This window comes from Chamaea fasciata, unplaced genomic scaffold (assembly GCF_029207755.1).
Source record: "Chamaea fasciata isolate MVZ Bird 193981 ecotype frontalis unplaced genomic scaffold, bChaFas1.0.hap1 SCAF_26, whole genome shotgun sequence".
NCBI lineage: Eukaryota > Metazoa > Chordata > Aves > Passeriformes > Sylviidae > Chamaea > Chamaea fasciata.
The window spans coordinates 383,444-492,632 of record NW_027094111.1 but is presented as its reverse complement, the minus strand read 5'-3'; the positions used below and the strand labels follow the sequence as shown (position 1 = coordinate 492,632).

Below are 109,189 nucleotides of genomic sequence, written 5' to 3'. Positions count from 1 at the left end.
CAGCAGCGCAAGGACGGCCCGTCCTTGGCCCCTCTCGCGGCTCCGTTGTGCAACACCTCGAGGCTGCGGTGACAGGGCAATTGATTTCTTTTCCTCCTCTCCTCAGGAAACGCCTCTGCCGTGGCTGTCAATCATTCCTCCGAACACCTCGGGATGCCAGCGGAGGATTTCAATCAAATTTGTCACAGCCATCGTGTTTCTACAGGCTGGAATGTGTGTCCGGGCTCGGGGATCCACCCAGGCGAGGGAGCAGCAAACCAACAGCACCTTCCAGCCCAGCAGCGGCTCGGCCACGTGTGGCTCGTTCCTCCAAGGAAAAGGAGCCGGGATGAGCAGGCACCCGGCACGCTGGGGGTTAGGGGGAAGCTGGAATGCTGTGGAGCAGGCAAGAGGCTCTGCAGGAGCTGATCTCCTCTTGTGATGGCTCACGAGGGGTGGGAATGCTTGAGCTGCTCATTCCAGGCTGGATCCAAGAAGTCAGAGGTGAGAGAAGGTGGTTGTCAGGGAAATCAGGGAGCTGTTAGCCAAGAAGTCTGTGGCAACCTGTATTTGGAGCTGAACAGAGCAAATACTCCATGTACAGAGGAGAAAAAAAAAAGGGAAAAAAAAAAAAAAAAGGAAAAAAAAAAAGCTTTTTAAAGGTTCTACGCCCAGAGGATGGCTGGGCCCTGGAACAGGCCCAGGGAAGTGGTCACAGCACCGAGTCTGCCAGAGCTCAGGAAGAGTTTGGACAACTCTCAGAAACACACTTGGGGTTGTCCTTGATGATCTGTGTGGTTCCTTTCCAAGCCAGGGTATTCCACAATTCCAACAGGAGCACAAACCCTGCTTGGAGCAGAGAAGCCTGAGCCAGGTCCGGCAGCAGGGCCAGGAGATAAGGCTGGAGGGTCAATGCCAGAGCAGAGTCCCCGCACATTTCTCGCCCTCGGCCTTCCCCGGGGCTCGGGGCAGGCAGGGAAGGGGCTGTGCCATCCCTGGGCAGCTCAGCCCCGGCCCGGGAGCGAGGAGCCCTCGGGGCAGGGACAATCAATGGAGCGTTTGTGCCGTGCTTGGCAGCGGTGCCGGAGCACAAGGAGCCGAGCGCTGCAGCCCCGAACGCGGCTATAAATGGCAAGAGCAGCCACACAGACGGGCTGTTCTCTGCGGCTGCAGCAGCTCCGGGAGCTGCCTTCACACCCGCGCTGCCCCGCTGCTCCCGGGGACCAGGAGGAGGAGGAGGAGGAGAAGGGCGGCCAGGGAGAAACGCTGGCACGTCGCAAGGAAAAAGCCAAATAGAGAGATTAAAATAAAATTTAAATGCCGTGCTGGGTCTAGCAAGCCGCCTGCACAGAGCCGGTGCCACCCTCGGCACGGGGCCAGCAGATTAGGGACGGCTGGAAGCAGCAGGGCTGGAGCAAGATGCTTCTTGCATGCTGGAGTCAAGACAAATTCCTGCCGTTTCAGTGAGCCTGGAGCACGGCCAGGTGTCCTGCCAGGAGAAAAAGCTGCAGCTGTAAGAGCCGCATCGGCAGCCCCAGGAGGGATCGTGCTGCTGCAAGGCTGAGTGCTCCTGGACGCCGCTGCAGGCCCGGGGCAGCAGCAGCCCTGGGCAGAGGAGCTGTGGGCACGTGCGGCACTGTCCCACCCTCCCCCAGCTCCACTCACCGAGCTGGGCACTGCCCAGACCACGGGGCTAAATAAAGGGACTGTATTTATAGACAGCGGCTATAAAGGAACAGCCACCCCGCACACGCCTGGCCTCAGAGCCAGGGCTCAGGGAAGCACTGCAGCATCACCCGAGTCTGAATTTCACCCACCAGAGCCTCAGGCACACCCTCACTTCTCCATCACCCCCTCTGCTCACAGAGGAAAATAATGACAGATTACAGGCTGTGAGAAAAGATATAGGTTTTGTTGTTTGTTTTTTTTTATAGGACAATTAACAAAAGAGGGATCGGAATCTCGGCTGTAAACATTGATAGCTCCTTTCTGATCACAGCGAGTACTTTCCACCAACATCCCTTTGTGTGGCCTGATCCACTCCAACAATGCCCAGCCGACTCTGTCAGGGCTTTTGTTGCTCTGCTCAGGGTCACAAATCCAGAGGCAGCTTATTCACCACTCATCAACACCAGGACCAGCCACCCACACAGAAGACAGCTGAGGGACTAAGGTACTTCAGGGCTGCTTCTGTGCGTGAGACACACTTGGAAAAGGCAGGAGCTCGTGCTGGGTTTGTGCCAGCCAGAGGGAAACATCTCCAAACCCAGCAGGTTTGGAGAGAAATGAGCCCTGCCAAAGGCAGAGCCTGCTCAAGGGGGACAGGGACCCTGACAGTGCCAGCCCAGCAATAACACCCCAGCCCCGTTGTCAGAGGCAAGCTTTGGCCCGGGACTGTAAAAATTTGGAGATGCAGAGCCAGCGAGTTTGTCCCAAAGAGGGACTGGCACATGGTCAGCTCCATTGTTGCAGTGGAACCAGAACTGCCTGGAGCTTGACAGGGGGAAGTGAAACTTCATCTTGGGCTGGAGGGCAGCCAGGGCTGGAGGAGCTGCACCCGGCTGCCAGGCATCCCACGGGAATCTGGCCTGGCCGCAGCAGCACAGCTTTTCCTGGGAGATAAACCCGCCACAGCCTCTCCTGCTGCGGGGGGAACAGCCTGCAGCTGGGCCAGCTACACACCAGAACCGAACCTCGGCTCCTGCAGCAGCAGGGGATGGAGCCCCGGGAAAGCAGCAGGGAGGTGTCCCAGAGCCACCCCCACCACGGGCACCTCCGGCCACCATCCCCCTCCAGCAGCACGAGGAGCACCAGGGGAAGGGACAACGCACAACACCAGAGAGCAGCGCTCAAAACAAACCTCCCCCAGCCGCAGGAGTGACCGGACAACAGCTGCGGAGCTGCCCTGGGCAGAACCAGAACCAGGAGCTCACCCCTTTCCAGCTGCCCAGTGCCTGGTTTGTGGTGGGAGCGGGGTCAGGTCATCTCCTCATCGCCCTACCCAGATGGATAAGCAAACAGAAATGATTCAACAAATTTGAATACACTGTATTTATTTGTAACAGATTCTAAAGAATCTAGTGAGTCTATGTCAAGCCCGTCGCATGACAAGTGATACAGGTGTAGGAAAAAAAAGACATTTGAAACAAACAAAACAATGAAAAAAAAAAAAAAAAGAAATCAAGTGCCATTCAAGCGACTGGAATCTTCCAATTGCCCCCTCACAGGAGGCAGCACAGTATCACTGCAAGGTCTAGAAAAATTCAGGTTCAACCCATTCACAAGAGTCCCCCCACGCACACGCCATAAATCAAAAGTGCAATCTCAACGGTAGGTCGCCCTTTCGAGCTATAGGGGATCATTTTGGACATCTCAAAGGGGAGGAGGGAATCTCAGTTGAGTGTGTCTGTGGGTAGGAGCAGCCTGTAAAAAACATGCTACATGGCATCTATGCTCAGTTCCAAACGCCAGAAAAAAAATCTCACCTTCCTCAAAGCCACCGGAGTGGCACACTTAGGCTCCCGAAAGCAGCCCTTAAACCAGTGTCACCTCGCACTGGGAAATGCCAAGCTCCCAGCACAGGGATGAGGCTCTGGGGAGTTTGGGGACTGGGCCGTGAAGGCAGAGCTGCGCTGCAGGGAGGCAGCTCAAACCCACAACAACCACAGGGCCGGTGCCGCTGCCCCAGCCCCGGCCGGGCCCAGCCCAGCCGGGTTAGTTCAGATAAAATGGAAGAGCCACCCCACCCCTTGCTCCCCACCCCCTACCCCAAGAAAGGTACCAATCTGGCTATACACATTCCAAGGATCTAGTCTTTATTTCAATCTGCCCGGCTATTACAGTTTTGTCACAAAAACAAAAAAAACCAAAAAACCCACAAGTTAGTAAAGATACTCGAGTACGTCGGGCTCGGAGGAAGCACCAGGAAGCCGCGGCGCCCCCGGAGCAGCATCCCGAGGGAATGCCTGCTGCGTGCCCGCCTCTCCCTCCCTGCTCGGTGAAATCTGAGAGTGCCGCGGGCACGGCAAGCCAGGCACCTCCGTGAAAAACCCTTTGTGCTCCGGACACCCAACAGCTTCAAAGCCACATCGGACTGAGAGAGCCAAACCCCCGAAACACGAGAGGGTCTGTTCAGAAGACATTTTTTTTTTTCCTAAGGCCAACTAACTTCACCCCCCCCCCGTTCCTCCCCCAGGCTCCATTTCTAGCTAGAGAATGAATTTCAAATGCTATCAGTGGCTCACAGAGGGACTCCGAGCTGGGAATAGGCTGCTTTGGAGAGAGGACCTGCCCAAGGGATATCTCCAGCAGGGAAGAGGTCTGTCCACCTCCCTGGAGGACACAGCGACAGCTGGAAATGACTGACCAGTGACCTGGATGGTTTGTGCTTCAAAGGACAAGCCTCACCTTCCCCGATGGCCCAGCTGGCCTCTGGCTTTGTGCATTAAAATCACACTGCATGTCAAAAAAAAAGAAGAAAAAAAAAAAAAAAAAAAAAAAAAGAAAGAAAAAAAAAAGAAAAAATCGGAAGAGCAGCATTTCAAATTCCCCTAGAAAATACAGGATTAGGTATGGCAGCCTGGGGCAGGCTCCTGGACAATTCATCTGTCTCATCATTTAGGAACTCAACTATATTTTGGCACTGCAGACTTGGGAGCTTGAAGAAATCCATGTGTAGGTCCCTGCTGCCTTTTTTTCCAGCAAGCTCTGCACAGCATTTCCCACCACGCACTCCCCCCTCCCCAGTGTTCCCAGTTTCAGGATTTCCATGTAGCCAATTCCAATCCCCCCCGGGTTATGCAGCCCCTCTCGGCTCCAGCCGGTCCTTCACAGGCAGCAAGCCATGCCCAAACCCCTCAGACACAGAACCTGCTCTGGCCTCAGCCAGGATAAGAAATGATCTTGCGACCCTCCCCACCCACGACAGAAACATTTTCCTCTTCAGACATTCCCCACTCAAGCTCTGGGCCGTCAGCCCCCGCAAAAAATAATAAAGGTTTACAGTACAGTTGTGTTTGTATTGTTACAGGCACTTTAACAGGATTCTTTGGTCCTTCAAAGGAATTAGCCACTCTGGCTTCTCTGCAGAAACCACAAGTTTGCACACCCATAACGCCTCCTGCACTAAAAAAAAACAAACCACAATTCAGATCCATTTCAGGGCAGTGCAGCTCTACCTTAGCGTAATTCTACAGTCTCCCCTCACACACCCCCACCCACCCCCTTGCCTCCACAATTCCATCAGGAGTCATTTCATAACACTGCACCTCCCATCACAGTGTACAGCAGACAAGCCTCGTCCCAACAATCCCAGGAACGAGACGCTCGAGCGAGAGTCCAGGAAGTTTCCTTTTGTTGCAGTTCTAGGAAGGTCGGTCGGTTTTATCGCGTTCCCCCTCCCCACCCTCCCAAGCCCCCCAAGGCAAGGAAATACCTTGGAGGACAGACCCTGGAGTTTGTCCTGGCTCAGTTACAGGGAAGCCACGTGGGGTAAGACTGATTGCAAGGCAGGAAGGGCTGCACGTGGGTCACGTAGTAGTTGAAGTTTATTTCACTGACATAAGGGGCCGGCTGGTAGTAGCAGGTAACGTTTGTGACGGTGGGGATGATGTTCTGCTCAGCCAGGACCCTCACGGCCAGCATGGCAATGAGGTTCAGGGTCTGCCTCCTCTCGTGTCCCATGAGGCAGACCGTGCTCTCATTGACCACCCTGTGCAGGGTCATCAAATAGTCATATCTGTTGCTCTCCATGCCCACAAAGTGGCTCTGGAGGTAACCCTCCAGCTTCCTCAGCTGCTCGCCGATGTCGGAGAAGTCTATGAAAAACCTGGAGCACATGTACCTCTGCAGCGCCTTCATGTCCACCTCGGACTTGGGCTTGAAGCCCCTGACCAGGAGGTTGCAGTACTTGAGGAGCCCCCCGCCCCGGATCTCCTCGGGGTTCCTGGTGGCGATGACGCGGCTGCGCAGGTGCTCCATGGCCTCCTCGAAGTCCCCGTACATGCTCTCCCCGGTCACCGTGGGGTGGAAGCTCTCGGCCATGGGCGTCTCCGAGCACTCCCCGAAGAGCAGCAGCGAGTCCAGGATGATCTGGAAGGAGTCCACGCTGAACTCGAACTGGCGCCGCAGAGAGTCCACGAACTTGAGCTCCACGTTCTTGCCGCTGTTGTTGGAGAGCGAGATGAGGCTCCAGCGGTCGGTCTCGTTGCACACCTTCACCAGCTTCTGCACGTAGGCCTCCTTCAGGGTCATGGGCGTGATCTTGTCCTTGTTGACACCCTCGGGGAGGAAGTCCAGCAGGCAGTCCATGACCACGTCCTTCACCAGCTGGAAAACGTCTTCTGTCTTCAGATCCACCCCGAAGATGAGGTCCAGGTCCTTGTAGCCCAGGCCGCTGTCCTGGTGCAGGACGTGGCTGGCCGCTGAGCCGTTCAGCCTGACGTTGTGGACTGGGATTCCTTTCTTCTCCAGGCGGCTGCGGACAACCTGAGACAGAGACAGAGGCAGTGAGAGGCAAGAGGGAATTCTTGGAGCAGCCTGGGGACAGCAGGATTCACTCCTGGTGCTTATATGGGTCACTCCAGTGCAAGACAGTAAAATAAAAAGCTAATCCACTGGAAATAGGTCACTTTGGAAAGGATCCCAAGTCCTGCCAGCAGCTGGGGGTGGCTCTCCTTTACTTATTCCCTGGCATTAGAGATCTGACTGCACAGGATCAGCTGTTCTGCCACCAGGGCAGTGTCTGCTCTCCCTGCCTTCCCCACGCTGACCTGGAGAGGCCCCCTGACCCCATTTTTTGGGGTGGTCTCTGCCCTCTTCACCCCCTCCCAGCTGCAGTGACCAAGCCAAGACCAGCCAGCCCCAAGGTGACCCCAAACAGGAGGTGACAGCCCAGTCTGCAGCAGTCCCCATGGATTTAATCAGGGTGGCTCACTCCTTTTAGCCATCCCTTCGGCCTGTCAAGATTCATTAAAGGCAAATCAAGATGCCAGAGCAGCTCCAAAGCCCCAGCCAGGCGTATGCAAGTTCATGTCCCAACTAGTAAGTGTATCCTAACAATTTCCAGTGTGTCAGAGCTTCGTGCTGAGCTTGGCGTGCTATCAAGCACAAGAGGCAGCTTTCATCTTACGGGTGTTACTCCGGTGATTTTAATGCTGCCTGCTCACTCCTGGCACACCCAGCAGCCCCTCCAAAGCTTTGTTCATTTACAGGGAAGCTGAATCACCTGCCCGATTACTTAACAAGCAGGAGGCTAAAATAACCCCCAAGACCATAAAATAAACTATCTGGACACCAGCTTATAATTTGAGTTTAACTCGGCTCAAAGATCCCAGGAAGATTAGGTTTGCACCTTCCAGCAGAAGCTCTTCCCACCTCTCATCCTGCTTCCGTGTTCCCCTCCAGCCATTTCCCATTCTCCTGGGAGTCCCAACCAGTCAGCCTAGAGCAAGGTCACGGCTTGAAAGAGCCAGAGCTTGGGACACAAATGGACAAATTGGATCACCAAGAGCCAGTCTGACCGGGCCCTTCGGCCCTGTGAGCCTGCCCTAGTTTGAGAGGCCCCACAAACTCTGAGTTCTGGCTGCCCACAATGTCAATTTCAATTCAAAGCTGCATCACAAGGGCCAGACCCTCTTGGTGGGCCTGAGCAGTTCTGGGACAGACCAGAAGAGCTGCAGTTCTGGTCTCAGCAGCAGTAAAACTGCCCCTCAAGGGTTTAGTTTGGAGGGAAGAACACACAAAAGGTCAGGGACTGCAGCACAAAACCCTCATCACACCCCAGACCCCCGGTGACCGCTCCAAGGGCCACCAGCAAGGTCTGCTGCCTTTATCCCAGAAGAACCCCAGGGATGTTCTGACACCTGGGAGGTTGGCAGGGCTCACAGGCAGGTTCCCTGGTGGTGCTTCCCCCGTCCCTGCCATGAGCCACCCCAGCAGCCGGGCTCCTGGCCAGGCCAGTGGTGACAGTCACATGTCAGGCAACAGTTGACCAGGGAACCATTCCCCACTGCCAGCCCCGGGTCACACCCAGCACAGCCAGCACAAGAAGCTGTTTTCCAAGGCAGATAGTTTGGAAAAACGAACCTGCTCCTAGAAGGCTCCCAGGGTTATTCCCCCAAAGTGCACAAACGTCACACAGGCGACCCCGGGAGCTCCTGGCCTGTGCCTGCTGCCAGCTGGAGTCACTCGCCCAGGCACGGCTCCAGCCCTGCCCCTGGAGTCACACAGCTCGGTGCTCTCAGGCCGGGACAGGCAAGACACAGGTCACCAAGCGTTAGACACAGAGCTGGGCCCAGTGCTTGGAGAAGACCTCGTTCCAGATTAATGTCCTAACCCCAAGAACATCTGCTTAACCCCTACGTGGGCACGGCTCAGGACCTGCAGCATTCCAGACCCATCAGCTCCAAGCTTACTCCAGTTCCCCAGGTCTGTCTGTGTGAGATATATTCAGAAAACAGGGGAAAAAACCCAATTGCTCAAGTCAGTGTGGTCCCAAATCATCCCAGAAATCTCCAACCTGCAGAGCAGCAGGGAGCAGAGCATTCCACCTTTCCCTGGGAGCTTCCACCCACCACCTTCACCTGGAGCCCGTCCCCGCCGGCTGCAGGCAGTGGGTCCAGGGCTGCATTTTCCCCCAGAGGCTTGGATATTTCCAGGGTTAGGCAGCTGCTGACCTGCTTCCCAAAACAGCAGCTCACCTTCCGTGCGGTCGGGATAATTGACTGTGACAGCCAGGCAGGAGCAAATCCTGCTGCGTCCTGACCTGCCGCTTCCCACCTCCCACAACAACAACAACAGGATAAATAACTGCCTTTTGGGTTACTTGTTCCAGCTTAGTCAGCCCTAAACACAGGGTCTGCCAGCACAGGGCGCAATTAGAGCCCTCAGCTGGGCCGTGTTGGAAGCTGCTGCTGGCTGCATCCTTTGGGGCAGCCCCGGCACGGGCCGGCCGCAGCTCGGGGCCAGGCGGGAACACTGGGAATAGAACCGCAGCAATATTTATTCGCTGGTGCTCAGGGCCGTGGTGCAGCCCCAGCCCAGGGCAGCGTGCTGCCTGCAGCTCCCGTCTGTCATTCAGCTCAAAGCTCCGGCAGCCAAAATCCAGCTCTTGCTCCTGCCCCGACGGATGCGGCAGGAACTCGAGGAATTACAAACCAGCCTTTCAAATGTCACCTTTCCATCTCCCAGGCTTAACTCTTAACTATTTCTCAAGCAGCTAAGGCTCCGAAATCCCGGTTATTGTGAAAGCCAGTTGGGTCTTAGCACCGTGAATAGGCTTTTTAATTAGAAGCCAGCATGCCCGATTTTACATTTGATGAGTCATTACTGAGGAATGAAGTCGCCTCCCAAATATGAATATGCATCAGCTCATTCGAGCTACATTGTTAGTTTAATATTAATCACAGTTATTACTTGATGGTTAAGCTAAGAGGAGCTCGTGAACAAGCTGAAGTCTCGAGCAGGCTCTGGAGGATTCAGCCAGGGGTGCCCAGAAATCAAAGGCCACGGACATTTGATCCGGCCTTTGAATTAACAACTCTGCCTCCTCCAACACCAGCCCAACATGTCCACCAGCACGAAGCCATTTCGTGGAAGCAGCTCCAAAAAAAGCCACTTTTGCCCCGGCCACACACATCCCACTGCTTCTGAGGGCAACAAATTAACTCAAAAAGAGGAGTAAACACGTAAAAGGGGAGGAAGCCGAGCAGGATCCACGGCACAAGCTGCAGCAGCTCCAGGGATGGGGTGAGCTCTCCCGGAGGGTCCTTCCAGCTTTGGGGACTCCTGCTGCGGTCCTGGCAGGGGCCAGCCCCACCGGGACCCCCAGGAGCGGGCAGTGGGGCCAGCAGAGCACACAGCATCCCCAGCATGATGGGGGCCAGTCCCCCCAAAACTTTTAACTCCCCCTGGAGCAGCCAGGCCAGGCTGGACAGGACCCGGAGCGACCCGCTCTAGTGGAGGGCGTCCCTGCCCATGGCAGGGGGCTGGAACCAGGAGCTCTTCCCGAATTCCACGCCTGCCGGGAGTCCGGCAGCGTTTGCACAAGGCTTTGAGACACCCAGTGGGATTTCTGGGGGTGTCCCGTGCAGAGCCATGGCCGGGCAAGGCTGATGGGGGATTCTTTAGGGTCCCTCCCCGCCCGAGCCGTTCGATGGCCCCGCTCCGCCCGGGGCAGGCGGGGGGAGGCCGAGGGTGCCCGGCCGGGCTGGCTCGGGGCCCGCCGGGCCGCTTATCGCCGCCTCAGCACTTTTATTTTCTCCCTGACCCCCGCGGGAGCGGGGCAGAGTCCACCGGGGCCCCGCGGCCCCCGCGCTCACCTGCACGATGGTGCGCGGCCGCACCGACAGCGTGGGGAAGTTTCCGCGGCCGTGGATGGGCACGGCCTCCCCCAGGATCTGGTCCAGGCGCTGCACCTGCTCCCACGTCAGGACGCTGAAGCGGCTCCCGCGCTGCTCCGCGCCGCCCGGAGCGGGCCCCGCCGCCGCCGCCGCCTCCAGCATCGCCCCCGCCGCCCGAGGAGCCGCTCACCCGGAGACCGCCCGGAAACCAGCCGGAAGTGCCGGGCAAGGAGGGGAGGCGGGAGGAAAACTTAAAAATAGGGGGGAGAAGAAAAAAAAAAAAAAAAAACAAACCCAAAAACGACTCCCCCGAGTGGAGCCGGCGAGGGGCGGCTGCGCGGGGCGCGGCGGGAGCGCGGTCGGTGCCCGCAGGGACTCGCACAGAACCGGCCCCGGCCGCCCCCCGCCCGCCACCGGCTCCGCCGAGCGCTGCGCCCGCCCGCGCCCCGCCGCGCCTTATATAGCCCCGCGCCGCGCCCCATTGGCCCGGGCCCCCGCCAATCCCGGCCCGAGCCCGGGCCCAGCGGGAGGAGCGCGGCTGGACCGGGGCCAATGGAAGCGGCGATGAGGGGGAAGGGGCGGGGCGATGGGCGGGGCGGGCCCGGCGCAGCCCCGCCCCCGCGGCGCGCGGGAATCCCGGCCGTGATTGGCGGGGCCGGCGCGCGCCCGGGGGACGGGGCGACAGCGACAGCGCCGGGGGGACCCGCCGTGCCCCGGGGTGTCCCTGGTGTCCCCTGAGTCACACTCGTGCCACGCCAGCGCCCTTGGATGTCCTAGGGTGCCCCGTGATGCCCTTTGATACGCCGTTGGTGCCCTTTGATGTCCCACTGATACCCCATCCATGCCCACTGATGCCCCGTGACCTGATGCCCCAGTGATGCCCATTTATACCCTGGTGCCCCACAGATGCACCGTGACCTGATGCCCCAGTGATGCCCCATTTATAAACTGGTGCCCCACAGATGCCCCGTGACCTGATGCCCCAGTGATGCTCCATTTATACCCTGGTGCCCCACAGATGCCCCATGATCTGATGCCCCAGTGATGCTCCATTTATACCCTGGTGCCCCACAGATGCCCCATGGTCTGATGCTCCATTCATGCCCATCGAGGCTCTACAGGCTGGCACCCCGTTGATTCTCCCTGCAGCGATGTGCCATGGTCTGACACCCCATAGATATCCCATGGCCTGCCACTCCACAGCTCAGTGTCCCCATCCTGACACCCCCAGCTCCCCCATGCCCTGGTCCCTGGCCAAGAGTCCCCAGGATCCCCGTGTGCCAGCCCTGGCACCCAGGAGACACAGGGTCACACCCTGGGGCGATGGAGCTCCAGGAGCTCAGACCCAGCCCCTCAATCCCAGTGCGTGGCCCAGCTCTCAGCTGAGCCACCGCCTCCTCCCGGGGCCAGACGTGTCCCCGGCCTCTGGCCACTCACTTCCTTTCATCCCAACAATTCCCGTCCCTTTTGCAGTGCTCATTTCTCCGCAGCGTTTCACCCTGCAGACATTTCCAGCAGGGCCCTCCCTGCTGAGCTGGTGCCCTGGGGATGGACGGAACAACTCCAGCTCCACACCTGCAGTGGCCACTCCCATTTCCCCAGTTCCTTCTTGGAGCTGGGATCCATCCTTATCAGCCATGAGCCCCGCTGGGAGATGAGCCAGTGCTGATGTATTTTTACACCCTCACAGGGGTTTATTGCAAGAAGTCCCCTGAAAACTCCCAAACATCCACCTTGGGACTTTCCACCTCAGGGAAGGCACTACAGAGCTGTTCCAAGATGCAAAGACTGTCTGGGAAGCCAAGGCCTCTGCCACATCCCAAGGGTTTGCTGCAGGAAGCTGGAGCTGGCTGCAGAAAGAGGAGCTGGGGGAGTTGGGGTGGTCAGGAGCATCCACAGCTGGGGTTAGAGAGGAGAGAAGGGAAGGGCTGTCCTGAGCCCTGATCCCTCTGAAATCCTCCCCATTCCCTGACAGCCAGAGGGGCTCCCAGGGGGGCTGGAGTCCCCTCTGCCGGGGTCCCCCCTCTGGGATGCTCCTCCTGCTGTGGTGCTTCTCTCCCTGGCTCCCACACATGACACCGTGTGACTTCACCAGGCTTCTCCACTGGCTGCTCCCGGTACTCCCCGTGAGGCACAGGACAAGGGGAGCTCTGCTGGAAAGCGATTTTCCAAGGAACTTGATTTAAAAATCAGGCATCTGCCTCTCATTGCAAAACTGCTTTGATGTTGCTGGCAAAAAGCTGGATCAGCAAGGGTTTCCCAAGAGGCTGAGAGGGGCCAAATGGCTTTGGGGATCAGGATCCATCGATCTGTCCAGCCAGAGGGATTCAGCAGGAGGAAGGGCTGACTGCGGACTGAGCCCCCCATGGCCGCGGGGCCTGGGGGACCCCTGGGATCCAGCCCAGGGCGATGGGGCAGGATCCAGACCTGGAGACGGCACGGACAAGGCGCTGCAGATCCTTCTGGGATGAGCTGGGATGGACTCTGCTGCTGCCCGGGCCGAAGGGGACAGAGGTGCTGCTGGCTGCGGAGAAAACCTCGGCTCACTGGAAAGAGCTGACGCGCTCCGGCCGGACTGGCTGAGCCGCTCGTTAGCCTCCATCACCGAACGATTATCCCAAAGAGCCGCGGGCAGCGAACCCGGCGCTGGGAATCTGGGAATGGCACCCGAGCCGTTTCCTTCCAGCTCAGCCAGGGCCGGCCCGGGCTTTATTCGTTTGTTTTGTTGGCAATTAAGGAACAATCATCGTTGGGGTGAAACGCGGGCGGATCCTGCCTCCCGGGGGTGGCACGGGGGTGGCACAGCCCCTTTGGAGATATGGGGGTGGGACAGGGGCTGGGCGGGGGGACGGCGGCTCGGGATGCCGTGACCCCGCTTGCCCCACGGATCTGGGGCCGGCAGCATCCCGGGGCTGCCCGACGGTCACCGCCCCGTCCCCGGGGAACTCGGCCCGGGTGGGGCCGGACGCGCCCCGCGTGTGCGGGGAGGAGCGGGGACACCCCCAGCCGGGGGCACGGGAAGGAGCGGGGCAGAGATGGAACCCCCCACCTGAGCTGAGCCCCGCGGGGCGCTGGGGACCTTCGGCAGCCCCTCGTGCCCGTGGGGGGCCGGTCCGCGGGGGAACCGGGGCAGAGGAGCTGGGAGAGCTGCGGGAGTGGGGCAGCGGGTGAAAGTCCCTTCAGCCTGGAGGTGAAGACACCTCGGGGACTCCGTGACCCGCGTGGGACCGGCTCCGTCCCACTCGGCATTAAGCAGGGCGTGTGCCAACTCCCTGAGCAAGCAGGAGGGACCAAGCCCTGCTCCCGGAGCCACCAACGTCACGCAGCGTCGCCCCGGGGGAGCAGCAGCGCGGCTGGCGGGGTGGGGGCACCGCGGCTCCCGCTCCCACGGCAGCGCCCTGCCGCCGCCACCGCGCTCACGTCAGCCGTGTCCCGGGCTGTCGCTGTCCCCGCAGCAGCTGTCGCCGTGCGGGCACTGCCTGTGCCACGCACAGCCGCGTGTGGCTGCCCCGGAGCTGTCCCCACGCAGACGCAAAGTGTCCCCGGGCAGATGCCAGGCGCCCCCAAGGCCACCCTGGCCGGGCAAACGGCCACCGTCTGATGCACAGCTTCTGCTGTCCCCACACGCTCGTCACCGTCCCCACGCCCACGCTGCCATCCCCACGCACATGCCCGTGTCCACGTGCCCACTGTGGGTTTAGGAGGTGGAGTCCTTCTCCAGGCCGTGTCCAAATCCTCCCTCGGCAAACACAGTTCCTGGACACCTCCCAGTCACTGGAGTTCACTGTCCAGCTCCGCACACTCGCACACAGCCCATCCCAGAGGTGCCACCGCTGCTGGCGGGTCACCCGAGTCCCCGGGGCAGTGCCACCGGCTGCTGTGCTGGCTGCAGCTGTCCAAAGAGGTGTTTTCCCCGTGCTGGCCACAGCAAGGTGGGATTTGGCACGAGGGGCATTGTGAGCACCCACCGCATGGCATGAGGGGGTGTCACTGTGCTGTCACTCCCTGGGGCCTCAGCCTGGGGTCCTGTGTCACCACCCTGGACGCCCGCCTCGGCCACATCCCATCCTGGAAAGGATGATGAGCGATGTTACAGGAGAGGGGACACCCGGGAGGCCCTGAGATGAAAGGGAGCGCAGGGTGTCATTACTGCAGGTGACACAGGGCTGGGGAATGGCACCCGTCACCTCGCCTGGCTGCTGCAAAATGCTGCCCGGGGAGTGGGGGGACACGGCACCGCCAGGCTCTGGGGACAGGGACACAGCAACAACGTGGCCCCAGCACTGATGTGGCCCCCCTGAATCTCCCCTGGGGTGTCACTGGCTGGGGACATCCCTGTCCCCTGGTAGCATGACCTGTGTGTCCCCAGGCTCGGTGGCTTCCCGGTGACACCACGTGCAGTTTTTCTTGGCATGACTTGTGCCTTGACAGCTGTGGCGGGGGATGACCCATCTCAGTGCCACTAATTTGGGCCTGGCAGGGAGCACAGCCGCTCCCTTTGCTTTGGGTGTTTGGGCCCCGGGTGACACCTGGGTGACACCAGGGTGGTGGCAGCTCCAGGACACCCTGTCCCACTGCTGCTCCGGCCGCTCCTCTTGGGAAAGCCGGGAGCTCTGCCTTGGAGGCTGCTGAGCCTGGGGTTGGTGACCTGGGGAGTGATTTATGGGCCTTTCAAGGGCTCTCGGTCCTTGCTGAGGCCATGGGGACAGTCACTCCCCTCCTGCCACCCGCTGCACCCCAGGCCTCGTGCTGGACCACAGAGGGAAACTGAGGCACGGGAAAGCCCATCTCCTGGCTGGGGCAGTTTCCTGCTGCTGCAGGTCTTTAACCCTCATGGACGGGGGCTGTGGAAGGCACACACATGGAAGGACAAGGTCACCCTGCTCAGAGCCCCTTTTTTCTCTTTTCCCTGTCCTTGGCGCCACCACCAAGCTCCAAACGCTTTGGGAGAGAGAGGGGGATATGGGGCACGGGGGGCACACACCAGGAACTGCCAGGACCGTGGGGCCAGGGGGACACGCTGGGGCCCATCCAGCCCCCGGCCTCAGCCCCGCGTGTGCCTTGGCAGTGGCTCAGCGGTGACAGCCCAGGCCCGGAGGGATCATTAGTCCTCCCTCATTAAAAGTTACTCACCCTTTGAGACAGAAACAAGAATATCCTGGAAATGCCTCGGTTTGGGGAGTTCTCGCTCTCAAGGCATGACTGAAATCAGGCCGCAGGTGATGCTCCCCAGCCCGTGAGTTACCTGGGCACCGCCCGGGGCCTCCTCCGGTGCGCAGCGCCCGGCACCTCCCGTGCTCCCAGCCCTGGAACTGGGATGGCAAAGCCGCTGTTCTCCCCCAGGGAGGATGGAGCCATGGCCTGGCTTTGCCTGCTCCTGCCGAACCCTCCTGTTCCGGTGTCCCCCTGCCCTGGGGACAAAGTGCCCCAGACCCTGTGTGGGATGCGAGGGTGGCACCCACCGAACTGGCACTGCCATGGGCCCCACGGCACCGCCTGCCCCACATCCCTGGCCACCTCATCCTGCCCAGGGACCCCCGGGGCCAGCCCTGCAGTGGGGTGACCCAGCCGAGTCCCGCCCCAGGCCAGGGGGACCCTGGGGTTCAGGTATTTTGGGCAGGTGAGCAACGCGAGCGCTGACGCGCTGCTGGTGCCCGGGGGCTGTCCCGGCTCAGGGCTGTAATTTGCATGGAACACATTCCCAGTTCCCACTGCAATTCCCCAAAGCGAGGGGCTCTGGCTGCTGAGGCTGGAAGGTGGATCCGGGGGGGGTTTTGGGGTGTGGTGCAGCTCCAGGCAGGGATTTGGGAGCCAGGGCTCTGTTGCGCCTCTGTCTTTGCCAGAGCTGGGAATGGCTTAAAATGTCCCCCGGGGATGGGGCTCCAGCTGTCCCTGAGCCACGGCAGGAGGGTGAGAGGCAAACTCTCCATCCCAGCGATGGGGACGAAGTGTCACAATCACCTTGTTCCTCTGGGACAGCTGGGACCGTGTGGCAGCGGTAGGAGCCCGAGCAGCTGCAAAAACCCCCACTAAAAATTAACATTAATTTATTAGAATACTTATGATAAAAACCAAGAATCTCTTTACATGTGGGTTTGGTTTTTTTTTTTTCCTTTTTATACAAGAGAATTTCCATTGCTTTTTTTTCCTCCTGGAAAGAGAGCAGGGCAGCAGGCAGGCGCAGGCAGCGACGTGGGCGCTCGCCCCGGTGACGGAGCCCCGCGGACGCCGGACCTGGGGGTCCCAGCAGGATGTGGAGCGGGGGGATGTGGGACAGGTGCCCACCAAGGCAGCGGGGCAGAGCGTGGCAAGGCACGGCACAGGGAGGGGACGGCGGCCGGGGTCCCCGGGGAGGGGTGGTGAGCACCCCCTGGTACCCATGGCAAAGGCGGCACACGGCGGGAGCTGCTCGGGGTCAAGGTGACAGATCCGGGACACCCCGGAGCCCGGGGAGGGCCGCAAGTCACCGAAACACCCAGAGATCCCTCCCAAGCCTTGGGGAAAGGTGGGTCCTTCCAGGACCCCCGGCACACACAGTGGTCCCCTTGCTGCCAGCATTCCCGATCCAACGTGTCCCCACGCTGGGGGAGCTGGCACTTGGCTCTCCCCCAGCTCCTCTTGGTCGCAGGGGGACAGGTAATCCCCCCTGGCACACCCCGGGCCCCGTCTTTGGTTAAGGAGCAGCCGTTGCCGCGCTGGCACGGGGCGAGGGGCCGAGGCTGGCGGAGGGGACAGGGGACAGCAGTTCCAGGAGGGATGGAGAGGCTGCTCAAAGCGAGGGGGGCCCCAGCTCCCCCCTGCATGGCTCTAGGATATTTATTTGAAAAGACCTGGCGTGAAATGTGAGGCCAGGAGGGAGGATCCCAGGCGCAGCCGGGCCCGTGGGGAAGTCGCCGAGGCGAGGAGCCCGAGGTGCCTGGGGGTGTGCAGGGGGAGCGTGTGCGTGCCAGCCCCGGTGACAGCCCCTGCTGTCCCATCTCCCCGCTCCGGAGCAAGGCCAGGGGGCAGGGAAGCACAGGTGGGGAGAGGGGAAGCTGTGCCATGGGCGAGCGACTGTGGACACCCCTGGTCAGAGCCGGCCGCAGGTCCTGAGTGGGTGGGCACCTCTGGGAGAGCCCCGCGGGGGCTGTGAGGCACCTGCAGATCCCAATCCCGGGCGGAAAACTGTCCGTCACCCCCAGGCCACGCCGCCCAAGGAGCCCGGGGCATCCCAGGCCTCCTTCCCTGCTCGCTGGGGCCAGCCCAGGGCTCGCTGGGCAGAGCTGTCCTGGCAATCCCAGTCCATCCAGGACAGTCTCCCCTTCCTGAACCCGGTGTGTAGTGACAAGAAACCAAAAAGGAGAGCAAAGAATGAACGAATGAAGAGAGAGAGAAACGATTTGGGGGCTTTGCGCCAGCAGCTACTGCCCCTTGGGGATGAAGGGCTCCCCCTCCTCAGGCTCCGGCCGCGGGCCGGGGTCGCTCAGGCACCGCAGCATCCGCTGGTTGCTGGGGCTGTCGCCGGTGCCCGGGGTGAAAACGTCATCAGTCCCCGGAGAGGAAGGCTCCTTCACCCGCATCACCAGCCCCTCCTCATCCTCCTCGGGCGAGGGTGGGAGGCCACTGCAGCCCTTGGGCTCCTCGCTCATCAGGTCCACGGACTCGGGGGACTGCGGCGAGGCCGGGTCGATGGTGATGATGGGCAGGTTCTCCGAGTCCTCCTTGGGCTCGTAGGCCAGCGGGTCTGGGAGGCACAGAGGGGTCAGGCAGGGAAGGGGGGTCCCAGGGACCCCCGGTGATACACCCCAGATGTTTGTTTGGGGCTGGGGCGTCTCGCTGATTTCCAGCTCAGCCGTGTAATTCCCTTTCCCGATTCCCACATCCCAGCCGCAGCCGCCGACAGCCCGGCTCCATTGGGAAGGGAGAAGCTGCCCTCTGCTGATGAACCGCCGGCTCCGCAGCCGCGACACACCCCGACACCCGACGGCCCGGCCCCGGGGCACGAGGGGACGCACGGGACGGGAGGAACCGGGGCTGTCAAAGCAAACGTGCGATGGACAAACTGGGAATCCAGTGGCAACAGGTCTTGGGGCTAAACGCTCGTGACCCCGTCCCCTGAGGAGGGCTGGCAGGGGCACGGACAGAGACGCGGCTGCGAGGCTGGAGCGAGCTGAGCTCCGGAGACACCGCCCAACTCGATTTCCCAGTGGGAATTGTGCTGGGAAGAGAGCTGGGTGCCTCTGCTCGGGACAGCAAGCCCCTGGGGCCTGGCTGGATGGGTGTGGGATGGGGATGGCCGGGGCTGGAGACCCGCAGGGAGCTGAGGAGGTGCAGGACAGCACGAGCTCCGGGTGCTCCGGGTGCCGGCAGTGCCGCTCCTGGTGCAGCTCCTTCCCACCTACCTGAGCCGATGCGAGCCCGGGACATGGTGGGCGAGTCCACCCTGTGCGCCGGCACCGTCAGGTAATTGTTCATCTGCAACGGGAGCAGGGCGGGGTCAGCGGCAGGGCCAGGGCAGCTGGGGAGGGCAGGCACGGAACTGGCCACGGGGACGGATGAGCAGGGAGCAGCGGTGGCACGCACAGGACACGGGCACAGCTCCCCCCAGCCACGCTCCAGGGAATTCCTTGGAGCCTGGGGCAATCAGAGGACCCCAAAGCTTGGGGTCACTCTGTCATCCGAACCTCAGCCCCCGCCCTGTGCCTTCCCAGCCCCCCTGGGCCCCGTCCTGGCAGCATCCCTGCCCCGCTGTTCCCCCAGCACCTTCTGTTCCAGCTGCCGGGCCTTCTGCCTCCGCAGCAGCATCTGGTTCCAGGCCTCCTCGTAGGGGTCGGCCACCAGCGTGTGCCGGTTGTAGGATCGCAGCTGCAAAGAGATCCCAAGAGAAGGAGACGGGTTAAAATCCCACACGGAAAGGGAAGAGAGGTCACAGCCCCGTTCTTCCTGGAGATGGATGAAACAGCCACCAGTGGGCAGAGCAGGTCCAGGCAGGCTCGTGGCTCATCCCTTGTGTGCCACCGCGGGATGCTCATCCTGACCCACCCTGGCCCAACAAGGGTGTAAAGGCTGAGCTCAGCCACTGACCAAATCAGCCTCCCCCTCAGACCATCCCAGCACCAGCCCAGGAGGAAAAGGCTCCGGGGGAAGAGTCCTCAGGCCAGGAGCACAAGGCACAGCAGGGACAGCAGGGTGAAGGCCCAGCTGAGGGCATCTGCAGGGCAGCGTCCCCGCCACCCCAGCGAGGCAAAGGGGACACACACAGTGCCCGGGGACACCTCACCCTCTGCCTGGTTTTCTGTAGGTTAGTGCGGAGGATTTTCCGGATCTCCTCCTCCTTGTCCTTGGACAGGGCTGGAAGGACGCGCTCCAAAGGCAGGGTCTGGGGGTTGATGTTCCTGCAGGACAGCCAGGCTTCAGAGCCACACCACGAAGGCCACGCAGTAGCCAAGGGCTGCTGGCCCTGTGGCCACCAGCAGGGAGCACTCAGGGTGCCACGGAGGGTGCCCAGGGCAGGAACTCACTGGATGGAGACGGTGGAGACGGCGGAGGGGATCTTGCCGATGCCCCCGCTCTCCACCAGCTCGATCGCCTGCTTCATCTCCATCTTGTGGTAGAAGGCGATGAGCTGGGGCTCCTTGGAGCGCTCCCCCGCGATCAGGCACTTCTTCACGTACTTCTTGTTGAAGCGGTTCAGCCTTCCCGGGGGGAATGTGGGAGAGGAGGAGCAGCCACAGGTCAGCCCTGCCCTGCCCCAGTCCCCTGTCCCCTGTCCCCAGTCCCCTGTCCCCAGTCCCCAGTCCCCTGTCCCCTGTCCCCAGTCCCCAGTCCCCAGTCCCCAGTCCCCAGTCCCCAGTCCCCTGTCCCCAGTCCCCAGTCCCCAGTCCCCAGTCCCCTGTCCCCTGTCCCCCGTCCCCCGTCCCCCGTCCCCCGTCCCCCGTCCCCAGTCCCCAGTCCCCTGTCCCCTGTCCCCTGTCCCCAGTCCCCAGTCCCCTGTCCCCTGTCCCCTGTCCCCAGTCCCCAGTCCCCAGTCCCCTGTCCCCAGTCCCCAGTCCCCTGTCCCCAGTCCCCTGTCCCCTGTCCCCAGTCCCCAGTCCCCTGTCCCCAGTCCCCTGTCCCCAGTCCCCTGTCCCCTGTCCCCAGTCCCCAGTCCCCTGTCCCCAGTCCCCTGTCCCCTGTCCCCAGTCCCCAGTCCCCTGTCCCCAGTCCCCTGTCCCCTGTCCCCAGTCCCCTGTCCCCAGTCCCCTGTCCCCAGTCCCCTGTCCCCTGTCCCCTGTCCCCAGTCCCCTGTCCCCAGTCCCCAGTCCCCAGTCCCCTGTCCCCAGTCCCCTGTCCCCTGTCCCCAGTCCCCAGTCCCCTGTCCCCAGTCCCCTGTCCCCTGTCCCCAGTCCCCAGTCCCCTGTCCCCAGTCCCCTGTCCCCTGTCCCCAGTCCCCTGTCCCCAGTCCCCAGTCCCCTGTCCCCAGTCCCCTGTCCCCTGTCCCCAGTCCCCAGTCCCCTGTCCCCAGTCCCCTGTCCCCTGTCCCCTGTCCCCAGTCCCCAGTCCCCTGTCCCCAGTCCCCAGTCCCCAGTCCCCTGTCCCCAGTCCCCTGTCCCCTGTCCCCTGTCCCCAGTCCCCTGTCCCCTGTCCCCAGTCCCCTGTCCCCAGTCCCCTGTCCCCAGTCCCCTGTCCCCTGTCCCCAGTCCCCTGTCCCCTGTCCCCTGTCCCCTGTCCCCAGTCCCCTGTCCCCTGTCCCCAGTCCCCAGTCCCCTGTCCCCTGTCCCCAGTCCCCTGACCCCTGACCCCTGTCCCCTGTCCCCAGTCCCAGCCCTGCCCAGGACTGCACTGCTGGGGCCAGTGCTGGGTCCAGTTCAACCAGCACGGCTCAGGCCAGGCTTCCCTGGGTCCCTCCCAAGCCAGGGTGTCTCCACAACGCCCAGCAGCTGCTGGGACCACCAGGGATGGTCCTGAGCTCCTGCAGGGCCTGGCCACAGGCAGCTGCTGCCCTGCCATGGACTGCTGTGGGTGGTGTGGCCAAGGGGTGCAGCCCTGCAGCCCCACTTGCTCCCAACCCAGGGCCACAATTCCCCACAGCCAGTCTGTGTGTGCATGTTAAAGCCCAGGGAAAAACCCGGCACAGAGCTGTGAAACCTTCAGGGTGGTGACTGAAACCCTTGCCCAGCCACCAAACCTCCCCACTCACTTGTCCTTCCAGTGGTGATGCCCGTAGTGACCACAGATATCCTCGATCCCTGTCAGAAGGTGATCCAAGAACTGGAAGAGACGGTGCAAGGCGTGAGCAGCTCGGAGGGCTCTTACCCATCCTCTCCCTCCCCTGACGGCCACACTGACACATGGGGAGGGCACTCAGGGTGTGTAAACTCAGGGCTGTGGCTCCAGGATGGGCTGTGGGAGGGCAGGATGGACCCACACAACCGGGCTTGGCTCTGCAGGCACTGGGGGCTGGGTCAGAGCGGGCACTGGACGACACAGACAGGGGAGAGCCCTGGCTCTGCCCCCCTTACCTTGGGCACTGCTTTAGGGGCAGGTCCCAGTGACAGTGGTGGAGTGGCAGAAGCAGAGAGAGCAGAGGGCTAAGGCAGCGCGCGGGGCGGCCGGAGCAGCGCGTTACCTGCGTGTGGATCTCCTCGTTGATGGAGCGCTTCGTCTCCTGCTTCTTCTTCACAGCCAGCAGATCCACCAAGGGCCGGATGGTCATGCCCTGGGGAGGGCACGGGGGTTACACCTCTGCCCAAGGCACAGTGGTGGCAGCGGGACGGGCTCGGCAAAGCCAAACCGCTGCCGGCGTCGCTGTGCAGCGTTTTGGGGACGCGGGACAGTGACAGGGTCAGGGCTGGAGGCTGGGGACGCTCTCCACACGGCCACGAAGAGCCCCCTCTCCCTCTGAAAGCGCAGCCCGAGCGCCACCAACCTGCACGAACACGGTGAAGAAGATGACGGTGATGATGGCTGTGAGGAACATGTCCCTCATGCTGAAGTGCTCGTAGTCCAGCAGGTACCCGAGGGAGAAGGCGATGGCTCCCCGCAGGCCCCCGTAGGCGATGATGAACTGGTCCTTCGGCGTCAGCTTCACGATTCGGAACTTGTTGATGAACCAGGTGAGGACAAGGACACCTGGAGGGGCAGCACAGTCCTGTGTGAATGGTCAAGGATCCCCTCCAGTCCCAAAGAGCCCACCCTGCAGCCCCTCGGGGCCGTGGGCGCAGGTGAGAGCTGTCTGCTCATCCCAACATCCCTGAGCAGCTTCCTCCCCGTGTCTGGCACAACCACGGCCTCGGCCCCATCTCCCCACAACACCAACCACAAACACAGTTTGGATGATGCCCACGGTGGAGCAGTGACACCTGGACATCTCCAGCCCCCAGCGGGGCAAGCTATCATGGTCCTGAGAGTTCACCACGACCCAGACGGCCACTCAAGGCCAGGCTGGACAGGGATGGTTTGGTGGAAGGTGTCCCTGCCCGTGGCAGCTGGAACCCGACGGGCTTCAAGGTCCCTTCCGACCCAAACCATGCCACGATTCTTTCACCACCGCCAGGACTTTGCCACCACACTGACACCTCACCCAACACTCTGGCGATGAGGCAGAAGAACAGCGTGCTGATGACGAAGGTCCAGTTCCAGTAGTGGTGACCAGCCACGGTGGAGACACCCAGGAAGATGAAGATGAGGGTCTCGCTCACGCTGCTCCACATCTTGAGGAAATACTTGATGGTGGTGTGGGACTTGTGGGAGATGTTGGCTTCCACATAGGGCCGCATGACCACGCCGGCAGCGATGAGCCTGGGGGTGAGGTCGGGGCCCTCAGCAGCCGTGGGGACATGGGGACAGCCCCAAGCCCTGGCCCTGCTGCAGCATTTTGTGCTCTGACACCAAACTCCAGGGCAGGACAGGCCTTGTGAACCACCAGCAAATATTCAAGGCCTCCAGAGAGGGCAACACGAGGTTTCTCCCTCCCCTGGCAGGGCAGGAGTGAGCACTGGAGCACAAGCCCACGTCATCCTGAGTGCTCAGCAGGCCCTGCCTGCTCCCGTGTGCCCAGGAGAACGGCAACAGGCTGCCAGCACCCCGGGATCGGCGGGACAACTCCCAGGACTCACTTTCCTCACGTGCCTCCTGGCGTATCCCAGCCCAGACGCACCGCTGGGGCTCGCTGGGCACGCACTGACCGCGCTGGGCCAGCCACGACTGTGGTTACACCCAGGACATCCCCCGGGGGGCCTGGGGACAGGGGGGCAGCTCCTCCCCCATCTCCAACTCACGCCATGATCCCCGAGAGGTGGAAGAGCTCGGCAGACAGGTAGGCCATGTAGCTGTAGAGGAAGACGAAGAGGGGCTCGATGACGCGGATGTGGGAGGTGAAGCGGGACGTGAAGGCTGCGATCACCCCGTAGATGACGCCCACCAGGACCCCGCCCAGGGACACCACGAAGAAGCTGAGGAAGCCGAGGATGATGTCGAGGATGGTCACCTGCTCGAAGTTGGCAAACTCCTCAAAGAGGTGGTAGAGGACCTGGCAGGGAGAAAGGAGGGCAGGGTTCAAACTGTCCCTCTGGTCAGAGACAGCCTCACCTCGGAGGAGACCTGCACAGGGACCTCCCCTGGGAGGGTGGCACACCTGAGCTGAGCTGCGCCGGTGCTTGGTGACCCCGAGCCGGGTCCTGTGCTTGCCCAAGGCTCACAGCAAAGCCAGCTGCTGGCGCTTTGCTGTGCCAGACACAGACCCAGGGGAACCAGCTCCCTGTCCTCTGTGCCCACAGGGACACGGTGCCACCAAGGATGTGTGTGGGACAGCTCTGCTCTCCAGCTGTCCCAGGAGGACCTTTGGTCACCAGCCAGAGGCCGTTCCTGTTTTCCTAACAAACAGGTCAGGACAGATCCAGGCTGGGGGACCCCTGACAGATGAAAAGCCACCATCTGCCCTGCACAGCCCAGAGAAGAGCCCAAACCCATGAGGCAGCTTCTGCAGCTGAGGGAAACCTGAGGGAAAGACTCTGGGCTGTGTTGCCTTCTCCCACCCCCAGACACTGCAGAGATGTTAAAGCACATGTCAGGATTTAGGGCATCCTGCAGGAATAGCAGCACTTGCAGGCAGGGAGAGGGCGAGGTGCCAGCTCCTGCCTGCCGGGGCCAGGCCCTGGGTGGGACAGGGGCAGGGGCAGACAAAAGCCTTCCCCAGGGATGACAGCGGGGACACAGACCCTGCAGGCACCCCTCTGCTGAAAAATGGAGAAGTGCCTGGGAAAAGCCCCGTGGGGGGACAGAGTGTTCTTTGTCACCAGGAACCTTGTCAGCAGGGGCTGAGCAGCCAGCTCCAAAATGGACAGCTGGGATATGGGAAAAGAGCCAGGAAAAAGCAGTGGGTTAGAAGTCAATTTAGAGGTCAGCTCTGCAGAGAGAAGGCCACGCTGATGGCCAAGCCAGCACCTGGACAGTGGCGTCCCTTGGAGAGGGAGCAGGCCTGGCCCCACCTCCCAAAGGTCCCTGCAAAGCTGCTCCTTGGACTGGGGCGGAGGGGTGAGCCAGGTGGGATGCCAGCCTGCCTTCGGCCCCTCCAGTTCTCCCCTCCGCCACGGCTGATGTCCTGCCCTCCCACTCCTGGGGGCTGGAGGACAGCAGACGTGACCTCGTGGAGGGACAGACGGAGCAGCAGGGACAGCAGCACCGCCTGACGCAGCATCGGCCCCTCACGCTTCCCCTGGCAGGACAGGCACCGGCACCGGCGCCCGTACAGGCACAGGCACAGGCACCGGCACAGGCACCGGCACAGGCACCGGCACAGGCACAGGCACAGGCACCGGCACAGGCACCGGCACAGGCACCGGCACCGGCACAGGCACAGGCACCGGCACAGGCACCGGCACAGGCACAGGCACAGGCACTGGCACTGGCACCGGCACCGGCACAGGCACAGGCACAGGCACCGGCACAGGCACAGGCACCGGCACCGGCACAGGCACAGGCACAGGCACCGGCACAGGCACAGGCACAGGCACCGGCACCGGCACAGGCACCGGCACAGGCACCGGCACAGGCACAGGCACAGGCACAGGCACTGGCACAGGCACAGGCACAGGCACTGGCACAGGCACAGGCACAGGCACAGGCACAGGCACCGGCACAGGCACAGGCACAGACACAGGCACCGGCACAGGCACCGGCACAGGCACAGGCACAGGCACCGGCACCGGCACAGGCACAGGCACAGGCACCGGCACAGGCACAGGCACAGGCACAGGCACAGGCACAGGCACCGGCACAGGCACAGGCACAGGCACAGGCACAGGCACAGGCACAGGCACAGGCACAGGCACCGGCACAGGCACTGGCACTGGCACAGACACAGGCACCGGCACAGGCACCAGCACAGGCACAGGCACAGGCACAGGCACAGGCACCGGCACCGGCACAGGCACCAGCACAGGCACAGGCACAGGCACAGGCACCGGCACCGGCACAGGCACCGGCACAGGCACCAGCACAGGCACAGGCACCGGCACAGGCACAGGCACAGGCACAGGCACCGGCACAGGCACAGGCACAGGCACCGGCACAGGCACAGGCACAGGCACAGGCACAGGCACTGGCACCGGCACCGGCACAGGCACCGGCACAGGCACCAGCACAGGCACAGGCACCAGCACAGGCACAGGCACAGGCACAGGCACAGGCACAGGCACAGGCACCGGCACAGGCACAGGCACAGGCACAGGCACAGGCACCGGCACAGGCACAGGCACAGGCACAGGCACAGGCACAGGCACAGGCACAGGCACTGCAGCACTTCCAGCCAGGAGAGCACATTCCCAGAGCCCAGGGCACCAGGAGGCCGATCGGGCACGTGCCCTCAGCCGTCCCAACGCACCAAGTGAAACACTTCACCTGAGCCCACCTCGGCAGCGTTTTGGCCCCGCTTCAACGCTGTTTGTCCTTCCTGACCTCAGCCTGGGGGGCCCTGCCCGCTGCCAGCCCCCTGGGACGCTCCTGCACCAAAGCAGACCCCGCTCCCCGGGCCCAGGCACTCACAACGGTGACGGCGTCGTTGAGCAGGGACTCCCCGAAGACCAGGATGTGCAGCAGCTCGTTGATGTGGATCTCCTCGAAGACGGCCAGCACGGCCACCGGGTCCACGGCCGAGATGATGCTGCCGAAGAGCAGGTTGGCCAGCAGGCCGATGTGGTTGAGGCCGGGCCCGCCCAGCTGGCACACGGCGTACATCAGCCCCCCCAGGAAAAAGGCGTTCCACAGCGTCCCCACCACGGCGAAGATGAGGATGGTGCCCAGGTTCTCGGTGAAGGGGCGCAGGGGCAGGAAGTAGCCGGCGTCCAGGATGATGGGGGGGAGCAGGAAGAGGAAGAAGATGTCGGATTTGAGGATGGGGGGCTTCTCGCCCACCCCTTTGATGAGCCCCCCGACCAGGAGGCCCACCACGATGAGCAGGCAGCTCTCGGGAACGATGTTGGACACTGAGGGGATCACGTGGAAACCTGGAGAGAAGGAGAGAGGAAGGCACAGGTTGGCTGCAGGAATGGAGGATGCCGTCTGCAGGGGGACACCCCGCCAGAGTCAGGGGCCAGTTCCCAGCCCTCCCTGCACTCCTCATGATCTGTCACTCCTTGAGTGCCTCAGTTTCCCCTCCTGCCCGGCTCTGTCACGTCGAAACTGCAGCTCAACCAGACCCTGGTACTGCTGGTCTCAGGCCAGAGCCCCGAGAGTCCCAGCAGCAGGTGACAGCCACCCCTGGGACACTCAGGGGCTCTCGGTGGCCCTCAGCCCTGTGACAGCCCTGCAGCACAGGCAGTTCTCTGCACAGGAGCTGTCAGTGTTTCCAGCTCCTCCCGTTGCAGCACTGACCTCGGGCACTTCCACCAGCAGCCTGCCCTCCCAGTGCCACTGCTCCCAGCGTGCCGGGCACAGTGCCCATCCCTGGGCACCCTGACACAGGGCACAGCGAGGGGAGCTGCTGCTCGGTGCACTTCGGGATGCACTTCTCCTTCCTGCAGGTTTTACGTGGCTGGCTGCAGCAGGGACAGGATGCATCCTTGGGGTGCCAGGTAATAGGGAACACATTTCCCCTTTTCCAGTCACAGCCCAACCCCAAATGCAGGTCTCTGAGCCAGCCATGACCTGCTGGGATGACATTCCCACCAAACACCCTGAGCCGGGCATCTGCCAGCACGCCAACACCCACAGAAGGGTTCTGGGCTCTCTGGATCTTCTCCCAGGCTTTATAATTATTATTTTGAAGTGAGGCATATTTGTTCCCTGGCAAGGGAAGCAGTTTAAAATAAGGAACCCTGCCTTGGCATGCCGTGTTCCTCCGTTCCTTCCGGCCATGCCATCTGCAGCAATTCCACAACAGATTAAATCCCCTCCAGAAGGAGCCAGATCCCCCCGAGCCCGCAGGGGCCACGGCTGTGCCACGGCTCACGCCCTCCACCTGCACAGAGCACAGACCCAGCTCTCCCAAGGGAAAAGCCACGCTCCCACAGCCCCTCCCCAAGGACTGGCAGCCCCAGCAGGTCCCTGGGGGGAGGACTGGCCCCCAAATTCCACCTGAGCTGCAGGCACAGGCTCCAGCAGGGGCGAGCCCAGAGGACTCGTCACACCCGAGGCTGCAGGAACCATTCCAGCCGCTCCAAAGGGCCCCTGGTGCTGGGGTGATGCTGGAAGGAGCCCGGTTCCTACCTCAGCCGTGCCCCAGAAGCACCAATCCCGAGCAAACAGCTCGATGGCTTCGGCCACCGGTGTGAGGGGAGGAGATGGGAGCATCCAAACTTTCCCAGTGTGCCCCCAGCACCCGGGCACCTGCACTCAGGGACTTCCCAGCCTGGATGCGGATCCTGATTTACCCCCATGGGATTTCTCTTCTTTCTTGGATCCCCTGGAGCCCACACAAGCTCTGAGCACCCCAGGGCGGCCCTGGCACGGAGCTCCCTGTGGGAGGGGAGGTGATAATCCCTTTTCCATGCACAGCTCATGCAAACACCGGGAACCACCGACCCTTCCAGCACACCGGGCAATTTCTGGCTGGAATAAGGCTTAAAGCCACACAAGCAGCGAGAAGCCAACAGCAGATCAGTTTTTGCTTGCTAAGTATGTTCAATCATGAATAAAACACAAACACCGACAATTAAGCATCTCTCACTTCTTCCCCACAGGCCCCAGGATTCCATTAAACTGGAATGTTCGTGTGCTGATGGGAATCCAATGGTTTACAGCCTTTTTGCAGGGCCCTAAAAATACACTTACACGGGCTGCATTTTAATTATGCCTTTGATTTCACTGAGTCTCAGCCGTTTTTTGCTCCCTACTTGCTCCACTCAGTATTTTTAGAGCATTCCAGAACTCACTGGTACCGATCTGTCGGTGGGACCCTGCTCCAAGTGCTGAGCCAGCCCCTTTGGGATGGGGGTGACCGATGGGAATGCCCTCACTGTGGGGATGAGGCCAGGCGAGGCGGACCTGCTTCGATCCCAGCCCTGCGCCTGAACTTCCCTCCTGGAAGATGAGGAAGGCTGTGGCAGGATGCTGGGAGACGAGGATGCCCAGCCACGGGCACAGCCAGGGGCAGCAGAAAGGGGAATAAGACTCGATAATGGCTTTAAAGACGATGATGATTATAACAATAATAAAATAATAATAATAATAATGTGACCCCTGATCCCTAACCCCCCGGCACAGGGCACAGACAGTCAGCCAGGCTCCCTCCTTTGGCAAACAAACTCCATGGGAGCAGCTCCCTCTCAGCAGCACCAAACAATCACGCAGTCCTTAGGCGGGGTTAGGAGCTCCCCCAGCCCAGGGGACTCTGCTCCGCCAGGAGGAGGTGGATGAAGCCTGGGCGATGCCCGGCGAGCCTGGCCGGGCTGGGGCGGGTGTGGAGCTGGGGAAGCCCGGGGAGGAGGCAGGAGGGGGAGCAGGCAGGCATGCTCAGAAGGGCTGCCCTTCTGAAGGACACTGCAGAGAGCAGGGCTGGAGGAGACACACGTGTCTGCCAGCACCGGGCCCCTCCAAAGGCCCTTTAACCCTTTAGGACGCCTTCGGGCTGGCAGGCCGGTGGGCTCTGGAGAGGGGCAGCAGCAGTCCCAGGTGAGGGATGCAGGCAGGTGTGGGTGCCTCCCCACATTCCCGCGGGACACGGGCTCCACCAAGAGCCCCCACACGGTGACACTTTGCTGGCTGAACCCCAAAATCTCGGATGTGTCACCAGCCCCGGGGACAAGTGATCCACAAAGCCATGACTCAGCACCATCCCCTTCTCCCCCCTGTTGAAGAAGCAGCGGGGAGGGAAGGGAAGGAGGGCTGGGCTGGGCTCCAGGGTCTGCAGAGCTCCCAGCCCCCGGGATCTGCCTTTCCCACGCTGTGCTCTGGGCAGCTGGAAGGTGGAGGATGGGGTAAGACCCCAGCAGGGTTAAAGTCCTGTGAGGATGGCGATGCAGTGATAGAACATTTTGCAACTGGCTCCCGGGGGAAATCCATCCCGGTCCTCCAGAGTTTGGCTGCAGCTTCTTTCCACTTGTCATCTGCCCTCAGAAAAACCCACACTGGGTTTCCCTCCTCCCTGGCCGGAGCAGCAGCTGCCCAGGGATGAGGCAGGCTCTGCTGATGGCTGGTGCCTCCAGCAGGGCCATCGGGGGATGTGGGGATGTCTCAGCCCTGCTCAGCCTCTCCTTTGGAAAACGGAGCCGGATCCAGCGGCTCCCTGCAAAGACAGGGAACAAGGAGAACGGAGGGAGCTGCACCAGATGTAACGGGGAAGCCTCGAGGGAGGGGGATGAAAATTGAACTTGCTCAAAAGGAATTAAATAGCTGGTGATTTACACCTATAAATAGAGCAGAGCGAGGCCACGGCTGGCTCGTGTCACCCTGCCAGGAGAGGGGGTAAAACGACTGTACTGAAATTACATTCACTGCCTCTCCAACGTCACCACGTGCCCTGAAATTCCAGCCCCACCGAGCTCCAACCTGGCTTATTCCACAGCCATCCCACTGGGAGGGCACATGTGGGGCCATGACGCAGTTTGGGCTTTGCCAAAAAGGTTTTTCTGTTTCACCAGGGAGCAGGCAGGGTTTTAACGCAGGTCCAGGTCACCCCAGGGCCCCCCTGCAGCTCTTTCCGGGCTGGTTTCAGCTTGGGGTGATTTGGGCAATCTTTTACGCACCCAGAGGCTTCAATGTCCACAACGGAAAAGCGTTGATTTTTCCACCCCAAAATGCCATTTCCTGGTGAGAAGTTGACTTCTTGTTTTTTGCGTTAAGGCACAGGTACAGAAAGTGCTTCTAAGCAAAACAATTTCCTCCAGAACAAACCAAATGTTTCATTCAAGCCTCATTATTTTGTTGTCGCTAATTATGAAGCAAAGCCAAGAACCAGGAAGGTAATTAATTTATGCTGCTTTTTGTGAGTCACTGAGTGAATGCAGATCCCACACGAGGGCCACAGAGCCACCCTCCGAACCTCGCCGTGGGCACAGCGTGCAAAGCCAGCACAGGGAGAAGGGAAAAGCAAAACGTGCAGCCCTGATCTCAGGGTCACTCCTGCAGCCCAAACTCGGGTGGGCAGGGGCTGCAGCCAGGCTGGTGCGCGGGGCTGGGTTAAAAACCATCAGCATCCAGCCCTGCCCCACACCTCCAGGCATTTTCAGGAGTCAGGACCAACTTCATCCACGTGGGATGGGCTGAAGCCCTGGGCTGCTGCCCCCAGGGTCCGCCTGCCCAAGGTGCCCAGCACAGCCTGGCTGTGACCCTGACCAGCTGGACTGCGCACAGCGTCCCCGAGAGCCCTGCTGTCACAGTCAACAGCCATTAGGACCCCTTGCCAGATGAGGAAGGGTCTGTTTTGTTTTCCCTTGGCGTGACATTGTCACAGACTTTGCTCCCCCAGCTCGGCCCCACCCCGCAGCCGCCCAACTGCCCCCGGTTTTACCCTCCTTCCCACCTAAGGCAAACAACCCAGGACAAACAGGAGGAGCTCCTGTGACAGGAGCCCGAGGGCTGCCTGGTACAGCCCAGCTCCCCCAGCGCCCTGGATCCAGCCCCAACGCCCGAGGCCAGGCAGGTGTGTGGGAAGGTGACCCGGCTGGACCCTGCCTGCTTTGCAGAAGATAAGAACAGGTCTGATACCATCAGGCCAGCCCTTGGGTGACTCAAACCCCGAAAGCCACAGGACAAAAAGCAGACACTGCCAGGTACCAGCCTTGCTGCAGCTCAGCCAAGCAGCCACAAGACAGAACTTGAGCCAGCTCCACACAGGAAGACTGGTGAGAAACGGCTTGGTGGAGCCCTCAAGGTACAGCCAAGGCAGGAGGCCTGGCTAGGGCAGCACCAGGGAAGAGCCCTTCCTCCCTGGGAAACAACAGACGCTCCCCTGCATCACCGTGTGAGGAGGGGCTGGCGGGCAGGTGCAGCAGGGCTGCGATGTCTGACACTGCCCTCCTGCAGCAGCAGCTCCCAGGAAATTCCCACTGGCGGGCCCTGAATAAATCCTCTGATGGAAGGGGAGACAAGTGCAGACACCTCATCTGAGGCAGCTGGAGGGAGCAGCAGTGTACTTGCCTTTCCCAAATCTCACGATTCCCCGGGGACCTCTGGGAGCAGAGCCCGCACCCCAGGGCAGGACGAACACTGGAGAAGCTGCAGCCAGAGCCTTTCTCCTTGGGAGGACGCTGAGAGCTTCCCACGCTCCACGCACAGAGGGCATGGATGCCAGGGCTCCAGCAGGAGCAAGGCTGGCATGGCTCTCTGCAAGGTCAACCTGCCAAGGACAGTTCAGAGGTGGCCTGGGGGACAACCTGGGCTGCTCTGTGCACGGAGCCTGGTGGAGAGCAGCTGCTCAGAGCCATTTCATGCCTTGTAGCTGCTAAGGGTGACAATGGCATGGGGTCCGGTGTGCTGGCAGAGCAGCTGGTGGGGCAGGGCACAGAGGTGAGGGTGAGCAGGGGAGGGGGCTCAGCTCCTTCCCACCCAGCAGCAGCCACTGGCATGACACAGCTGGGAACAGAGGACAAGCAGCCGAGCCCTGGCACAGGCAGCAACGGCAGGGCAAGGGCAAAGCTTCTTCTGGCGACTGAGTGCAAGGACAAAGCCTCTGCTGGTGCCTCAGTGCCTGCAGAAACACCCGGCAGGAATGTGCCTCTAACCCCACAGCGGGCACTGCCACGCTCCAGAGGGACGCAGGGAGTGCCCAACTCAAACCCTGGCGATGCAGCCCCCCCCAGCCATGGGCACCTGCAGAGAAATTCCCAAGGAAGATGATGATGGCACTACCAGGGAACACCCACGCTGTCCTTCCCATGTAGAGCTGGAGATGCTGAAAGGTGCCCAGAAAGGTCCCCAAAAAGCTGGGCAGCCTGGGGAGCACGAGCAAAGGCGGCACCGCATCCTGCAGCAGCCGAGCCAGGAGCCGCATGCAGATGAGCCCAGCTCCCCACCTGCCCCGACAGCCTCAGGAGCAACACACTCCCCTGGGAAAGGCAAACGGCCTCTCCCTCCCGCAGGGCACCCCCGGCAGGGTGCAGGGGAGGCTGGGTGAGCGCTGCAGGTGTGCTGGGGCCCCGTGGCAGCGCTGCAGTGCTGCGGGGAGGGAGAGGACGCGGCGATCCCGGCTCTGAATCATCCGCAGGCACCCTGGATCTCAGCCTGCCAGGATGGGCGGCCCCCCTGCCAGAACCGAGCTGTGTACACTCAGAACGGAGCTGTTTACACAGGGAATTAACGATAACACGGACATCTCCTCCCAGGCTCTGCACCCACTCTTCCCTCCAGCACAGGGATGGGTTTGCCTCTCCTGCTCCTTGGTTTGCTTCTCCCCCATCCCAAGGGGCTGCGTCCCTCCCTGTCCAAAGAGCGTGGGACAGCTCAGAGGAGCCTGGTGAGCCTTCGTGTGACCCAACACCCGGCTTTCCCTGCAGAGCAGCGCCTGCAGCCACAGGGCACCAGCCATTCCTCCCAGTCAAACCTCACTGCCCCGAGCCTGGGAAGACATCAGCCTCCCGGGAGGAGAAGGTGCCCACACACAACCACAGCGTGCCCTGAGAACAATCCATGGGCAGAGGCCTTTAACAGAAACACTTGAACACATTTTTCTTTGAGAGCAGCAAGAGCACGTACCCTGGTTTTATCTTGAAGCACTCACAAGAAATTAACAGATCAATTGGGAGTCTTTTACAGAGCTGGTATTAATTTCCTCCCAGCTGTAAAAAGGAAATGAGAGACAAAAGCCGTTAAATGGACTTGCCCAAGTCCCCAAGTGAATGGCGTGAGAGCTGGTGTGAGAACCCAGCAGCTCCCAATTTCCAGTCCTGTCTTCAGATAACGCTTCTCCTTCACACCAGAAGGGAAGCCAAGGACACTCTGCAAGAAAAGCACGTATTAAGAAAGACCTAATTGCCATTAAAGACTGAGAGACCCAGGGCCCTTGGACTGCCACCCCACGGCTGCAGCATTCCAAGGAGGAAAACACAGAACCAACGAGCAGCGATGGTTTGGGAGGTTTCAAGGCTTGGTGCCACCACACCTTGAAAAATCCTCTTCCAGGCCCAGCTGTGCACAGCTGTGCATGGGGCAGCTCTCCTCCACCTGCCTCCAGGTCCAGAGCTGCCCTGGGACAGATGCCAAGCCCCCCCTTCCCCAGAGCTTTGGGGGAGCAGTGAAGGGTTTGGTGCTGCTGACTGTGGGAGCCGGGGTAACCCCATCCCAGCTGACTGCATTCCTCTAACGGGCATGTTCCAGGGCCGCTCCCAAACCACAGCCCGCAATCACCAGACCTGTTGAGAGCCTCGGGGCAGGCTCCACACGGCTTTTCTCGGGCGGGACCGTGGGTCTTCACCAGCCCGTGGCATCCACCCAGCAGGAGCCGGGCACGGAGGCACATGGGGACAAACTGCCACCCAGATTTCCTGCTGTTGCTGTTTCAGGACTCATTCTGACTTTTCCCCACCAGCTCGGGATGGGTGCAGCTCACAGCCAGGCCTGCAAGGCTGGGATCTTCCTGGCACAGCTCATTTACCCTGGAACACAGAGTTTTCTGCAGGGCAACAGTATCCTCATCCAGGTTCACACCCTTCAGAACAGCGACAGCAGCTGGACTTGCGCGTTTTGAGGAGTTTTAAGGTCTAGAAAAACCTCTTTAGCTCCAGGGAAAGGGACAAGGAGCTAAACATAACTCACTCTCACCAGCCATAACTCACTCTTCCCAGATTCCCTCAGCTGCTACAAGGCGCTGGATGCCATGAATAGCTGGGTTAGGAGGGGTCAGAGCCAGGGGATTTCTGGAATAGAATCCTCCCAGTTAACATCTGCGTGGTGCAGAGGGAACCTTCACACTGCTGCATGCAGAGGGATGCTCTGGAGCAGAAGGGACTCAAGGTGGTGCAAAGAGACAGTGCCTGGACACCCAAAATAAGGCTCCAGTTGTTCTCCCAGCTCCTCACCCTCAACCACAGGACACAGCATTTAATTCCCAGTGCCCTCTGACCCTCGAAGCCTTGGGGAGAGTTAAACCTGAGCCAGCCTGAGGTGACCACAGGCAAACTCCCCAGGCAGAGCGATGCCAACCGCCCTTCCCAGGAAGGGCAGATTTCCTACCGGGAACGCGGGCAGGAAAGACAAACAAAAGCTTTTCAGGAAACAACCTGCTGGTCCCCACTTGGACAGCAGGGAGGAGGTAATTGCAATTAGCACTGATTACTACCGGGCTTTGCAAGCCCAGACAAAGCGACACGGCTCCCAGCACACGCCAGCAGCGTCCGGAGCCGGCACAAGCAGCAGGCCACTGTCACCGGCCACTGTCACCGGCCACTGTCACCTCCTCCCCAGCACACACAGACACCATTCCCGGCCACTGTCACCGGCCACTGTCACCTCCTCCCCAGCACACACAGACACCATTCCCGGCCGGGATGCTTCTCACAGCCAGCCCAGCTCTGGGAGCAGCTGCTCTCCCCACAGGCAGCAGCCGAGGCAGGAGATGAGCTGCTCCTTGCAAACTCACCCCCAGGGACCGAGGCTGCTGTGGGAAAAGTGTTCCCAAGGGAAACTGAGGCATTAAGAGGGGCTGGAAACACCGGCTCTGCTCTTTGAAGGCCTGTGTGCACTTCAGTCTGTGCCCCTGGCGTGTCCGCTGTTAAATCTCCAGCAGTGGGGTGGGAAGCTGCCTCCTCTCCAAATCCGTCATTAGGATTTAGCATGTCGTGACTCCAAAATGCAGAATAATTCCAGGCACTGGAAATAAACTGCTGCCACGGGGTGTCTGCTCTGCAAATGTGTGCCTTGCACAAGAGAGGGGAATTATTTCCCTGGCAGCACCCCCTCTTAAGTGGGATTTAAGTGCTGTCCCTGGAGGTCGATTGTATCGCAACTTTCTGGAGACAAAGACCTCGGATGCTGAGATGTTTGAGTCACTCCTGGGAAACTCGAGAAAATGCATGTTCTCTTCTGACTAAAGAAGTACTTTGCATTCTTCAACTTTCCACCCAAAACACCACCCCAACTTCAAATGAGCCTTAGTTACGCAGGCAGGTTCTGGGAATGAACCCTGAGACACGGGGTGATGTAAGCAGATTTTTGTGCCACCAGAGGTGACACACCACCAGATTCATTCTCACTGCTCCACTCCAAGCAAGGATCAGCCTTGGATCTTGCCTTTCCCAACAAACAGGCACCAACGAGTGCGTGCACGCCTGTCTGCTGAGCTTTTAATTTGGTTTCTTCCTTCCCAAGCAGAAACACGCGAGTTCTGCTGCCCCAGGAAGGAGCCAGGAACAGAACACGACAAGATTTACCACACAACTGGGAGACAGGGTAAAATCAGAGTGGTCAGACATCCAACACCATGGAGAACAGATGGTGGTACCTCAGTGGAGTGGGAGGATCGACCACCAACACTCGGCCCGACTCAAGCCATCCCCTGCCCCTCTGCTGCTCCCTTGGAAGCTGTCTGGCCCTAATCTCAGAGCACTGAGGTTTTCATCAAACCTACACTGGCAGTTTTGAGCCCCAATGGGTGAGAAAAAGCTGCTGCTGACTCAGGCAGCCCAGGGAAGACGGGGAGGATGAGGTGTAACCCAGCTCCAGTAAGGCTGTGTTTCAGTATTCCGTGTGGATTTAGGGTTTTATTTGAACAAATTACGCCTTGGGGACCCAAAAGAGAAGGAAAAAAAAATAAAAGAAACTAAATGTTTACAAGGCAGCTGCAGTAATCCATCCCCATTATTGCTCTTCCTCTGCCAGCGCCCACAGCTCCAGTGATGGGACCAAGCCCTGCAGACAAACAGGCTCAGAGCCCCCGTCACCTCTGCACCTACAGCCAAAACCAGGGCTTGCAGGAGGGAAAAGGAGAAGGATTCTGTTAAAGAAGCGTTTATTTGCACGCCTAATGAGTATCTGGTTTGTACAAGTGTTACAGAGGTCTCTGTGTCTCCCCTGCACAAGAGGGGCTGCAGTCCCCCTGTGCCACAGGATTATTGTCACCCCAAGAATGACCCTCTGCCCTCCACCACCACCTGGCCTTCCCTTCTCCCACGTGTAATTCTCAAACCCCCAAGGAGACTATTGAGCCACATCAATGGTAGACAAAAGACTCGTCCTCCACCCCACTGATTCCCAAGGGAACTCCAGCACCTCTGGGTATCCTGGACGAGCTGTGGTTGGGAATTTGGGAGAAAGGATGTGAACCAAGCACGTCCTGCTGTTACCACACAAACCACCCCAGGACACCTGGAGGTGTCAGGGCAGGAACAACTCCATGGCATCTCCCCGAAAGCCAGGCCACCCCCAGTCTGGGCTCTGGCTGCCACAGGACTTGCAGCCACATCCCAAATTCCAAAATTCCACCCGCAGCCTGTGCGGGAAGCCAGCCCAGCCCTGACCCCGGCATCAGGTCTCCAAGCCTTTGTTGATAAATGGGATGAAACAAAAGCTTTGGTTCCTGAGGGCCTTGAGGTCCAGAAGCTGCCACAGGCAACAGGGTCCCTGCGGGGGGCAAAGCCATGGCTGCAATGGAGTGTAATCCTGCCTTAATGGACATCAGGGCTCACCAGGGAGGAATGGCTGTGATTACAGACCTGCTCTGCTTTTCCCACTCCATCGCCATCCCGTATTTCACAGCAGGAACCTTTCACTCTTCCAGCCATAATTAAACTAATGGTTTTCTCAGATCCATGGAGGGAACAGTTTGGATGTTTTTTAGCTCAGACACCAGCAAATGGGCAGATCAGGGAGGAAAAAATAAATGCCATGGCTGTTCTTTCTGAGATGGCAAAGCAGGGGAAAAGGGAGCCAGAGCATGTGTTTGGATCATCCCCCAATAAGGAAGTGGGAATGCAACAAGTCCGCATTGGAAGAGACTGTTTAAATTCATCGTCACGACAATTTACACTTCTGTGGCACCAGCTGCAGCAGTACTTCAAAATCCTTTCCCAACAGTCCTTCACCAAGGCCCAGCTCCCCTGGATCAGCTCCCTCAGACAAGTGGGGACGCTGGGGGGATCTCAGAGCTCTCACCACCACAGTCTCTGCAGTGAACACAAGATAAGCCAGGTTGTAAGACAAACACTCCTGCCAAGAGTAAGACAAACATTTCCCACCACATCAGCCAGCCCCAGGAGCCAGCAGGAACAGCCCCAGCTCTGCCGGTGGCAGCCCAGCCCAGCACGGCCATCCTGGTGCCCAGAGAAGCCACCTTGGGGTGGCACAAGGGCCACAGGGACAACCCCAGCTCACCCCTCCTGACCAGACACACGTATTCCCAACATGGGGCAAAGCACTTCTGGGAATGTTTCCTGGCTGTCCCGTCCCCACCCTCGCAGGTGGCACTGGCAGAGGTGTCCCCACGCCAGGGGCTTTGCTCCGGGGTGTTTCTGCTGTGTCTGGTCTCAAGATCCAGTTCTTCCATGCAGTGCCACCACCACAGCAGGTTTCCCACCCTGCTCATCAACCCTCGCCCAAAGGAATCGCCAAGTTCCTCAACTCAAAGGGCCCTGTAAGACCTCAGGGTGGCCCCTCCAAAAGCCACCACATCAGGGCAAGGATGTGAGCTGATAAACACATTTGAAAGCACTCAAGTGTTTTAGCACCCAAGAGTTTTAGCACCCAAATCTCGCTGCCAGCCAGCAGCCACCAGCTTCTATAAACATTTCTCTGGCAAATTTGAAGTTGTCTCTTCTCCTCCAGGAACAGCAGCCACCCCCCATGCCCTGAGCCTCTGTGAGGCTCCACAACCCCCCCAGCACTCATCATGTTCTGCCCTTCTTCTCCCAGCTCCTATCACCAGCTCACAGGCTCCGAGACCTTCCTTAATCTTGCTGCTCCCGAGGCACAGCAGTGCTGGGGACCACGGGCGCTCCCCAAGGAGTGTCACCGGCGCCGTGCGGGCACAGCGGGCTGAGATGTGACACCAAACCTCCCCAGGGCACCAGCGTGTCCCCACATAACCCACCCGGCACAGCTCTGGGCTCTGTCTGCTCGCTGAGCACAGGCTCTGTGCCCTGCTCACCTTACAGCAGCCCAACAAGCACACAGGGGGACACAGTGGGGACACAGGGGGGACGGTTCTGTGAGTACCAGGCTGGCGCTGGCAGCCGCCACTCGGTCTGGAGGGGCAGGGAACCCCCCAGACACAGCAGAGCTGCCAGGGGGAAAGAAGAGACAGAGCAGTGACTCAGTGCCCGTCACAGGCTCCAGCCCCAGCGAGCAGAAGCAGCGTCTGGCACACAGAGAGGAGCTCAGCTGCAAAGAGCTGCCTCGTGGGGACCCTCTGGTGCTGTCACGGGCATGGACACGCAGGGAATGCTGTCCCCACACCCCGGCTCTGGCTGAGCTGGAGCCCATCTGCCCCACAGCAGCCCTCGGAGTGCAGAGCCTCCGTCGTGGCTGGAAGGGGGTTGATAACACCCCGTGCTTCGGCTGCTGCTGAGCGGCGCTCGCGGCATCAAAGCTGCCCCCAACACTCACCCCTCACCAGGAGCTGGGGGTGGGCAGGGGGGTGAGCTGGGACTGTCCCAAACTGACCAAAGGGATATTCCACACCACACAAAAGCAAAGAGTAAAGAGGAAGAGAGGGTGGGCAGCTCTAATTACGACATTTGCTTTCCGGAGCAGCCACTACGCTCCTGAAGGTACTTCCCAGGAAGTGGCTGGACATCATCTGCTGATGGGAAGTAGAGAATAAATCTTTTGTTTCCCTTTGTTTCCCCACATGACCTTTGCTTTTGCTTTATTAAACTGCCTTTATCTTGATCCATGAGGGTTTTTTCCATCCTGGTTTCTCCTGCAGAGAAGGGAAGTGACAGAGCAGCTTGGTGGGCACCAGGAGTCACAGAATCAAGAGATGGTTTGGGTTGGAAGGGACCTTAAAGCCCATCCTCACCCCCTGCCCCAGGCAGGGACACCTTCCACTGTCCCAGGCTGCTCCAAGCCCCATCCAAACTGGCCTTGGACACTGCCAGGGATGGAGCAGCCACAGCTGCTCTGGGCACCCTGTGCCGGGGCCTCACCACCTCCTGAGTAAGAAATTTCTTTCTTATATCTAATCTAAACCTGCCTTCATAAAACCACTTCCCCTTGTCCTGTCACCACAGGCCCTGGTAGGAAGCCTCTCTCCATCTGGGGGAGATGGAAAGAAGGAAAGGCACCACACAACTTTCAAACCTTGGGCTCAGGGCATAAATTTACGGTTACTTTCCATCCAAGGTGAACCCAGCACACCCCGCAATTTCCGTGAGCTGTGGTGGAATGGCCAGGATGCTCCAGGGAGGCTGGGAAGCCATTTGGTGCAGACAGACAATGGGACATGCCTCAGTGGAAGGTGGCTAATGGAATATGACTCCCTGCTTTCTGGCTTTAGAAGGAAGGGCCAGCACGGGCTCTGGAGACACAGGCAGCCCTAGCTCTTCTCCAAGGCGGGTAAGAGCTGGTGCTCACCACAAAGCTCTGCCTGCCGGGCCCCAGCACAGCCAGCAAAGGCTCTGCTGACCACAATCTGTTGTTTGCATTCCTGACTCACTCCTTCCCTTTCCCCTGAATCGAGGAAGTATTTGCAGTCAAACTTGAATTCCCCTAAATGTTGCTGGGAGCCACGAGAGCCGAAGGGTCAACCCCCAGAGTGAGGAAAGCAGGTTCTCCTGCTGGGAAACTCCTCAGCATGGTGTGAAGGAACCCTTACGACATCCCTGCAAAACCCTGGAGAAGGGCACTGAGAGCTCCTGACTGAGGTGTTCTGTGAAGGTCTGACCTTCTGCAACAATACAACAGGTTGAGATAATGCTGGTTGTGACTTGTAGCTGCAAAGGTTTCTCCTGGCAAAGTCAGGACACCACCAGACGTGATCTGCACACGGCTGTAGCTGCCCCTCGCTCCCTCTTCCCTACACAGCCTTAAAATACCACGTGAGTATTAAGAAAAGCAGCCAGCACCAGCTTCCCCTTCTTCACTGGGATTAACACAGCAGGAACAGCCCACGCCTGCAGGACACGCTGGGGAGACACATCCCTCTGTGCCCTGTCAGGTGAGGAATCCTCCAGAAACCGGCTCCTCCTGAGGCAGCTTACAAAAACTGCAGCAAGAGGGGAAGGGCTCAACTCACACCTCTGATTCCACAAACGAACTCCCAGTGAGAGCTGCTGGAGAAAGGACAAATCCCCCGGATGGGACAACAGGAGGATGCATTTAAGTCTGAAGAGCTGTATAAAACATCAAGAGCAACAGGGGGAAACTGAGCAACAGGACAAGGCCAGGTTGCATCTCCTGGCCTGGAGCAGAGCCCTGTGAGTACTTCTGAGCTCCTCAAGATAGTCACCCTGAACTACCCCTGAGGATGACACCCTGAAGTGACTCATAGGGTTGAAGACTCAGTTTTTTTGCAATCCGTGGCTCAGTCTCCACCTTCAGCCCAGCAAAGAGGCCTGTGGAGCTGGGGAAGGGCAGCCAGCAGGTGCCGAGCTGTCATGCACAACCCACACGGCAGGAATTCCTGTCCTTGGGAAAAGAAGATGTTGGTGCCCTCAGAATTTTGCAGGATCACCCCGATGCATCCATAAATGCACACTGACAGAGTGGGGAGAAAGAGGGAGCACTGCAAACTCCTGTTCTATTTATCAGCCTCCTTCCCCTCGTCCTGGGAACGGGATGCTGCAAACCCTGTCTGGTTTAGGGAGCCTGGAGCTGCGTGAGCCTCATCCTGCCAGACCAGGTTGTACTGCCAGAAATGCCCAGTTGTGTAAGTGCCATCCCTGGGTGGAAAAAAGCCTGTTTTGCTGCTGCTGAACAACACCCCGTGATCCAGGGCGGGACAGACAGGGCTGGGATACGGACACGGAGCAGTGAGATGTTTTCTGCAGCTCACGAGCAGTGGGAGCTGTAGCAGCAACTTGGGAACTACCTGCCAAGGCAGCACGAACAAGAAACACAAAACCCTGGAAAGGAGGCCAAGGAAAAGGGTGTCCCAGGACCGCCCTGCTGTCAAGGCCCTCTCAGAGTAGCAGGTAAGCTAAGGTGTGGATTTTGGCACAACCAGCATCTCTGGAGCTCTGCAGAGCACCTGCCACCTCCAAAGACCTTTGCCGAACTGGCAGGGCAACCTCTCCTAAAATACACCCCTTAAAACACGCAGTCTTGCATAATCTCTGTAGCACCAAAGACCTGACAGCCGGCAGACACAACTTTTCCCGCAGCACGACCGAGCCCTGACCGCGGGCAAGGGCGGCAGGAGCGGCGGCGGCGGAGAGCACGGCGGGTGTCCCCGGCACGGCGGGTGTCCCCGGCGTGTCCCCGCAGCCCCGGAGCGCTCCCCGCCGCCCCCTCGGGCCTTTGCCGGCGCCGTTTCCCCCGAGAGCCCCGGCAGGCCGCTGGCCCCTCCTTTCTCCGGCAGCTTCCGCACAGATACTCCTGATTTCATCACTCCGAGCAGCGCTGAAGGCGCAGTGCACCGGCGGAGCCCTGCGAAAGGAGAGCCGCGTTCCCCAGCGAGAGGCGCCTTCCAGACAAACGCGCCCCAGGTCGTTCTGGGCGACGCCAGGGAGGCACGAAGCCCCCGGTTCCCACCTGGTTCCACCCTGCCCTGTCTCCCAGACACCCTCCGGCCCTGAAGCGTTCTCACTCCTCCGCCTGCACGTAAATAAAACACTCAGGAGGGGCTGTGGAAACGGGGCTTCACCTGCCTACGCACGCTCAGCGGCCTGAGAAGGGGACGGGATATTTTTAGGAGTAGCTGGGCAGGAAGGATCTGAGCTCCTGGGGGTCTCTCAGACCCCTCCAGACCAGGACAGGGCACAATTTACAACAGCTTTAAAAAGCTTCCAAAGCAAGATTTCCCTCAGCAAGCTGGAGCACCCCATAAGTGAGTGTTATCACACCGCTGATGGCAGTTGAGGAGCAAAATGAAGGAGCGCAGAGCTCCCATCCCTCCTCACCCACCGCAGGGCAAACTTCCCACCTGTCCCCCCGGCTTTGTCACCGGGGGTGGGACCAGGGCCAGCCCAACCTCTGCACTGCCGGAGGCCGGGGACAGCACAGCAGGGAGCGGTTACATCACGTCACAGCTTTGGGGTAATTCGGCCGCTATTGATCCAGCTGCAGAAGTTTGGAAAACACTTTGTCAACAACGCCCGCCCCGGCAGAGTGATGCTTTCCCAGAGCGGTGACTTTCGCAGCCCTGAGGCCGTTCTCTTTAATGCGGGAATCTCCGGACGCTTTGCAGCAGAGGCAAACCCACCCCGGCTCGCCGCGGAGGGGGAGGAAGGGAAGGCCGAAGCACCGAAGCACCGGGAGGTTTTTGAGTGACTTCTCCAAGGTTACAAAAAGCATCTGTGGTTTGGAGAGGAAGTGAGCAAACTGGATGCTTCCTCCCCGAGTGTCAGAGGGAGGAAAGCAAACCTGGTCCAAGCAGGGGTCAGGAGCATCTCCAGGCCCGCTCCCAGGCACGGAGATGAGAAGTCTGTGGGAGTGGGGGGACCGGGATGCCGCCGTCCGCCAGGCCCAGGACAGGCACCCAAGGTCGTGGGGAAAGCAGTGCCCACCCGGCCCACCCGGCCTTCTTTGCAGAAGACGTGCAGGAGATTTTGCCCTGGGATGTTTGGGGCGGTCCCACCCTGGAATGTTCCGAGCGGTGTCTCCCTAGGATGCTCGAAAGGCTCCCTCCTTGGGCTGTTCACAGGAGTCACTCCTTGGGATGACCGGGGGGGTCTGTCCCGTCCAGCTGGGGGGTCCCGCCCCGGGACGCTCGGCCGGCCCCTCCTGGTGGACACTCACCAGGGTCACTCCCGCCGATGCCTGGGGGTGTCTGTCCCATTCTGCCCGGGGGATCCCGCTCTGTGCCGCTCGGGGGGTCCCTCCTTCTCCAGGCCACCGGGGCCCCTCCCCAGGCCCCTTCCCACGGGCTCCCCCCGCCCCGCCGCCCACCTACCCAGCTTCATGAGGCAGGCCAGGAGGATCCAGAGGGAGATCTCGAAGGGGATGCGGACGTGCGTGTAGTCGATGCCGATGACCGGGAAGGCTTTGCGGGGCTTGGCGTGCCCCTCTCCCGAGCCGTTGGCCGGCTGCTCCTTGAGCGGGTGGATCTCCTCGGGGGCGGCGGGGGGCGCGGGGGTGAAGCCCGGCACGCCGGCACCGGGCTGCGCCTCGGGCTGCCCCTCGGAGGTGAGCATGGGGTTGGCCTGCAGGACCTGGCCGGGCAGCAGCGGCCCCAGCAGCAGCAGCGCCCAGGGCAGGGCGCGCAGGGCCGCGGCGCCCATGGCGGCGGGCGGGGGGCGCGGGCCGGCGGGCGGGGGGCGGCGGGGCCGCCGCGGCGGCGAGGGCTGGAGCAGCCCCGCCACTGCCCGAGCGGAGCCGGGGCGGCCGCGGCGCCGGGCTCGGCCCACGCAGCGGGCGGGAGGCTCCGGCGGGAGGGCCCGGCGGAGGCGGCGCCGGCGGGCGGGAGCGGAGCGGGGAGAGGCGGGGACGGCAGCGGGAGGGGAGGGGGCCGGCAGCGGCGGGGCTCGGCCCGGGGACGGGGAGAGGGGCGGGGAGCGGGGGCTGCGGGCCGGTGGGACAGCAGGGGAGGGCTGCGGGGCTGCGGGTGGGTGTGACAGGGACGGGGGCAGGGAAAGGGGCTGTAGGGGCACCGGGTGCTCGTGCGGGGCTGGCGCGGGGGGAGACTCAGGAAGGGGCGCACAGCGAGGGGAGCTCTGCAGGAACCACAAAGGGCCCCAGAGCGAAGGAGGGAGGCCGGATCTGGGGCAGGGGGCTGCTGCTGCTGCTGCTGTCGGGGGGCAGAGGGGTGGCTCTGCACCGTGCCCACCGTGGGGCCGGCAGGGACATGTCTGTCACCCAGACGCCCCGTGGGGACCCAGCCAGGGCACGGCAGAGCTCCCTGGGCTCTGGGAGTAGCTGGGCGGAGGCAGGGCCGTGCTCTGCCTGTCCTCGGTGTGGGGCGGGAGAGCCCTGGGGTCTGAGGGCACGGGGGGCCTGGTGGGCACTGGCGGCTCTTCTGCACCACCTGGGGCTGTAACCCCATCTCTGCCTGCTGCCGTGGCCGTGCCCTTCTCCCCGGTGACCGCTTACTCTGAGTCACCAGGAAATCTGATAAGGCTCCAATAAAACCACTGGAGTAGCGTGGGGGGGTTACTTGGCACTGAGGCCGGGCTCAGCCACCCTGATTTCTTGGTTCTCCTCCAACATCCTGACTGTCACATGTGTGTGACCAGAGAAATCTAAATGAGTTTTGAGCTGGTTTACTGCCTAAACTTTAGGAGCCAAGGGTGGAGATGCAGCCCCTAATTCTTGGGAGAGCTGCCTGTAGGGAAGGCATGGGCTCTTTCCATGACATGTGGCAGCTAAACCTTGAGCTTTGGAGGTGACGTTTGCTGGTTTGCATCAGTGACATTCTTGATTTAAGCCTCCCAAAGCGCTAGTGGCCAGAAGGCTGCAGGGAATGTGGAGGGCAGGAGGGGACCCCAGCAGCCCTGTGGCAGCTACGCTGTGGAAAATCATCCCCAAACGTGACCCATCAACTAAAGCAGATCATCAGCTTCAGCAGGAACCCACTAGGTGTGTCAAGTCCTCTTTTCCGCTTGGCTATGTGCTGGGTAGTCAAATTAATCTGTTTTAGCAATTAAGCAAGAAATCCTGAGCGTTTCTCGTTCTGAAAGGGCTTAGTCATATCTGGGTGAGAAGCCTGAGCTGGTGCGATGCAGTTGGTGATGTTTGGGTTGAGGCAGGACTGTGTTCTGACAGCGGGAGACTCCTTGAGGCAAAACCACGGGGGCTGCTTTGCTTTCAGAAGCAGTTCCTAGAAGCTAACACAGGTACAATGTTCCTGTGAAGTCACTGGGTCGGGTTTTTCTCCCTCCTGGTGTCTGGGTCAGCCGGAGCTATGGTGGGGAAGGGCTGGGGGGTGTTTGTGGGGGGGACGCAGCACCCAGGGAAGGCCTCGTGGCTTTGGCAGCAGGTTCCTGCTTGTCTTGGTTGGACAAGGGCCTGTCAGCCTGTTGAACTCTGCCAAGGATTTTGGTTGGTGCGGATTCTTGGCCAAGAGGAAATTTCCTTGCTCTGGCCTGACGTTTTAACCTGCAAACAAATCCTAGTCCAGCCCCAGGTGTCTGCAGGACAAACCATTTACAGAGTAAGATCTGTATCTGTGAAGCTGCATTTGCACCCTGGGACACCCTAACTTTGGCACAGAGGGTAAAATTGAACTTTTTGTGCGTGTTGTGGGGTTTTTACACTGAGTTTTCTTTTTTTTTTTTCTTTGTAGCACAGGTTGATGATAGAAAAGGAGACAGGTATTTATTGAAAGTGATAAAAATGCCTTTTGTATGACTAAAATTGTTTTCCCTTCAACACTGCAAAGAGGGCAAGCTCTCGGGCAGATTTATTCCTTGCTCCCTGCACCACTCCTTGAACTGAAACACCGCAGCCCTGATCCACGAGGATACTCTGCAAGGTGTGGTTATCCTGTAGGAGCTGTGCTGCCGGGAGAACACCTTGTTTGCGTTCCCCAACTTTGAGACTGCATTAGGAAACTCCAGGTCTGACAGTCAGAACCAGCAACTCTTCCTTGGCTCTGGCCCTGTTATTCCTGTCACTAGCTTGAGAAAAAAAGTCAAGCTCCTGTGCCCCCATTTTCTCTCCATCAGCGAGAAAAACTTCCATGTCAAGGGCATCTGAAGCCTGCCTGATTTTCTGTGTGGAGCTTTGGATCCCCATGGAGATGGCATCTGAGAAAAGAAGATAAAACCCTTTTGTGAGGATGGATCCCGATTATTGTTTGTTTAATTAAAGAGTCTGGGCTGATGCAGAGGCAACAATTGACAATTACCTTCTGTAAAGAACTTTGACAACAGCTGAATAGGTTAATGACTTGCACGATGGAGACAAGTCATTGCAGCTGTCATTTATGATGCTGGAGGTGCAAGGAAGAGTCCTCAGACTTTCACCTGATGTCTCAGATTTAAGGGGCTTTTCCTCCTTCTTTTGGAATAATCAAGTAGCAATTTTCTTCTGCCGTGCAGCTGGGATTATCTGCGAGCCAGGGAATTAAGTTCCAAATGAAAATTTAAACTATTCATTACACTTTATGAACAGACTTCGGGAACGTTTAATTGTGGAAATAAATTATAGGGAGGCGAATTGGTAAGTTTTGATTCCTTTTACACACATCCCCCCTTTGAGAGGGTTCATTAAGTTAATTGGGACTGGAGGGGACGCCAGCCGTGCTTGTCCTCAGTGTCCCCAGGGCCAGTGGCCGCGGGGAGGACAGGACAAGGGAAGGGTTTTGCAAACACCGCCACCCCCTGGCTCTTCCTGCGAGTTTTAATTCCCAGGCAAAGCCGGGCTCGGTGCTGCTCCCACACTTGGCTTCTGGATGAGTTTTCCTGCGGGGGCTGGGGCACAGCCCGGCCGTGCAGAGGTCGGAGCGTCACCGAGGGTCCCGAGGAGACCACCAGGGGTGAGGGGTCAGCGCCTCTCCCGTCAGGAACGGCTGGTTTGGAAGAGAGAAGCTTCGGGGTGACCTAATTGCAGCTTTCCAGTGCCTGAAGGAGCCAACAAGAAAGAGGGAAAGGGATTATTTAAAAGGGTCTGGAGTGACGGGACAAGGAGGAATAGCCTTAAGTTGGCGGAGTGTAAGCTTAGATTAGATTTAGGGAAGAAATTGTTCCGTGTGAGGCCCTGGCACAGGGTGCCCAGAGAAGCTGCGGCTGCCCCTGGCAGTGTCCCAGGCCGGGCTGGAGGGGCTGCGAGCTGCCTGCGACAGTGGGAGGTGTCCCTGCCATGGCAGGGGTGGGACGGGACCCTTCCAGGGACACGGGCGCTCCAGACCCTGACACGCTCTGCCCTCAGCCCCCTCTCGTCCAGGCTGGACAGACTGAGTGACCGCAGCCTGGGCCTTCCTGGCTTCCCCTCCAGACCCTCCGCCATCCTCGCCGCCGTGGAGCGCTCCGAGCTCAGGGGGCTTTAACCCCCCGGTTTGGGGCGGGGGAGCCGCCGGCCATCGCTGCCGCCTCCGTGACTACGTCTCCCAGCAGCCCCTTGGCGCCGCCGCGCTCCCGCCCCCCTCGCGCCGATTGGCGGCTCGCCCGCGGCCAGTGTCCTCCCCCGCCATTGGCCCCGCGGGCTGTCGGCTCGGGGCAGGAAGGGGCGGCATTCACCAACGGGATTTACGCCGTTTGCGCGGGGCGGGGCGCGGCGGCGGGCGGGGGGGGGCGGTTGCGCAGTTGGCGTGGCGCATGCGCAGCGCGCGGCGGCGGGGGGCGCAGCGCAGCCCCGGACAGCTGGCGGGGGTAAACAGGCCCGGGGGCGGGGGGCACGGCCGGGGCCCCGCCGCGGCCCCTGCGCTGCGTCCCGCTCTGCCCCGCATGGACGGAGCCTCGCCGCCGCCCGTGCCCGCTGCGCTCGCGCCCGGCAGGCCTGACAGGTAACGGGCCCCCGCGGGCCGGACGGGCCCCGCCGCCCTGACAGACGCCGTCCCCCCGATCCCTCCCCCGCCCGCCGCCCCTCGGTGCCCCCTTCCCTGCCGGCTACACCCTGCGCCCGCCTCCCTCGCGGCTGCATCTGCCGGGCCCCTTCTCCGCCAGCCGGCTCCCGGCTCCCCGTTCCCCGGCAGCTCTGCCCCCTGTGCCCCCTTCCCTCCCAGCTCCATCCCCCGTTCCCTCCCCGGTCGGGCACACCTCGTGCCCTTTCCCTGCCAGCCGTAGTCCCTTTCCTGTCAGCCGTGCCCCTGTGCCCTGTTCGCTGTCGGCTGCCTGCCCTGTGTGCCCCCAACCCCTTCCCTGACAGCTGCATCCCCATGGACCCCCTTCCCTCTCAGCCGTCCCCCCTCGCCTCCCTTTCCTGACATTTCCCCCGCCCCAGCCTCTGTCCGGTGTCCCCTTGTTCCCCCGAGCTGTCACCCCCTCCTCTGTACCAGGAGTCTGACTGCTTTTAAAGATCTCTCCTTTATCCAGGCCCTCACCCCCATTTTCCCCTCTCACCCGCAGCCCTGCATCATCTGCCGGTACCGTCCCCTGCCAGGTGCAGCTCCTGCTTTTTGGCTTCCCTTTCCCCTCCCGCTCCTGGCACTGCCCTGTCCTCACATTCCTTTCCCCTTTCCTGGGTGTGACCCTGCCCTGCTGGCTGTCCCCTTGCTGAAGCCTCCATAGAAACTTTCCTGCCCTGGTGGGTGTCCAGCAGCCCCTTTCCTTGGAGAGGGGACCAGCCTCTCCTCCTCTGCCAGTTAAACTCCTTCCTGGAGCTCCTGGGCCGCGGCACTGGGATGTTGCTTGGGCTGGGCCGGGGTTAGCCTGGCATCTTCCCTTTTCCCCGTGGATCTGTCAGTGGGGATGAAGGGAGAGGCCGGGCTGCATTGGAGGGCTGAGCTGGAGGCACGTGTGGCCTGAGTGTGTCAGAGTTCCCCTGACAGCCCCCTCGTGCAGGGCTCAGGTCTCACCTCTGCTCCCTGCTCCAGCCATCTGGGGAGCCACTGCTGCTCCTGACAGCTCCTTCAGCTCGAGCAAGACCTTCTTTTAACAAGGTGTTTGCCGCTAACCAGGTCATTCCCTCGTGGTTTTTCAGGTTTCCTTAAAAAAAAAAAAAGTATATATCCCTATGTACACTTCTATATTTTAATTTGATGTGTGACCTCTTGGAAAGTCAAGGTAAAGAGGGAATGAGTTGTGAGGATGAAGAAGCCTCTCAGGGCAGGTTCTGGGTGGTGTTTGGATGGGTGAAATAATTTATGGATGCTGAAGGGAAGGGTCTGAGGGATCTTCCCTTGGGATGAGCCGTGTATCCAGGGGCTCGCGGTGTGCACAGTCCTGCTTTTTCCCAATGACCTTGAGTTTGGAGCCTGAGGAACTTGGGCACATCCAAGCAGTTAGGAATGGGATTGCTTGTTTAAAAGTGCTGATTCCAGGAGTCCTGCTGCTTTGTGGAGCTCCTTGGGGCGGATGGAGCTTTTCCAAAGGGTGCTGGTGCCAGGGCTGGGGCTCTGACCCCCCTGTGCAGCCCGTCACTCTCATGGTGTTGCTGTGGGTGCGAGGTGCTCAGGTGGCCCCATGAGGGGGAAATGCAATCCCCCAAATCCCAGCTGTGCTGGGAGCGTTCGATGTTAAATTGGTGGAATTATTTGTGTTATCAGCGTCCAGGTTTTGTTTCCAGACTGGGAGGGAGTGTTGCTCTCCATGCCCTGGAGTACCCTTTGGAAGTGTACTTTCCCAGGAGCTTAAGGGGCTTTTAAATGACTGTCAGTGTAAACAGAGCCTGCCAGATTTGGAGCCCACGGAAATGCGTGCCTTGTTAATTTTTGACTGTGGATTTAAGGGCCAGGCCTTGCGAAAGTTCTGTTTGTGCCCCTGGAGTTGTGCGTGGCAGAGTCCAGGAGGAGAGTGCAGGGAGCTGCCGGTGGGCTGACCCTTGGGGAGAGGTTGTCACTGGAGGAGGTGACAGCAGTTACTGGATCCCGGGTTTTTAGTCCTGGTCTGGGGTGTTCCAGGCGGGTTTGGAGCAGTGAGGGGTGAGGGAAAGTTGTCCTTGACAGAGAAATGTGCCCTGGTGCCATCCAAGAAATGACCCCAAAGAGGTCAGGGAATCATGGAATGGTTTGGTTGGAAGGAACTTCGAAGATCATTTTGTTGCAGTGGCAGGAACACCTTCCACAGCCCAGGCTCTTCCAGGCCCTGTGCTGGAACACCTGCAGGGAGGGAGGGATGGAGGGGTCTCCTGTGTGCAGCCAGAGTGAAGTTGCCCTGGTAGCAGCAGTGCAGATTTATCCTAAATTGTCCCTTGCCCTGGGGCCTCATTCCACCAGGAGTTGGTTGTGCTGGGTTAGTTGAAAGCCACAAGCTGCAAGAATGGGTTAGAGCAGAACTTGCACGGTGGTTTTGCCTAAAGAGGAACATCCTTTACCAATTTCCATGATGGAAATTTCCAAGGAATTTCCAATTCCTTTGGTGGTGACAAAGGCAGACTCTTTGGAGGGACTTCATGTTTAAGTGTCTAAGAAATTGGGAGGCACGGGGTTTTTTGTCTTGTTTTTTATTATATATATTTTGTAGGAGATCTACAAATCTTGGGAGATTTTGTTTTATTCCAGGGTCAGTTTGAAACTGGAGGCTGGATCTACCTGTACAGTGCTGAGGTCAATAGTCTTTAGTGTTAAGAACACTTAATATTTATTTTATTCATTTATTTTTTTATTTCTTTAATATTTGAATGAGGTAACTGTCATATCCATGGGGACTGGGGGTCTGTGATTGCGATCAGTTCTGGCTAATGCTCAAAATGTGATTTCGAATGAGAATTTGGGCTTCTTAATCCTTTGTCTGTGGTTCCATGATAACTGAAGGGTTGCCAGGGCCTTTGTAGCTGTGGAATACCTGCTGAGCAACAAAAAACAGCAAAGGGGAGGGAGGAAAGGCTCTTGGAGCCTTCTTGGCCGAGCAAAGGCACAAGATCTGGGAGACCTTTGGGCATTTTGCAGCATCCAGCTGCCAAACCAGCACTTTCCTGGAAGGAGAGACACCTTAGGCTCCTGCATTCCTGTTTGACTGGGTTTTATCCAGGCCTGTTACCCAAGGTCTGATTTCATGGGTGATTTTCCTCGCCTGTATCGTTTAAGAAGTAAAGTTGTGTTGATCTCCTGAGGCCTGCACTCCAGTGTTCTCTTGGGGCCACCTGTGAGTTGCTACGGCTGGCAGTGACTTGTGCAGAGTTGGGAAGTTGCACAACACATCGGTAATCCCAAAACCACTCCCAGGAATAGCCAGATCCTGTGTGTTGCTGCTCTCACCCGGCCAGGGTGGGTGTCAGAGTTCCACAAGGCAGAAGATGCTGGCACAGAGGAGTCCTTGTGGAAAAACCAGGGTATTTGGGTCTGTTAAGGAGTGGTGGTTTTGGGGCGTTTGGATATTCCTTCCCTCTGGGCATCCTGTTTATGCAGAGGGGTTTTAGGGTATTAATGGTTTTGCAGTGCCTTATTTAGCTCCGAATTGGCCTCTTGCTGTGGGTTATTTATGGCTGTGTATGGGAGATCTGGATCTTTCCATGCACAAGCATTTTCCACGTGTGCCCTTGAGGTTGTTGGGTGCTGTTGGAAGAGAAAGCAGCTGATCAGAAATTATCCATAACTAGAGGTAGGAAATGTGACAAAAAGACTCCTAAAAGAGCACTGGGGTTTTTGTCAGCTGGGAGGGGACAGCCTGCCTGGCACTGGCATGGAGGGGTCCTAAGAGGCAAATTCAGTTCACCCAAAGAGGAAGACAAGAAATCTACCTGGCAGGGAGGAGGAGGAGGAAGCTGGATGTTGCTTGGAGAGGGGAGACTGTGGAAGGAGCCCGGGAATGTTGTAGGGAAGCACAAAGAGGGGTGGAAGGCTGCAGACAAGACTGGGGCACTGAGATATGCTGGGATACTGTCCCTGTGTCTTTGAGGATGGACTTGGGAAGAGCCTGAGGCCGTCCCCTCCTGTCCCTGTTCCCTGGGAGCAGAGCTCGACCCCACAGCTGCCCTCTCCTGTCAGGGACTTGTACAGAGCCACAAGGTTCCCCCTGAGCCTCCTTTTCTCCAGGCTGAGCCCCTTTCCCAGCTCCCTCAGCCTCTCCTGGGGCTCCAGCCCCTTCCCAGCTCCATTCCCTGCCCTGGACACGCTCCTGTCTCTCTCCTCAGGTTTGGGGAAGCAGCTCAGAAACTGCTCAGGAGCTGCAGAGTCAGCAGATCCACCTGCCCTTGTGCCCAGATGCTGCTGCTTCCTCCCCTGCCTGTCCCGGGGGCCATTCCTGAGGGAAGCTGTGGCCGCCCCGTCCCTGGCAGTGTCCAGGGCCAGGCTGGACAGGGCTTGGAGCACCCTGGGAGAGTGGAAGGTGTCCGTGCCCGTGGCAGGGTGGGACAGCAGGGCCAGTGGAAGGAAGCCCTCCCGTGGCAGCAGAGAATCAGATGAGGTTTGCCAGGACTCCTGTTTGTTGCAGTGTTTCTGTGAAATGCTCTTGTTTCAGTGAATCAGCATTTCCTCATTTGGAAGAGGAAAATTTTGGCTTGTTCTGCCTGGAAATGTTTTTAAAGAGGATTTTGAACTAGAGGGTTACATAGGACAAAACGGGTCTTTGAAATTTAGTTTTTATTTCCTTTGTTATTTTAAAGGGAACTGTAGAAATGTCTGAATGAGCCTGGCTGTGGGATGGAAATTGGGGGAACTGCAGCATTTCTCAGGGACTGACTGATCCTTAGCTAACCATGTCCAGCTCAGGGTTGTGACCATCGCTCTGCAGTTTGAATGTTTTTTAGCAGGAGTAGCCAATTCCATGGGGTTTCCATTATTTAGGTTAGTACATTAAACTCTGTTAAGAGTGTGCAAAACTCTTAATTTCTCCTGGAAATTCAATTTTAACTGGTCACCCCTTTTCTCTTGCTGAGGTAATTAGGTGTTCGGTTGTCACCTCGTGGTTGGCTGTTGTGATTCCCAAGGAATGTTTATGCCCGTCTGGATATTTTAGGGGTGTCTTGCTGATAGTCCGATGCAGCAGAGGAGAGAGAAGAGGTGGCCAGAAGCATCAATGCTGTGTTTATTCACGGTATAGCCTTTGCTGATTGTAGAGTTTGGGACACATGACACTGGCCATGAGTTGTCACGGAATGATGGGAGGGAAGCCTGGGACAGGACACGGCACCAGACTCACAGGGTCTTTGCTGGGATAGAAACATGGATTTTCCAGGCTGATATAGCCTTGGAATTGTGCTCGTCATGGATTTCTCCACAAACTGGGAATGGCCTTGGGTCATTCATTCATTCTCCCATTGTTCCTTCCTTGAGTTTCTTCAGGAGCCTTTATTCCAAACTTGTCAGCTCTTAGCCACCACTGTCCCTGGGAAGCAGAGCTTGGCCCTGCCTGTGGGTGGCCTGGTGTGTGATGTCCCTGCCCGTGTCCCCTTGTCCCCTGCCGTGCTGTCCTGCAGGTAACCGAACCCCCTCGGTGCGGATCTGGCTCGGCTGGAATGCTTGGATGCACAGCAGCTCTTCCCACAGCTTCTCTCTGTCTGCCCCGCTGCAAGAAGATGGCAAAAGCCAACATCACCAGAGACATCATCCACAGGCAGATCAAGGTACGTGTGAGCCCCGTGTCCCCTGGTGTGGGGGAGAGAGGGGAGTCGGCGCTGGAGTGGGAAAAACTCCTGGTGCTGCCTTTCCTTGGGAACCAGCTCTGTTACTTACATATTGATAAGCCCTTTAAGGAGCTTAAGGGAACAAACACACAGGACCTGTCACTGTTTTTAATGGAGAGCTGGGATGAAGTCTGGCATGACAGGAGCACAGTTCCTCTCCCTGGGCTGGTTTGCCATCAGCAGCTCTGTTCCTTCTGAGTTGAAGAGAGAAATAGAGCTGCTTGTGTTTGGGCACCACAAAGGCCCTTAGCCAGCTTTCCTCTCTGCTTTCTGTGTTCTCCCCGTGTGATCTTGCCATCAGAGGTATTTCTGACTGTAGTAAAGCTAATGATCTCTGTCACAGCCTCTCTGTCTCCTTTTCTTTAGAGAGTGCTGTGTTGCTTCCTTTGTGTAGGGAAAAAAAACTTGTGCGGTGGTGGGATCAGTCATCTGATGGCTGCATTTGTGGAATATCAACGTGAAAGGACTGGCTGCAGCAGACACAATGGGCAATTATTGCTGGGACTCAGAGGCCTGAAATCATTTGCAGCTTTGCTGATAATCAGCATTCAGGAAAGGGATCTGTGAGTGGCCAGAATAAGGAACTGGGAGCTGGAGTGCTCACTTCGAAGTTTGGTACCAAACTCTGTTTTAAGCTTGTAATTTAATCCGTGTGCAAAGATTTGTTTTGCTGCCCTAACAAGGAAGGGCTGGTTCTGTGGTTTGAGCCTTAGCCTGGGTCTGTCTCAGCCTGTCTGGTCTGTCAGACTTTGATGTGTGACCTTGGGAAGATTGCTAAGTCAGGCAGTTCCTTGTAGGAAAAGCAACATCCTACCCCACGGCCCTCACAAAGCCACTGGGGCTGCAATAGCACAGAATTATACCTGCAGCACCTTGCATGGACCTTGCAGTGCTTTAGGAATGCTCTCCACAAAAATACATCAAGGGGTTTGAAATTTGTCATGGAAGCTCCTACAGAAAGCCTGGTTTGTTTTGCCTCCAATCCTTTCATGTCTGTCTCCATTTGTCTTCAAATAGCTTTTGGTGTGTGGAGTTCATTACTGAGCACTGGGCTGGGATGGGAATTCAGCATTTCTGTGTCTGCTCTGGGACTACTGATGTGCTCCACCACCAGGGTGAATTTTTGCCACCACCAGGGTGATTTTGACATTGGTGTTCCCGTCTCTAAATGCTGATGACAAAGAATTAAGCTGATGAGTGTGGCATGGAATGGGACCACAGCTGGGTCAAGTCCTAGGGAAGAATCTCCATGGACATTTAGATGTTCCATCCAAAATCTCACTTGCATTCTGTCTCCTTCGTTCCTGCCTCTGCAGTTGGCCTTCTTTCATCAGAGCCATCTGCTGATGCATCTGTGAGCCCTGTGAGATCACAGGGGAAACAACTGTCCTGCTTTCCTTCACCTTCATTTGTACTGACGCAGTTCTGTGGCAGCTGTTCCCATCCCTCTGGAACAGGCTGTGCCGTGGCACTGCAGCTCTGCTCCCAGCCTCAGGAGGAGCCCATCCCTGGAGGCAGCTGCCCAGTTTCACCCCATGGTGCTGCTGCCTGGGGACAGGCTCTGCAATGGCTCAGTTCTCCTGAGCAGCTCTGCTCCCGTACTGCTGTGCCCAGGATTGAGGTCCTGCTGAAGTCCTTGCCAAGGGATAATAACAGGCATGCCCTATCTCCTGTTTCAGGCCCAGAGTAGGGTCAGCTCACTCTGCCTCGTGGGCTTCTCAGAGCTGGTTTTGGCTCCCCAGCTGGAGCCTGGCACTGACTTACACAGCATTTTAAGTCAGTTCAGGGGCAAAGATTATGATCTGCTCACCTGGAGATGTTCAAAGGATGGGAAGGCTGGAGGGGGGCTTGGCACAAGGATGTGTAGTGGTGGGACAAGGGGGAATGGCCTTGAGCTGAAGGAGGATGGGTTAGATGGGATATTGGGAACAAAGTCTTTCCTGTGAGGGTGGGCAGGCCCTGGCACAGGGTGCCCAGAGCAGCTGTGGCTGCCCCTGGCAGTGCCCAGGGCCAGGCTGGATGGGGCTTGGAGCAGCCTGGGACAGTAGGAGGTGTCCCTGCCATGGCCAGGGTGGCACTGGATGGGATTTAAGGTCCCTTCCCCCCCAGACCATTCTGGGAATCTGTGACTCCCTGCTGCAGCACAGGACCTGTGGACACCCCAATAGCTGGTGTGATTTTTAGACTTCAGGAATCTTCTGTGAGAGGGCAGGAGGGGTGTTGTGCTTGCCGTGGTCAGTGTGGTGCTTTTGTGCTCCTGCAGGAGAGGGGAGCGCTGGGCTTCGAGCGCCACTACCACGTCACCGACCCCTTCATCCGCCGCCTGGGGCTGGAGGCTGAGCTGCAGGTGAGTGTCCAGGGAGCACACCAGCTCCTTGCTGTGCTCCTTCCTGCAGGAGTGTGGGAACCTCTCTGCTTTATGAGGTAAATGCTGATTTCTTGGTCCCCCAAACTGCATTAGAGGCAGGAGCGGCGCAGTGAGAGCTTGTGTGAGCTTTCTGCACTACCTGGTGCACCTCCTGGAGAACCTGTAACAGGGTGGGCACCACCTAATCTCAGCACTGATGCCTGCAGAAGGCAGTTGTCAGCTGTTCAACATACTCAGCTCTAATGGGATCCCTAAGGAACAGGTTGTAGTGCACTCTGACATACTGTAGAAAAGATTTTAAGATTATACAGAGTATTCTGAGTTGGAAGGGACCCACAGGAATCATTGAAGTCTGAAGTGAACAGCCCCATCTGGGGGTCAAACCCACAACCTTGGCATTATCAACACCCTGCTCTACCCAACTGAGCCAACCTCTAACACATCAATTATCTTGGTTTGGGGGAGAAAAGGATTCTTTTGTCCCCCTCTTCAGTCCCATCTCCCACATCCAGTGCTGCTCAACACTCCCCCACTTCCTGGTGCAGTTGTTGGTTAATGTGGATGAAGATGGATGATGTAGTCACCCAGCAGCAAGGTGCTTCTAACAGAGCTATCAAAAGTGCATTTTCCCTGTGTTCCCAGAGTGCCTGTACATGTAATTTGTCAGCCTAGCCAAGGGCTTTGGAAGCAAAGTCACCTTTCCGTGTGTACAGCAGGATTTCAGCTGTAGCCTCTGAGACTAAACTGCCATTTTATTCAACACTACCTTATTTTATTTGTTTCATTTTGCCTTTTCTACCCCAGCTGCTCTAGCATGTCTGTCTTTTCTGGAGGTGCTTATCTACCACGTGTGTGGAGTTCTTTGCAGGATTGGAATAAAAACCCCCTGCTTTTATTGGAAGAAGTTGTTGTTTGTGAGGAGCTCACTGTGTCCTTGTCTTAGGACAGCTCTGTCTGATACATCTGAAGTTTGAGTAATACCATCTTCCCTTGCCTCTTCCCTCAGGGTCACTCTGGGTGTGTCAACTGTCTGGAATGGAATGAAAAAGGAGAGTAAGTATGTGGCTTCATTTGGGGAATCAGCAAAGCCATAACCCCAGATTTTCCCAAGAGTAGGATGTAGGTCATGTTATCATAAGCAGCTGCTTCCCATTTCTAGTAAAGTGGAGCTCAAGCTCAATTTTTGAGCTGTAGTAGAGCTCACGCTTCTAAAGAAGCTTTATTTTGTTAAATATATCTGGATATTATTAGAAATGCCCCTTTAGTGAGTTCAGAAGGGAAATGGTCAAACTAAGAAGTGGAGATTGAAGGCTGCTTCTCTTTTCTTAAGTGGTATTATGGATTATAATGGATCTTTAGGATTTGCCCAGCTGGTGGTGACATTTCCCCACCCCCCTTCACCATGCTGTTAAAAGCTGCTGCTGGGGGACACATATCCAAGGGAAGGAGGTAGAGAATTCACCCCTCTGCAATTTTAGAGGGAAACTAAAGAGCTACTTCCAGTAACCAAGTGGAATGAGGAGTTTCTGTGTGAGAAATTAGTGGATTGGAGGAAGAGTGGGTATTTCTGCACATGCCTCCTACAACATCCAAAGTCTGCCCTCTGATGCTCTTCGGAATTATTTACCAGTGAAATCTTCATGTGCTTGAAAGAGAGTGGCTACAAGGAGATAGATGTTTAAGAGAGCTGAGGGTCACAGATGTCAGATTCGTTTGGTTCAGATGCAGGTGGATGGACAAGGCCAAGAGCACCTTGCAATGGTTTTTAAAGCAGTTTGTGGTTCACCCCATGAGGCCTGGGACTGCCTGGGCACATCTGGAGCCTGGGGATGAATGCCTTGGCTGGGCTTCAGAGGTGATGTGGAGCAGGTAACACAGCCAGGGTAATAAGGAAGGCAGAGACCCTGCATTTTGTTGTTTTTCCATCGCAGTCCGGGTGAGATGCTTCGGTCTGCTGTGTTTTCTGTGGAATTGCTATTTGCTTTAGCTCCTAGACCTGGCTGAAGGGATGGTGAGCAGCAAGAACAGAGAGCTGAGGGAAGAGAGGAAATGGGCTGGTTAGGGCTGAATTAACTTAATGGATGTCTGTGGTCAAACAGCTCCACAGACCCAGGCGCGGTGTGGAACAGAAGAATTCATGGTGCATATTTGCCTCCTGTTCCTTTTAGCTTGTTGGCCTCTGGCTCTGATGACCAGCATACCATTGTGTGGGATCCTCTCCACCACAAGAAACTCCTCTCTATGCACACGGGACACACTGCAAACATCTTTTCTGTCAAGGTATGTGCTTGGAAGGAATGAACAGCTAACAGAAACAGCAACCTGAGCAGTAAAAGGATAAATCCTTGCTGGGAAACATTTTCCCCCCCCAAAAAGTGTAATATTTCTAATTATGGGGAGGAGAATTAAATCTAATATAGCACTTAGTTTATGCAGATCCCAGGCTTATTCTCTCTGTGAATTGGAAGGAAATGGTTGTAGCAAATTGGGATGTTTGATGAAGACACTCTGGTGTGCCCTGCTGTAGCTGGTGACTCTTGAGTGTGCATACTCACCTGTGTAAAGGGAATAACATGGGATAGCGCACGGTCCTGAAGCAGAGCTCCTGCTCTGTGGCTGCCAGGGTGTCCATGTGAGCAGCCTCAGGGCTTCTCCAGGTGAGTGTCCAACCCCTGTCCCGCAGTTCCTGCCGCACTCGGGGGACCGGATCCTCATCACGGGAGCTGCGGATTCCAAGGTGCACGTGCACGACTTGACTGTCAAAGAGACTGTGCACATGTTTGGAGATCACACCAACAGAGTGAAGCGGATTGCCACGGCTCCCATGTGGCCAAACACCTTCTGGAGTGCAGCAGAAGATGGCTTAATCAGGTACAGAATTCCAGTTGGTTTGCTTTTGGGAGCCATCAGAATGTGTGCTGTGCACACACCTGAAGAGGGGCTGTCTCTGTACTAAACAGCTTAAGCTCATCTCTCTCTTTCCTAAAACTAGGAAGATTTATCTTATAGAGTCATAAATACCCTCCTCAGCTCCTCCATTTTCCTCTCTGCTGGAAAGGGAGGAAAGAAACAGGTCATGACTTGGGAGTTTAATTTGCAACTTGAATAAATCTGTGCACATTATAGATCTGCTTTTAATGATTATCCTGGTGCTGAGGCCTAGTGTGTGTTGAGCTGAGGTGCTTCCAGTACCTGTGGCACAAATGACTGTTGTCCATGTCCTTGGTGTCATCTCTCCTAGCTGTGTCAGGAGGGGTTTAGGTTGGATATCAGGAAAAGGTTCTTCCCCCAGAGGGTGGTGGGGCTGAACAGGCTCCCCAGGGGATGTCACAGCCCTGGGGCTGCCAGAGCTCCAAGAGCATGTGGACAGCACTCCCAGGGACAGGGTGGGATTGTTGGGGTGTCTGTGCAGGGCCAGGAGCTGGACTGGCTGACCCTTGTGCATCCCTCCCAGCTCAGGACATTGCATGAGTGTCTTCCTGCTGCCTCTGTTACCCCATGTGTGCCTCACTGCCATCCCTTCGCAGGCAGTACGACCTGCGGGAGAACAGCAAACGTTCCGAGGTCCTGATTGACCTGACTGAGTACTGTGGGCAGCTGGTGGAGGCCAAGTGCCTGACAGTGAACCCCCAGGACAACAATTACCTGGCCGTGGGGGCCAGCGGGCCCTTTGTGCGCCTCTACGACATCCGCATGATCCACAACCACAGGTAACAGCACCTGCCTGCTGGGGCAGGTTTCTGCTACAGGGATCTGGGCAGGGCTCTGCTGGGAAGGGGGATTTGCAGGGATCCAGCCTGTTTCTGGGAGGTTTTGCTCTGTTTTTTCTATCACCCAAAGTGTTTTTGATGGGTACATTGGAGTGGGGTGAGGCTGGTGGCCCCACGGCTGTGTGGGCAGCGGGCCTTGTCCTCGTGGGTGCACAAGAAAAGCCAGCGTAGGCGAGGCTTCCAGCAGCTGAATGCTGTGGTTATCATAAGGCTGTTCCTCTCTCTGGGTAGGAAAAGCATGAAGCAGAGTCCTTCAGCTGGAGTGCACACGTTCTGTGACCGGCAGAAGCCCCTCCCGGATGGGGCAGCTCAGTACTACGTGGCAGGTGAGGGCCCTGACTGGGGGGCACTGGGGGGCACTGGGGCACTTCACTGCCTGAAGAAACAGAGTTCTACCCACCACACACAACCCCCTGCTCAGAGAATCTCTGCCATGGGATGTTCCGTGGAACTGCAGGTTATTTCACTGGGGTGGTGAGCTAGCCTTGCTGCATTTTGTCCTCATAAATGTGTTTTGTCAGTCCTGCTGGAAAGTGAAGGATTGGATATAACCTGGGCTCTATAGGCTTTCCTGGAACTGGTCCCAGCAAAGCTGCTGTTCAAAATCTTTTTGGCACAGAAGTGACTTGTCCTCATCCAGCAGATGAAGAATCAGTGATGCAGTATCTGAGCAATCTAGATGACATTTTTCTCCAGTGCTCATTATTTACTATCTTTTACCCCAAAATGTTTGGGTTCTTTGTTTTTCTTAAATATCTCAGACCAGCATGTTCAGCAGACCAGTTCTGACAGTCCTGCTCCTGATGAGTCCCACTAGAGGATTCCTCAGGTCCCCTGAATTGGTCATGCAACACATCTGCTGTCTGAAGAACAGAACCTGTGTGTGAGCTGAATATTTAGGAGCTTTGGTTTCCTTGTGCTGAGGGCTTTATTAAGGAAACCTAATTAGGGGGTTGAGGATGGAGGTATTTGCAGATGGCTGCAAATCACAAAAGCCAAATCCTAGTGAATCCCTAAAACTGAGATTTGCTGGGTTCTGCAGGCTCATTGTTAACAAGGCAGTTACAATTCTTCTCTTCATGTGGAGGTGGCTGTGCAAAATTGGAATCGTGGAATCACAGAATGGTTTGGGTTGGAAGGGACCTTAAAACACACCTTGTTCCACCCCGTGCCACCTTCCACTAGACCAGGGTGCTTCAAGCCCCGTCCAGCCAGGCCTTGGATGCTTCCAGAGACGGGGCATCCATACCCAGAATCTGTGAAAAGGCACCTGTGCATGTTTTGGGTCCTCGTGGAAGGATCCAGTAAACAGTGGGAAATGGAAAACCCTGTAGGTGCTTGTGCTCTTGTAAAAGGGAGCAGCTGGGGTAGGACAAAGACAACAGTTAAGAGTTAAACCAGTAATTCTGGACTTGTCCTGTCCACAGGGCACCTCCCAGTGAAGCTTCCAGACTACAACAACAGGCTGAGGGTCCTGGTGGCCACCTACGTCACCTTCAGCCCTGATGGCACCGAGCTCTTGGTCAACATGGGAGGGGAGCAGGTAAGGAGGCAGGAAATCTTCACATTGGGTTGCTGGACATGGTTGTGTGCTGTTGAAAACAAGTACAGCAACTTCTCTGTGGCTAATGTGATTGATTTTAAACTGCCTTCTGATTAATTCAGACTAAATACTTGGGATTAGGGATATATTTGTTACGCTGTCGGTGATCAAAGTTAAACCACGTTCTGTTGTGGTTTTGCAGTTCACATTTCACTCTCCGGAAGAAGAGAAAGAAAATAAACAAAACCAGTTCTGGAACTGGCCTTTGTTGACCTAGAAAGGATTTCATAACTCATTCTTGAAACATCAAACTTCTTCTGTAATAGAATGTAGTGAATGAGGAACTTGGCGAAGCAGAGGCCTTCACCTGCAGTATTGATTGCTTTAATTTTAATCTCTAGGTGATACTCATGCATCTTTTGTAAAGCCCATCAATGGAATGAGAAAATCCTCCTGACAGCATTAATCAGCGTGGATTAAACAGGACCTTTGCTTGTGGGCAGGTTGCACTGTGCTTGTCCTCTACAGCTCTTTCTCACACTCACTCCCTTTGAGAGAAGGTGAAACATGAGTCTGGCCTGGGCTGTCCATTCCTGTCCCAGCACAGCTGTAAATTAGGATTTCACAGAGCTGCCCTGGGAGTTTCTTGGGAAATACTGGTTTCATCTTAGAGAGACTTTTCCTCAGTGTCCCACCTCTTTTCTATCAAATGGGTGTTTGGTTTCTTCATTATCATTGTGTTAACTGAAATATCTTAGTTGGTTAATTGAAATATGAAGCTTTCTGGGCTGGTGGGTCAGCGGTCAGGTCATCTTTAAGTTCTGCAGGTGTGGAGTAAGAGCAGGTTCCTGTTTCTCAGTGTTGTTCTCTCTGAACTGGGCTGGGGCACACCCCAATTACTGCTGCCTTCTCTTGTGTATCCATCTATAAAAAAGATTCCCAGTGAGAAAATTGGAAATGGCAAACACAAACATGGAACTGTGTACCTACAGAGCCGTCTTTTATTTCTGACTTGAGCATCTCTGTTTTGCAGACTTGTCTCATGCTCTTTTTTCCTTTCCTCAGGTCTATTTGTTTGATCTGACATACAAACAGCGACCATACACTTTTCTTCTCCCAAAGAAGTGCCACACTTCAGGGGGTAAGTGTGATGCTGTCACAAAGGGAGCGAACAGCAGAGTGGAGTTCTGTACTGCACAACTCATTTTCAGGGTGCAGGAGGAGAATGAAGGAGGGTGTGGGTGTTGCTGGGCTGTTTCTGCAGTGCAGTTCATGCCCTGAGTTCCAAATTCCTTCTGCAGTGGGACAAAACATGAGGGCAGAAGTGGCCTGTGGAGAGGGGGGTGTGTGAGTTGAGAGTGCCTAGAGTGTGCTCAGTGATTAAGCAGACTTCTCTGTGGTTGAGGTCCTGGTATCCTCCCAGACCATTCCAGGGCTAGACTCCAACTCTGGCCTGAAATCAGTCAAAGGTAATTCCCTTCAAGCTGCCCTCGCTGTGTGTGAGCACTCAGTTCTGCGTGTGTGTGGTTTTCTGATCTAGAATTGTATTGTAAAGGACACTGCAGAGGTTTGTAAGTATAAGAGGACAAACCAAATCCAGGTGGCTGGAGCAGGTGGAATCATGGAAGTTTTGTTTCTGCTCTGAATGGGACTGTCGTGGTGTCTTGGCCTTGCTGTAAAATAGACCCTGAGTTTGTATAATCTGCATTGACACTTAGCATGGTTGTGTGTATCTTTTTCTGACCTTCAGAAGTGCAGAATGGAAAAACCTCCACCAATGGAGTGTCCAATGGGATCCATCTCCACAGCAACGGCTTCCGCTTGGCCGAGGGAAGGGCACACGTGAGGTGAGGGCACAGCTGCCCCTCCAGGGGGGCTCTCTGCCTTTGTCCTTGTCCTTTGCAGCTCCGCAGGGTGAGGTGCCGCCAGAAGGGTGTGAAGTGCAAATCCCTTGCCCTGTTCCTGGATTTCCAAGTGGCCTCTGTCCTTGGGGCTGTGTTGGCCTCTGGTGCCTGGGCTGTGAACAGGCGTCAGACCAGGCAGGAGCATCCTGGAAGAAATTGTCTGTGGGGCTTAAGGTGGACAAAACTAAAACGTGATTTTTCAGGCCTGGAAGCAAAGTGTCCTGTGTGGTAGCTGCTTCCTGGCCTGCAGGAACTGTGTGTTGGTGGCAGAGGCTGGCAGGTGAAGGAGCTTTGCTTCCCTTTGCCATTTTTTGGGCACTTGCTGCTGCAGACTGAATTGAAGCAGCCAGAATTGTTCTGTGACAGCAGCACCGGAACACTACTGCCATTCCTAGCATGGGAGCTAGGACTGGAGGGAGCCTCTTGTATTGCTCCTGCTGATTTCTTTCTTTAAGGCCAAAACGCAGTCGGGGCGAAGGAGCAGCAGCACATCTTGGTGGCTGTTTTTCTTCCAGCTGATGCGGCTTGGTTCAAAGTCAAGGCAGTTATTTAATACCATATATGGGTAGTCTGGGTTCCTCCTAAGTCACTTTGTGGACTGTTTCAGCTCCTCTCCTCTAGATGGCCCCTCCACCGCGGCAGCAGGAATGGGGCTGGAATTTTGGGTTGCAGAGCATGGGCCTGGTGAGCTCAGATGCTTCTGCATGTGCATTGTTGTGCGTTGCTAAAAGAGGATTGGAAACGTTGTTTATGCAGTTGAAACAAAGACCTATTGGTGAAGTCTGATGCTTAAAATACCCACTGCTCAAATGGGAGTGTGTCTCTGTAGGTGAAGAAAAAATGGAAACAGTCAAAAGACGGTTAGACTGATGTAGTGAGACGGCCAGAGGGTGTTGAGGCCCTGGGACAGGTTGCCCAGAGAAGCTGTGACTGCCCTGGCAGTGTCCAAGGCCAGGCTGGACGGGGCTGGGAGCAACCTGGGATAGTGGAAGATGTCCCTGCCCATGGCAGGGGGTGGGATGAGATGTCTCTTCCAGGCCAGACTACTCTGGGGTTCTGTAGTCAAAACCTAACTTTCCTCTTAAACTCTGGTTCTTCAGGTCCAGAGTCCCTTCTGGCTTCTCCTGAATCTTTCATTAGGAAGTCTAGCAGGCATTAGCTAAGCTGGAACAGAACGCTGCAGACTCTGACCTGGAGTGAAGGACACACAACTGACCTGTGCTGCTCCCTTCTTCCCCTGCAGCCCCCAAGTGGAGTTGCCCCCGTACCTGGAGAGGATCAAGCAACAAGCCAACGAGGCCTTTGCCTGCCAGCTGTGGACCCAGGCCATCCAGCTGTACAGCAAAGCTGTGCAGAAGGCCCCCAACAATGCCATGCTCTATGGGAACAGAGCCGCTGCCTACATGAAGCGCAAGTGGTAAGGGGCAGTGTCACTGCTGGTGGCTCCCAAGGGCCACCCTGGGGCAGGGCCTGGTGTCCCTCTGTCAGGTGTGGTTGGGGTTATCAGATTGAAACGCAATTGGGCTCCTCTGGCACAAAGGGATGGAGCAGCAGTCTGTGCTGGACAAATTCTGGGGAGGCACAGCTGGTAGGCAGCCCACTGTTTCACCTGCTGATGTGCTGTGTGAAATCCTTATCCTTTCCTGTTTAAAAAGAAACCCAAAGTCCACATCTGATTCACAGCGTTCTGGGTGTCTCCAAGGGTGTCTGTGTTTATTTGGGTGGTTCTGATTTGCATTAAAGAAGGGCTCTCAAATCTGCTGTCAACACATGACGTAATGGTGACTGTGCTTTATAACATCTCATGGCAGAAGGTTGTTTTAGGGCTGCTGGGGTGGCTTTGGTTGCTGCTTTATTCAAGTACCTCACACTGCAGACACTCAGACCTGGTGGTTCCTGTGTTACCCCAGTTAACCCACACTCCTTTGACTGGGAAAAAACCTCTGGGAGGGATCTGGGGAGGTGGCAGATCCTTGCAGTCTGGAGGGGATTCTGCTCTGCTGGTTGCAAAACACCCTGTCGGCCTCTGCAGTAGGTAATGTCTGCTCTGACCAGTGGCCAGAGCTGCATCTGCAAGATACAGCTGAGTTATTTTAGTGCCTGTCCCCTTGAGCAGAGTAAGACTGAGTACCATGACTTGCCATTAACATATTTAAAATAGCTGTGGTCCTTCATCTCCATTTGCTTTGTGAGGATATCCTTCTCCTCTCCCTGCTGAAATCCCCACTATGAATTCTCCTCTCTTCTTGCCAAGATAAAGAGCAGCCAGCAGTTGTTGTGACTGTTGGTAACTGGCCTACTGGCTGTTTTGCAATAGCAGAGATTTGGGAGCTGCCTCAAAAAGACCTCAGTGTTCCAAAGGAGAAGAACAATAGGTTGGGATTAAGGGATGGAACACAGAAGCTGAGTGCTGATCTCATGCATGACATTTTTCTTATAGGAATCGTTTTTCCCGAAGGCTGTTGGCACATCTGAACCTTTCAGTGTGTCAGCTACTGCCTTGCCACAGTTTTGGGTAGCAGGAAGATGTGAAAAACATACACACAGCGTGTTTCTGTGGCATGCAGGGGGTAGGATTTAAATAGCACTGAGGTGATGCCTTCCAGGTGCAGAAAAGGGACACTTTTCTGCTCGGAACGGTTTGTGGAGTGCGGAGAAGGTGGCTGGGATGTCACTGAGCAGGGGGAGAGGCCGACAGTGACCCAGGCTGAACCACCACGTGTCTCTGAGATGTTCTTGATGTCTGGAGCAGGAACAGGTACAGGCCATCCTCAGAACCCTGCAGGTCCTGCTTTGGCCTCATTCTCTGAATAACAGAGAGAGCAAGAAAAAAGGAAGGTCTGTAATTTCCTAACCTCCCCTTGTTCATCTCCCTTAAGATGCTGCTCATATTTTCCAGCACTTCCAAGGCTGTCCTTTGAAATTTTGCTCCTAAAAGCCAATTGCATCCCCCTTTGGCTTGCTTTCAGCAGTTCATGTTGGCAGTACTGAGCTGATTTCTAGTTTGCACAAGCAGAGTCAATCCTGTAACAAAGGGAGAAGCCAGAGCCTGCTTCCCATCCCACCGTGTCCATTTCCACACCAGCCTCTTGGGCTGCCAACGCTGGTAGTTGAGCTTGAAGGATGTTTGAGAGTGGCAAAGCAGTTTAAAAGCCCAGTCAGGTGTGCCAATGTGAGACATCTGTCTGTCATCCTAACAGGTACCTTGCATTCCCTCTTTGCTCTGACTAAAAGTGGCCTGTTGCTGTGTGTCCTGAATTAACCCTGGCAGTGCTGCAGAGAGCCCTGGAGAGCCGTGTTCCTGCTGCAGATCTCATGGGCAGGGCTGTGCCACTCACTCATGGGGAGTGGCCAGTACCCACCTGGACAGGAGGGAGCTGCAGGGTGAATGGTGTGCAAAACATGCTCCTGCAAGGTTTGGAGCTCTCCTTAATGAGTCCAGGCAGAGAGACACCTCTTCCCTGTTCCACCTGCACATGAGGAGGAGCTTTACTGTGAGGGTGACAGAGCACTGGGACAGGCTGACCCCAGAGGGTGTGGAGTCTCCTTTACTGGAGATACTCAAAACTGTCCGGACATAATCCTGAGGAGCATGCTGTAGGGAGCCCTGTTTGTACAGGGAAGGTGTCCTGCACGACCTCCAGAGGTGCCTTCCAACCTGAGCCTTCCTGTGGTTCCCTGACAAAGGTTTCACGTGAGCTAAAATTGTTGCTCTGTGAATTCATCATCTCCTTGGGAGTGTTTTGGACTCTGGTAGGTGTGGTGCACAGAATCCTGGAATGGTTTGGCTTGCACGGGGCCTTAAAGCCCATCTCGTTCCATTCCCTGCCATGGGCAGGGACACCTTCCACTCTCCCAGGCTGCTCCAAGCCCTGTCCAGCCTGGGCCTGGACACTGCCAGGGATGGGGCAGTCACAGTGGGGAATATAGGTTACAGGCATGAAACATTATCATTATATTATTACTCCTATTAACCATCACATGGAGCCCTGGCGCTCTGTTCAGGCAGCTTGTGGTGTCTGAGCAGTTGAGGCTCAGTGCAGGTGCCCCAGGTGTGTCTGCCCTGCCAGCCCCAGCCGAGCACCACGCGAGGCTCAACGAGTCCCTGCTGCTTCCAGAGCACAGCCAGGGGCAGCCTCATCCCCACAGCCCCGAGCTCAGGGAAACCGGGCTGCAGACAGGACACGGACACCCAGGGCAGTCTGTCTGCTTGACGCTCACTTCTAAAACTCCAAGGTTTTTTCCTGTAAAGGTGAGAAGAGGCTCCTGCTTGAGACATTTGTCCCTTAGTGGTGGGAGGCCGAGCAGTGCTGTCCGGGGGCTCCGTGGGCCGGAGCTGTGCCGTGTGTCCACACAGGGGCACGATTGAGCTGTGACAGGGAGCCTGGCACGGGAGGGCTGTGCTGCCTGGCCAGAGGGCTGCTGCATCCTCCATCTTCAAAGGACTTCCCGAAATGTGCTGCAGCAGGGAGCTCTGCTCTCTTGGATTTAAAATGGCAGGTCAGGGCTGGCGGGGCAGCCTGGTGTGGTCACATCCCAGAGCTGCCTGTGGGCGTCTGCAGAGGCCTTGGGGAGGCTGGGCTGGGTCAGGTGGTGCCCCCGAGTCACAGCAAATGCTGTTAGTGAGCTCCTGGGGTGTGGGATTGTGTAGAGAGCTGGAAACAACAAGCTGTGGAGTGAAATGAGGGCTGGGAAACAGCAGTGGAAAATGTTTGCTGTTGCTGCTTGGGCTGGCTAATCCACTGCTCTGTTTTCCTCAGGGATGGGGACCATTACGATGCTCTGAGGGACTGCCTGAAGGCTATATCCCTAAATCCATGCCACCTGAAGGCCCATTTCCGCCTCGCCCGCTGCCTCTTTGAACTCAAGTACGTGGCAGAAGCACTGGAGTGTCTGGATGACTTTAAAGGGAAGTTTCCAGAACAAGCACACAGCAGTGCCTGCGATGCACTAGACAGGGACATCAATGCTGCCCTCTTCTCCAAGAGTGATAACGGTGAGTGCTGCTGCTCCTGGGCTTCTTCTCCAAGGTTACACTGAAATCTAATGAGCACACAAGGACTTTCCTCCTTAAACTGCCCCTCTAAAGTAAAGCTCCAACTTCTGAGAGAGATTGATTGTTGCTGTGCACAAAAACTGGCCTGAGCCTGTTCTTTCCTTGTGCCTGGTCCTGGTTTGCTCTTGAGTGAGAGTGTGATAAAAGGAGTCTGATGTAGCCAGGAGATAATCTGGAAGGAAGGAGGCTCGTGCTCTGAGCCCTGCGCCCTGCTGGAATCATTCTTAACTCTTCTCTAAGGCTGCTGGGGGCTCCTGGGGTGCGTTTTGCTCAGAACTCCCCCAGTGGTGCTGAGGGAAACGTGTTGTCCTTGCAGCTGAAGACAAGAAGGGGGGTGGCCCCATCCGGCTGCGGGCCACGGGCCGCAAGGACTCCATCTCTGAGGACGAGATGGTGCTGAGGGAGCGCAGCTACGACTACAAATTCCGGTACTGCGGCCACTGCAACACCACCACCGACATCAAAGAGGCCAATTTCTTTGGCAGGTATGCTGGCACGTGGTAGCGGAGTTGCAGGACAAGCGTGAGCAGCAGCAGGATGATCTGTTCTGTGGAAGCCTCACGTGTAGCTCCACATTGCTGTTCTTGAAACGACATGGACGCTGGTTTGGAGGGTCGGGACAAGCTGACAGGAACTGTCCTCCCATGTTGCTGCATGAGCAGCTGATAAGGAGCAGATCCACAGAGGACCTGCTTGGGCCAGCATTTTAGAAATCCATTTGGGATTGAAAACAGGGCTCCTGGGGGTGGCAGGGAACCAGCATGGGGAGCTTTATCTGGATGTGTAAGTGTGAGGAGTGTCAGCCTGCTGATGATAGAAGCCATGTGAAATTCTCAGCCTGCTGGAGCCTGGCTCTTGAGTGACCCCCAGGCTCTGCTCCTCTGCCCTAGCAATGCCCAGTACATCGTCAGCGGCTCGGACGACGGCTCCTTCTTCATCTGGGAGAAGGAAACCACCAACCTGGTGCGCGTGCTGCAGGGAGATGAGTCCATTGTGAACTGTCTCCAGCCTCACCCCAGCTACTGCTTCCTGGCCACCAGCGGCATCGACCCGGTCGTGCGACTCTGGAACCCCAGGCCGGAGGTAAGAGCTGCAGCCAAAGCCTCCCCCGGTGTCTTCCCTGCTGTCTCTCCCCTCTGGCGTCTCCCATTGCAGCAGCAGGAACAGCCCCTGCGTGGTCCTGAGGGCCGTCCCTTGGTGTCTTGCAGAGCGAGACCCTCAACGGGCGCGTGGTGGTGGACATGGAAGGTGCTTCCCAAGCCAACCAGCGGCGGATGAACGCGGACCCGCTGGAGGTGATGTTGCTCAACATGGGGTACCGGATCACAGGACTGACCAGCGGCGGGGCCGGAGGCTCAGATGATGAAGACAGCTCAGAGGGGCAAGTCCAGTGCCGGCCCAGCTAAAACAGAACTGCCTCTCCTTCCTCTAGATGTTTGGCTGAAAGGGAACCGAGTTTCCTTGGTCCTGAACTTTCTCTGGTGAATGACTGCACTGTTTCGCACTATGCACAGGGTAGGACAAGCTGGCAGGGGCAGGAGCGGCCGTCTCTAAACCATCACCTCCTCCTCCTCCTCCATGGCAGTGCAGTCCGGGGTTTGCCTTTAGTGGAATTTAGTCCCAACAGGGGTCTTTGAGTGTCTGTGAGCAGTGTAACTGGTGATTATTTTTCCAGAGCTGCTGTATGATCTGGTACAGGGGCTGTTGCCTGCATTGCAGGGGGGATGTTAAATTCCTGAATAAAATACAAACCTAGGGCAGGGGTTATGGAATGAATTTACTGCAGTGATTTTGAAAGCTTGACTGTGCTACCAGCCTGTCTAGAGGCCCCCGGTTTACGGTTGTTGGCCATGAAACACCTGTTTTGTCCCATAACATCTTTCTTCTGGCTTCCATCTCAGACACGTCAGCAGATGTAGCTGTGCTCCACTGAGGACTGGAGGTTGCCTGTCTTGTCCCCCTGTCCTAGCTGAGGGATCAGTGAAGGCACTGGGTGTGTGCAGCTCCGCGAGGCAGAACGAGCTTGCCCAGTTCTAATACTTCCTCCTGGGGTCCCTGAGCCCTTGGAGGGAGGTGACAGCGATGGGCACAGGTTGGATCAGAGGCCTAGGACTTGTGTAGCTAAAGCTGCTGAGGAAAGGGGCAGGTGACAGCCCCTCTCCATTGCCCAAGGTGTGTAGCTGTGTTCGCTTTCTCCTCTCCACGTCACCTGTGCAGGAGCTGAGGACGTTGTCACCGTGTGAATGGTACAGCTACAGTCTGGAGTTGTCAGAAGCACCATTTTTGTGCAGCCAGCTGCTCTGTCTTTGCCAAGGTGGGCCTTCCCTGCCTCTGTTGGTGTAACATCAGATGGATTCGTGGTCCTCTCAGGAACCCTCCTTCCTCTTCCCACTCCCCATGCCCTGACTGGCTGCAAAGCCAGGAGCACACCTGGAAACAGCACTGTACTTCCATTCCTTCCCCCTCCTGTAACGCAGCCCTGTTTTTCCCTCTTGCAGTTGCCAAACACTAAATACCCCACAGATCTTACACAGCTGTGCTACAACCACCTCTGGAGGTTGTTTTTTCTAGGACTATCAGCTAAGACCAAAGAGCCCCTGGAGATCTGAACCGCTCTGCGCTGTCTCGTGTCTCTTCCTGCCGAAGGTCTGAACATGTTAGCCTTGGTCCCAGGGGTGTGAGGTGTGTGTCTGAGAGTGTGTGCGCATGTGTGTGTGCTGTTCTTCCATGTGGTGCAATCCCTGGTCTTCCTGTTGCTGCCGTGGAAAGATGAGAGGCCTCCCTTTCCTCCCCTGGCTGCCTGTGGCCGCCTCTGGCTGCCAGGCACTGCTGAGCGCAGCTGCACGGCGCTGCCTGAGCCAGGGCTGCCTCTGCCTTCCAGAACAGTCCTGCAGATGAGGAGGGAGAGAGGTCAGCTGGCAGCATCTCTCCAAGGACACTGTTCCCTGCAGAGAGAGAGGCCTGGGGGCCGAGGGTGCCCCTCAGACAGACTCTGCTCTGTCCCAGGGTGAAGCCCGAGCTGGCCCCGGGGCTGCGGGAGCCCCTCAAAGGGACCGGCTCCCCGTGTGCTCTGCCCAGCTGTGGTGGCAGGATCAGCCTCCCCTCTCCTGCTGAGGCACAGCTCACCTGGGCCAGGTGTCCCTCAGCTCCTGGGGCAGGTTGGTTTGTTTCCACGCAGTACCTGTGACTGTTGAGCTCACCTGGCTGGGGGCGTAGCCAGGTGCACCCCCGGCGTTTGCTGCTCTTCCAAACCCAGAGGCAGCAGAAAATTCTCCTCACTTGGGTGGCTTTCTGACATGATCTGCCCTTTTCTTTTTTTGCTTAAGGCTTCCTACTAGACGCATCCTCTTTTTTTTTTCCCCTCCTCCCACTCAAACTTTTTTTCAGCTTTCAGTAGACAACGTCTGCAGACTTTGATTTTTAAACTGAGAGACTGAGATGGAAAGCTCTGAAGAGAACAGACCTCTCCCTCCCCATTCACCTTTTGCTGTGGCAGCTATTTTTTGGGTTTTTTTACCTTTGTGAGACAGTGCAGCTCTTTTACCTGCCAGTTGCAGTGTGAAAGCAACCAGATTCCCTGCCTCTGCAGCGGGTTGCTGTTTTTAATGGCTGCTTTGGTTAAAAAAAACGAAGATTAATAATAATAATAATAGGAGAGAAGGGGAGAGAAAAATCTTTCTGCCTCTAGCCCCTTTTCCCCTTGCTGTGGGCAGATTACCTGCTTGTCGCTTGTTAACAAGGAATTTGTATTTATTGGTGAAGGAAAAAAAACATGCTGGGGAAGTCAGGAGAAGATGTTGCTTTATTGACCTCTGCTGTTTACTTCAACCCCCTCTTTGGGAAAGCTTCTTCCTGCTCTTTCTGGTTAACTCTTTCTAGCCTGGGATATGCAGGGATGCCTCCTTTATTTTTGTATTCTAGCAATGGGCTCTCCGTTAGGAGACTCTAGGATTCTCTTAGTGTTGCAGTGACCATTGCTTCTCGCTTTTTTGAGTACTAAAGACGATCATCTCGTAAACTTTGCCCCTGCAGTTGTAGAGGTAACACACGAGCCTTACTGCCCTCGTTAGAAGGGGCAGAAAACTTGTTTCTCTGGTCCCTGGAAGAGAAAGGGTTAAGCGATTAAACAATTCTTTGTTCTAGTTCTTTCCTGGTGTCGTTTTGTTTGGGGGATCCTTGTGGCTTTGTTCTACCTTTCTCCTCTGTGAGGGTGGGTGGAGGTTGGGCCAGGTGCCGTCTGTCCTTCAGAGACTCCAGAAACTTGTGTGGGAAGTGGGGAGCCCAGGATGTGGCCCATAAGCTGCGGTGGCCACGGAGTCAGTGCTGAGTTAATCTGTCCAGGTTTGGGAGCTCGGAGCTGTCGGTGGAGCAGGGGTTTGGAGCTGCCAGCGTTGGGAGCAGCTGCCGGGGAGGAGGGGAGGGAAGCAGAGCTGCTGCAGCGCTCCCTGTGTCCGAGGGGCTTCCTCCGACACAGCAAAACGGTAAAATCCTGCTGAGGGGCAGGAGGAGGCACAGAGCTGCAGGAGTCCCTTGGCCTGAGCTGCAGAGCCCTGGGGCAGAGCCGGGGTCACCTGCCTGAGTCACCCCCCAGAGGCTCCTGTGCCAGCAGCAGCGCGTTCCCTGCCTTACCTGGCGTGTCCAACACCGACCTTTGCACCCAGAGATGCTCCTTTGCTAAGGGATTGCACAAAATCGCTTTTTCCTCCGGGTTCCTGCTGCAAAGCCTCCCAAATATTTCCTTGCTCTCCAAGCTGCAGGCCTAAAGGGAGAGTTGGAAACCCAGGCTGTTATTTTCAGAATCCATTTGAACTCTTAAAAATTCCTGTTGGACACCTTTCAGCCGAAGGTCTTTTGAGGCCTCTTCATTTCAAATCCTGTCTGATATAAATTATTGCTTTAAAAGGCAGCTCTGCTGTAACAAAGCAATGAGCATCCATAGCTGGAATTGGCAATCAGCTAATTGGGTCAGCACTTGGAGCGAGTGGTTGGAAGCTGAGTGTTTGAATTGTGGGTGGAAATGGGTAGAAGGACCCAGAAAATTAGTTTTATTTGTCATTTGGATGAGAGGATTGGGTTGAGGAGGCAGAGGAGGGATATGCTCTGGGATGTGGGGGGAGGAACAGTTGCAGCCTGACTGACAAATTCACTTTTCTCTGGTGGAACCGTTGGCAGTGCCAGCAACCAAACCGCCAAGGGCTCAAGCTGGGTCCTGTGTGTGAGCAAAATGGGAGCAGGCTGTTGGGAGCCTGCCTGCCCTGGGTGCTGGGAGGCGTTCAGCCCGTGTAGCTGGTTCAGGCCTTGCTGCCGCAGGAGAGGAGACTGCTGGGGACCCCCGTGGGGCCGGCCTGGAGAGGAGCTGGGTTTGTGCTGGATTTCACGGCTGAGGAATCGCCATCAGCAGCACTTGGCTCTGGGAGCGTTTCCACGCCTGCTCCTCGTCCCTGAGAAACCGGTGGCTTTTCCTTCAGCCGTGGAGGCTGCCCCGTGGATCGGCCGTGTCAGCTGGGGAGGGCGAGGAGGAAATGCAGCTTCCAGTGACGGGGGGAGACAACAGCCCCGAAGGCTGGAGCTGAGGTGGCTCGGAGCCACTTTTGGGAGGCTGGCTGAGCCTGGCGTGTCCCCTGGGGGTGTCAGCGGCACCAGCAGGGCCCAGGGACGCTTTTGGCTCTCAGGCTGCACAGACCAGGGCAGGGGAGCAACAAACCCGCGGCCCAGCCTCCCCTGCGGGGCCGGGGAAGGACACGGGGCTGGTGTCCTCCATCAGCCCGAGCCTCGGTGACATTTCCAGTCAGCTCCTGCTGCCGCCTCGGCTGTCAATGTCAGGCGGGGGAGGGGATCTCCTCCTGGAGCGCTCTGGTTCTGGCAGTCCCTCTAATGTTCGAGCTGTCACAACAGGGAAGGTTCCCAGGGAAGCGCTGCCGAACGGGAGCTGGCTGGGCGCCTGCGGCTTCCAGGCTGTGCCCGGAGCCAGCCTGGGAACGGGAGGTGCCCGAATGCTGCCGGGCCGGGCTCCAGCCCGTGCGGGGACAGACGCACGGCCCATGCGCCCCCCGCACACGGCGCGGGGTCCCCGCGGGGCGGGGAGGGCGCCGACACCGCCGGCAGGGGGGCACGGCCCCGCCGTGCTGAGCGCAGGCAGAGGAGCCGTCGGTGGCAAGTCCCTGGCAAAGCCTTTTGTTTCTCCTCAAACGGGAGCTTGCACAAACAATGATGGCACCAGTCCTGCTCTGCGCATCGATCCGGTGCCGGAGTCAGGCAAGAGAGCTGCAATAAAACCCTGGCCTTTAATTTTATGCATGGAGAACTTCTTACCTGCTCTCCCCTCCCTGTCCTCCCCCCCACAGTTCCTTTTCCAACTGCAGCTATTTTTCCCTGCTGACTTCAGGTGTTTTGTATTCCGCTTAGATCAATAGCAGCACAACAGCAGCAGCTTTCCAGTTGTCACTGGGAAGACCCTGCTGTCAGCTCCAGCTCAGCCGTGCTCTGTCGGGGCTGGAGAGCCCTTGTGCCTCCCTGACAGCCACAAAGAGCTGCGCAGCAAACCGGCGCTCTATTGATTTGGGGTTTAATTATTATTTTTTTTAAAATCCAGCCTGGGGAAAGCTGCGCTCTTCCCGAGCTCCAGCAGCTGGGTTTGCCTTCCTGCACTTGGTTTCTGAGGGATGAAGTGTCTGAGGCGGCCGCTGCCCGGGCGGGAGGTGGCACTGCGGGGACACGTCCTGCGGAGCCTGTCGGTGCCGTCCCCGCTGTGTGGCCTTGCCAAGGAGCTGCTCCCCGGCGATATCCTGCTTAGCAGCCTCCCAGCCATGAGCAGGAAGAGCAAATCCATTGCCTAATCCCACAAACGTGCCAGGGCCACATTAGCTGATGTGAACATTGGCCCTCGTTCGTGGCTTTTTCACAATCTCTGATATTTATGCTGGCCTGCAGCAAATCAATGCCAGGGCTTTTTTCTTTGTCGAACAAAAAGTGTTCACTGAAACACAACCTTTGTGTGCATCTTCCACCCCACGTGCCAAAATGGAATCACAGAATGGTAAGGGCTGGAAGGGACCTTAAAGCCCATCCCATCCCACCCCTGCCATGGCAGGGACACCTCCCACCGTCCCAGGCTGCTCCAAGCCCTGTCCGGCCTGGCCTTGGGCACTGCCGGGGATCCAGGGGCAGCCGCGGCTGCTCTGGGCACCTGTGCCAGGGCCTCACACCCTCACAGGGAGGGATTCCTTCCTCTCGTCCAGTCTAATTTCCCCTCTTTCAGTTTGCACCCATTACTTTGTCCTAAACGAGGAAAGCGGAAACCAAAGCACCAGCCATCTCAAGTGTTTGATTTCCTCAGCTTTCTCTCTTTTTGGAGACTATTTTGTGGGCTCCTTTTCCATCAGACAGCTGAGTGCCCAAGGGGAGTCGCTGAGGCTTGAGGGGGGAGAGGCCACCTTGACAGAAAGCTTCAGTGACATTTTCTGCTGCCGCAGTGGCCCCTCCAAGCGGGAGGACCCCCAATGGTGGCAGAGGTCTCCCAGCTCCTGGGCTTTCCCTGGAGCCTCAGGAGCGCAAAGCTGGCCGTGCAAGAGCTGTTCTGTCCTGGGGCAGAGAGCGGCCACGGCTGGACTGGGCCTAGCAGTGGCACCAGGCAGGGAAGGGAAAGCAGGACACAAAGCAGGGAGAAGCCTTCGGCGAAGGAGAGGGCTGTCGGTCAACAGTGGGAGCTGTGTTTGTGATGAGCGCTGGGAACGGGTTTGCCTGTCCCCAAACCCACGGCCACCTCGGCCCCCTCTGCCTTGCCGCCGCGCCACACGCAGGAAGGGGCCAGGAGCGTTTGTTCTCGTTCCCAGGGCCCTGGCACAGCAGCGAGACCCCCCAGCTCTCCTGCAGAGCCTTGGCCGCTCTGCGCTGCGGGGAGCACGGCCAGGGCCTGTGTGAGGAGGAAACGAGCCGCTCCCAAGGAAAACGTGGAAGGACGCCGAGGTGGAGGGGGGACGCCGGCAGTTCTCCCGCAGCCCCCTGTGCCCCCCTCCAGCCCCGAGGGCCTCGCTCCGTGTTCCCGGTGTGCCGTGGAGGGTGGAAATCTGGAATAATCACATTTCTCCAGCTTCCTCGCGTAGTTCGAATTTAACTCCTCGATAAAGCGATTGTTCTTTTTCTAACCCTTTGTTTTCCCTCTGCAAAAGCTGCTGCTGCTCTGGCAGCCCCTCCCCTGTCCCGGAGGCTCCGTGGGGTGACGATTTCTCTTTCCGGGGGCTGCTCCAGCTCCGGGGACAGCCCCGGGCTGTGGTGGCCCCAAAAGGGGACCGGGAGGGGCCGAACCGGCGGACCGGAGCTGGGGCCGCACCGGGGCTTTGGGCTCCGGGACTGGGACGGGGCTCCAGGCCCGGGCTGGGGTCTGCTCCTGGGCTCGGGGCCCGGCCCAGTCCCGTTCCCGGTTCCCGTTCCTGTCCCTTTCCCGGTTCCCCGTTCCTGTCCCGTTCCCCGTTCCCGGTTCCCGGTTCCCGGAAGCGCGCGGCCCGCCGGAAGTGACGCGCTGCGGGCGCGCCCCGGGCATGGCGGCGGCGGAGCCCGGGATGAAGCAGTTCAATGGCGGCGGCGGCGCCGCGCCGGACGCGGAGCGCGGCCGCTTCCCGCACTGCGTGGTGTGGACCCCGATCCCCGTCCTGACGTGAGCGAGGCGCCGGGGGCGCGCCGGGGACGGGCGGCGCGGCGGGGGCCGGGCCCGGGACGGGACCCCCTCGCCTCCCCCGGGGCCTGTCCCGGCCTGTCCCGGGCCCCCCGAGCCCCTCTGGATCCCCCGAGCCCCTCTGGATCCCCCGAGCCTCTGTCGGGACCTTCTCCCGGCTCCCCCCTTGCCCTGGCCGGGTTCTCCCCTCGCCGCTCCCGGTCCCCCCGCCCTGCCCGGCGCTCTCGGCTGCCGCGGGGCCCGTCCCGGGGTGTGGGGAAGGCTCGGTGCCGGGCGGGCCTGGCCCTGCGGGAGCGGGAGCGGGAGCGGAGGGAGCCGGGGGAACGTGGGAAGCCTTTTCGGGAGCAAAGGTTTGGCCGCTGGGGTGCGGGAGCAGCCCGTGCCCCGGGGGAGTCTCCCCGCGCTGCTTTTCACGGGTCGGGACCGGATTTGCCTTCCCAGGCTCCGCGGAGGGCTCGGGAGCTCTGCGCCGGCCGTGGGAACGGGGAAAGCTGTGGCGGTGGGGGTTGTCTGGGCACAGCGAGGCTTGTTTTTCCACCTTGCTCTTCCCCTGGGGTTCCATCAGGTGATGTTTACTGAGCCCGGCTCCAAGTCAGGTACAAGATGCGGTGTGGGGTGTGCCGGGATCGGGAACGGCCCGGAGCTCTCCTCGCCCGGGAGAGGCTGCGCTTCCCCTTTTATCTCTTTTGTCTCTTTTATCTCTTTCATCTCTCTTCTTTTTTCGCTGCTTAAAATTTCCACCTCAGCCTTTTCCTGGGGGATTTTGCAGAGCTTTTTAACATTCCTAACCCCGGCTGGGAGTGCTGAAGGGAGCTGCCAGAGCCACTCAGTCCCTCAGGGAGAGAGGGGAGAGGAGTCAGGGGGATCAGCAAACCCGGGGATGCTGGAATTGACCTGGAGTGTTTATTCCTACATCACTCCTAGTGACGGCACAGAGGTCTGATCAGGGAAAGGCTTTGGGGTGCAGATCTGGGGATGGACGGGGTTTGGGCTATAGGTCTGCTGTAAATATCCATCAGGGAGAAGGTCTGGCAAACAATGGGATCATTTAGGGGACGGAATGCTCTTCCCAGAGCCAGGAACTCTGCTTTCTGCCCGGAGAGCTGAAATCTAGGTTGCTGTGGAAAGGTGGGCAGGGTGACCTGATTTTTGGTCGCTGGAGTGGAAAGTCCAGTTTTCTCCCAGGCAGCTCCTGCAGGATGTGATCTCTGTGCTTGGCTGCACAAAGGCTTTGGCTGGGGCTGCCGCTCCCCTGCCTGGCTGCGTGCGGGGCACTTTGGGGTGCAGTGTCCCCCCAGCCCTGCAGCCAGCGCAGCCGGGGCTGTTCCCTGCGTGTTCCCGTGTCCTTTCCAGCCCCTCCCTGGCCCTCCCAGCCGCGTGTCCCCGTGGGCTGGGCAGGGACAGACCCCTTCCGTGTCCCCTGCAGGTGGCTGTTCCCCATCATCGGCCACATGGGCATCTGCACCTCGGCCGGCGTCATCCGCGACTTCGCGGGGCCCTACTTCGTCTCCGTGAGTGTCCCTGCGTGCTGGGGGCAGCAATGCCTGCTCCCCTGCTGCTGCCCGCCCTGGGGGGCGCTGAGACTGCTTTGGGGGGCTCTGAGACTGCCCTGGGGGGCTCTGAGACTGCCCTGGGGGGTCCTGACCCTGCCCTGGGGGGTCCTGACCCTGCCCTGGGGGGTCCTGACCCTGCCCTGGGGGGTCCTGACCCTGCCCTGGGGACAAGGCACCTTTCGGTAAGTGATGTCACTGTGTGTGGAGAGTAAATGTGCCCATGCCCAGACCAGAGGATGGAAACAATGGGAGCCCAAACCCAGGGAATCCACACCTGGGATTGGTGTCTGGGGCGCTTGGATCACTCAGCCCATGAGACCTCCGGCACCATCCATGCCCTGGGAATTGGCTTCATCCTCCTGAGACAGTTTTCCTCTTTTGTTTTTTGCAGGAAGACAACATGGCATTTGGGAAACCTGTGAAGTAAGTGCTGCCTGTTCGTATTAAACTGACAACTGCCCTGCAGTTCCTGGGGACAGACGTGCTGTGTCATTGCCATTCCTGGTGCTCAGCTGCCCTCATTCACCTTGGTGGCCACTGTGTCTCTGCTTTCCAGGAAACCACATGAAATTAAATCTTTTTAGCAGCATGACAACAACGTGGCGGTGTTAATAAGCAGAGCTGTGTGGAGCCTTTGTTAGAGAAAAGGAAAAGAAAAGGCTGAACCGTTCTAAGATGATGTTAACAGGTGCTCTGAGTAAACACTGCCTTGCTGTGCTCACATCCTGTCAGTGCTCTGGGGAGGAGAAGGGCCTGGGCTGTGTCTCTGGGGTCAGGTTTGTGTCAGAATGGCCGGGAGGTTCCTTTGGGATGTGGGAGCAGGTCAGGGCTGTCCCCCTGAGCTCTGGGGTTTCTCTCTCTGGGGTGCTGAGGGTGCTGAGCAGCCTTTCTGCTGCCTCTGCTTGTCTCCAAGAGCTGCAGTGCATTTCAGAGGCTCTGGGTTTATCCAAGTCCTTTAAGCACGTGCAGGGCAGGGAGTTGGACTGGATGATCCTCGCGGGTCCTTTGCAGCTCAGGAGACACTGATTCCATGTCTTCCTCCTGGGAGGAGCAAGCACTGGGGGAGGTGCAGCAGTAGAACGATGCAAAGGAGCCTGTTCTCATCCTCCCAGGTACTGGAAACTGGATCCCAGCAAAGTCTACGCCACTGGTCCCAACGCCTGGGACACGGCCGTGCACGACGCGTCCGAGGAGTACAAGCACCGCATGGTACGGCTCTGTCCTGCCCGGGGGCAGGCAGGGAGGGAGGGAGGATCCCCCAGAGGCTCCAGGGAATTCCCAGGGCCATTCTGGACACCCCGTCCCTGCAAGTGTTCAAGGCCAGGTTGGAGCTAGGAGCTTTCAAGTCCACCCAACCCAAACCATTCCCTGACTTCCCAGTGCTCTGCATCCCTCCCCAGTACTGGGCTCCTTGCCACAGGACTGAGACCTGTGGCTCTCCTCCAGGACTGGGAAACCTCAGGGACAGGATTTCTAATCCCTTTTTGTGTTCCAGCACAACCTCTGCTGTGACAACTGCCATTCCCACGTGGCTCTGGCCTTAAACTTGATGAGATACGATAACAGCACGTCCTGGAACATGGTGAAACTGTGCTTCTTCACACTCCTCTATGGGAAGTACGTCAGGTGAGCTGAGGGACAGCCTGCATTGGGCAGCAGAAGGGGCTCTGTCCTTCTCCTGAGCCCTCTGAGGCATCATCTGGCCCATGGAGAAGGGAGAAGCATCGCCCTGAGCCGAGGGTGTGTTGCTGGTGGGTGGTGCTGTCACTGCCTGTGCTCAGCAAGAGGAGCCGGAGTGCTTGCTGGCTTGCACTAGATGCTGCTCCCAAAATACTGTTTCTGGCTGCTAATTTGGAGTGCCTGGAATTTGGGAAATGCTGGCTAAAGCAAATCTCACTCTGTGTTGTCTTCTGGCTGGGTTAGGTCAGAACATAAGGTCACAGGATGGCTTCTCTCCAAGGATTACTGGTTTCCCTCTCCTCTCTGGAGTCTTGTTTACATAAAAACTGGTCTGATTTCCAGCTGCTGTGGAGCTTCCAACTGGAGTGGGGAGGGAAACCCCGAGCTTTCCTTCAGGAAAGGGTTTTGAATCTCCGTTTCAGCTCCTTGTGCCTGAAGAGGAGGTTCTGTGAGGACTGCCTTGCATGAAGCTCCACGCCTGTGGAGTCTTCCCTGTTCTGGAAGAGCTTCTTTAGCTGCTTTAGGGCAAGGATAGCTCCAGCTGCCTTGGTTAAATCCACCAGCAGTCGGAGTAACAAGCCTTGTGGTAATGGGGTTTTGTTTTTTGTGGCCTCCTGTCACCATTCCTGTCTGTGGAGGTATGAAATGGGCTTGTCTTTGACTTCATTTAAGCTTGAAGGAGACTCCAGCCCTATTGTTCGTGATATATTTATTGTGGACCCGATTGAGTCTCAGTTTTTAACACTGAATTTCCAGGATGGGGTGTGTGGCAGTGCCAGCAACAGGTAACAGGCATCTGCCTCCCTCTGATTTCTCCAGTTATTCTCCCATCCTTTTGTCTCTGCTCATTTCTCACATATAAACCTTCCCCCCTTTCCCTCCTGCAGCATAGGGGGGTTTGTGAAGACCTGGCTGCCCTTTGTCCTCTTCCTGGGGGTGATTGTGACCGTGGTTCTCACCCTCCACCTGCGGTGATGGCGGCCCCGACGCCCCCAGTGCCTGAGCACACAGAGGAAGAAACTGTGACTGATCCAGCAGGATGGAGGCCCGGGACTCTGGGAGCCTCTTCCAGGGAAGGTGGCAACCCCACTCCATCGTGACAGCTCATCTTCCTCTCCTGGGGTTGGCTTCTTTTCCTCCTGTTTCTGTTCTGTCGATGGTGTCTCCCAGTGTCAGGGGTCTGGAACCTTCTGCTCTCTCCCTTTCTGCAGCTGGGGAGGTGGGAATGGGATCAGGAAACGAGAGGGGTGGGCACCTTTGCTTTCAGTGCCAAGGAAAGCCTCAGGGCAAACTCTGCCTCCTGCAGTGGCACAGGCAGATACGCCGTGGGAGGGTCTCTCTGATCACCTGCTTTCCTCCTCTTCATCAGATGCTTCCTCAGATTCCCTGGGTCTCCAGTTAGGAGCTGCTGTTTTCCCTGTGGCACATCTCTCCGGCAGCACACATTCCAGAGGGAAAGTGTGGGGTTCTCCCTGGGAGGCTGGGGTGCCCCAGCCCTGGCGATGGCCCCCGGCAGTGGCAGGAGGAGCTCAGGTGGGACACTCCTGAGGGACGCTCCGTGGCAGGGCCAGCCCCCCCGGTCCTGCTGCTGAGCCTGGAAAGGCAGGAAAGCCCGGGGCTGCCTTGGGAAGGGCTCATGGCAGGGTGCACCCCTTCGGGAGCCTGCTGCAGCGTTGGGAGGCAGCCCTTTATCCCTTTCAGCTTGTGCCAGAGAAAATATCACTTCCCTGCTTCTCCTTGGGCTCTCAGTTGCTAAATCTGGCGCCGCAGTGCTCACAAGGCACTTGTTTCCCTTTGATCCCCGTGCTCTGTGTGTCACAGGCAGCAGCTGGGACAGGGAGGCTCAGCCTGGGGCTGGAAAACCTCTGTGGGAGCAGCACCTGAGCCTAGAGCTGAAAGGAGGAGGTGAAGGGGCTGGAAGCTGCCCATCTGGCTGGGCTTTGCAGCAGCAAGCTGGGGCCGTGGCTTTCTCCTGGCTGGTCCTGCGTGGTGATGGAGGAATGGTTCGGGGAGCTTTGGAGAGCACACCTGGGCACAGGTGCCGTGCAGGGGTTGGTGTGAGGAGCTCAGCTCGGACAGGATGGGCCGTGGGAGGGGGGCTGCCCCTGAGTGCCAGGCAGGAGGGAGTTTGGAGGTGACCTGGAACCCCTTCTACAGCTGGCACTGCTCTGCAGGTGCCGATCCTGGGGGGCTCTGAGCCAGGGGGAATTTTAAAACCAAGGCTGAAGGGTGATGTGCAACTGAGCAGGTCCCTGCTGACTGCAGAGGAGGGAAAAGAGCTTTTCCACTCACACCTGAAAAACCAGCTCAGTACTCCAGTCCCTGACAGATTCCAAGGAATCCATTTCACGAGTGCTTGTGGCCAGCAGGGAAGCTTTCCTGGGGTCCCTGCCCTGTCTGCAGCTTCCTCTGGCTGTGGAGCCCACTCACTGTCAGCCTGCCGGTTTCCAGACCCCTCCCCGTGTGCCTCTCCCCTTTCCCTGACTCCTCCAGCCGGGTGGGAGGGTTGGACCCTCGTCTAGGGCTCATTTCTTTGTCTTCTCCTTTTCCTCAGTCACTTTCGAATCACCCCTTCTGCCTCCTGCTCATTATTGTCCCTGTGTCACCCCACTGTGGCCTTCCCCGCCCACCCGGAGTTGACCCACTGCTCTGTGCAGGCGTTCCCTTCCTGTGCGGGGAGCAGGGGATGGAGGGTGCTGGGCCTGGGGCTGCTTCAACGCCGAAATCCTCATCAAAGAGAAGCTGGATGAAAGGACCGAGTGTTCCGAGCTCTGTTCCCCGCCCAGGAGCCACTGCCCGGCCTGCCCCGGGCGAGCCAGCCGGGTGGGAGCGGGGAATGCTTTCCCCGAGTGCTGATTTCAGTGGGATTCCTTGGAGTGCCCGGCCCCGGGGTGATCCGCCCGCAGCAATAACCTCGAGCCCCTCGGCCCACCCCGTCCACGTTTTATCCACGAGCTCTACAAGAATTGCCAAAGCTGAGACTTGGGGGTGTCAGGGGGGCCCTGGGCTTCCAAAACCCCACTGTGAAATTCCCTCTCGTTCGCTCCCGATGCTTTTTACCAGAGCGGAGTTTGGAATGGCGAGGGCGAGCCCCCATCCCTCATCCTTTGTTCCCTTCATCTCTGCGGGGCGCTGGGTTTCTTTGTAAATATTTAAACTCTGCTTCTGTGGTTTCATAATCCCGACGGCAGGGAAATAAACTGATTTCTGTGGATATCTGCAAGCACTGTGTCTCTTCCTCAGCCAAGAGCAGGGCTGGGATCGGGATCTCCCCTGGCCCCTCTCCTGCCCAGAGGAGCCGGATCCTGAGGCTCCCACACCTTTGGCTTTATGAACTCGCCCTTTTCCTGCTCCAGGGAAAACTCACAGCCCTGCTGCTGGGAAAGAGGTTTGGGGGGCAGAATTCCCCATCCCTGCAGTGCAGAGAGAGTTTGTGGGATTTAATGGCGGCTCCTGATGCCTGGGCAGGGGCAGCCAAGTGTTCTGGGGTGGGAGATGGTTTTTTTCCGAGGTTGATTCCCTTCAGCTGTGAGCAGCTTCCCTTTTGTCTCTCCTGTGTCCTTTTTTTCCGGGAGGCGCTGCTTTCCCAGCTCCTCTCCCTTCCCGGCCCGGAGTGCCCCATCTCCCGGGGGAGGGGACGCCTGGCCTGGCCCCGGGGCTGCCGGAAGCGAGGAGCCAGACTCGTTTTCCCCTCTCCCGGCAGGATCTGCTGCCTGAACTGGGAGCGGGGGAAGCTGTGCCTGCTGACTGCAGATGCAGCCACCGATTCTCTGTTCCATCTGATTTCCAGAGGCTGGAGCTGTGGGGGGGAGTACATCAGCCTTAAAATTAGGTTGTGTCCAAGGCCAGGGGATTTCATGGTGCAGCCATTTTATGGAAAACCACCTGGATCCTCCCGCTCAGCCCCTCCAGGCAAGCAGCCTCAGCTCCTGCAGGATGCCAGGCGGCTCCGGGGGTTTATCCCACACACAGCTGTCGCTGGGAGGTGAGGTGAGGATGCCAAAGCCCCGGGGCCCGCAGGGGTCCCTGCCCACCTCCCAAGCCTGGCAGGATTTTCCCGGCAATCTCCTGCAGGCGGGAGCTGCCGGCAGTCCGGGCGGGCTGTGCGGGAGCTGAGCCGCGCGGGTCGGGGCACGGAACGCGGGGCCAGGGGCAGCCGCCGGCTCTGACCGAGCGCCCCGGGCAGAGCCGCGGACGCCGCCAGCGCCCTGCCCAGGGCTGAGGCTGCTCCTCTGCCGGCCCCGCTCCCGTCCTTTTCCTCTCCAGGCTCTGGCGCGGCCAGCGCAGCCCCGGCAGCCAGGAATGCTGCGGAATGGAATGGCAGGATCCGTCCCGGCTGCCACATGGCCTGAGCCCTCATCCCGCGGTGACCCCGCAGCTTCCCCCAGAGCCCCGGGTGACCGACCCCCGCCAGGCACCGGGCTGGGAGCAGGGCCGGGGGTCCCCGACCTCCGTCCCCGCGGGGAGCCGGGAATGTCACCGCCCTGGGGCCGGGAATGTCACCGCCACGGAGCCGCCTTTGAAGTGGGGTCACTTTTCTGCAGCTGGCCGGAGGGAAGGGGTCCCGGGGGTCACCCCCTTTGGGGGGTGCATCAAAGGCTCCCCCAGGAGCAATATCCCGTCGCACTGGGGCGCACTGGGAGCTCGGGAAGCTGCCGGGGCTGCGGTGCCTCCCAGGCTGCGGTGCCTCCCAGGCTGCGGATCCCTCCTTATCCTCACGTGTTGTTTCCCAGGCAGGGGAGGGCAGGGGGGCAAGACCCAGCGCGGGCCTCCCAGCCAGGCCTTGAATGTCGTTCCCAGCCAGAGCCACAGCTGGAAAGGCCTCGAGGTCCCTGCCCTGCTGTGGGGATTTGAAATAAAAAAATTAAAAGTGGGTGCAAGCAAAGGGCCCCCAGCCCAAGGGATTGGGGTCCATCCCTGTGGGAGCCGGGGTCTGTCCCAGGGGAGGTGGCACCACCCCTGCGTGTCCAGGGAGCGCTTGAGTGCCACATCAAAGGCTCTGGGAGGGCAGAGGGCACGGAAAGCTGAGATCCCAGGAGAGGAGTGGGGCCAGGTGGCTCCACGTCTCTGGGGGGACATGTAGCAGTGTCAAAGTCGGGGTGCTGTGCTGCAAGGGAAACCTTCCCCACCACCCAAAAATCCACTGCTGGGTCTCCGCCCATGCTCCAGCTCCTGCTCCTGCCTCAGTTTCCCCGCAGGAGAACCAGACTTGCCTGCACCTCCCAGACCCGAGAAGCAGGTCCTGGAGGGAAGCGGGCTGGGGGCAGGCTGGGACTTGCTCCCTCGTGGGCTCGGGGCTGCCCAGGCGGGGCCGAAAGGAGGCAGAACCTGCCCCGAGCCTGCCCCGCACCCTGCCCGCACCGGGGGCTGCCCTCCAATGCTGCTCCAGGAGCTGGCTGCAAGGAAAACCATCCCCGAGGGCTGGCCCTGCACCTGGCTCAGGTGTGCTGCTGGCCAGGGTGTTCCTGGGTGTCCCTGGGCTGGTGCAGCCCCGTCCCCGAGGCACCGGCTGTGGCTGAGGCCCAGCAAACTCCCTGCACCTCTGGGTCACCGGGGCCGGGGCGGAACACGCTGCAGGACGTGTCCCACTGCCTCTCACGCCCTTCTCCATCCCATGAATGTTTCTCGCTCTGGGTGTTGCAGGAACAAAGGGTCCGGGGTGGCCAGAAAGGGCTGGGTGCCCACAGGGGGGGACCCAGAGCTGAGCCCCAGCCCACGAGAAGCCCTGTGGGGATTCCAGGGTCCTCATATCAGTGTTCCCCTGCAGAGGCCTGGCTGCATTCCCAGGACACCCAGGCAGGATCCCATTCCTCTGGGACCCCCACCAGAGCTGAGCAGCGAGCACCCTGCAAGGGGAGGAGGAGGAGAGTGGCCCACGGACAGACACACGAAGCCACTGCTGAAGTCTCATTTCCTGAGAAAGCAGGCTAAAAATAATCCCCTTGTCTTGTCGTCCTGTGCTCGGTAAGTGCTGCCATCTCACATTAAAGCTGGGGGGGAGCCTGATCCCCACCCCCAGCCAGCTGCTCTCCCCCTGGAATCGAGGGAAACTGAGGCACAGGTCCCGCTGTGGTTCTCCTGCCCAGGGTTTATCCCTGCCTGGCACTGCTGGCCCCATCCTGCGTGGGGCTGAGCACCCAGGGTGGTCCCGGGTGGTCAGGACCCCCGACCACTGAGAGCAGGATAGGGATAGAGAATGTGGGGCTGGGGGGGGACAGGGGACCCTGGTTTGAGGAGGGGGCTGGGGCCGTCCCGTGGGCTGGGAATGCATTATGGGATGGGGGCCATGGAGCCGAGGACACCCTGGGGGATGGGAGTCCTGCAAAGCCCCAGGGACCTGATGTTGCTCCACACTGGGGTTTTGGGGTGGGGGGCTCCAGGGTGCTGCAGGGGGGCAGATGTTCTGCTCCCCCCATGCCCAGCACAGACCAGTCCCCCCAGTTCCCCCAGTGCAGCCCAGGTGATCTCCCAGGAACCCCAGAGCCACATCCTGCCCCCAACCCCCCCTGTGACACCAGGGTGGGACATCTCCCACCCCATCCCCTTTTCCACACTCTCGAGTCTCCACCAGGCTTGGGGTCCCCCTGTCCCGGGGCGCATCCCCACTGCACCACCCCTTCCCAGGCGCCTGACGCCTCCCAGTTCAGCCCAGTTCAGCCCAGTTCAGTCCCGTCCGGCGGGTGCTGCTGGCTCCAGTCCCTGCTTTCGTGCCGCCGGGCGCGGAGGCGCTCGCAGGGCTGCGGTTGAGTCACCCCGGGCGCAGCACCCAGCCGGGGGTGGGGACCGGGTTAGGGACCCGCCAGGGTCCCCGTGGGGCGCCGGGGGGCACCGAGACCCCAGGGCCGGGCAGGTAAGGGGGCGTGGGGCTGATCCCGCCGCGGGGGGGGCTGCACCGGCCCCTGGCGGGGTGCGGGGGGCAGCCCGGCTCCTCTCGCCCACTTGGGGGGCTGCACGAACCCCGCTCTGCTGCCCAGTGACAGGGGTGGGCTGGGGGCTCCGGGCCACGCATTTCAGGGGTGACTTTTCCTGTCCCCACGCTGTGACACGGGCCCGGGCTGGCCGGGGTCTGAGGGCCCGTGATGGGGTCCCCGGGGCTGGGAGGAGGCGAGGGTGTCCCGGCTGTCGGGCCACCTGGGCTGTGCTAGGGGCGACCGGGATCTGCGGGCTCCTGGGGGGCCGCGGGGTCACCCAGGAGGGGCTGGCCGTGGGCGCATTTTGGGGAGGGGTGCGCGGGGTGTTTCACGCCCTCGGGACCCCCCCTGCATCTTGTCGGGCTGCCTGCAATGAAAAAAGGGGGGCGTGCAAGCCCCAGCTGTGGCTGGCTGGGGAGGTTTGACTGGTTTGACTGGTCCCCGTGCAGGGTGGGGGGCCGGGAGCCCAGGCGCCCCTCTGCACACTGCCGGGGCTGTGGGCCTTCCCCGGCTGGGTTTTGGGGACCCCCCAGGGAACTGGGCACCCCAGCAGCGCCGGGCTCACACTTAGGTGACATTTTTAGGTGGCGGCTCTGTTCCGGGGTGGGGGGACCCCCCCGTGCGCCGGCAGTAAACAGGATACGAGCGGCTGCGGCGGGGAGACAGCGGCAGCATCACCCCAGCCCCGGGGGGAGCCGGTTCGTGCCCCCGAGACCCCTCCCAGCCCGATGTCGGGGGCTGGTGGGTGTTGGGGTTCCCCCGAGGGGGCCGGGTGGTGTTGGGGTTCCCTGTGTGTGATGGGGGGTCCCTGGTGCTGGTTTGCTGTGGCTGTGCCGGGGTTGGCACCGCTGTGCTCAGGTGCTGGGCTGGGGTCCCCAAGCCCGGGGGATGTCTGACACCCCCCCGGGCTGGGCCAGGGGCGCCCGTGGGGCAGGGACAGGACCCTCCGAGGGGCTGGGGACAGGCTGGGACACGGCCACCCGTGGGGCGGGTCAGAGTCACCTTTGGGGCTGGGGACAGGGCCACCGGTGGCGGTGGGACACCCCCGCCGTGCCGGGGCTTGGCTCTGTGGGTGCCCGGGGAGTGCCCGGGGGGTCCAGGCTGATCCTGCCCCACGGCGGCTGCAATTTCCTGCCCTCGGTGACACCAGGCAGCGCTTTCCCAACGCCGGGGACAGGAAGGGCCGTGGTGAGGCAACGCCGGGCGTGGGGCAAGACCCCTCCGGGGGATGTGATGAGCTGAGTACGGTCTCAGCCCACCGTGGGGGCAGCCAAGCTCCTTCTGCCACCTGTCCGTGTGCCCTGGCACCCGGTGAATGCCTGGGAAGGCGGGCAGGGGCAGAGCCGGCCCTGAGCAAACACGCTGGGCAAACACAGGCCGCGGGCAGGATCCCGGCAGCGGGCAGGGCCGGCCTGGCACGGAGCCGGCAGCGGGAGGAGCGGCGCGGTGTCCCCGAGCCCGCCCTCGGGCTGCCCGTGCCCTTCCCTTGGCACCTGGGCATCGTCGCGCTCCCCGCGTGTCAGCGGTGGGGTCGCGGGGGTGTTCGGGGGTGGGCTGAGCTCCGCCGCCCTCGTCCTTCCAGCAGGATGACCGGGGGGGATCCCGCCCAGCGGCCCCGAGGTGCGCGTCCCGATGTTGGCATCGCTGGTGCACGCCCGGCGCGCTGAGCCCCCCGTGTCCCCGCCCGGGCCGGCCGCCCGGGGTGTCCCCGCGGTGTCCCCGCGCCCCGCCATGGCGCTGCAGCCCGAGGCGCTGCTGGACCTCAGTTTCCTGACCGAGGAGGAGCGGAGCTGCATCGCCCGGGTGCTGCAGCGGGACTGGCAGCTCCGCCGGCGGGAGGAGGGCCGCATCAGGTGGGCTGGGGGTCCCTGCTGGGGTGACCCTTGGGGACAGCGTGGGCCCCCCAGGAGCAGTGTGCCCCGGGGACAGAGCAGCCAGGCTGAGGGTCCCCCGTTCCCCTGGGCAGGGTGAAGCCCCCGGTTTGTCACAGCAGCGCCGAGGGTCCCAGGGGCCCTGGGAGGTGGTGGCTGCTGTCCCCAGGCCCCGTTGGGGCGGCTCCACGGGTGGGGAGGGCTCTGGGGCACGGGGGCCGATGGCAGTGCCGCGGTGGGGTCCCAGTGTCCCCCTCCCGCCCACCAGCAAACTCCGCAAGTCGGTGTCGGACCCGGCGCGGCTGCGGAGCCTCACCGGGGACTGGTTCTGCGACGCGCGGGCCCAGCGCCACCAGCACCAGCTGGGCTCCGACCTCGTCCGAGCCTCCATCCGCCGCCGGAGGCGCCCCGGGGGTAGGCAGGGCTGGGGCAGGGGCACGGGGAGGTGGGGGCCGGCGCTCGGCCCGCTGAGCTCCCCCGTGTCCCCAGGGATCGGGGACCTGGAACGTGGCCCCAGCCTGGGCGAGCTGGAGGCCATCGATGAGCCGCTGGCAGAGGAGAAGGAGGATGAGGATGGTGCCCTGGAGACGGACGAGAGGTGAGGGAAGGAAGGTGTCACCCCACAGGTGCCCCGGGGCTGGCGGCGTCTCACTGGCACGCACTGGGGGTGGCACGAGGGGACCCCCGGTGCGGTCAGGGCTGGTGTCCGCCCATCATTCCAGGGTCTGGTTGTCTGTCATCTGTCCACCACTGTCTGCCACCATCCCAGCATCTGTCTGTCCACCATCCCAGTGTCCATCTGTCCATTATCCCAGGTCTCCCACCATCCCAGTGTCCATCTGTCCATTATCCCAGTGTCCCCCACCATCCCAGTGTCCATCTGTCCATTATCCCAGTGTCCCCCACCATCCCAGTGTCCATCTGTCCATTATCCCAGGTCTCCCACCATCCCAGTGTCCATCTGTCCATTATCCCAGGTCTCCCACCATCTCAGTGTCCATCTGTCCATTATCCCAGGTCTCCCACCATCTCAGTGTCCATCTGTCCATTATCCCAGGTCTCCCACCATCTCAGTGTCCATCTGTCCATTATCCCAGGTCTCCCACCATCCCAGTGTCCGTCTGTCCACCATCTAGACCAAACTAACGGCGGTCTCTTCCCACAGTTCCCCCACAGAGGAGGTGCAGGAGGCCGCTGAGCCCCAGGTGGGTCCCTGCTGTGGGGGTTGAGCGGTGTCTGACACCCCAGAGATGGGTGGGGGTCACCCTGCAGCACCTCCAGTACCATCCCAAGATTGTGCTGCGCTTGGAGAGATCCTGAGCCCTGGGGAGTGGTGGGAAATGTCCCACAAAATGTCCCACAGAAGAGTGTGCCATCCCTCATCCTGTGCCCAGGAACAGGGGGCTGGACTGGGGGGAGCGGGTGGGGCAGGACAGAGTGCCCGAGGTTCCCTTCTCTCCCTTTCCCTCACAGCGCAGCCCCCCCACCCCGGCTGTGGAGGGGAGCCCGATGTCACAGCCCCCGCTGCAGGGTGACATCCCGGCCCAGCCAGGTACCTGGGATGGGGGGCGGGTGCTGGGGAGGTTTGGGGGGCTGGAGCCCCCCAGCACTGCCCAGCAGCCTCCTCCTGCCCCCCTCTGCGCCTCTTCATCTCACTGCTCTGGCCAAAAAAGGGATCCCCCTGCCACCCCCTGGTCCTTGCAGGTGACACGGGAGGTGGGAACTCCTTTGGCTCATCCAGCCCGGAGGAGGATGAGGAGGAGCCAGACTCGGCACACAGCAGCCACAATGCTGGGCAGGTGGGGCTGGGGGCTGTGTGGAATCGGGGGGGCTTTATGGGATTGGGGGGGCTGTATGGGATTGGGGGGGCTGGAGAGGGTTGTAAGGAATTTTGGAGGGGCTGTGTGGGGTTTTATAGGGCTGTAGGGTCTTGAGGGGGCTTTGAGGGGTTGAGGGGCTCTCTGAGTTTGGAGGGCAGGAGGGGGTGTACAAGGTTGCAGGGGCTCTATGGGGTTTTGGGGGTCTGGGGGGACTGAGCAAAGCCAGCGCAGCAGGGGCTGTACCCGAGCACCAGGCACTGCTGGGAGCTGGGTGTCCGCAGTGGGGCTGTGGACCCAAGGTGGGCGTGCTGACCCCCTTTTGCATTTCCAGAGACCAGAGACCCCCCAGGCAGATCAGCCCCCCCCAGCCCCGCTGTCCCCACAGAACGGCCACCCCCCCCCGAGCCTGCTGAGCACCAGCTCCTCCGTGTCCAGCCTCAGCTCCTCCACGGTACGCCACCGGGGCGGGGCTGGGTGTGCGGGGGGCACCTCCCCGGCCCCCTGACCGCGTCCCCCCCGCAGCTGAGTGGGAGCCTGATGAGCCTGTACAGCGAGGGGGAGCTGGGCAGGGTGGCCGTGCGGGGCTGTGTGCAGTTCTCCCTGCGCTACGACCCGGCCAAGAAGGAGCTGCAGGTGCACGTCCTGCGCTGCCGGGAGCTGGCCCAGGCCAGGAGGCAGCGCTCGGACCCGTGAGTGCCCCGGCCCCGCTGCCGCTGCCCCGGGATGGCCCCACTGCCCAGGGATGGCCCCACTTCCCAGGGATGGCCCCACTGCCCAGGGATGCCCCCACTGCCCAGGGATGGCCCCACTGCCCAGGGATGCCCCCACTGCCCCGGGATGGCCCCACTGCCCAGGGATGGCCCCACTTCCCAGGGATGGCCCCACTGCCCCGGGATGGCCCCACTGCCCAGGGATGGCCCCACTGCCCAGGGATGGCCCCACTGCCCAGGGATGCCCCCACTGCCCAGGGATGGCCCCACTGCCCAGGGATGCCCCCACTGCCCAGGGATGGCCCCACTGCCCAGGGATGGCCCCACTGCCCAGGGATGGCCCCACTGCCCAGGGATGGCCCCACTGCCCAGGGATGCCCCCACTGCCCAGGGATGGCCCCACTGCCCAGGGATGCCCCCACTGCCCAGGGATGGCCCCACTGCCCAGGGATGCCCCCACTGCCCAGGGATGGCCCCACTGCCCAGGGATGCCCCCACTGCCCAGGGATGCCCCCCCGGCCCCCACTGCCCAGGGATGGCCCCTCCTGCCCCCACTGCCCGGGATGCCCCCACTGCCCAGGGATGCCCCCACTGCCCCGGGATGCCCCCACTGCCCAGGGATGCCCCCACTGCCCAGGGATGCCCCCACTGCCCCGGGATGGCCCCACTGCCCAGGGATGCCCCCACTGCCCCGGGATGCCCCCACTGCCCAGGGATGCCCCCACTGCCCAGAGATGCCCCCACTGCCCAGGGATGGCCCCTCTGGCCCCCACTGCCCAGGGGATGCCCCCACTGACCCCCACTGCCCAGGGATGCCTCCTCTGGCCCCCACTGCCCCCAGCCCCTTTTTTGGCCCCAGGTACATCAAGACCTACCTGCTGCCGGACAAGTCCAACCGCAGCAAGCGGAAGACGGCGGTGAGGAAGAGGAGCTTGGATCCTGTCTTCAACGAGACCCTCAAGGTTTCTAACCCTCCTTTGGGGCGGGTTTGGAGGCTCCCCACGGTTCAAATGGGATGGGTGGGGGTGGATAATCTCACCCTGTGTCCCCTCCCCACCAGTACAAGCTGGAGAAGAGGGACCTGCAGGGCCGGACCCTGAACCTCTCCGTGTGGCACCACGACAGCCTGGGCAGGAACCTCTTCCTGGGGGAGGTGGAGGTGGCCCTGGGCGCCTGGGACTGGGCCAACACACGCCCCGAGTGGTTCAGCCTCCAGCCACGGGTGAGCTCCCTGTTTCCCCAGCCCCCTGTTGGTGCACTGCCCCCGTAACCCCCCGTCCTCCCCAGATGCCCATCCCCTCGGACGGCCTGGCCAGCCGGGGCAGCCTCAACCTGGCGCTGAAGTTCATCCCCGTGGGCTCAGAAGGTGAGAGGGGCCTGTGGGCAGCCGGGGGCTCTGGCCCGGCAGGGTGCCCCTGACCCTTCTGGCCCACAGGAGGGGGGATGCCACCCACGGGCGAGCTGCACATCTGGGTGAAGGATGCTCAGGGCCTCATCCCACTGCAGAGCGGCACTGTGGACGCCTTCGTGCAGTGGTAAGGATGGGGCGACACCCTGGGGGCGCCCAGAGGGGCTGCCGGGGTGTCCCCCCTCACCCCGGCGTCCCCCCAGCTACGTGCTGCCGGATGACAGCAAGGCCAGCCGGCAGAAGACGCGGGTGGTGAAGAGGAGCCTGAACCCCCTCTTCAACCACACCATGGTCTACGACGGCTTCCAGGCCAAGGACTTGGCCGAGGCGTGCGCAGAGTTCACCCTCTGGCACCACGAGGCCTTTTCCAAGCGCCAGCTGGGCGGGATCCGGCTCAGCCTGGGCACCGGTGAGCAGCAGGGACGCCCGGCCCCTCAGGGTGTCCCCAGTGTCACAGCTCGGGGGTGACAGGTGGTGTCTCCGCAGGGAGCAGCTACGGGCTGCCCGTGGGCTGGATGGACTCGACGGCGGAGGAGCAGGGGGTGTGGAAGCAGCTGCTGCAGCAGCCCGGGCACTGGGTGGAAGCGCTGCTCCCCCTGAGGACCAACCTGGTCCCCCGGGCGTAGCCCCGAGGACCCGCCGGGACTGTGGGATCTGGGGGTGGAGACCTGGGGCGCGGCGGGGGTCTGTGCCCTCGCCTTCCGGCAGCAATGAAGTGACACCAGAGGGCACATCTGGCAGCTTTTTATTGCTGTGGGCACGTCTGGTGGCTACTTATTGCGCTGGCCGCCATACCCTGACTTGTCCCTCTGCTGCATCCCACTGCTCCCAGGGTGGGGCTGTGCCCTCCATCGCTGTCCTTCCAGCCCCTTGGGGCGGGAGCTCCCGGGCTCCAGTCGCAGCCCTGGGTGGGGTGGGGGGCCACTGCTCTATCAGGATGTCCCTTTTCTGACTGGGATACTGCACCCTGGGCTGCCCTGTCCCACCGGGACACCCACACTGGTTCCCCGGTCACTGGGAGGACTGGGGTCACTTGGGGCCACGCCCCAATACCACCCTGTGGGCAGGAACAGCCAAATCTCCCAGGACAGCACCCACTGCTGGGGCTTTTGGTGTGACAGGAGACGGGTGACAATGACACGGGCACCAGAAATTACAGGAAAATCCTTTATTGGTTCCTGTCCCCCCTCTTCCAGCTCGGGCTCTGCCCGGTGTGGGGCTGGGGCCAGCAGATGGTCCCCAACTGCCACCCACGGCCACGCACGTGTCCTGTGATTCCTGGAGGCCCCGGGTCCCCTGGGCGTCAGGGTGGGGGGCCAAATGTGGAATTCAGGGCTGGATGGGCCCCCCGTGCCCACCTGCATCCCCTGGGAGCAGCCGCAGGGTGCAGCCCCCGGGGCATCCCCAGGCTCCGCGGGGGTGGGGATGGGGCCGGCCGGGGTGTCCTGTCCCACCCTGGTGTCCCCGGCTTTGCATAGTCGTGGTGGGGGGGCCTGTGCAGGGGGACAGTCCAGCTGCAGGCAGGGTGACACCAGTGGCGGCCTCTTCACCTGGGGAGGACGGGGACAGCGACCCCCCCCAGCCCGGAGGCGCGGGGACCTCAGATCCTGGTGCATTGGACAGAGAGGAGACGTGGCGGGAAAGGTCCTGGGGGGCCTCACCCTGGGGGTCCCAGAGGGGGATCCCAGCCCCTCACAGCCCCCCAGGGAATGGGGTGCTGGGGGACGCCCTGCACCCCCCGGCCACAGCCACCCCCGGACACAACACAGACACCACCTCGCAGAGTTTAATGGGGGGCAGCCCGAGATACAAGTGTCACCCACAGCACACGACACGCAGCCCCCTCCCCAAAACAGCACACAGAAGGAGGGTGGGGAGAGGGAAGGCCCCAAGCCCCCCAGAGCACACAGAGGCACAGCAAAAGCACACAGCAAGGCCCTGGCTCCGCTCCCCTGGCGGGCACGGGGGGTCAGGGGGCACGGGGGGTGTCAGGGCACGGCTGGGTGCTCCAGCCAAAATGCTGGAGGGAAAAGCAGCCAAGAGCCCACCAGGAGAAGAGGGGACCCCCAGCCCCACGAGCCCCAAGGCTGTGGGGAGGCAGCGGGGCAGGGGGGGCCAGGGGCTGCTGGTGCCAGCTGGGGTCAAACTGGGGCCAAACTGGGAGCCCTGCAGTTCCCGTGCTGTCAAGGAGGCTCAGGGTGAGGGGGCTGCACCCCGCTCTGGTGACACTGGGGACACCTCGCCCAGGTGGCAGAAGGGGCTCTGTGGGGCTGCACTCCTGAGGGGCTCCATGCCAGGAAGGGGCTGGGGGGGGGACCCCCTTCCCTTCCCTCCCTGACAACTGACAGGAAACAGCAAAACCAGTTGGGAAACACCCGTCATGCAAACCAGGAGGGAGGGCCCAGGCCCCCGCCTCTGCCCAGGGAGGTGCGAGGGAAGGGTGAAGCTCCGGGGGTGCGGGGGGACGCCCCCTCCCCACTGCCGCCGGCACCCAGAACCTACTGATTGTCCTCTCTGGCAGCGTGGAAGGAAAGAGAGAGGGGGGCACAGCCCCCCACGTTAGACACAGCCATCCCCGGGGAGAGCACGGAGCACCCCTTGACTCAGCCCTGAGGGACAGATCTGGGGCCCTCCCGCTCCCTACGGGGCTCAGAGCCAGGATCCAGCCGGACAGGGACAGACGGAGGAGGTGGCAGGACAGCCAGACAGGGGCAAGGGGACGGGCAGGGGGACAGGAACCCCTCCGTCTCCCAGATCATCCCCTGGGGTGGGGACGGGCTGGCACAAAGAGCCACGGGACACAACACAGCGGGGAGACAGGACACACCCCAGGGTGACCCCAGCCTTGGCTTTAGGGTGGGCTTGGCCCGGGTTCCCCCATCCCCCCGAGGGAGCACGGGGCCCTTACAGTGTTTGGTAGGTGCTGTCCTTGGACTTGATGAACTTGATGACGAAGAAGGCGACGGCCTGGACGCACAGCACCAGCACCATGCCCCCGATGAAACTCGCCGTGTCGAAGCCGGGCGGGTGGAACTCAGGGCTGCCCGTCAGCGGGGCACTGGTGGTGGTGGTCCCTGGTGGCCAGGGAAAATGGGAGAGTTATGGGTGCTGCTGGCATCCCTGTGTCCACCACAGAGGGGATCTGGGGTCTGTGAAGAAACCAGTAGCTTGGGGCTGGGATGGCCCCACTAATATGTGGATGCTGGGACATCAGCCCCTCCCCATGCCAGAGCAGCTGGAGCTGCAGGAAAGGAGCCAGTGGCAAAAGGATCCCAGTGGGATCAATAATTCAGCAGGCTCCGGGCTCTGGTTACCCGCTGTAATGAGCCCAGCGCTCTCCAGTTCCGCTTGCTGGAAGAGGCTCCTTCTCCACTCCCAGCCAGGCTGGAGGTGGCAATTCCCAGCAAGGATGGAATCGGGGCTTGTTCTTGGAGGAATGATGGGTGTCATGAGTCGCTGCATCGCCCAGTGCAGAGAGAGGGGACAGGGACAGAGCTGTGACCCGGGACAGCCGGCACATCCATGGAGCCAACCCTGAGGGCAGCTCTGCTCGTCCCTCCCAAAGGGATGTGAAATAGAGAGGGCAGTGCCTTGCTGGGGCCAGTCACTGATCCCTGGGGCACCCAGGACCCCCAGCCCTCTGCCTCGCACCCCTCCCAGACCCACTCACTTGTGGAGTGTGTCACTGGCTCCTTGCTGTGGGATCGCGGAGGCTCTTCCGTGTGCGACTTCAGTGCTAGAGAAGGAGGAACAGAGGGAAGGGGGCAAAAGGGGTGACAGACAGGGGATGTTGCTGCACACCCCCGTCCCTGTCCCACGGCCCTGGCACCTGCAGCAGCGCCTCTGTCCCGAAGGTCAGAGGGTCTGGGGGGCTTTGGGGCCTGGGGTTACCTCGGCACAGGGTGCTGGTGTTGTAGAGCGCGCAGGTCTCCCGCACTGCCGACCCTCTCTGCACACAGCTCCCTGTCTCTGCGGGAAGAGGGAGCAGAGTTTTCCCGAGGATCCCAAACCACCGCAGCCAATGCTGTTCAGGCCCAGGGCTGCCCTGGGCACCTGAGGGTTTGGGATGAGGAGGCTTCATGCCCAGGGGTGGGCATCCATCTGAGGGTCTGGCAGTCCTGACACCGTCTGGGCACGGCCCCGGTCCAGCGACAGGGGCTGGGGAGGGCTGATGAGAGCCCCCCCCGTGCCCACCCAGCCCAGCCCCTCACCTGGCTCCTCGGGGGTCCCGCAGCCCACCCAGACGCAGTCGGTGCCGTTGTGGGAGTGGCTGCTGGCTGTACACACCTCGCAGGACCTCAGCTTGCCACACTCTCCTGCCAAAGCCAGGGAAAAGCCATGAGGGCAGGGCCAGCACCCGTCCCTCTGGCGGTGGGGTGGGGGCTGGACCCCCAGCTCCATGGAGGGGGAATTCTGGTGATGCAGCAGGAGGAATGAAGGCACATCCCACAGCCCCAAACCCAACAGCCCCGTGGCCATGGGGTGTTCGAGGGGACAGTCCACAGCTCCCAGCACCCACCCAGTTCACACAGGGCTCACCCATCGCCCACAGCTCAGGAAACACCCCCCCCAGCCCCAGCGCTGGGATCTGGGATCTCTTGGTGGAGGCTGACATGAGATGAGGCGGCAGCACCAGCCTGGCTGGGGCTCCCCGGGCAGGGCCGCCCCTCTGCCCACCCCGCGGGACCCCCGTTCCCACGGGCCCGGTGAGGCGGTGAGTCACTCTGGTGCTGGCGGAGCTGCTCTTCCCCCACACACGCTCATCATTAATTTACAGCGCTGGCTGTCGGCGAGGGAGGCTGCGACGAGCTGCGGCCGGGCCCTGCCTGCACCTCGCTGCATCCCACGCCCGCGTTTGCACCATCCCGGGAAAGAGCCGGGAGACGTTCCCCACGCTGGATGTGTTTCCAGGCTCTCGGGGGCAAACCCTCCTCCCAGGGCTCTCGGGAGGCCTCTGGGGCCGGCATTCCCCAGGGGACGGAACAAGCACAAGGCAGCGCTTCCCACCACCACTTCCCTTTGGAGAGAGCAGCTGTAGCCCCCCAGCTTTTAGGGTTCCCTAGAAACCACGGGCGGCGGATAGAAAAGCCCTTTTCCTTCGTTCCCAGGAAAAGTCAAGGGGGCAACTGGCGGCGTAAGGCAGGAAGCGGAGATGCTGCGGCCCCATTGCCATGGCTACGGGAGGGGGAGGTGGGCACGCCGCTGGCCCCCCCTCCAGCATTTGGAGACCTGCCGGGAGCCAATGGGAAAGTAGGACTTTGTTCGCAAGGGTTTAGGCAGGTTTGTAATTTATTTTTATCGCGGCAGGCGCAGGAACAGACGTTTGAGCCCAGCGCTGTCAACTCCCGCTCCTGCCGTCAGGTGTGGGGAGGGAGGGAGGGAGGATGAAGGGGGGCAGCGGGGCCGGCTGAGGGCAGCCCCGCTCCCATGGGTGCTCTGGGAACACGCGTGGGTCCCGCTGGGATAAGTCAGGCTGGAAAGGCCTCCCCGCAGCAGCAGGGGGATGTGAGAAGGGGAGCAGAAGGAAGCCTGGGGTTTGCATAATTAATGCCCGGAGTTGCAGCACCTCGGGAGGGAGGTGACGGCTCCGTTCCCCTCTCCCCACCACGGTCCACGAGGTCCCCACACTTTTTGGGGAGGAGCCTGGACCCTGCACGCCGCTCATCCCGCTGCAGCCCAGCGCCGCCCCCGGCCCCCGGGGGTCCCAGCCCCCCGGACACTGCTGGGAGCGGGAGCAGGGGTCCCTCTCCCCCAAACCAAGGCCGGGGCACCGAGTGCCGAGGGGGCGAGAGGAAGCCCTGGGAAAATCCCAACCCCCACGCAAGAAAGTTCAGCTGCCCCAAAGCTGCAAAGCCCCGAGCTCCCCTCCCGCGCCCCCCGGCCGTACCTGCGCGGGTGGGAGCGGGTCCCTGCGCGCAGAGCAGCGCGCACAGGAGCGCGCAGCGCAGCGCCCCGGGAGCCGGCGGGGCCATGGCCCGGCCCGGCTCGGCTCGGCCCGGCTCGGCACGGTCCCAGCGGGAGGTGTGTCCGCGGATCTCCCGGGAGAGCGGAGCGGAGCAGATGCGCGCCCGCGGGAGGCGGCCCCGGCGGCGGGGGAGGGGGGGCGGCCCCGCCTCGTCCCGCCCCGCCCCGCCCCGGCAGGCCCGGCCCGGGCTCCGGGGGTCTCTCATGAGGTGCGTCCCCCCGATCACACACAGCCCCCTCATGGGCCGTGGGAAACCCGGGGCTGCACGGACTGCCACCCCTGTGCACACCTGAGCACACCTGTGCACACCTGTGCACGTGCACACACCTGCGCACAGCTGTACACACTTGCACACACTGTATATACACTGCACACCCTGCACCGCACACCTGCACACACCTGGACGCCCTGAGCGCCCTGTGCACACCTGTACACACCTGCACACACCTGCACACACCTGCACGGCCCGTGTGCCCTCCTCCGGCCTGTGCACAGCACACCCCGCCCCGCGCTCACTGCCCGCTCTCCCCGGGCCGGCTCCTGCCCTTCAGCACCGCGAACCGAGCCCCCCGCCCCGGTCCCTGCCCGGGCCCCGAGGGGGCTGCCGCAGCCGCGCCCGGGACCACCGGGACCCCCCCTCTCTCGGCGGGGACAGATCTCCGGGCTTCGAGGAACCGGCGCGGGGGAAGAGTCTCGAGGAGCGCAGCCTTCTCCTTCCTCCCCCCCTCCTCCTCCTCTCGGGGGGAGGGCTCCCCGCCAGCCCTTCCCGCAGCACCCCCGGCCGGGCATTCCCGCTTCTCCTGGCCATGAATTATTCAGCCCGGTGTGGGAAAGCCGGCCCGCGGGGACCCGCCGGGAGAGGGGAGGGGGCTGCGCGGCCCCGGCTGTGCGGGGGCGGGACAGGACCCATCCTCGACCACCCCGCACCCCAAAAACCCCCGGGCCGCCCCCTCCAGAGCGGAGCCCCCCGCTGTCCGCATCGCGGGGCGAGGGGCCGGGCCAGCGCCGCTCCCGCCGCCCCGCAGCCCGGTGACCCCGGCCCGGGGGTCCCGTGGGTGGCGGGGGCGCTCCGGGGGGCGCGGGGCGGGCGGGCGGGGGGGGGGGGCTGATTTTTTATGAATGGGCTGCGATTACTATGCGGCGCGCGCGCTCCCGCGCTGCCCGCCCGCGCGCTGATTGGCTCCGGCGCGCCATTGACGTCACAGCGGGGCGAGCGGGCCGGGGGGGGCCGTGAGTCACCCCCGAACCCCCGGACCCCCCCGGCCCCGCTCGGGCTCTATAACTCGGCGGCGCCCATGGCAGCGGGGCCCCAGCCGGGCAGCTCAGCGCAGCCCGGGCCCGGCATCCCGGCAGGTGAGTGCCCGGCACCGGGGGGGGGCACCGGCAGGGAGGGGGGGGAGCCCGCGCGGGCAGAGCGCCGCGCTATCGGGAGGGTGGCGAGGGGCGGCCGTGCCCCCCAAAGCCCATCCAGGGGCGGTGCTGCCCGCCCGGGGAGAGGCAGAGCCCCAGGGTCAAAGGGGATGCCACGGTGGGGATAGGAGGGTGTCTGCTCCCGCTGGGATGCTGATCGAGGGGGCCAGGGCCACCCCCTTTACCTGCTGCTTGGGATCCCCTCACTGTGGCCCGAACTCCTGGCGGGGGAGGGTGTTTCCCACTGCCAGTCCCACTCCCCTGGATTTATCCATCAAAATCATGCAGTGCCCAACCCCCAGCAGCTAAGGCAGGCAGGAGCAGGGGTGTTGTGTGTGTGTCTGTGTTCCTTCCCCTTTATTCACCTCTTTATTTTAAAACTAAACCATCTCATCCAGAAAAACCCCCTCGGAGCAAAGAGCGAGCCCACCCTCAACCGACACTGCTCTGCCCACCCTCCTGAAGACAACTTTTGGGGAGGCAGTACTGTCCCGTCCGGGTGGCACAGGGGCAGCTCGTGGACAGCAGGTGCTGAGGGGCTGCTCTTGCAGGTCACCCTCTGCCATCATGATGGAGAAAGGGCCCCCCAACTCCAGCCAAGGCCAGCAAGGCTGGTTCTCAGCCAGGAACGGCAGTGGCAGCTCCTTGGATCTGGAGTCCGTGGTGCAACCCCTCGCCTTGAACCCGTGGGACGTTGTCCTCTGCATCTCGGGGACCATCATCTCCTGTGAGAACGCCATCGTGGTGGTGGTCATCTTCTACACCCCGGCTTTCCGCGCCCCAATGTTCCTCCTGATCGGCAGCTTGGCCACAGCCGACCTGCTGGCAGGCGTGGGGCTGATCCTGCACTTTGCCTTTGTGTACTTCGTCCCCTCGGAGGCGGTCAGCCTGCTCACCGTGGGGCTCCTGGTCACCTCCTTCACGGCCAGCGTCTGCAGCCTGCTGACCATCACCATCGACCGCTACCTGTCCCTCTACAACGCCCTGACCTACTACTCGGAGAGGACGGTCACCAGGACTTACATCATGCTGATCCTCACCTGGGGAGCCTCCATCTGCTACGGGCTGCTGCCCGTCATGGGCTGGAACTGCCTGAAGGAGCCCTCCGCCTGCAGCATCGTCAGGCCGCTGACCAAGAGCCACCTCATCATCCTCTCCGTCTCCTTCCTGGCGGTGTTCGCGGCGATGCTCCAGCTGTACGTGCAGATCTGTAGGATCGTGTGCCGGCACGCCCAGCAGATCGCCGTGCAGAGGCACTTGCTGGCCAGCTCCCACTACGTCACCACCCGCAAGGGCATCGCCACCCTGGCCGTCATCCTGGGCACCTTCGCGTCCTGCTGGCTGCCCTTCGCCGTCTACGGGCTGCTGGGGGATTACAGCTACCCGGCCCTCTACACCTACGCCACCTTGCTGCCCGCCACCTACAACTCCATGCTCAACCCCGTCATCTACGCCTTCAGGAACCAGGAGATCCAGAAAGTGCTGTGGGCCGTGTGCTGCGGGTGCTTCTCCTCCGCGCTGCCTTTCCGCTCCCGCTCCCCCAGTGACGTCTGATGAGCCCCCCCCGCACGTCTCACTCACCGATTGCAGTCGGGGGTTTGCTTTGATTCCCCCTTTCCATTCCCAGAGGCACATTGCAGGAGCTCTTGGAATCAAGCAGCTCTTCCCAGCCTCATCCTTTTTGGGCACAACCCCTTCTCTTCCTCTATTTTTCCACTTTTTGGATAGAGAGAAAAACGTATTTTTTATTCATAATATAATCTATATTTATGTGTGAGAGAGAGGGGGGTGATCCTCATATTTTCTTTAAAACTATTTATGATGCTTTATTTTTTTAAGGGTGGGGAAACACCAGGAACATTCATCCCCCTCTTGTTTTTTTTACAACATTGTTATTTACCTCAGATAGTCAAAATATATTTTATACATCTGGAGGAGGGGAGGAGAGACTCGTTTCCAGAGGAGGAGGGACTTAACCCCCTCACCCCCTCCCTTCTCCCTGCTGTCCATCCATTTATTTATTTATTGCTATTTGAATTATTATTTCATTTGATTTCCATGCCTCCCTCCCGCCGCCCAGCGCTGGGCCCTGCTGCCCTCTAGTGCTCGCTGCCTTCGGGGGGGGGGCTGCCGGAGGCTCTGCACCCCCAAACCCACAAGCTCTGGGGTCCGCTCTGTGCTGCCGCCCCCCTCACGGCGCCCAGGGCTCCCCCTGCCAAAGCCTTTCTTTGCACTGGGATTGGATTTGCACATTTCTGGGCCGGGCAGACGCATGTGAAAGGCCCCTGGCGAAGGGACCCCCGGGGATGGGGATCCCCTGGGATGGGGATCCCTCAGGACAGGGACCCCTCTGGATGGGGCTCTCTCGGTGGGTCAGGGTGGGGGGCTGCTTCTTGTTTACAACTCTGGTAGGGGAATAAATTAATTTGTGGTATGAGGTGCGGCTGTTTGATGCTGGGGAGGGGGTGGGATGGTGTTTCCCGAGGGGGCAGAGAAGGCTGAGGCTCCCGAGTCCCATCAGGGCCGTCCCCGTGCTCCGTTTCCCTGCTCCCGGATAAGAGATGCCGAGTGACAGCGCTTCCCCCACCCATCACATCCTGTTAGCAGGAGCCGGCCCGGGGGGAGCAGCACTGAGGCCCCTGACCATCCTCATCCTCACAGCCCCAGCAGGCTCAGGGGCTGCATCCAGCTCTGCTGGTGACATCTGACGTGTCCCCCCACCCAGGGATGGCGAGGACTCATTCCCGCCGAGGGGTTGCAGCCTGCGCCCTCCATCCGGCGGGACCGGTATCTGTGCCTCCATCTCTGCCCCCCGGGCCCTCTCCTGTCGAAGGGGGCGCAGGGGGACCGTGCCCAGCACCCCCACGCTGCTTCGAAAGTCACCGCTCACACAGGATCTGGAACAGCCATCCCCGCTGCCCCAGCTGCCTGCTGGTGGCAGGGAAGGCGGGGTTAATGATGGCAGAGCTAATTAGGGCAGCTCAGCGCCGCCGGCAGCAGGCTCCGGGCCGCAGAGCCCCCCGTGCCCTGCGCGCCCCGGGCAGGGCGCAGCAGTTTCCCGGAGGGTTCGTGCGCCCGCGGACGCGCGGAGCCCAGGGCGGGGAGCCGCCGGTGCCGCGGGGGGCGGGCGGCCCCCGAGGCTCCGCTCCACCTTGGGCTCGGGGACCTGCTGGCAGCCGCGGGGGCTGGGGCTGTTTATTGCAGAGGAAATGGAGATTTCCCTCGGCTGAGCGCCGGCAAGGGGCTGTGTTAGCCAGTGATGAGGGGAGGTCGGGCTGGGAGGGGCTGGAGGAGCCACAGATTGTCTCCAGCTCTCCCAGGGCTGGGCTCAGCGCTGGGGATGGGGAATTTCGGGCTCCCCTCGTCCCCACGGAGGTTAAGCCAGAGCCTGGAGGTGTTCATTTTACCCCAGGAGCACCCTCAGGAGATAATTCCCGAGCCTATCTCCCCCAGCAGTGAAAAATCCCGTAATTCCCAGCTCTGCTGTATGCAGGGGCAGTTTTTACCTGGTGATTCTTATGTCAACATCACATGGCGGCTGAAACAGCTTTTCTCTCCCTCGTGCCTCCCCTGCCGATGTCTTCAGAGGGAGCTTCTTCACGCTGTGCAAGCCCATCCAGTTCCTCCCACTCCCTGGGGTCCCTGTCACTTCCCCTGGGGACAGGGTGACACACCAGAGTGTGCAAGGCACAAAGGCAGCGCCATTCAGGTCTGCTGGAACCCCTCCTCGTGCTCCCACCCACCAGGGCCGGCGCTGGGGGTGGGCACAGGGCTGCAGCCCCCCCTCCCCAGCTCCTGGCAGGGCTGTGCCCTTGCTGATGAGTTTCCCAGATTGATGGGGGGCATGCAGAGAGCTCAGGAGCTGCGGTGACCCAAAGTGACAACGTGGCATCAAAAGCCATCACAACTCAGGCCAAGGCGTTTCCCCAGAACCAGAAATTCGGGAGCTGTGGGGGCTGAGCCCTCCCTGAATCCTCGTCACCACCACCCTGAGAATGTCGCCCGCACAGCCCTGTCCCCTGCTGCCACCACGGTGGCCATTGCCCAGCTCCGTGTGCCCCCTTCCCAGGTGGGAATTCACCCTTGGCTCCTACCTGTGTCCGGTCCCTGCTGTCAGGATGGATGAGGGAAGCTCAGGGGCGGCGTGGGCTGGAGGAAACCACCACCCCAGCCCTGCCAGTGCTGGTTGCTCTCCCAGCACTGCAGCGAGTCCAGAGACATTCCCAGCTGCTCCCGACCTTAGGGGGTTGATGGAGCAGGCGGCACCGGGCGGGGAGATACAGCAGGGCCCAGCCTGCTCCCTTTTTTGGTGGAGAGAGATGCAGAAAGTGAAGCTATAAAAAAGAGTCAAACCCATCCAAGAAGTGCCAGAGTGCTAAGCAGCCACCCCCACGCCAGGGAGGTGCAGGAGAGGCTCGTGGGGGACCAACAGCCCAACTTTGGGGTTAAAATATGAGCTAAGAGACGTGGGCACGGCCTCACTCCAGCTGCGTTCGCACATCTGGCAGGGCCAGCCCTTCCCAGGCTCCCAGCAGATGCCGCAAGCACAGGCAGCTCTTTCCTCCAAGGCCTGCCCGTGCTGCAGTGCAGGCAGGGAGGGCGGGTTGGGGTTTGCTCCCTTCTCCACTGTGAGCAGCCCTGGTCCTGCCGGCAGCAGAGGGGCCCAGATCTGGCTCCAAGCACCTGCCCTTGGCCACCAGCAGGTGAGAGAGCTGGCAGCACCCACAGCACAGCCAGGGCTGGTCCCAAACCACCCGCTCCGGAGCCCCTGCTCCAGCCCTGGTGCCAAAACCACTGGGGTTTTGCCAGATGAGAGGAGGGAAGGAGGTTGCTGCAGCCCCAAAACCTTCCCCTGGCACCCCGAACCCCAAGTGGCCTGCCTGGGGCACAGCTGAGAGCTGCCGTTCCCCACACCCCATCCCAGGGACGGCTCTCTGCTCTCAATGCCTTACTGGAGTGCCCAAGATGGGACCACGAGTCCCGACGTACCTCCTCCTGCACCACCCTGGGACCGCCGGGCCATGGGGAGGGCTGGCAGCTCCTGTTATGGGCCTGGGTTACATTTAAATGAGAAGCCTCAGCCCTGGCTTGGGGGATTTTGTTTCCTTGGAAGCGGGAGCAGGCAGGAAATGAAGAAAACACGGCCCTGCTGTAAGTGTTTTACCAAATGCCGGAGGCAGCAGGAGGCATTTCCCGGCACAGCTCGGCCTCGAGCATCTTCCCCGGCCACCACCTCAGCCATGGCTCTGGAGGCATCGGATGGTGCCTCCCGGGGAGGGAAGTCTGTCCGAAAGGCCCGTGCTTGGTGGGAAACAGCAGAGTTCAAGGAGAGGGGGTCAGCAGCCTCTCATTTTATCCCTGTTGCCACGCGTGACGCAGAAGGCGGCTTCGTGCCACAAGCCCACGGCTGTGCAGGGACCCGGGGCCAGCAGGACCCTCCGCTCTCCACAGGGAGCTCCCGGAGGACCAGGCCTCCATGCTGGCTCAGGGCTGGGGCTTTGTCTGACTGGATGGGGCGAGTAACTCAGCCCTGGCCACATCCCCAGCTCCTGCCTTAAGCCCTGGCCATGGCGGCGCTGGCCTTTGCAGAGCGGCTGAGCCCGGCGCAGAGCTGCTGCCCTGCCAGACTGCAGAAACTTGAGCTCCAAATAACATAATTCCTCTGGCACCCCGTGGTTATTTGTGAGCTGCTGTGAGCAGATGGAAGAGTTACAGATAAAGCCATCCGCAGCACGGGAGCCGATTGCCTTCCCCACACAACCGCGTAGGCAACGGCAAAGGCAGGGAGGAGGAGAGAAAAAACCCACCAGGCAGCAAGAGAGCGAGAGAGAGGAGTCAGCCATTTCTGAGGGGCTGAGCTGCCATCTCAGCACACCTACGTGCGAGGAACGGGGACTTTCTGCTGGCACCGGGCCCTTCCCAGGATGCTGGAAGAGGGTAGTGCTCTCCCACCACCCATGGCTGCTTGGCCAGGGACAGCAGCGCGAGTCGGGGGTGACATTGGCACGGCGGAGCGCTGCCACACACGGGGAGAGCAGGCTGTTAACGCTGATCCGAGCTGGCAGCGCCTGCACTCGCTTCGGTCCCAGAGGGGGAATTAAGGGAGAGAAGCTGACGTCAGTGGTGGAAAGGACATGCAGCCCACTCGTCCAAGGCAGCCGGCAGCATCTTCTGGGTGTTGCTAACACCACCTTGAAGGAGAGAATTAAATAGGTCTTTGGAGACGGGGGCTCCTGTGAAGCCGCAGCCTGGCCAGCTGTGATCCTGTGCCGAGTCATGTGGAAGAGACAGACGGGCACGGAGAGGGATCAAAGGCCGGGGCCAAGGTCGGTGTGCCAAGGCTGCGGAGCCGAGGTGACACTGCCCCAGCTGTGGCAGCAAAGTGCTGCTCGTGGACGGGGCTGGGGCTCACAGTCAGCAGAGAGTCAGTCCCTGCTGGGCTTCTCCTCCCTGCACTGAGCTAAACCTCAGCCCCCAGGCGCTTCCCGGCTCTGTGGAGGGCAGAAGCACGGTGCCCTGGGGGTTACCCAGGAAGGCAGATCTAGGACTAAGACTTCCCTGTTGGTCAGGGGGTTAAACCAGCACAAAACTCACCAACACCCCTCCAAACTCTGACGATGACTTCCAAGGGCTGTCGCTCCAAAAGCACAAGGCTTCGTGTTGTCCTGCACCCCAGAAAAGCAGAGGCACCACCTGGCCACAGCCGCACCCATCCAAAAGCAGCCAGGAGCTCCAGTTGCTCCTCCCAGGCTCCAGCCAGAGCCAAGAGCTGGGACACGCAGCTCGAGGGAGTGAGGAAGCCCCAGAGCTCCCTCCTTCCCCTGCCCTCTGCGCCCCAGCACGACTAAAGGCCTTGCTTGTTCAGGAGCTGGCAAGGCCAATTAATCTAATGAGGTTTTGCAGCCAGGGACCATTGTCAGCCAAGAAAGGCACAGTGCCGCGGAGCGAGGCACCGGTGTCTCCTAAAGCCAAGGGAATTTGGCAGAGCAAAGCCCGTGGTAAAAGCAGGCACGAGAAGCAGCAGGGACAGAGCCTTTTGTTGCTTTTCACCAACCAGCAAGAAAACAGAGCCCCACGGAGCAAGGCCAGACGAGGCACCTGAGCTCAGGGCCAGCAGCCACCCGTGCCAGGCACATTTCACTGCACCAGGGACCTGGAGCTGTGAAATGGAGGCACAAAGCTGCTGCAGCCCCTTCCCAGCCCAGCTGCAGCAACTCTGCTCTGCAAGATGGAGCCCGGATTCATTTCCTATGGCAGGGAGTGCCGGAGGGAGGCTGGAGGCTGCTCCTGGGTGGGGCTTCCTTGGTGCTGTGACCCTCAAATTCCCACTGTGAAGAGCCCTCAGCCCACTTTGGCATGGAAAAGGTGCCTGTGCCGATTGTGTTTGCCAGACAGCTCGGGATGCCCCTGCTTTCCTCAGCCTCCACCTGGCCAACTCCACGGACACTGGGCTTCCCAAGGACACCCTGGAGGCTGCACTAAGGACACAAGGACAGGCACGACCGGCTCAGCTGGCCCAACACCTCCCATGCTCCCAGGAATGAGCCAGGTTTGCCCAGAGAAGCTGTGGCTGCCCATCCCTGGAGTATCCAAGGCCAGGATGGACGGGGCTTGGAGCAGCCTGGGACAGTGGAAGGTGACCCTGCCCATGGAATGAGACGAGCTTTAAGGTCCCTTCCAGCCCAAACCTTTCCACAATTCCAAGTCACACACAAAGCCTCTGCAGCCCCTGTGCCAGGCCCAGGCTCACACTCCCCACAGTAACACACACAGGCACTGACTGGATAGAAAGGTTTTATCAAGTTTTAAAAAAGAATCAAAAAAATTATTATTTCTTTTTATACATGTACATTACAAAATATTTGCAGTTGGGATCTTCATCCAGGGGTTACTGAGCTGATTATTAGAAACAACACAACAAAGCAGCAGGAAATCTGGCTTATACAGCAACTGACAGGGAGAAGCACAGACATTACATGGGAATACAGAAGGCAGGGAGTCTGCACTGGGATGTGCAAGTATGGACCAGGGGCGGGCTCTGCTCCCCCACACCCACTGCCTCCCTGCAGAGTCCCGCCATCAGTGTTTGTTTTGCAGGGGTAAAAAAAACAACCTGACAAATCCACAGGATTTTGCTCACAAGTTTGGGGTTTTTTGTCCTTTTTTCTTCTTTCTAAGCAGTTTTGCTGCTGAAACTCCTTTGGTCTGAAGTGAGGAACCCCCTGCACCCTGAGAGTATCCATCAAACGCGGCCCTTCTGACCCCCAGCCTGCCCGGGTCCATGGAGGGCACTTCCCATCCCTCCTCTCCCACCTCGTCTCCTGCTCAGCAATAAACCCCTAAGATACAAGTGGAATAATTACTCTTATAAATATATTTATATCATGTAGGAAAATAAGGCACTTCAGGAGGGGTTACAGCTTGTCTAATTCTATGACATTCTAATCAGGAAGAAAAATGGGTTAGTTTCTGAAGTGAATTAAAATGAATGTTAATACAGTAATAAAAACATCGGATCCACTTCCACTTCAAGGCTTTGTTTAGAAAGGAAGAGAAGAAAGCACCCCCGAAATCCAACAGCAGTGAAACATGACCCGGGGCAGCTGCATCTGCCCTGCCTGGCAGCTCCCTCCCGGAGCCCCTCCAGGG

The 109,189-nt window shown here is 59.7% G+C and overlaps 7 protein-coding genes and 1 long non-coding RNA gene across 12 annotated transcripts; 4 read left to right on the top strand and 4 right to left on the bottom strand.

Moving 5' to 3' along the window:
- Positions 1 to 3,773: 3,773 nt before the first annotated feature.
- On the bottom strand, positions 3,774 to 10,730 carry TENT5B (terminal nucleotidyltransferase 5B). The gene is made up of 2 exons (XM_066204468.1): positions 10,299 to 10,730; positions 3,774 to 6,465 (listed from the first exon to the last, which is right to left on the bottom strand). The coding sequence occupies exons 1-2, from the start codon at positions 10,479 to 10,481 to the stop codon at positions 5,446 to 5,448; spliced, it is 1,203 nt and encodes a 400-aa protein (XP_066060565.1). The 5' UTR covers positions 10,482 to 10,730; the 3' UTR covers positions 3,774 to 5,445.
- A 5,639-nt stretch (positions 10,731 to 16,369) lies between these two features.
- Positions 16,370 to 44,023, bottom strand: SLC9A1 (solute carrier family 9 member A1). The gene is made up of 12 exons (XM_066204634.1): positions 43,696 to 44,023; positions 26,322 to 26,782; positions 23,558 to 23,808; positions 22,861 to 23,078; positions 22,207 to 22,409; positions 21,907 to 21,996; positions 21,478 to 21,548; positions 19,820 to 19,993; positions 19,579 to 19,693; positions 19,062 to 19,163; positions 18,701 to 18,773; positions 16,370 to 18,042 (listed from the first exon to the last, which is right to left on the bottom strand). Exons 1-12 carry the CDS (start codon positions 44,021 to 44,023, stop codon positions 17,720 to 17,722), a joined length of 2,409 nt encoding a protein of 802 aa, XP_066060731.1. The 3' UTR covers positions 16,370 to 17,719.
- A 1,883-nt stretch (positions 44,024 to 45,906) lies between these two features.
- LOC136301542 (uncharacterized) lies at positions 45,907 to 48,811 on the bottom strand. The gene is made up of 3 exons (XR_010723894.1): positions 48,740 to 48,811; positions 46,588 to 47,302; positions 45,907 to 46,486 (listed from the first exon to the last, which is right to left on the bottom strand). It is a non-coding gene; the product is annotated as an uncharacterized lncRNA (long non-coding RNA).
- On the top strand, positions 48,021 to 72,683 carry WDTC1 (WD and tetratricopeptide repeats 1). Of its 2 annotated transcripts, XM_066204637.1 has the most exons (16): positions 48,021 to 48,183; positions 53,694 to 53,840; positions 56,164 to 56,247; positions 57,275 to 57,321; positions 58,437 to 58,548; positions 58,952 to 59,139; positions 59,796 to 59,978; positions 60,270 to 60,364; positions 61,466 to 61,581; positions 62,647 to 62,722; positions 63,332 to 63,428; positions 64,729 to 64,902; positions 68,246 to 68,481; positions 68,858 to 69,026; positions 69,432 to 69,624; positions 69,750 to 72,683. In XM_066204637.1, the coding sequence occupies exons 2-16, from the start codon at positions 53,733 to 53,735 to the stop codon at positions 69,945 to 69,947; spliced, it is 2,076 nt and encodes a 691-aa protein (XP_066060734.1). In that variant the 5' UTR covers positions 48,021 to 48,183; positions 53,694 to 53,732; the 3' UTR covers positions 69,948 to 72,683. The 2 variants fall into 2 exon arrangements, with proteins under 2 accessions (XP_066060734.1, XP_066060733.1); XM_066204636.1 differs by lacking the exon at positions 48,021 to 48,183 and having other exon boundaries at positions 52,647 to 53,840.
- Positions 72,684 to 77,070: 4,387 nt separating this feature from the next.
- Positions 77,071 to 83,659, top strand: TMEM222 (transmembrane protein 222). 3 transcript variants are annotated; one of them, XR_010723873.1, is made up of 7 exons: positions 77,071 to 77,194; positions 78,639 to 78,723; positions 79,157 to 79,188; positions 79,878 to 79,974; positions 80,261 to 80,391; positions 81,333 to 81,567; positions 81,815 to 83,659. XR_010723873.1 is itself a non-coding variant. In XM_066204440.1 (6 exons), exons 1-6 carry the CDS (start codon positions 77,079 to 77,081, stop codon positions 81,418 to 81,420), a joined length of 549 nt encoding a protein of 182 aa, XP_066060537.1. In that variant the 5' UTR covers positions 77,071 to 77,078; the 3' UTR covers positions 81,421 to 83,659. The 3 variants fall into 3 exon arrangements, 2 of the variants coding, with proteins under 2 accessions (XP_066060537.1, XP_066060538.1); XM_066204440.1 differs by having other exon boundaries at positions 81,333 to 83,659; XM_066204441.1 differs by lacking the exons at positions 81,333 to 81,567; positions 81,815 to 83,659 and adding an exon at positions 81,118 to 81,309.
- Positions 83,660 to 87,171: 3,512 nt separating this feature from the next.
- On the top strand, positions 87,172 to 93,896 carry SYTL1 (synaptotagmin like 1). The gene is given in 17 exon segments (XM_066204523.1): positions 87,172 to 87,295; positions 87,941 to 88,054; positions 88,942 to 88,969; positions 88,971 to 89,209; positions 89,496 to 89,641; positions 89,717 to 89,825; positions 90,393 to 90,432; positions 90,701 to 90,779; positions 90,932 to 91,026; positions 91,379 to 91,498; positions 91,570 to 91,736; positions 92,617 to 92,719; positions 92,818 to 92,979; positions 93,045 to 93,123; positions 93,193 to 93,292; positions 93,369 to 93,574; positions 93,652 to 93,896. Coding segments are annotated over 15 exon segments (1,812 nt in total). The 5' UTR covers positions 87,172 to 87,295; positions 87,941 to 88,054; position 88,942; the 3' UTR covers positions 93,792 to 93,896.
- A 422-nt stretch (positions 93,897 to 94,318) lies between these two features.
- On the bottom strand, positions 94,319 to 99,237 carry CD164L2 (CD164 molecule like 2). Of its 2 annotated transcripts, none has more exons than XM_066204533.1 (6): positions 99,053 to 99,233; positions 97,377 to 97,481; positions 97,057 to 97,134; positions 96,836 to 96,901; positions 96,074 to 96,239; positions 94,319 to 94,772 (listed from the first exon to the last, which is right to left on the bottom strand). In XM_066204533.1, exons 1-6 carry the CDS (start codon positions 99,135 to 99,137, stop codon positions 94,766 to 94,768), a joined length of 507 nt encoding a protein of 168 aa, XP_066060630.1. In that variant the 5' UTR covers positions 99,138 to 99,233; the 3' UTR covers positions 94,319 to 94,765. The 2 variants fall into 2 exon arrangements, with proteins under 2 accessions (XP_066060630.1, XP_066060629.1); XM_066204532.1 differs by lacking the exon at positions 94,319 to 94,772 and adding an exon at positions 94,779 to 95,679 and having other exon boundaries at positions 99,053 to 99,237.
- Positions 99,238 to 100,401: 1,164 nt separating this feature from the next.
- On the top strand, positions 100,402 to 102,965 carry GPR3 (G protein-coupled receptor 3). The gene is made up of 2 exons (XM_066204531.1): positions 100,402 to 100,483; positions 100,939 to 102,965. The coding sequence occupies exon 2, from the start codon at positions 101,108 to 101,110 to the stop codon at positions 102,092 to 102,094; it is 987 nt and encodes a 328-aa protein (XP_066060628.1). The 5' UTR covers positions 100,402 to 100,483; positions 100,939 to 101,107; the 3' UTR covers positions 102,095 to 102,965.
- The last annotated feature ends 6,224 nt before the right edge of the window (positions 102,966 to 109,189 follow it).

What these genes read in the sequence shown, in the direction of transcription:
- TENT5B (XM_066204468.1), bottom strand. Translation starts at nt 10,481, where the DNA reads ATGCTGGAGGCGGCGGCGGCGGCGGGGCCCGCTCCGGGCGGCGCGGAG. An exon ending in GGCCGCGCACCATCGTGCAG is followed by an intron (nt 6,466 to 10,298) that starts GTGAGCGCGGGG and finishes TCTCTGTCTCAG; the next exon opens with GTTGTCCGCAGCCGCCTGGA.
- SLC9A1 (XM_066204634.1), bottom strand. Translation starts at nt 44,023, where the DNA reads ATGGGCGCCGCGGCCCTGCGCGCCCTGCCCTGGGCGCTGCTGCTGCTG. An exon ending in ACGAGGAGATCCACACGCAG is followed by an intron (nt 21,549 to 21,906) that starts GTAACGCGCTGC and finishes CGTCTCTTCCAG; the next exon opens with TTCTTGGATCACCTTCTGAC. An exon ending in CATCACCACTGGAAGGACAA is followed by an intron (nt 19,994 to 21,477) that starts GTGAGTGGGGAG and finishes CCCCCCGGGAAG; the next exon opens with GCTGAACCGCTTCAACAAGA.
- WDTC1 (XM_066204637.1), top strand. Translation starts at nt 53,733, where the DNA reads ATGCTTGGATGCACAGCAGCTCTTCCCACAGCTTCTCTCTGTCTGCCC. An exon ending in CTTCTCCAAGAGTGATAACG is followed by an intron (nt 68,482 to 68,857) that starts GTGAGTGCTGCT and finishes TTGTCCTTGCAG; the next exon opens with CTGAAGACAAGAAGGGGGGT. An exon ending in TCTGGAACCCCAGGCCGGAG is followed by an intron (nt 69,625 to 69,749) that starts GTAAGAGCTGCA and finishes GGTGTCTTGCAG; the next exon opens with AGCGAGACCCTCAACGGGCG.
- TMEM222 (XM_066204440.1), top strand. Translation starts at nt 77,079, where the DNA reads ATGGCGGCGGCGGAGCCCGGGATGAAGCAGTTCAATGGCGGCGGCGGC. An exon ending in GCATTTGGGAAACCTGTGAA is followed by an intron (nt 79,189 to 79,877) that starts GTAAGTGCTGCC and finishes TCATCCTCCCAG; the next exon opens with GTACTGGAAACTGGATCCCA. An exon ending in CTCTATGGGAAGTACGTCAG is followed by an intron (nt 80,392 to 81,332) that starts GTGAGCTGAGGG and finishes TCCCTCCTGCAG; the next exon opens with CATAGGGGGGTTTGTGAAGA.
- CD164L2 (XM_066204532.1), bottom strand. Translation starts at nt 99,137, where the DNA reads ATGGCCCCGCCGGCTCCCGGGGCGCTGCGCTGCGCGCTCCTGTGCGCG. An exon ending in ACCCGCTCCCACCCGCGCAG is followed by an intron (nt 97,482 to 99,052) that starts GTACGGCCGGGG and finishes TGGCTTTGGCAG; the next exon opens with GAGAGTGTGGCAAGCTGAGG. An exon ending in CGGGACCCCCGAGGAGCCAG is followed by an intron (nt 97,135 to 97,376) that starts GTGAGGGGCTGG and finishes CTCTTCCCGCAG; the next exon opens with AGACAGGGAGCTGTGTGCAG.
- GPR3 (XM_066204531.1), top strand. Translation starts at nt 101,108, where the DNA reads ATGATGGAGAAAGGGCCCCCCAACTCCAGCCAAGGCCAGCAAGGCTGG.